This window comes from Hemicordylus capensis, chromosome 6 (assembly GCF_027244095.1).
Source record: "Hemicordylus capensis ecotype Gifberg chromosome 6, rHemCap1.1.pri, whole genome shotgun sequence".
NCBI lineage: Eukaryota > Metazoa > Chordata > Lepidosauria > Squamata > Cordylidae > Hemicordylus > Hemicordylus capensis.
The window spans coordinates 13,409,540-13,553,718 of NC_069662.1; the positions used below are offsets into that span (position 1 = coordinate 13,409,540).

General features: G+C 43.6%; 5 protein-coding genes and 1 pseudogene across 5 annotated transcripts; 1 reads left to right on the forward strand and 5 right to left on the reverse strand.

Moving 5' to 3' along the window:
- Positions 1 to 1,596: 1,596 nt before the first annotated feature.
- LOC128330896 (vomeronasal type-2 receptor 26-like) lies at positions 1,597 to 8,535 on the reverse strand (annotated as a pseudogene).
- Positions 8,536 to 56,356: 47,821 nt separating this feature from the next.
- On the reverse strand, positions 56,357 to 75,630 carry LOC128330897 (vomeronasal type-2 receptor 26-like). The gene is made up of 5 exons (XM_053264259.1): positions 75,343 to 75,630; positions 70,366 to 71,223; positions 69,044 to 69,271; positions 61,559 to 61,685; positions 56,357 to 57,267 (listed from the first exon to the last, which is right to left on the reverse strand). The coding sequence occupies exons 1-5, from the start codon at positions 75,628 to 75,630 to the stop codon at positions 56,357 to 56,359; spliced, it is 2,412 nt and encodes an 803-aa protein (XP_053120234.1).
- A 12,916-nt stretch (positions 75,631 to 88,546) lies between these two features.
- LOC128330898 (vomeronasal type-2 receptor 26-like) lies at positions 88,547 to 105,815 on the reverse strand. Its single transcript, XM_053264261.1, has 5 exons — positions 105,528 to 105,815; positions 99,236 to 100,093; positions 97,322 to 97,549; positions 95,095 to 95,221; positions 88,547 to 89,457 (listed from the first exon to the last, which is right to left on the reverse strand). The coding sequence occupies exons 1-5, from the start codon at positions 105,813 to 105,815 to the stop codon at positions 88,547 to 88,549; spliced, it is 2,412 nt and encodes an 803-aa protein (XP_053120236.1).
- Positions 105,816 to 116,620: 10,805 nt separating this feature from the next.
- LOC128330899 (vomeronasal type-2 receptor 26-like) lies at positions 116,621 to 120,473 on the reverse strand. The gene is made up of 2 exons (XM_053264262.1): positions 120,370 to 120,473; positions 116,621 to 117,551 (listed from the first exon to the last, which is right to left on the reverse strand). The coding sequence occupies exons 1-2, from the start codon at positions 120,471 to 120,473 to the stop codon at positions 116,621 to 116,623; spliced, it is 1,035 nt and encodes a 344-aa protein (XP_053120237.1).
- Positions 120,474 to 130,770: 10,297 nt separating this feature from the next.
- On the forward strand, positions 130,771 to 131,724 carry LOC128330900 (olfactory receptor 13G1-like). The gene has a single exon (XM_053264263.1). The coding sequence runs from the start codon at positions 130,771 to 130,773 to the stop codon at positions 131,722 to 131,724; it is 954 nt and encodes a 317-aa protein (XP_053120238.1).
- An 8,638-nt stretch (positions 131,725 to 140,362) lies between these two features.
- Positions 140,363 to 141,325, reverse strand: LOC128330901 (olfactory receptor 11A1-like). The gene has a single exon (XM_053264264.1). The coding sequence runs from the start codon at positions 141,323 to 141,325 to the stop codon at positions 140,363 to 140,365; it is 963 nt and encodes a 320-aa protein (XP_053120239.1).
- Positions 141,326 to 144,179: the final 2,854 nt, after the last annotated feature.

The following is a 144,179-nucleotide window of genomic DNA, read 5'->3' on the forward strand; positions in this document are numbered from 1 at the left end:
CTATCATAGAGGCGGGAAATTTAAGGCAGGAAATTCAAAGGGACGTCAGCCCGAATCACCCGAATTTTTCGGGCCCGAATCAGGGGTGATTCGGCTCGGACCCGAAAAATATTGGGGGACATCGGGGGTGATTCGGTTCGGACCTGAATCACCCGAAATTGCTCGTTTCGGGCACAGATCAATCTGTGCCCGAAATTTTTTGCACATCCCTAGTTTTCACCCTGACAGGTAAAGTGAATACTTCCCTAGGTATGGTTGTTGCTTTTGCAGTGTTTATAGTAATATGCAGAGTTTGTTTATCTTCGGAATTTCAATTGATTACATGACGATCAGAGAGCTTACAGGTGCTTTCTTCATTTTGTGCCATTAATTCTTATCATTTCATTAATTATATCCCTCCTACTCCACATCAAATCTAAAAAACGACCAAAGGACACTTTTCACTGCCCTTACATCTAAGCAGGAGGCTGTTGCAGAATGTGAGCTGTCTGCATGGTTTCAGAACAAACACCAGCGAAAGGTTCATGATAACTTTATTATTATTACATTATTTACATTACATTACATTATTTATTTACACTTTACTTGTGAGACAAACACTTAGAGGTCAGTACAGAACTTGCAGACTCGCACAAAGGAACATCAACAGGAACACAGAATCGGGAAGGAGAATGTAAACTCCTAGCTAGCCCAACCAGTACTGAGGAAGCTACAGTGCCCCCACTGGCTTCATAGCAGATTATAAGCAAACTATACAAAGTAAATTAGGCTGCAGCAGTTGCATATCCCAACAGAGACTTCTTGAGGATGCAACAAATATGGGAATGTCAGGTTCCTCAAGTTACTTGAGGCCAACAATGAAAGGAAGATCAGAATATCTTGGTTGACACTATTGGTTAGGACCATTAGTTTTACTTTAGCACAAAGTTAATTACTGGCCCGCCAAAGAATCCCTCCCCTTAACCCCGGTTAGTAGAGTGAGCGCTCTGCTAACCCGAGTTACCTGGTTGTGTGCTGATCGTGAGAAGACTTTCCAAATCTATTAAGTTATCTGTCTTTTTACTTGGCATTTTCTTCAATGACTCCATCCTGATATCTACTTTTTCATTATAACTTTTCCAATAGGCTTTATGTACTCTCCAGAAGGGGGGGGGGGGCTCCAGTGGACTCCAAGGGGTGATGGGTGAAGCCATGCTGGGGACTAGGAGAAGAGCCCTATCCCTTGCTCCCCCAATTCTGGCATTGAACAACTTTCTGAAAAGGCCACTGAAACAGGTCAGGAATCAGGATGTTTTAGATGAGGCTGATCCTAATGTGGGGCAGGGGGATGAACTGGAATTATGTAGTAGAACTGTACTTTCATTTATGTTGGCATCATGTAGCATTGTGGTTTTAGTCTACTGACTGGATAGTTACTAATTACTTTTATGTGCTTCTATGTAAATGACACCCATTAAATGAACCTAATTATCCTAACTAACCAATAACATTGGAAAAGAATAAATATACCTGACTGGATTGGCTAAAGAACAGAAACATCTGAGCCATCAAGCAATACTGTCCTTTTCCCTTCCTAGCTGCTCTCTTGTGTTTAGATCAGGCCTCAGTATAATAATGTAGCATTTGGGGAGAAAGATACAGCCCAACAATCCAGCACCGGAGGCCAAGATGGAGAAGACCTCGACAGCCACCATGTATTTCCCTTTGGTGCTCAGGTAGGTTGGGACAAAGGTCACCCACACAGTGCAAAAGACCAACATGCTGAAGGTGATCAACTTGGCCTCATTAAAAGTATCAGGCAACTTTCTGGCAAGGAAGGCCACAGTGAAGCTGATGATGGCCAGAAGCCCCATGTAGCCCAGGACGATGTAGAACATGAGGTCTGACCCTTCCTTACATTGCACTATAATATGTCCAACCTGGGAGTGCATGTCAGATGCAGGGAATGGGGGAGAGGTCCCCAGCCACACAGCACAGATGCCAATTTGTATAAGAGAACAGAGAACGATGACCGACACTGCCAGACTCTTCCCTAGCCATTTCCTCATCCTGTTTCCTGGCTTGGTGGCCATGAAGGCCAGAACCACAGTGATGGTTTTAGCCAGCACAGAAGAAACAGCAACACTGAAGGTGATGCCAAAAACCATTTGCCGCAAGAGGCAGGTCACCTTCCCAGGCTGACCAATGAATAGGAAGGAGCATAGAAAGCAAAGAGACAGAGAGGTGAGCAGGATACATGTGACATTCCAGTTGTTGGCTTTGACAATGGGAGTGTCCCGGTGGATAATGAAGCTCCCCATCACCAAAATGGTGACGACAGAAAAGAAAAGAGTGCAGGTCGACAAAGCTGCTCCCAAAGAGTCTCCATAGGATAAATAAGTTACATTTTTCAGGAGGCATTGGTTCCGTTTCTCATTTGGATACCGATCTTCTGGGCACATTTCACATTGGTCTGCATCTGTAATGCATAACAAAGACCTAGCTCCCCAAATACACAGATATTCTCCAACTGTCGTGAGATCTCTCAGTCCTCTCTGCGCCCAACATTCCACTGAGCATCTACAAGGCATCTTTGCTCACAATAAGTCAAGGGAACTAGGCAAATAAGAACGTAGTTGAGCCAAGGTCCTAGAACATTAGTACTAGACATCAGGAAAAACACATTAAGTATATGATATGGTTATCTGTCTTTCTAGCCCACTAAATAGATTCAGTTGAAAGATCCTTATACTTTTTTTACAGTTCAGCCAGCTTTTTCCACCTCTGATCTATTAATACCTTGCTGGCCATGACAATGGCAGTCACCCCAGGTTTCTTAGCAGCAATGTTTATGTGTATTTGATCACAGACATTCCCCATCCTGGGTATCTCAAATGCTGCATAAAGTCTTTGGGATTTTCATACATGTATACAGATTGGCTTTACTTGCATATGTGAAAAACTGGGGAAAATATGGTGTCTTGCATGATGCACAGCTTTACACTCTACTTCAGGACTACCAAGCAAGTCTCAATGTTTTTCTGAAGTGGCAACTTAGGAACATAAGAAACTGCCTTCTGCTAAGTCAGACCATTGGTCCATCTAGCTCAGTATTGTCTATACAATGGCTTCTCCACTGGCAGTGGCTTCTCCAAGATTTCAGGCAGGAATCCCTCTCAGCCCTATCTTGGAGATGCCAGGGAGGGAACTTGGAACTTTATGCTCTTCCCAGAGTGGCTCCATCCCCTTAGGGAACTAGCTTACAATGCTCACATGTAGTCTCCCATTCAAATGCAGCCAGGGTGGACCCTGCTTAGCAAAGGGAACAATTTATGCTTGCGACCACAAGACCAGCTCTCCTCCTGCTTCTTATTTCCCCGCCATTCATGACAACAGGGAAAACTGTGTAATGGTTATGTGGAGGATCGAGGCCTAGGCCTCTTGGTTTTTTGTAAGTAAGCCCTTGTAAATGAATTATATTATTATTATTACATTTATATCCCGCTCTTCCTCCAAGGAGCCCAGAGCAGTGTACTACATACTTAAGTTTCTCTTTCACAACAACCCTGTGAAGTAGGCTAGGCTGAGAGAGAAGCGACTGGCCCAGAGTCACCCAGCTAGTATCATGGCTGAATGGGGATTTGAACTCAGGTCTCCCCGGTCCTAGTCCAGCACTCTAACCACTACACCATGCTGGCTGATATTATTGCACTGATATTCCCCAAACCTCATTATTATTGTAAAATCTGCATGATCCCCACTGCACGTTAAGGTCATCTGAGGAGGTCCATCTTCAGTTACCACCAGCATATCTGGTGGTGACTCAGAGGCGGGCCTTCTCTATAACTGCTCCGGGGCTGTGGAATGCACTCCCAGCAGAAATATGTAGTCTGAATTCATTGTTGGCCATCAGGAGAGCCCTTAAAACCTATCTGTTTGGCCTAGCCTTCCAGGATTTTAAAAATTGTTTTAAATGTTTTAATAATGGTTTATATATATTTTTATAGTGGGTTTTTTTAAATTTTAACAGGTAATTGATTTTGGTTTTATTTTAATGTAAACTGCCTTGAGTCATTTTTGGAAGAGCGATACAGCAATGAAATCAGATAGATAGATAGATAATAGGATTTCTGTGTTAATTTAGCTGCAAAGATCCCTATGTTGCAAAGAGAACTGTCAGGTCAAAAGTTCATGGCTTCTGTTAAAGCGAGATTCAGTTAAAGATGATGCAATATATTGAGTTAATCTTGGATGGAAAAGGAACTTTGATATAATTGGTTGCATTTTGTAAAATGAAGGGAACTTAAATTACACTGATTGGATTGTTTAAAAAACTGTTGGGGGAAATTATGTATAGGAGGGTTCAGAGAGTTAGTTAATCAGATCTGGAATCAGAAGAAGAAGGCAAGTTCAGTCTGTGGAACAGTCTTGGGAGTCAGTCACAGTTGAGCTTCGAAGAGCCTTGGACAAGCAGTCAGCGTGAGAGTTGAGTCTGGAGATCAGAGTGTGCAAGTCAGAGCTGAGAATCAGAAGGAAGACAAGCAGTGCAGTCAAGAAACTGCAAGTTGGAGAATCGTAGGAGCTGAGTCCAGCTGAAGATTTGCAATTGCTAGCACAGACCGAGAGAATCAGTGTTGTGGCTATAGCAATTACCAAAATTACTTATACGGAGTGGAGTCTCCCTGATAAGGGCTGAAAGCACAGAAGAACCATGCTGGATTGTACCCCAAGTCTGTAACTGTGACCAGGATCTGAGACTGCACTAGGAACAAATCAAATCACTGCAAAGGCTGAGGTCAGAAGAAAAAAGGACTCTGAGCTAGGGACCAGTTTTAGACAGTTTAACTGGATGCACTTTCCTGCTCTCTTATTTATTCTTTTATGCTCAAATAGTAACTGTTTTGTTTTCTAAGAGTTTCTGCTGTAGAAAGAAACTAAGCTAATGTTTTAACTTGACCAATTTTTTTTTTCAAAAGGAAACTTTCGTGTTGCATTTATAGAAGTTGTTTGTCTAATTATCTCCTCTCCATGCCTATAAGCCATTCTACTCTACTAAGAATTTTTTGTGGATTGGTGTTACAGCAAAGGTTGAAGGACTGTTTTAGCAGACACAGCCATAGCAAAGGAAAGTCTGCTTGGTGGTAGCGACAAAGAATGGATATCATGGGGCTGGTGGGACCTGTAGTCCTTCCACATGTGGTATCACACAGGTGGGATAGGCAGCCATTCTGCCACAGGTGGCTTCCATGCCTGCTGCTTCTGACCATCATTGGGGCTCTAGAAGGCTGTGCATCATGTTAGCCATTGCAAGGAGAGAGAGACATAAGTTCTATTTTTCCAATAAAAAGGGTTTTTTTCCTTTCCCCTCAGGCTAAAACCTGCTCACTAGGTCAGGGCTTCCCAACCTGTGGTACCTCAGGTGTTGCTGAACTACAACTCACATCATCCATGGCCACACTTTATGGTGGCTGGGGATGATGGGAGTTGTAGTTCAGCAGCATCCGGATTACCAGAGGTTGGGAATCTCTGCACGAGATGAATGTAGAATGGCCGATCTGGGCTAATGGAATAGGAAGAAAAGCCTCCCAGTGGAAAATTGTGTGGGCTGGATACATTCCAAAGGCCTTTCATTGCCTACCCCTGTTCAAAAGGTTGGATATTAGTAACTTAATTCATATAGTTATCACAGAGAAAAGGGTTAGGGATTGGTGTAGGCCCCAATTAAAATAATCTCGAACTCCCCCCATTCCCCCCCACCCCCATGTAATAACCTTACATATTTATGCTTACCAGTATGGATGGAAATGCTCCCTGCAGGGCACTGAGCACATTGGTCACAACATATTGGCTCCCCCTGCTGGACAATCCTGCTGTATCCAGGTTGGCAGCTCTCAACGCATGTGGACTGAGGAACTATCTAATGATAAACACAAGGACGAGTTTTGATGATGGAAATGAGGTGGTTTCTCTTGATTGCCATGACTTGGATTCTTTCTGGCCTTTTTGCACAAGAAGCATTCAAAGTCTCCATTCATATGCTTGGTAGGAAATCTCTGATGGATGGCCTACTCTAGAAATTGGAAAGATGGAGGATGTCCCTGTTCATTCTGCGGGACATCATGGCACCATAAACCATGGCATTCCTCTGGGCTGCCTGGCCTGGTTGGGAATGTGGTGTAGAATTTTGCCCTGGTTCTACTTGTATCTGGAAGGCAGGGGCAGAATGTGATTCTGGGAATGACTCTTCATCTTCCTCGTCATTGCACGAAGCATTCTCAGAGGGTTCCATTTTGTCCCCCATGCTGCTAGGCCTTACAGGGATTTGGAGTACAGAAAAGAGAGAGAAAGTTGGGTGTCATCAATACATTGATGGTACAGCTTCTATCGCTCTTTTCTATCTGACCTCAGAAATCTAGTATCTGCAAACTGTGATGGAATGGATGAGGACTAACAAGCAAAGAGTTAATCCAGACAGAACACATATACTTTGAGGCTGTGCACATGGGTAGCCTTTACCCCAGGTTCAAGGTTGGGAGCCTAGAGTGCCCACCTCCTGGAGGAATCCCCCAATGGACCGCCCTTGTCACACAGTGCATTGTGGGATTCCTGGAGTCTGTCCTTTACTCTTGCAGCCTCTGAATCATGGCGCTGCTTGCTACATCGGCCATTATGTTGGGTGAGTGGTGTGTCAAAGCAGGGATGGAGCTGGGCTTGTAGGGGGAAGGTAGGTATAATCCTGCCTCCCGCCCCCTATTCCCAACATTTTTTGGTCATGTGTTCGACCTCTTCATGTCAGTCTGATCAGAGGAAACCTATCCAAGAGTGCTTATTCTGCCTGTTCTGGATAGGGTAGCACTCTATCTTGAACTTCTGGTTCAAAATCAGGGGGTGTTTCTGGATCTGGGCCTGCCCCTGGATGGCCAGCTTAAAACTGTATATTGGGGTCTTCTTGCACAGCAAACACCACTCCTTTTTGCCCTGATTCCACTGAAATTAAAACCAAAAGCTAATTACCATATTTGGAAAAGATTTAATTTTGGATTTAAATGTGCTGGATTTTGGACTAGTAATCCTTATCAAGGTATTGATGTTAATCCTTTGTAATCAAGGATTACAAGGTAATCAAGAATTACTAGGGAGGAATTACCTCCTTGTAAGGATGTCCCACAAGTGACACAGGCAGTGAACATGTGCCACAGGCAGAAAGGATAGTGGAAAGTTCCATTTCAGCTTGGCAAGTACTCATGTTTGTATGACAAAGGGCTCAGATTATTCAGTGGCATTTAAGGCATAAGGGACAAGAGACAGCCAAGAAAGACCATGCAGGAAATATCTCAGGTTTGACTTCCCAAGGACATGAACAGTAGCATCTACCTGTTTATCCCTAACCCTAATTCAAACATTTATCATTCAATTAAAATAATTATTATACCTTATTAAACTTCTGATTCCACACAATTACGCTTCCATTAATGGTCAGTTCTTTGCCTACAGGAGCATGGGAGTCCACACTTCCAACTCGTAATCTCTGGAAAGACCCATTGGGGAATGTGACCATGTTGATGATATCATAACCAGTTGCCAGATCCCTATTTTCATCAAAAACCCATTCTTCCCCAGCACCATTGTTAAAATGGATGTTTCTCAGAAATGAGTGAAGCTAGTAGGATTAGAGATGTACAGATTAGGTCATGCACGGTGTGGAAACCTCAGCTTCCAGACACAGCTTCCGGAGAGAGGTTCTAAAAAGCCATGCATTACCTGCCATGACTGAATTTGCAAGGAATTCCAGCTGTTTGCAGCTTGCAGTGTTTTCAGTTTCAATCTCAATGAATCCATGGCATGGAAAGCATGTGCTACAGCATAAACCGCATTGTAGATACTGTAGCTCTGGCCAGACATTTCCATATCAATCACAGTTCCAGGGAGGTTTCTCAGTTTTTCCTTCCCGGTGCAGTTTTCCTGTTTTGGTGCATATAGGTTATATATTGGGAGCAAACAGAGAAATGCACTGAACCAGAACTGATGGATGAAATCTACCTTAGACTGATAAGGATTTATGCTCTCAAGGAAGTTCTGAAATCCTGGAACCCTATTCATGTGGAGTTGGAAGGACAGAGTGCCATTGAGGGATCTTACTGGGAACTTATTCCAAGGAAACACAGTTGTGAAATCCCATTGAGCAGTTGTGATCCAAACCCTCTCCAGTGGAAGCATCAATTGAAATTCATGAACTTCTAGATCTATTTGTATACCTGACATGAATTGAATATCTCCGTAGGCAAGGATCACATTGATTTTATTGTACAAGCTGAGAATACTGCCTATCTTTAACAGGATGTTAAGAAGAGATTCACTGAATGTGTGAATCATCACTGATGGAACCAGTTGTGTCAAAGCAATACAAATGTTGCTCTGGAGGAGTCTCAGTCTCAGAGTTTGAAGAAATGTCCCTCCACTGTCATCATCTGATATGAGAAGGCCAATCCAATTCCATCTGAAATGCTTTAGTAACTGCACAATCCCAACATACTGAGGATTTTCAACTGGAATCATCCGTAAGAAAAAAGGGAACCGACTTTTATCACTCAACCGACTTATTAGCCATAACTGAGCTAATAAGAAATGAAACATACTTTTAAATACATACCCTGTATGTATACATATACATATACATATACACATAAATACATATACATACATACATACCCTGCTAACTGGGCAAAGAGGCACCTTTTACCGTGGTGATTCTCTTTATTTAGCAGGGGGAGAGTAACTGGCCCTATCCACCCCCAGCACAGGACCTCCAGTGACTGTTGCTGGTGTCTATCTTATGTTTCTTTTTAGAATGTGAGCCCTTTGGGGACAGGGTTCCATCTTATTTGTTTGTTATTTCTCTGTGTAAACCGCCCTGAGCCATTTTTGGAAGGGCGGTATAGAAATCAAATTATTATTATTATTTCTTGTTTACACAGTCAGACAGGTGTTATTGACCAGTTTGTTTTATCCAGACATCGAGTCCTTCCCAAGGACCTGGGATGGCTGAATTTTATTGTTAATTGTTATAGATATCATCGCAGAATATAGGCTGTTCCCAGTAAAGCTGCTTTTTGTAATTGGCTGATGGTGATTTCTATGGCCCCTATGGTGTTGAGGTGCTCTTCAAGGTCTTTTGGAACTGCACCCAGGGCACCAATTACCACTGGGATTATTTTGGTCTTTTTCTGCCACAGCCTTTCAATTTCAATTTGTAGATCTTTGTATTTTGTGATTTTTTTCTATTATTATTATTATTATTATTATTATTATTATTATTATTATTAAATGTATCACACTCTTCTTGAACAAAATGACTGCTTCAGTTAATGGAATGGGATCACCCATGATAGGCCAAATTGTATTACATGACTAGAAAACACTTGTAGGTTCACCCTGGGAGAGTCTTCTATCCAAGAGGGTAGAGAAGTTCATTTATTCATGGTTTAAACAACTGTAATCAGTGGCGTAACTACCATGCAGTGGGAGGGGGGACAAATGTCTCTGGGCCGGATGCAAATGGGCTCCTGGGCACACCCTCAGTTCGCAGGGCACCCACTGAACCCCCTGCATTGATGTTCTGATGCCAGTGCAAGGGTCATGAGCAGCTTCAAAACTTGGAAGCATCACATTCCCCAGTAGGTGGGTTGGGGGCAGACAGTGGGGATGCCAGGTAGTGGCAACATGGGCCACAAGGGTGCAGGTGGAGAGGGGCCATTCCCAACCTTCCTGTACTTTCCAGTAAACAATTCTTTGTTTCCTAAAGACTGCATTGTCAGCCTACCTTTCAGTTGGCTTATGAGATCACCTGGCATTCTGTATTTGTGTGTGTTTGTCCCTATCAACTTCATAATACTTGGGCCAATATGAACCAAATCAGGTACAGTTGTAGGGACACATAGAAATATGTCAATGATGTCATTTGTGATGATATCATCCTACCCCATTCAAGATGGCAGACACGTGAACGCTTGAGGCCAAGTGGGCAAACTTGCGGATTCTCTAACCGATTTCACCCAAATTCAGTACAACTGTAGTGAGTGAAACATAGGGACACCTCAAAGGTATAGATTGTAATGATGTCATTCACCCCAATCCAAGATGGTGGAAGGGATAGTGAAAGTAAAGTAGGCAGATTAGTTCTTACTAGAATAACTTGTATCTCTATGAATTGTCATACCTGTGAAATCTGGTAAGTACTTAAGATGTTGGCCATCTGGATGGAATTTTCAGAAGTCAGTCCACCAATAGCAACCATGAGCTTCTTCTTCTCTCTGCCACAGTTATAATTGATGGGATTCCCCTGTTCCGTGAAGAGCAGATCCAGAGTGTTCTGGTAGGTGTTCCTTGGATTAAAATAGTTGTCATAGATTTTTGATCCCAGTGTGTTGTTGGGTAAGAGGTGGGCATTTTTGTTGACCTCTTTCAGAGCAAAGACAAAGGCAAAGATATGCTGGTAGTTTTTTGTCATTATCCTGCATTAGACATATCGATATAATCTTACAAATACATATTAGAGAAAGAAGTGCTAATCATGTACATAACATTCTAGTTGCAGACTTCAAAGAGCATATAATGGAAAGCCTTGAAGTGCTGCTGTGTTTTGTTTTGTTTTCTGACTGAGAAATTCAGGCAAAACAACTTTCCCCATTATAGGGATACAGTCACTGGGAAAAAGCTTCTCCTATTGGATTTGTGCTCATTGTGCAGCTGTAACAGATGGTTGCAATGTCAGCATTAGGAGAAACTGAGGGGAGCACAGAAGGGGCAAAATGCCCTACATGGGCAAGTTCTGTCACACACATTAGCTTTCTGAAACAGAAATGGTGAGCAAACTACTTGTCTGAGGGGGTGCCTGCTTCCTTGCCCCGACATGGAAGTCCCCTTGATCACACTGAAGCCACCCTTGGACAGCTACCTTTTAATTTCTAACACTGCTACACTGATTGTAGAAAACCGTAGAAAACTGTACAAGATGAAGGACTGTGACCTAAGACATTCACACAAATTCTACCCACAAAGCACTGGCAGAATTCTATTACTCAAAATAGGAAAGTGTTAATTTTCTAATCCACTCAAACCTTTGCTGTGAAACTTGTCCCCCACCCCCACCCTTTTAGAAAATCATTTCCGAAAGTTTGGTTCACAAATCACTATTTTGAAATGCTGTTTATTGCTTTCAGTAAACCGGTACTGGACTACATAGATTTGTCACCGTGGGTTGACAAAGTGCTGGTCCATTAACTATAAAGCCCTTGCTTAGTTCCAGGTACTTAAGAGCAGTGTTCTCTCTAAGGTGTGTGCACGTACACCCGTTCACAGATTTCTTGATATCTGCTCAGTTAATTTTAAATCCCACTCAGGTTGAATCAGGAAGGCCACACTCTGAATGCATGTGCACACATACTGCCTTGATACTGCCGCCCAGAACAAAATGCATTCCACACACAGATGAAAAAAATAGAGAGACAACACTGCTTAAGAGACCACCTTTTTTGTCATGAACCCTGCCATGTATTAAGATAACCTGGGAGGTCCAGCTATGGTTGCCACCGGCTTGTCTGGTGGTGACTCAGGGCTGGGCCTTCTCTATGGCTGCCAAAAGGCTTTGGAACACATTCCTTGTTGAAATAAGAGCTTCTCCATCTCTGATTGCTTTTCAAAAGACCCGTTTTCTAAGGTTTTTAATTAAAATTAAGTGTAAACTGTTTAATTGCTTTATTCTGTGAAATTGTTTTAATTGATTTCCTCTATGAATTTTTAAAAATTGTTTTATTTGGTGAAAGTGTTTTGTTTGTTTTTGTTTTTATCTTGTAACTTGAACTGTGTACACTGCCTAGATATGTATGTGTTAGGCAGTATTAAAATATGATTAGATAGATAGATAGATAGATAGATAGATAGATAGATAGATAGATAGATCAGAATTCCACAAAGACCCAAGGTAACTCTTTCAGATAACTATGAGTACTTACCATGCTGCTCTGGAAGAATCTGGATATTTAGTAAAGATGGGCAAAGGCACTTCAGCAAGTGCAATGGATACAAATTCACCAACAACAATATCTTCTTGGATGCTGTAAAAATTATGTTGAACATTTGGCTGCAAACCACAAGTGGCCTTCGTAGCAGCATAAGTTAGTGGCAGGAGGAGATGGAGTCGTAATAACACAGCCAATCTGGATGCCAGCAGATGTTGCATCCAGCCCCACCTGGGCACCTGAATTGTCACCTGAAGGATGGCCAGTGTGATTCTCAGCTGCATTCGTATGGACAGGTGCCACCAAGGATCACACACAAAACTACCCAAAATGATCTTAACCAACAGACAGATTCCAACCTACACTTTTTGTCTAAGGGATTAGATCCAAAGATCAATTCAATTGGACCATTACTACCTCCAGGTAACCTCACTTATCACAACAGCACATGTTGGTCTACCTATGGTTTTTGTAGATTGAAAGTAGCACAACACATTCTATTGAGCGGAATTCAGTTTTTATTTCCTTTGGGGTATTAATTCTCTTCATTGTTAATGGATAACCATGGAGCTTTCACAAGATGCAGAGGTCAATCATAGTGATTTTGATAATTACCTGACAGATAATCACCTTTCTCAAAGTCCCTGCACAACTAGTGCAAATATATTTTTTGAACCCAATATAGGCAACATCTGTGCTACACTGGGGTATTGATGGGATTCAATTATTTATCCTGCATTCCTTATGAGTTGGGCCTAAATTTCTGTGTGGAAGAAAAAGAAGAGTATAAAGAGGAACCAGAATTGACCAGTAGACCTGTGCAAGTATTTCAAAATATCAAAGCTGAATCAATGGCACTGGACATCCTGCCCCACCTGGAGGCAATCACTTCAGAGGAAATTGCTAGGAAAAGCTACACACAGCAGCATTCCATGACTTCCCATGTGCCATCTATGATGTTCTTGGAGCTGTACCAAACTCCTCATCTAACTGCTCACCCCTCACCAATGGAGAAATCTCTCATCATGGGATATGCTGGTGGGAATGACTGCATCCAGGTGTTGTAGTCTTGCCTCGTAAGAAAGGTGCTCTAGGCCCCTGATCATCTTGGTTGCCCTCTTCTGTACCTTCTCCAGTTCAACAATGTCCTTTTTAAGATGTGGTGACCAGAACTGTACGCAGTACTCCAAGTGTGGTTGCACCATAGTTTTGTATAAGGGCATTATAATGTTAGCCGTTTTATTTTCATTCTCCTTCCTAATGATCCCTAGCATGGAATTTGCCTTTTTCACAGCTGCTGCACATTGAATAGACACTTTCAACGAGCTGTCAACCACAACCCCAAGATCCCTTTCCTGGTCCGTCACTGACAGCTCAGATCCCATCAGCATATACTTGAAGTTGGGGTTTTTCATCCCAATGTGCATCACTTTACACTTGCTAACATTGAACCGCATTTGCCATTTTGTCGCCCACTCCCCCAGTTTGGAGAGATCCTTTTGAAGCTGCTGTAGCCTGCAATGCTCAGAAAAGTTCGCTCGCCATCTTACAGCACTTGCCATCAAAAGGTGGCTATTATTAACCAGTGGCTTTTAAATTATTTAAAGTCAGGTCACTGCCCCAACTACTTTATGGAGCGCAGTTGGGATCTTTCCCAAATATAGTAATTTTGGAATGTGTGCAGTCAAAATATTTGGGAACTGCACTTAATACCGCAACATCTGTCTTGAATGTTGCTATCCGTTTGGAGACCGGCTTTATTAGGGTGGAGGCCAATGTTTGGATTACTGTACTCTGCTACTGGCTCAAACTAATTTATTATCCAGTTGGTCTGGCTCCCCTAATTTTACAAGATGATTTTGGCTCCAGGTGGATGCAGTCTAATGAGGCTAAAATAACTACTTTGGGCCTCTCTATTACAATCTTGTCCAAATAGGGTTTTGATCAGGCAAAGCGGCTGGTTAAACAACAAGTTTTTGATTCTGAACGGCAACATTATCTTGGGAAGGTCTCCAAATCTTATATCTCAGAGGATAGAAGATACCTAGTCTCTGCAATGAATTATTTTACTTGGTTGGAATTTCCAAGGTATAGGAGAGTTTTTACCTTGGTTCGTTGCCACTGCTTACCCTCGGCAGTTCTAGAAGGGTGTTATAGAGGGGTTCCACTGGTTGATAAGCTTTGCCCTTGTGGGCTGGATCAGGTTGAAACTACTGAACATGTCTTACTGTTCTACCTGTTCTATAAAGATATTCCTGAATCTTTCAGCACACCTTTTTTATGTAAATTCCCTGGTCGACAGGATCATTTTTATTGTTCGTTGTTGTTTTCAGACTCAGAGTTTGTAGTTACATCTAATGTTGCCAAATTCTGTGCTGCCACCATAAACATACGTCACCGAATGATTAATAAAGAAATTTTATTGTTTTAATTCTTATTATTATTTTGTTTCCGACATTGTTAAAATTTTTAATTAATTTTAATTATAACTGTTCTGATTATTTATACTATATTTACTGCTGTATAATAGTAACATTTTTCTTCTGTGTTGGCTTGTGGCCGTAACATTAAAGATTTGATTTGGGGACACAGGTAGTCCAGGATGACAGGACTCTGTCCAGGTTCAAACTTAATGCCAAACCATGCCCAAAATGGTGACCCCGCTGTCCTGGGGGTCACTTCAAAATGGGGTCCCCACTCTCCAGTGATTCCCTGTGCTGGCAAACCCACCTAAGGCATGATTCTACATTAGGACCTTGGATTCTGAATGGGTTTAAAGTCTCAAGGTCTGTCCCAATGTATCCCTGCTCCCCGCCATGCACACAGCTGGGACATGGCACATGGAGCATCTAGATGTCCTTTGGGTGAATGGAAGTCTTCATAGGGAATGAGGGTGGGGAGGTTTAGGGGGATCTGCTCTATCTTTTACCAGTGTGAGTTGGGGAGCCCACACAGGTGGGGGCCCCTTGGGTGCATTGGTGGGCAGGTTGGCTCAATGCGTGAGCTCGCTGTCCATGGGTGAGGCAATGCCCTTACTTGGGCATAGCCTTCCCCAGAAGACTGGCCCTCTAATGAAAGGGTAAGCCTGATTGACAGCAAGCTGCCAGAAAGCAGGATTTTGGTTGGGTCTGCATGGACTGCTTTGCTGGGGTCACCCCTCGTGACATCTTCCCAGGTTACAGTGGGACAGAGCCCCAGCATCCTTTGCCCCCCTTCATCTACATATCCCATCCTAGGACAGCTCCATTTCCCCCTTCCCTCCCTCAGTAACAGTGGAATGCCAACCCAATCCCTGCAGGCCCAACTCCCCACCCGCCGGAATTCTTGTTTGTGAGGGACTATTAGGGTGCAGGGCTCCTTGGGGAGGTGCCATCACTTGCAGAAGAACGTAGGAACATAGGAAGCTGCCATATACTGAGTCAGACCATTGGTCTATCTAGCTCCGTATTGTCTTCACAGACTGGCAGCGGCTTCTCCAAAGTTGCAGATAGTAATACCTTTCAGTCCTATCTTGGAGAAGCCAGGGAGGGAACTTAGAACCTTTTGCTCTTCCCAGAGTGGTTCCATCCCCTAAAGGGTATAACTTATAGTGCTCACACTTTTAGTCTCCCATTCATATGCAACCAGTGTGGACCCTCCTTAGCTAAGGAGATAAGTCATGCTTCATACTACAAGACCAGGTCTACTCTCCAAGATGCTGTGCCATGGCATGGCACTGAAGGGTATTGCAGGCCATTTAAATGGATTTAAATGCCCTTTCCTTGCCAAGGGCTGGCTGAGCACTCTGAAAATGCATGGTTGTGCTCAGCATGACCCTTTTGAAATATGGCCAATTGCAGTTGCCAAACTGATGTGGTGACACTTTGCCCACAGTCTGGCTGTTTAGCATGCTGGGATCTACCTCAGAGAATGAGCAGCAGCGAAAGCTCTCCTCTCCTGGAATTGGAGTTTGGCAGGCTGTGGTCAACCTCTGGTTTCACCTTGCATGTGTATTTAATTTTAAGTGATTTGGTCAATCCTCTAATTATTTTTTCCTATGCAGGAGCATGAAGTATGTGTCTCATTCAGTTCTGACTGGACAAAACTCTTGCCCCCTCCACCAACACCACACAGGGCAGAAATGAGTTCCATCAAGCATTTGAACAATGATATAGCAGAAATAAGAGTGGAGATTTGTCATCCTCAGTGGAAGAATGATTCACCTTGGAGGTGATCAATTTGAATTAATGGAACTCTGAAAAATAATTCAAATATAAAAAAACCTTCTGTTTAAGATGGGAATTAAGGTGCTTACCATTTCTACTTCTATCAGGTCTATCAATAGCTACTGGTTTGAGGGCTATAGGCCACCTCCAGCCTCAGAGGCATGATGCCTTTCAATACCAGATGCAGGGAAATAACAGCAGGAGAGAAGGCACACCCCCAGCTCTTGCCTGTGGGCTTCTAGAGTCATCTAGCGGGCTTCTGTGTGAAACATGGACTAGATCGGCCTTGGGCCTGATCCAGCAGGGCTATTCTTATGTTCAAATTTGGACATGTGATGACTCTTGTCACCTAGCAGATTCCATCAAATTTAAGAAAGATTGGACTGATTGGATAAGTGTTTGGATCTATAGTATATTCACAGGTTGGCTCAGAGTTAATAGAAATCATACTGGCTGATATCTAGACTTACTCATCAAAGGAAGTGCATGTGCAAGCTGATTTGGGGGTTCTAAAGTTTTGGTTTTTAAAAAATATTAAACTCTCACTGCTGGGTACAGCAGCCTTGCGGGGTTGGCAGGGCACATGTGCAGCAGCCTTCAAAATGGCCATTGCCACTGGAGAAAGGGCCAGAACAGCCTGAAAATGGGCCAAAACAGCCTTTAGAAGACTGAGGAGAGGCTGATGGGGGGAGAGGGAAATGACGGACACCACCTGCAGCTGCGGCAATAACCCCCAACCCCTGAACCTGAACTGGAGGTTAAGCTTGACCTCAATCCAAGCCAGATTGGTTCGAAGGTGAACTGGCTCCACCTCAAGCTGGTCCGCACATCCCTATCCATCGCAGCATTATAGATATGTAATTCAGGATTCCAGGGCTGCTGTGCCCTTCAATGCAGTGCCAGAGCAGCTCTTCCATTGTCGTGAGACCATCCATGATTAGGCACTGATACCATCCATGTTTACTGTATTCTCTAATATTTGTTTTCCTTCACTGCTAATATAAGAATATAATAAAGAGACATGGTACCGAAGACCAAAAAAATGAGACATAAAGGGTTCAGTTATCTCATTATTGTTTCATTACTAATTGCTCTCTGGTGTTCACATCAGGTCTAAGAATACTAACATAGCATATCCAAAGAGCCCAGAGCAGTGTACTACATACTTAAGTTTCTCCCCATAGCAACCCTGTGAAGAAGGTTAGGCTGAGAGAGAAGTGACTGGCCCAGAGACACCCAGCAAGTATTATGGCTGAATGGGGATTTGGACTTGGGTCTCCCTGGTCCTAGTCCAACACTCTAACCACTACACCACGCTGCCTCCATTTGGAAAGGAAGATACAATTCAACAGTCTACACCGGAAGCCAAAATGAAGACCTCCACAGCCACCATATTTCCCCACTCGGTGCTCACATAGCTTGGGACAAAGGGCATCCAAACACTGCAAAAGATCAGCATGCTGAAAGTGATCAGCTTGGCTTCACCGAGTAAGAAAGGCCACAATAGTGATGTGCCCGGACCGATCCGGAGGCCATTCTACAGGCCTCCGGACCGGTCCGGACATGGGCGGTTTGGGTTCGGGCGGATTGAGGTGGGTGGGTTCCTTTAAGGGCGGGGGAGGGTTTACTTACCCCTCCCGCCACTTTCCCCCCTCTGGCTCACGTATTTTCTGTAGTAATCGGGGCGGCAGGATACCTCCCTGCCACCCCTTCCCCCGCTTGGCTGCAAAGGGCTTTTAGAAGTCTTTTGCGCGCGATGTGCAGCCAAGCTGAGGGAAGGGGCGGCAGGAAGGTATCCTGCCGCCCCGATTACTACCAAAAATGTGTGTGTGCGTGTGCGCAAAAGGCTTCTAAAAGCCTTTTGCAGCCAAGCTGGTGGAAGGGGCTACAGAAAATACGTGAGCTGGAGGAGGGAAAGCGGCAGGAGGGGTAAGTAAACCCACGCCCGCCCTTAAAGGGACCCCCCACCCCAGTGCCGGACCGCAGCTCCGTGGTTCTGTGCACACCCCTAGGCCACAGTGAAGCTGATGATGGCCAGAAAACCCATGTAACAGACCCTTAGACCCTTCATTGCATTGCACCATGACTGGGACAAATGTGCAAACACATGTGCTTCCTTTGATGCCCACTCACTATGTTAGTCTGGATGTCAGCCATTCTTTTTTCATCTAACCTTAAGAATAAGATTGTCTACATATATTTTTTATTATTATTACATTTCTAGACCACCATATCCAAAGGCTCTGGGCAGTGCACAACATGTTTAAAACATAAAAACAAACACCATTTAAAACACACTGCTTAAAACAATTTTTAAAAAAGTTAAAAAATTCAAAACCATTTAAAACCAATTAAAATACTTAAGGACAATAAAAAAACATTGGAAATCCAGGCCAAACAAGTAAGATATTAGGGCTCTCTTAAAGGTCAACCAAGAACCTAAATTAAGGATATCTGCCAGGAATGCATTCCATAGGCCCGGAGCAGCTGCAGAGAAGGCCTGACTCCGAGTCGCCACCAGATGACTCATATATCTCCCTTCTTTGAGATAGCTATTAGTCTGTGGCCCACGTTGTAGGCATTGGCTGACATCCAGAGCTGCACTATGGACCCATAGTGCTTCGGGGCTGCTGCGCTCTTCAAAACAGTACCGGAACTGTGCAGAATGGGTCGTTGTTCAAGCAGCTCTTCCACAGTTTCCCCCATTGTCCTGATACCATCCATGCTAGGCACTGATACCATCCATGTTTACTATATACTCTATAATATGTTTTCCTTCACTAATAATATAAGAATATAATAAAGAGACATGGTACCAAAGAACAAGAAAAGGCAGAAAGAGTTCAGTGTCTCAATATTGTTTCCTTACTAGTTTCTCTCTGGTGTTCAGATCAGGTCTAAGAATAATAATGTAGCATTTGGGGAGGAAGATACAACTCAAAAGTCCACCACTAGAAGCCAAGATGGAGAAGACCTCCTCAGCCACCATGTATTTCCCCTTGGTGCTCACATAGCTTGGGACAAAGGACATCCAAACACTGCAAAAGACCAGCATGCTGAAGGTGATCAGCCTGGCTTCATTAAAGCTATTAGGTAACTTTCTAGCAAGGAAGGCCACAGTGAAACTGATGATGGCCAGAGAACCCATGTAGCCCAGGACAATGTAGAACATGGTGTTTGAGCCTTCATTGCATTGCACAATGATCTCACTGATCTGAGAGTGCATGTCAAACTCAAGAAATGGTGGGAACGTTGTCAGCCACACAACACAGATGCCAGTTTGAATAAGCGAACAGAGAATGATGACTGATGCTGCTATTCTCTTCCCTACCCATTTCCTTATCCCGTTTCCTGGCTTTGTGGCCATGAAGGCCACAATCACTGTGATGGTTTTTCCCAATACACAAGAAACTGCCATGGTGAAGATGATGCCAAACACTGTTTGCCGCAAAAGGCAGGTCAATTTCCCAGGTAAGCCGATGAATAGGAAAGAGCAGAGAATGCAAAGCAACAGAGAGGAGAGAAGGGTACAGCTAATGCTCCAGTTATTGGCTTTCACAATGGGAGTATTGTGGAGGACAACGAAGATTCCAATCACAACCATGGTGATCACGGAAAACAAAAGAGCAAAAGAAACCCAAACTACTCCCAATGGTTCTCCATAGGATAAATAAGTTATACTTTTGGGTGTGCACTGATCCTGTTTTTTAGTTGGATATTGATCTTCTGGGCACATCTCACACTGGCTTGCATCTGGAATTCATAAGCAAAGTCTTTGTTTTTCCATGATAGACAAACGTTGTTCAACTTTAACTGGGATCTATCAGTCTGTTGACTGGTTTGTTTTTCTGTGGACTGCGTTGTTAACATTGCTCTCTCTCATATGATGTTGATGTTGAATGGATTTTAAGGTGCTCTTACTTTTGATGTTTTTATAGTTTTTAATATAATGATTTGTTTTGTTATTTGTTTTGTTTAATATAATGATCTGTGTTGCGCACTGCCATAACAAGAGAAAATATAAAAATTAAAAACAAACAGGCAAGCGATACATATGATAAAACATATGTGCCGATATTCAGGAGCAAAAAAATTGATATTATTCATTTGCTGGCACTGTGCCATTTATAGGTGTATTTTTTGCATTGTAGGTGTATTTTTGCTGGGGATGTTATTCTTGGCCAAAACCTTGACTTACAAAGCACCAGTACTACCTATGAAGAATAAAACAGCACTGGCACCCTCAAGAGGGAGTGCACTTCCCCCAGAAGTGCGCTGTGCCAGTCAAAACAATGCCCCTGAGAGCTAATTGACCCTCAGGGAAATATCTTCAACTGCTACAAAATGCTTCTGGGGGAAGGGGTGTCCATCAAAATTCATTATCCCCAGTCGAGCACCCCTGTTGCATTCATTGACCCCATCAGCAGCACTGGTGCGACTCACAAAGCACCCGCCTTTTCTATTCGGAAAGTTGGCCACTGCAGCTTATTGTTTTAATTTGTCAGCCATCCAGGAAACATTTTTAAGGAAAGGGCAGCACCTAAAAACTTGACATAAATTAATGCTTATCAGAAATGCCATAGTCTGTTTTCTGTATAATCTCTTTGTAGAGTTTGTAGTGGTTACACATTATGGCTTCACATGAAAAGCCTTCATATTCTGAGAATTTACTTGTACGAACACAAACTTCTTATTTTCCTTGAAAGGGTGCTAATACCTGAATAATAAGTCCTAGATGATGCTACAGAGGGCAGATTGGTGCTACTGGAGAAGGAGAGGGAAAGGTTTCTCCAGTGAAAATCTTTGCCAGACTAAAGAAAGGCCTCAGATGATCTTGGCATTAGTTACTTGAGCTCAAGGAGCAGTCTACTGAAAAACTCAGTCATATATTTGATGAGAATAAGATAGAGAATTTTAAAGATACACACATATACAAACATATTTACCAATCTGTGTTGAAATCATCCCCTCAGGGCACTGAGCGCAATCATAACAACAGATTTGTCTTCCCTGCTGGGCAATCCTACTGGATCCAAGATGGCAACTTTCAACACACCGGGAATGGGGCTGCATCGAACAGGAGCAACAAGGATGAATGTTATGGTTTCCCCTCCCTATGCTGGCCCTTGACCGTAATAAAGGTGATTGATTGATTGATTGATTGGTTTCCCCTCACTTTTATTATTCCCCAAACCAAACATCCACATATGAAGAGTGTGGAATAGGGGTCTACTCCCTGAACCAGGCAAAAGCGAAGGTGGGTCTGACTGCATGCAGACAAAATCAAAAGGGTCAGAGGCAACAAACATGATCAAGGCAAAGCTGGAGTCAGGCTGATAATTTCCTCTGTCTGCAGAGGCGTAACTATAGGGGGGGCAGGGAGGGCACGTGCCCCGGGCGCCATCTTTTCTGGTCATGTGGGGGGCACCGCCATGACAAAAAAATTTTTTTTAATTTTTTTTTTAAAAATTTGTTAATACAAATGTTTCCTGCTCAGTGCAGCAGCGCTGCAGCAGTCAAGGGAGCGCGTCGGTGCCCCCTCCCCCATGAGCAGTCCCTTCCGCGCCGCCCCCCCATTGCTTTGCTGGTGCCTGGCGGCCAGTCAGTGGCCTGGCTTGGCGGCGGCGGCGGGCGCTTGTGAGGAAAAACCTAAGTATAATGTAGTATGTTGGGGGGACGGGGGGCACGGGGGGCGCCATTTCAGTGCTTGCCCCGGGCGCCATTTTCCCTAGTTACGCCTCTGTCTGTCTGGGAGGAAGTCACTTGGACTCTACTGCTCAAGTCCAAATTCTGAGATTTCCAGAGCATTGCCCAAATGAGAGAAGCAGAGCCTCCTCCCTTATGGCACTCTGTTCCTTTAAGCCAATTTCTCCACCTCAACCCTGTTCATTCTGATATTGTAGCTGGGCTGTGAGAAAATCACTTAAAGCCAGGAAACTCTGCAAGGTAAGGCTGGATGGGGTGGGTGGGGCGTGTGTGCAGGTTTTACTCCTCGTCCCACATGCTGCCACTTTGGTGCAATCATGCATGTCTTTCCCTCCCCCTCAGGGTGAAGGGAGAGCAAGGCTGTGATCTTGCCCTGAATACTGGGCGTGCTGCTACCTCATGCATTGGCATAGTAATTTGAACAGGTCTATGCATCTAAAATGCAATTGACCTACTCAAAAAATCCTATGTTCATTTCCTGGACATGGGTCGGACATTTACTGTGCTATTTCTATTTCCGCTGTTCAAATTCAAGCACATCCATTCTGTTCAAATATATGATACCAGTCTAAATATCTGAAACTCGGAGGCACTGCAATCTGTATGGGTGAAACTCAGAGGGATCATGGCTTGCATGCATGGCTGGGCAGAAGCCAAAGTCTCTATACTAAGCGAAGGTGAAACTGGCTTATGTACTGTGCAGGGAACCATTAAATACAAACGAGTGGGCAGCCAGCCAACAACTAAACAATTAGGGTTGCAACAGGCTGTTTCCCCTGATAGAGAGCCCCTGGTGGCGCAGTGGTAAAACTGCTGCCCTGTAACCAGAAGGTTACAAGTTCGATCCTGACCAGGGGCTCAAGGTTGACTCAGCCTTCCATCCTTCCGAGGTCGGTAAAATGAGTACCCAGAATGTTGGGGGGCAATATGCTAAATCATTGTAAACCGCTTAGAGAGCTTCGGCTATAGAGCGGTATATAAATGTAAGTGCTATTGCTATTGCTATTGCTATTGCTATTGCTAACAGACTTGAGCCCTGGGCCAGACCCAATCTGTTAACAAGATAGGTCAGTCTAAAGTGGTCCCCAGGGACTTCTGGGAAGAAGAAGGGTGCCCAGGGGGAGATGGTAGGTACTTCAGGATGAGTCTGCATGTTCCCAGGGCCAGGGACTCCAAGGGTTGGATCCACCAATGTTTTCTGGAAAGTTCCAAGGGAAGGGGGAAAGCTCAGTCTTGAGGCTACTGGAGCTAGAATTATCAATGTGTTTGTGTACAAATTGTGTAAGAAGTGTTATTTTATTTTCCTGTATGTGTGTTGCATACACTGTTATCTGCTTTGTAACTACCTATCCTCAACATGACGCTAATAAAGGATTAAATTAAGTACCTGAGAACATCTGGCCATTTGGAAAATTATTGTAACCACTAAGAAGCTAATCTTATCTGCAACCCGCTAAGCTTGGAAACTTGAATGCTGTTGAGAAGCCCACAAGGTGATATCCTGCATCCCTTCGCTGGGAAGAAGACTTTGCCTTCTGTGCAGTACATAAGCAAATATCATCTAGTCAACCTGTCTAATGCTCACGTTGAATAGCTTTGTTTGTATCACTTTTGTACAGCAAGAACCCAGAACATAGGATCCCTCTGTTTCTCTGCTTGGAAAGAAATCTCCATACCTGTTTAAACTTGTGATTCCATACAGTAGCACTTGCATTCATGGTGAACATTTTTCCTTCACGAGTGAGGGGATCCATCCTTCCAGTTTGGACTTTCTGGAAGGTATCATTGGGGAATGTGACCAAGTTGATGATATCGTATCCTGACGGCAGGCTCCCTTCCTCATCAAAAAAGATTTCTTCCCCAGCACTATTGTTGAAACGGATGTTGCTCAGAAAAGCATGAAGCTAATTGGGAGGAGAAAAAGTTCACACCCTGGGTCAAATTGTGGAAAATCGGGTTAACATTATCACTTTAACAACAAATCCCTTGATCACCAACTGTAAGATGTCACTGAGAAGAAATACTATATACCTATCAGGAATATACCTTTAAGCATGTTTATATTGGCAGCAAGCCACTGGAAGCAACAGCAATTCCTGCTGAAGAATAGTACAGAATCTTATGGCAAAGAATACTCACATATAAATTGACATACAAAGAAAGTTTGGGATAATTTTAACAAAGGGAAAGACTATTGGGAAAACTGATATCCATTTACCTTATTCTGGAATGGGAATCAACCCTATTAAAATGTCAAACAATACGGAATATTGAATAAACAGTTACAAGATGCTTGATACTGTATAAGGTTTGCTTCCTGAAAATTATTTTTGTTGAAAAGCATAATAATTGCCTTTAAAAGGGCAATTTGATTCAAATTCCAATTGAATTTTCTAGATTAAAATTCAAATCCCTAGTCAGCCATGAAGCTCACTGGGTAATTCTGGGTGAGTTTCTTCTCTCTCAGCCTAAACCAACTCACACTGTTTCACCAGTGCTTTGCTAATCAGGATGTCGGGAACTGCATGCCACAATCAGACATTATTTCACATAACTGCTAGTATGAGTTATGAACTAATACAATGAGAAGTGACATAGAAACAAAGAGGAGGAAACACATACAGGCTGTAATAAAAGACTCTTTCCCCCATGTTTCTCCATTTCTTTCTGTTTAGCTTTTGATGAATACATAGTATGTAGAGAATGTGCTACAGCATAAACAGCATTGTAGATGTTATAACTCTGCCCAGACATGCCCATTTCAAGCACAGATTCAGGGAGGCTCCCCAGTTTCTCCTCCCCAGTGCAGTTGTCTTGATTTGGCACATATAAGCCATGCTTTGGGAGTGAACAGAGAAATGCAAACATCCAGAACTGATGGATGAAATTTATTGTAGACTGGTATGGATTTATGCTCTCCAGGAACTCCTGAAATCCTGGAACCACTTTTGTGTGAAGTGTGAATGACAAAGAACCATTGAAGGATTTCCCTGTGAATTTATTCCATGAAAAAACACTTGTGCAATCCCACTGAGCAGTTATGAGCCAAACTCTCTCCAATGGAAGCTTAAGATGAAATTCGTAGGATTCTAAGATCATTCGTAAACCCTCCATAGAATGACTATCCCCATAGACAAGTATCACATTCATCTTTTCTTCCATCCAGACAGCAAAAGCTATCTTCTTCAGCATTTTTTCAGTGGGTGTATTTAATGTGTAGCTCTTTATTTTTGGAATGGATTGTGCCAAAGCAATACAAATATTGCTCTGGAGTAGCCTTGGTCTCATATTTTGAACAAATGTTTCTCCACTTTCATCATCTGATGTGATGAGACCGATCCAATTCCACTTGAAATACTTCAGCAGCAAAATAATTCCAACATATTGAAGGTCTTCACTTGGAACCATCCGGAAGAAAAAAGGGAACCGAGTTTTATCACTCAACACAGGGTCAAAAGAGCCATAACTCAGCTAAAAGGGGGGAATTTTTTTTTAAGTATTAAACGTACATCCCTTTGTTCTTCATCAAAATATTACTTCTTCAATTCACTAAATTGAGCTTCCAGCAAATATTTAAGATAAGACAATACTTCTATTTTGAGTAGGAACTACTGGTACCATTGAGTCTTATACTGGGATTGGATTCTAAACAGGATGAAGAAAAATTAAAGACTATTTCTACTTGAAATTACCTCAGTAGTGAAAGCTGGGGCAGGGCTGAAACACAGTTTGGAAGAAAATGTGTTCAGGAGAGTTGTGGCCTCAATATTGAAAGAAAATGACAATAGTAGTTTATTGAAAACAAGACATTGCTCAGTGGACTGAATAATTATTCTTTAATCTTTTTAGAAAACACTATAAAGACTTGGAAGGGGATAAAAACCTTTCCGTTCAAGAATATAAGAACAGCCTTGCTGTTTCACACAGTGGCCTACCAGATGCCTCTGAGAAGCCAACTGGCAAGAGGTGAGGGCATGCCTCCCCCCACCCTGCCATCCTATATTTGCCACATCCCGTGGCAGAGAATTCCATAGATTAATTTTGTGCTCTGTGAAAAATGACTTGCTTTTGTTGATCATAATTTACCTGGCTTTCCATGAGATTTGATAGAGAGGGAGAAAGATTTCTCTCTGTCCACTCTCTCTCTTCCATGCATAATTTTATAAATGTCTGTCATGTCCCCTTAGCCACCCCTTTTCCAAACTAAAAAGCCCCAGACACTGTGGCCTTACCTCATAAGGAAGGTGCACCATGCCCCTGATCATCTTTGTTGCACTCTTCTTCACCTTTCCCAGTTCCTAATTATCAAATTGCCCACTACTAGGAGGTCCCCAATCCCCAGAGGAGTATCCTATGTGTGAGAGGATTTGGACACATTCTCCAAGGAAGGGGTCCATTCTAAGGGAGCATTTCTCTCTTCTTCAGACTGATGCCCTCCTTCCCTAATATCTTCATTATCTATGAGAGTAGAGGAGCTCTCAGCATGGGAATAGGATGCCTCTATCATATTCCTGAGGGTATCATCCACAAACTTCTCTGCCTCCCTGAACTTTTCCAGGTCAGCCATCTTGGCTTTGAGAGAATGCACTTGTTACCTGAGAGCCAGGAGCTCTTTGTACCGAGCACACACCCACAACTTCTACACCTCAGGCAGATAGTCATATATGCATAAATCTGGAAGGCACCCCCTCTTCTGCTGGCATTCTCGCTTCATAACTGGTTTTATTGGCTATTTAGAATATTGTGGCTGCATTTGCAAGTAACAAACTGTGGTTTGGTACTGTGGTTCCAAGTCCTCTGGTGGAACTGTCCAGGTGGTGGTCCTTATTACAAACCAACAGTTCAAATCACTCTCATGGGAGGAAAACCGCAACTTCATTTTCTGTTGAAATGGTGGTTGACCACATTTAGACATACAGTTTTTTAAACTGGAGGTCACTTCACCTTCGGTTTCATATTATGTGTGAATGTGGACATAGAGATTGTTTCCTTCACAGATTGGTCTAAGCTGCAATCGTCATCTAATTAAAGGTATCAAGTTCTTCCTCCAGGAAAGTTACAAAAGTGGGGCAGTACTCACCTTCTCCTCATGCTCAGTGTCTCATTTCTGATAAAGGGAGACCACTTCTGCCCCCCCCCACACACACTTCCCTGCTAAACTCCTCACAATACTCATTTGATATCTGTTAGCAAACTCCTGCTCACAGATCCCCATGAACAAAAGCTCCCCTTGTCTCAGCATTGTCTTCTCAAGGGTGGCTTCCAAACTGAGCCACCTCTAGAGTGTAGCTCTAGGTAATACCCACCCACTTTCTCTCTAGGCAAAATTGAAACTTAAATTGAAACTGCCCTGTCAAAAATGAACCCCTAGCCAGCCAGCAACAACAAATATTTATTTATCACTTTTCAACAAAAGTTTCCAGAGTGGTTTACATAGAGAAATAATAAATAAATAAGATGGATCCCTGTCCCTGAAAGGCTCACAATCTAAAAAGAAATATAGACACCAGCAACAGTCATTGGAGATACTATACTGAGGTTGGATAGGGCCAGTTACTCTCCCTCTGTTAAATAAAGAGAGTCACCACATCAAAAAGGTTCCTCTTTACACAATTAGTAGGGGTACAGCCAGAAATAAAAGACTAGCCCTAACAAACTTACCTTCTCCTTTCCCCCTTGTTGGTTTGTTTGCTTGCCCTCTTGCTTTCTTCTTTAGGAACGAAAACAAACTTTTTCATCCTCCAGACAAGGAAGCCTTGTCTTCTCAAAAGCTGCTTCCAAACGGAGCTACCTCAGGAACATAGCCATTTCTGAATGACTACAGCTAGTCATCTCTAGTAACACACATACCTGTGGGATCTTGTAGGTATTGAAGACACTGGCCATCTGCATGGAATTTGGGGAGGTGAGCCCACCAATGGCAAGGACTAGCTGCTGCTTCCTGGCACAGTTGTAATTGAAGGAATTTCCCTGCCCTGTGAAGAGGAACTGCAGAGTGTTCCAAACGGCTCTCAGTGGATTGAAAGCATTGTCATAGATTTCGAATCCCAGTGTGATATTGGGTAAGAGATGGTCATTCCTGTTGATCTCTTGAATTGCAAAGATGAAGGCAAGAACATGCTGGTAATTTTTAGGCATTAAACTGCAATGAGATTTTAATGTAGTTTTACATGCATAGACCAGCAAAACAAGTGTATTGCATTTCTATATATTCTGCTTGCAAGTATGGAAAAAGGAACACAGACAACATATAATTGTTTAATTGTGTTTTTAATAGTTTTGACATTTTACATTGTAATAGTTGAAATGTTTTAATCTTTTTATCGATTGTTTTTATTGTTTTGTTGTGAACTGCCCAGAGACTTGCGTTTTGAGCGATATACAAATGTGTTAAACAAACAAACAAAAATAGTTGAACAACTTTAAGACCAGCCATATATTTTTTCTGGCATACAGATATGCAGCCAGTACATCTTTCCCCATTGTTGATATGCAGCCATTTGGAGAAAGCTCCCCTTCATGAATTTCCACAGACATAGGAAACTGCCTTATCTGAGTCAGACTATTGCTTACCACTGACTGGTGATGACTATCCAAATTTTCAGGCTGGAGTCTTTCCCAGCCCGACATGGAGGTGTCATGGATTGAACCTGGGACCCATTGCATGCAAAAAAGATGCTCTACCACTGATCTATACCCCACTGTCACCATTTGTCATACAGCTGTATGACAAAGGAGGTCTTAGAGATGCTGCTGCCCTCCATAAAGAAAATGTGGCATCCTCTCCATTTCGACAATATGAGGGTGAGTTCCTAAGACGATAGGTTAATGTGAAAGATGTAGCAATACTGATCAATATTCCTGCTGAATATTTGTGTTGGTGTGTCTGATTTTCCTTTCAGAGGTTTTGAGTCTAATAGAGCTTCAAAGACAGCCTCCTCTCAGGGGAGGCAGGAGTAGAGTCATGCACTGGAAAGAACAATTGGGGAGCAATAAAGTGGGTATTATCCACTGTCTGTCCAGCTGCAAACCCTCACCCCTCCACCATACACCAGCATTACAACTGCTTGGCAGAGAGTGGAAGCATTATGACAGACCTGAATGAGGTCCTCTCTATCCCCTGTTCCCTGCATACACAGCTGAACACCTATGACATTAGCACAAATGCTATCTCCAGAGCACGGACAACCACAAGGGTTTTCCCAAACATCGGGGAATGTTGCTGACATACAGAGCAAGGATGCGGCAGTGCAGCAAGAAAGCCATCTAATAGAACTTCCTAACTAACTGCACATGCTCAGCAGGGAAGCAGCAATTTTCTACACATTAACCTTCCCCCAAAAGCCCTCTCTTCAGGTGTCCCACCTGAAAATATGTCCCTGAGGGCTGTGCAGATTTTCAGGTGGCCCAGAGGGCTTCCTGGGGAAGGGAAGGGTCTCATAAATTGCTGCTTCCCTACTGCACCAGTTCTATTTAGCTACTCTCTCCCTGCACCTCTGCATACTTGTTCTGTATGCCTGCCAGTTTCTTTTTCCAGGCAACGTTGAGCTATACTGTGCTGCTAAATGTCCTTTTGCTAAAGGATGATTGTCCCACTTCTAACCAAAATAGAGAAAAACTATTTAAAACTGGAAATTTGAAAATACTACTTCTGACCCACTGTCAAATGGATCTGGCTTCCTTAGACTGTTTTGACTTTTGATGGTTGGGTTAGCAATCAAGAACCCTAGGAATAGTGTTGGTTCACATACACCTGAACACACATGAATGTACCCCCTTGGAAATCATTGTGCTTGGTATGATATATGGACATGCAAGCATATCATGTTGTCTTATACTGAGTCAGGCTATTGGTCTAGCTAGGACTGGCAGTGAATCTGGTTTCAGACAGAGGAGTTTCCTTTCCCAGCCCTGCCTGGAGATGCCAGAGATCAAACCCAGGAGATCTGAAATGCAAATGATTAAAGATCAGACTGTGCTATTAGATTTGCTAAGGTCCATCCACACACCATGGCTAGATGCTGCAGCCTCCATGCGAGGCATATCAGAAGCTGCCATTGATAATGGATCTCCACTAGAATAATTTAAACCAGATAGGCATACATTAGATCAGCCCTACCTAAAAGACCCAATACAACCATTAAAACAAATGATGCACTACTCACTATCCTGCTATGGAATTGTCTGGTAGTACTGTAAAGTTAAATAAATGCACACCACCCTGTAGGAAGGATACAAATTCCCCAATGGTAATGCCTTCTCTGGAATTGTGCTGAATTCTGTGCAGATGTCTTTGCCTGCTGTTCCACCTGCTGAAAATAGCAGGCAGATATAGGAGGAATGGTAGTAACCAAACCATTTTGAGCTCCTGCAAATTTTGAATCTCACCCCAGATGTACCTGTACTCTTGCTTTGTCAGCTAGAGAAGACTACCCACAAAGAACTTTACCAACACAGGAATTCCATTTGACAGAGCCTTGTTTGATTCATGTTAATGTCTCCTGAGTTCTAGGGCACACAATGGCACTTTATAATCCTTAAACACTGAGTGAATGTAGCCTAGTATGAGCTACTGAGTTATAATTAACCAATCTTATTATTAAATGACCTCTAGCTAGCCATGGGGATTCCACAAGAAGCAGAACTGGATAATAGTGGTTTTGATAATTACAGGGTGGATTGACACTTTCTCTACAGTCCTCAGGTCCCTATACAACCTAAGATAACATTTTTTTTTTATTCCATCATAACCAAGGTATCAATGTTACTTTGGCAGAGGAAAATTGAAAATATTTGTTTTAGCTCTAAGAGACTGAGGATTAATAGGAAGATTGTATATAGGCCACAGAAGCAGGGAGGATGGGAAATTCCCAATTAAAGATTATACTGCCAAGCTGCAAATCTTGGACATATGATTTCATTTATATTGGAAGACTCAACCAAACAGTGGGTCCATATAGAGAACGTACAAGAGATAGATGGCTTTTTAAGAAAAGTTCTTTGTTGCTCAAAAAACTTTTCAAAATTAGCCAAAATTAACCATTTATTTACTAAAGCTATGTTCTGGTTATGGAAGAAAATCTATAAGAATTTTATGGGGACCGATCCGGCCACCCAGGGTTGCTTCTTGATTGTCTGAAGCGGGATAAGCCTGCTCTCCCTGCAGACCTTCTTTCGGCATCTCACACTGCTCATATGACTCACCTAAATATCTCCCCATTATCACCTTTAAAGGCGTATTTTGATCTTGGTAATAATTTGTTTTGGTTTGTTATGGTTCAGTGGGATTTAGTGAGGAAATATGGGTTATATAGTTATATAGATTTAAATATTTTTAAAATGGGAAGGGTCTACGTAAAGGGGAACAGACTGAGCATCAGATGGGAATTACCATGGTTCAGTTACCATGGTTATTTATATATACCATGATTATCAATTACCATGGTTATTTTGATTTCAAATTAAATCTATTATTATCAAATATAATCTATTATTATATCTCTATTAATAGAGAGATATTACTCTCTATTAAGTCAATAACCCGATCACTCACAGATTTTGAAAAATAATTTTTTTCTTATCGGGATCAGCCAAAAGGGACAGCTTCTAAAATTTATACGTTATTGTTACAAATGGAAATAGGGGACCTGCCCCCGAGTTTTGAAGGAGATTTGGGAAATGGATTTGGGAAGTTCTATAGAAGAGAGTAAATTGCAATCATTATGGAAGTCTGGGGGATTCCTGTCAGCTTCCATACAAGAGTTGCAATGGAAGATTTTGCAACGATGGCACTTAACTCCTGTAAAATCTCTATACTTATTTCTTGTAGACGGGCCATGCGTGGCGACGTGGTAGAAAGGAGGTGATTGGCTGAGTTTGCAAGCAGAAGCACCTGATTGGGCACTGGAGATTCCATATGCAGAGTTTGCAAGCAGAAGCACCTGACTGGGCACTGGGAATTCCCTATGCAGATAAGGAGGAGGGGCCTGTGATGGTTAAGGTCAGTTGGAATGCACCTGTTACTGGTCGGAAGATGTTCTTGATATAAAAGGATAGCAGGCAGGGGTCTGCAAAAAGAGCTGCGGGGGGAGAGCGAGTGAGCAAGCTGCGGGGGGAGAGCGAGTGAGCTGCGGGGGGGAGTGAGCAAGCAAGCGAGCTGCGGGGGGGAGAGCGAGCGAGCAAGCTGCGGGGGGAGAGCAAGAAAGCAAGCTGTGGGGGAGAGTGAGCGAGCGAGCTGCGGGGGAGAGCGAATGAGCGAGCGAGCGAGCTGCGGCGAGGAGAGCAAGCTGCGGGGGGAGAGCGAGTGAGTTGCGGGATGGAAAGCAAGCTGTGGGGGGAGAGCGAGCGAGCAGCGGGGGTACAGCAAGCTGCAGGGGGAGAGCAAGCGAGCAGCAGGGGGAGAGCAAGCTGTGGGGGGAGAGCGAGCAGCGGGGGACATCACAGGCTCAGTACACAACTGCACAGATGCTCTGTGCGGGGTCAGCGTTAGCATATATTTCTCATAATTATTCCACACAGTGTTGGAGGGGTTTAAGAAAGTGGTAGTCTTGTGATAAGGTGGTATATTTTTTTCCAAAAATATTTGGAGTAATAAGAATTACAAGCCGACCCCGCACAGAGCATCTGTTCGCTCTTTGGGGACAGCTACCTCCCCCCCCCGCCGGTTCTGCTGCCGCCTGGCCTTGATCCTTTGCAGCCGGGCCTGCCAGGCCCGTTGCCGCTGCTCGCTGGTCTCTGCGGCTGGCCTCCTCTCCCCCTCTTGTCCACGCTGCTGGCCTCGCCTCGGCCGCCTGGGCCTGCCGCCCCTGCCTTGGCCACCCGGGCCCACCGCCCCGCCTCACCTCGGCCGCCCGGGCCCGCCACCCCCGCCTCACCTCAGCCACCCGGGCTCACCGTCCCCACCTCGCCTTGGCCGCCCGGGCCCGCCGTCCCCACCTTGCCTCGGCCGCCCGGGCCCGCCACCCCTGCCTCAGCTGCCTGGGCCCACCGTCCCCGCCTTGCCTCGGCCGCCGAGGCCCGCAGCCCCCACCTCACCTCAGCCGCCCAGGCCCGCTGCCCCCGCCTCGCCTCGGCTGCCCAGGCCCACTGCCCCCGCCTCGCCTCGGCTGCCCGGGCCCGCCGCCCCCGCCTTGCCTCGGCCCGCTGCCTCACCTACGCGGCCGGGCCTGTGGCCACCATGGACCACAGGCCCGGCCCACCGCTGGTTAAGTTCTCCTGGGTGCATTGCGCCTTAGCCAATCAGGCGCCCCCGCAGCCCAGCCAATCAGCTGGGCTGCTGGGACGCACATTTGAAAGGCACACCCAGGAGATTTATATATATATATATAATGCAACAAAATGTTGAGTGTTCTCCGAAATTAGGGCTATTACATATATTTGTAGGAAATAATCCCAAATGAAAAAAAATAAGGAACTCATAATTTTTTAAAATTTTGGTAGCAAAAACAATTGTTCAACAATGGGAATATTTCAATTAGGTAACAGAAGTGGTATAATAATAATATGTGGTCAATTGTGTTGCTAGAAAAGATCACTGATAAGATTAAACTAATGAAGGCTGAGAGAATAGATTCACAGTTCTACCATATCTGGGCAGATTATATTTATCACATTTATTTATTTATTTATTTATTTATTTAGTATATTTTTATACTGCCCAAAATGCATGTTCTTTACATGGTTTACAAGACCATAAAAACAACCAATAAAAAGATTAACGTATTTCAACAATTAAAATTAAAAAGTTAAGACTACTAAAACACAATTAAAACACAATTAAAACAATATCTAATTAAAAGCCTGGGTGAACAAATGCGTCTTGACTGCTATTTTAAAAGTTGTAAGAGATGGGTAGGCTTATTTCAGCAGGAAGTATTCATTAATAGTACATTAATAGTACATTAATAGTACTAGATCTGATTCTGGATTTGCTTGTGATTTATGGAAAATATGATTTTTAAATGTATTGTGTTACTACGAGATATTGTTCTTTGTTATTATATTATGTTAATACTATTCTAATTTTAAAAAACCTTTAAAAATATCTAATATTTGCTCTTTACCAGGCAATGACAGGATCAAATTAACAATTGAATAAATTATAAAATTGAATGAATGAATGAGTAAATGAATGAATGAATGAATGAATGAATAAATAAATAAGTTTGGGGACCCTAGTACCTGCTGGCTATTGAGCCTTGTTTTGAGTGAGGAGAAAAGGAAACATGCAGAAAGGGATTTCTGGTAAATATGTCCAGATAATGAGCAGGTACAGATTGTCAATGTGTCCTACATAGCCAATGCGACTTATCATTTAAAATGTCAGGCAGAACATTCCACCTCCATGGGGTATCCTAGCATTCATCAGCAAGGTCTTCCCTCAAAATGGCCCAAGCAGGGGTTAATTGACTATTATATGTCAATCCGCTAGAAAGAAAATAAATGAATAAAAATGTTCCTAGGTTCCACCGCAAAGATATAGTATATGAATAGATTTATGGTCATGAAAAAATATACCAAATTTTGTAAAACAAAAAACAAAACAAAAAACTATGGCTGGATTCAGACGTTGTACAGAACCTTTGCTCGTGTTCAGTAACCTTGTTGTCTTTGATTATCTGGATCTGAGTTATGGTAGAAACCACAGTTATAAGATGAGGGGCTTGGGGCTGCTACTGTAATGTCTATTACTCTGCGGTGGACATGGAACTAATAAACAAAAGGGAGAAAACAAGCTTTCAGTTAATAAACATTCAAATTTATCAAAAGAGAATTAAAGTAAATTAGTGAAACAAATATATTACATGGCAGAATTAGTGGGATAAAATAGTACATTCAAGCAGAACCATTGAAACGCATTAGAAAAACAATTGTGTTCTGGGAGGTGGAGTTCCTAAATAGTCTACCTAGCAGCAAATGTTAGTACAGGTTAAAATGCTGAATGATCATAGAGACGCAAGAAAGGGAAATCCTATAACAGGCAATTCTGAAGGCAGGAACAACCCAACAGAGGGACAGATTGATCAGGGAGGAGAGATTGAAAAGACAGATTCGTGGATAAGAAAGCAAAGCAGCAGAGGGATATGGGGTACACAGGTGTGGATAGAAACATAAGGCAATTTCTGAATGAGCTGCAGCTATGTTTCCAATGAAGGTGGTGTATTTATTCCATAGTGGTGCACCAGACTTTCAGAGAGGATAGGGAGGGATAAGATTTGGGGAACATCAGACTCCAATGAGGCTTTGCTTCTAGCTTCTAGAGAGGGGACAGAAAAAGGGATGTGCGAGCCAGCTCACATTGAGTCAGCTTGGTTCGGGTGGTCCAAGGAAGAATCAGACTGGCCCTCAAAAGGGTGTGTGTGCCAGTCCGAGTTAGAACTGGACCACCCTCCAGTTTATGGAACTGGCTCTCAAGCTGGCTCACCAGGGCGGGAGGGGGGGGGGTTGGCCCAGCTAGGATTCCCCTTTACAAATACAGGGGATCTCCTAGCCTAAAAAGGCTTTCCTTTTAAAACTTTAAAGCAGTGGAGGTGTGTGCAAAACTCTGAGTTGGTGAGTCGAGCCAATCCTCTGGGCCTCAAGAATGCTGAAGGGCTGTTCCTTGCCCCCTCACCCCAAATAGCCCTCTAGCTCAACACCATTAATCAATCTACCTACCCAACACCTGTACTCTCGTGCCAAGTGACCAGTTCCTTCAGTGCCAACCTATGATCGAAACCCAAAGGACTCATTGAGAAGTTGGCAAAAAAAGGCAGCGCCTAGTGCCAATATGGTGTGACCCCAAAAAATTCCTACTTGGCCCCCACAGGCAACCAGCTATCCCTCACTGAGTACAGGGCGGTAAGTGGGTGCCAAGCTGTGGAGCAACTGAATGGAGTGGAGGCAGCTGTGACCTAATCGGCCCACCTCCTTCCCTCATTGGCTGATCCCTGCCATGTGGAGGGGGAGGCAAGATGGTGCCCATGCCTGCTTCATGTGACGGGGCACAAGCCTACCCCCCACCTCATCGTGCTGGCCCCAAGCTGCTGCCACTCTCCGCTGACGTACTCATGATACTGCTGTCAATGGCCCATCTTGTCAGTCCTGTCCCAGACCATCCACATAGTCACTATGGAGAGAGCTACTGCAGCAATCCTCACTGCTGCCAAGCTGTGGAGCAAATGAACGGAATGGAGACAGCCGGGACCCAATCGGCCCAACTCCTTCCCTCACTGACCAATCCATGTCATGTGGAGGGCGAGACAAGATGGTGCCCGTGACTGCCTCATGTGATGGGGGCACAACCTCGCATACCGCCTCATCGTGCTGGCACTGCGGCAGAGACTGGCAAAATTATAACCAATACCATAGCAGAGAAATCATCCAAAACAAACAAACATATTTTATCTGTTTCCTGCTGTACATTTTCAAAGCAAATATAATTTGATAATGAGAGACAGTTACAGACATAATTGTGTGGACACTAATAAGGACAAAAAAGATGGAACGGGAAGTTGAACAAAGAAAGGAAAATAACTAGGAACTCTGTGACATTTTTCCGTGCAAGTGGCCAGAGCTTGATGTCACCCACACTTTAGCATCCATGCTAATTTGAAATAGTATCTTTATTTGAAATAGTATCTTTATTTTGCTTGACCACTAATATAGGAGGAATAGTATGAAATTACTCAACAAAAATAACCAAAGAGTTTAGTGCCACAATTCTTTTTCCTTACTAGTTGCTCTCTGGTGTCCAGATCAGGTCTAAGAATAATAATGTAGCATTTGGGGAGGAAGATACAACTCAACAGTTCACCACTGTTGAGGCCAAGATGGAGAAGAACTCAACAGCCAACCACGTCTTTCCCCTTCATGCTCAAGTAGCTTGAGACAAAGCACATCCAAACAATGCATAAGACCTGTAAATGATCAGCCAGTAACAGCCAGTAACTTTCCTCTAAAGAGTTAACTGAGTGACAGGCACTCAGGTCAGCCACTCAGCACACGGTGAGTGGGACCTTGAGGGCCATGAGGCAGGAAGAGAAGCATATCTTTGTGCAGAAGCAGCTATCTGGGAGATGATAGAGGAGTGGTGGAAGGCTTAGTGAAGAGTGATGGAATTTTTCTGCCTCATGTTCAACAGCTAGCTTGGAGAATTCTTTCATGGAAGAACATCTACAGGATTTTTGAGAGACAGGATTGCAAGCAGCTTGAATTCTCTCTGGGAGTTTGGAGTGAGTTCACGGGGGAAGGAAGCCAGAGCTTTTGGCTTCTGAAAGTTTAGCCTAGGGAACAGTTTGTTAGTCAATTGGCATTAGACTTCTTACTTTCCTTTGGTGTGCTTTGCAAATCCTTACAACTGGTCTATTGTGTTTTATCTGTAACATAGCAAGCTAAGAAATGCTGAGCCTGTGCCCATCTATCCATCCAGGGCACTGCAAAAGTCTCTGTAATGTTTAAAGGTGCTTTTAAAGGTTCCTGTATCCCTGTTCCTTGCAACTGGTGTGCTTTATTATTGCAACTACTGAATGTTTCTTTTACCTGTAACTAAAAGCTGAGAAAACCTCAGATGGAAACTCTCTGTAGTATTTTGAATAAAGCTTCTTTCTTTCTTTCTTTCTTTCTTTCTTTCTTTCTTTCTTTCTTTCTTTCTTTCTTTCTTTCTTTCTTTCCAAATATTAACCAGCCTCTTTGAGTGGATTTTTAACTTAGGAAGGGGGGGATGAAAAAGGGCTTGCTCTGGTGCAACACACATCTCAAGTTTGATTGCTCAGAAAATCTACCAAGTTTTCTCACCACGTGGAAGCTGCTCATGGAGGGTTTTTGTATTTTTCCAATAGTAAAGAGAAAGAGAGTCTCCCTGGACATTCACCCAAATTCAGGGGTGTACTTAGGGTGTGGTGGCAGCGATTAAGCTACTGAAGAAATGGTTTAAGTTTAAAGGAACAGCCTTTGTGGGTGAAAGCAAAAGGGAGGATGATTCAGCATTTTTCTTCTGCTCACGTAGACAAAGGCTGGGTTAAATGCACCACAAGACAAGTATGCTGAAGGCGATCAGTTTGGCTTCATTAAATCCACCAGGTAACATTCTAGCAAGGAAGGCCACAGTGAAGCTGATGATTGCCAGAAAACCCATGTAACAGACCATCAGACCCTTCATTGCATTGCACCATGATCTGGATGAATGCAGAATGCATGTCAAACACATATGCTTCATTTGATGCCCACACACTGTGTTAGACTGAATGTCAGCCATTCTTTTTTCACCTAACCTTAAGTATAAGGCTGTCTACATATATCTCCCTTCTTTGAGATTACTATTAGTCTGTGGCCCACATTGTAGGCTGGCTGACATCCAGTGCTGCACTATGGACTCAAAGTGCTGCAGGGTGGCTGTGTCCTTCAAAGCAGCAACAGAGCTGGGCAAAATGGGTGATTGTGCAAGCAGCTCTTCCACAGTTTCCCCCATTGTCCCGATACCACCCATGCTTAGTCACTGATACCACCCATGTTTACTATATACTCTATAATATGTTTTCCTTCACTACTAATATAAGAATATAATAAAGAGACATGGTACCAAAGAACAAGAAAAGGCAGAAACAGTTCAGTGTCTCAATACTGTTTCCTTACTAGTTGCTCTCTGGTGTTCAGATCAGGTCTAAGCATAATAATGTAGCATTTGGGGAGGAAGATACAACTCAACAGTCCACCACTAGAGGCCAAGATGGAGAAGACCTCTACAGCCACCATGTATTTCTCCTTGGTGCTCACATAGCTTGGGACAAAGGACATCCAAACACTGCAACAGACCAGCATGCTGAAGGTGATCAGCTTAGCTTCATTAAAGCTATCAGGTAACTTTCTAGCAAGGAAGGCCACAGTGAAGCTGATGATGGCCAGAAAACCCATGTAGCCCAGGACGATGTAGAACATGGTGTTTGAGCCTTCATTGCATTGCACAATGATCTCACTGATCTGAGCATGCATGTCAAACTCAAGAAAGGGTGGGAAAGTTGCCAGCCACACAACACAGATGCCAGTTTGAATAAGCGAACAGAGAATGACGACTGATGCTGCCATTCTCTTCCCTACCCATTTCCTCATCCTGTTTCCTGGCTTTGTGGCCATGAAGGCCACAACCACAGTGATGGTTTTAGCCAACACAGAAGAAAGAACAACAGTAAAAGTGATGCCAAACACTGTTTGTCTGAGGAGGCAGGTCACCTTCCTAGGCTGACCAATGAATAGGAAGGAGCAGAGAAAGCAAAGCAGCAGAGAGGAGAGTAGCATACAGGTAATGCTCCAGTTATTGGCTTTCACAATGGGAGTATTGTGGAGGACAATGAAGATCCCAATCAGAACCATGGTGATCACGGAAAACAAAAGAGCAAAGGAAACTAAAACTGCTCCCAGTGGATCTCCATAGGATAAATAGGTCATAGTTTTGGGGATGCATCGATCCTGTTTCTCAGTTGGATATTGATCTTCTGGGCACATCTCACACTGGTCTGCATCTGGAATTCATAAGCAAAGTCTTTGTTTTGCCAAGAAACACAAAAATTGTTCAACTTTAACTGGGATTTATCAATCTGTTACTGGTTTGTTTTGACCGTGTTTTGTTTTGACCATGTTAATATTTGCTCTCTCTCATGTGACGTTGATAAATTTTAAGCTGCTCTTACTTTTGCTGGGTTTTTTGTTTTTAATATAGTGATTTTTAAAAATCTGTGTTCTATACTGCCTTGACATTTTTAACAGGAAGCAATGTGGAAATTAAAAACAAACAAACAAGCAATAAATAAAACCTCTGTGCCAATATTTGGGAGCAAAACATCTGATTTTACTCATTTGCTGGCACTGTGCCATTCATAGGCATATGTTTGCATTGCTTTATTTTTACAAAACCATGTCTCTGAGAGCTACATGACCCTCAGAGACATATTTTCAACTGGCAAATAATGTTTTTGGGTGGAAGGAGCAATCATCAAAATTCACCATCCCCAAATGAGTAGCAGTGTTCCATTAATTGACCCCATCAGCAGCAGTGTTCCCTCTAACAAGGATTCCCAGATGTTGTTAACTACAACTCCCATAACCCCCAAGCCAAAGCCATTGATGAGAAGGATTCTGGGAGTTATAGTCAACAACATCTGTGAATCCCTGTTAGAGGGAACACTGATCAGCAGCATTGGTGCATCTCACATAGCACCAGCTATTTCTAATCAGAACATTGACTATTGATGCTTATTGTTTTATCTGGTAAACAATCCAGGAAATATTTTTAGCAAAGGGCAGCACCTGCAAATTAAAAATGAATGAATGCTTATCATAAATGTCATAGTCTCTATTCTGCATAAAATCTTTGTAGAGTTTGGAGTGGTTACAGATTATGGCTTCAAATGAAAAGCCTACATATTCTGAGAATTTAGTTATAAGAAAACAACATTCTTCGCTTCTTTGTGCTAAAATCTGAGGATTAAGTCCTAGATGATGCTACAGAGCGCAGAATGGTGCTATTGGAGAAGGAGGGGGGAAGTTACTCTAGTGAAAAGCTTTGTCAGACTAAATAAAGCCCTCAGATCTTGGCACTAGTCACTTGAATTCAACTTAAGTCTGTTGAGAAATTCAGTCATATATTTGATGTAGAAAATAAGCTACATAATTTTTAAAATTTCGAATTGGTTTCCCATTATACATATTTTTACCGATCTGTGTTGAAATCCTCCCCTCAGGACACTGAGCACAATCATAGCAACAAACTTGTCTCCCCAGCTGGGCAATCCTGCTGAATCCAAGATGGCAGCTCTCAACACACCGGGAATGGGGCTGCATCTAACCGGAGCAACAAGGAAGAAAGTTCTGATTTTCCCCACTTCTATTATTTTCAAAACCAAACATCCACATATGAAGAGCATGGAATAGCGGTCTACTCCCTGAACCAGGAACAGCCAGGGTGAGTCTGATGGCAGGCAGACAAAGCTCAAAAGGTCAGAGGCAACAAACATGGTCAAAGCAAAGCTGGGGTCAGGCTGATAATTTCCTCCGTCTGGGAGGAAGTCACCTGGACCCTACTGCTAGAGTCCCAAATCTGAGAATTTAGTTGCCTAAATGAGAGAGGCAGAGCCTCCTCACCCCCACCCCACATGGCACTCTGTTCCTTTCACTCCTGATATTTGAGCTAGGCTGTTAGAATACCACTTAAAGCCAGGAAACTCTGAAAGGTAAGGCTGGATTGGGGTGCAGGTTTTGCTCCTAGTCCCCTCCCCCTCAGGGTGGAAGGAGAACAAGGTTGTGATCTTGCCCTGAATACTGGGAATGGCGCTACCTCATCCATTGGCATAACTATTTGAACAGGACTATGCATCTAAAACGCAATGGAACTACTCCAAACTCACATATTCACTTCCTGGATATGGTTGGGATGTTTACTGTGCTATTTCTTTTTCCACTGTTGAAATTCAAGCACATCCATTCTGTTCAAGTATATGATACCAATCTAACTATCTGAAACTCAGACAGGGGCATATCTAGGGTGGGGCAGGCAGGGCACATGCCCCGGGCGCCACTTGAAGGGGCGGCGCCATTTTCTAAAATCAAAATTATTTTTTAAATGGACACCAAAAACAAAATGGCCACTGCACATTCTCAAATGGCCTCTGTGAGGCCCTAGGCCAGGCCAGGCCTTGCCGAGGCCATTTGAGCATGCGCAGCAGCCATTTTGTTTTTAGCAGCCTTAAATAAAAAAAAATTTTAATGGCCAGGACGCATGCTCAAATGGTTCCTGTGAGGCCCTAGAGGCCAGTGCAGAGAGGAGGAACCTTTGCAGACCCCCCCCCCCACAGCCTTTAGGAAGTCCCCAGAAGAGGCTACAAGTAAAAAAAAATAATATAATATAATATGTCTTTCTGTAGTGGACGGCTGGGTATAATTATTTTGCAGTGCTATTACTGAATTCTTGAGATTATTTCTCTCTTTTCTCCCGCACTGCTATCTGCTGTACTTTCTGCTATCTGTGCCTGATTAACAAAATGGGAAACAAAAATAAGAATAAGAAGCGACCTCGCTCCTCTCCAGAGCAAGCGGAGAAACGACATAAAGGTAAACAACAAAAAATTGATAACTTTCTGGCAACAAAGGACTTGGAAATGATTACAAAAGCTTTTCCAACAAGTAACAACTTTGATCCTTTGAGAACTTCACCAAAACAACAGAAGGACGATTCACTGGAAGCACGCCGAGGGGAGCTGAATTCTGCTGGAGAGACAGAATACCCAGTGGACTCTGAACAAAGAGGTTTCTGTAAGTTACTTGCAGATCATACTTTTATCACAATGGAGACTCTTATTTCACTTTTGGGCTCTTTACAAAATATAGAATATGTCACTGTACACATATTTAGTTTGGAACTATGTACAGAGAATTAGGGCTTGTGAATACTGAGCTGAAGCTTAGGAACTAGGATTGTATTCATTTGCTTCTTGTAATAAGTGAGTTAAATGTGATGCCTTAATAATATGGCTATTTAATGGAGAGTTTGTCTTTGAATCTGTGTGAAATCCTTAGTATTAAGGCCATTGGGAGTTTCTTGCTCTCTTTCTCTCATTTTAATTGTCTTTCTGAAAGACTAGAATATATTCCAAGCAGTGATACAGTTTACTCTTCATATCCTTTAATTATTTTCAGAGTATCTGGGAAAAGCCAAATTCTCCATTTATTTTTAAAACTTACATAATAGTGATGCTACAATGCATAGTAGAGAATTAGACAGGCACTTCTGTTTAGTTTTCCAAGAACAACTCCACATAGTATTTGGGTATTTCATGAGCCCCAGCATACTGAAATTTGTAGTTTTCCAGCATTTTTTGGTCTGGCTACGTCCACTGCTAAATAGTTTTTGAAATATTAAAAGATTAACGAGCTTGACTTGTATTTTTGAGCTGATATTATGGTAACGTTATCTGAAAGATAGGTGTCAGATGTTTGAACAGGGGGCGCAATTTCAGTGCTTGCCCTAGGCGCTATTTTCCCTAGATACGCCTCTGAACTCAGAGGCACCACAGTCTGCATGGTTGAAGCTTGGAAGCATCACAGCCTGTATGGGTGGCTGGACAGAAGGCAAAGTCTCTATACTAATGGAAGGTTGAAGTAGCTTACATACTGTGCTGGGAACCATCAAATCCAAACAAGAGGCACAGACTCTGCTTCTGAGCCACTCCAACACCCACAAGTGCTGTTCACAGAGGCAGGGCTTTGTGCCTACTAAGGAGTGTGCCACTGTAGTTGTTACACTACTCCCATGCTAAATGGTGGGAGTCGCATTGCAACTGTGATGATGCACCCTTAGTAGCTACAGAGCAGTCCCAGCTTCACAAGCAGCATGGGTGGGCTTTTCAGAGTAGCATGCAAGAAGCATACCTGCCTCTCAATTGCATTGGTGATTGCCTGAGAATTATGTATGCAACTTTCGCTTTCTCTTAGAATAAAGACTTGGCCTTCTGTGCAGTGCATTTGCAAATATCATCTAGTCAACCTGTCTAATGGTCATGTTGAATAGCATTGTTTACATAATAATTGCCCTTTTTAGTCATAGCATGTTAGACACAAGAGAAGAGGGAGAATCAAAGACAACATTAGCAGTAACATCTCAATTTTGCATAGCCACACCCAGAACATAAGAACCCTCTGTTTGCCCCCTTGGAAACAAATCTCCATACCTGTTTAAATTTGTGGTTCCATAGAATAGCACTTCCATTCATGGTGAACTTTTTTCCTGCAGGAGCCAGGGGATCCATCCTTCCAGTTTGGACTTTCTGGAAGGTGTCATTGGGGAATGTGACCAAGTTGATGATATCGTATCCTGATGGCAGGCTCCTTTCCTCATCAAAAAAGATTTCTTCCCCAGCACTATTATTGAAATGGATATTGCTCAGAAAAGCATGAAGCTAATTGGGAGGAGAAAAAGTTCACACCCTGGGTCAAATTGTGGGAATGGGGTTAACATTATCTCTTTGGCTACAAATCCCATGATCGCCAACTGGAAGATGCCACTTAGAAGGAATATTATATATCTATTAGGAATATGCTTTTAAGCATGTTTATATTGGTACTAAGTCACTGGAAGCAACAGCACTTCCAGTTGAAGAAAAGCACAGGATCTTACAGAAAAGAATACTCACATATAAATTGACATACAAAGAAAGTTTGGGATAATTTTAACAAAGGGAAAGAGTGTTAATTAATTAATTAATTAATTAATTTTTTATTATTATTTATTAGAACAAATTATTAAAATCACAAATTATTAAAATCAATAATTCTTAATATCAATTATAATTAAAAGCCTGTGAGAACAGGTGTGTCTTGAGGGCCTTACTGAAAACAAACAGAGAAGGAGATGCTCTTATTTCAGCAAGGTGCATATTCCAAAGCCCTGGGGCAGCCACAGAAAAAGCCTGGTCCTGAAGCAACATTAGCACAGGATGTTACAGCAAAGAATAATTTCTGTAAATAGTAATAGTAATTAAAATAGTAAAAGGACGTTTGGGATAATTTTAACACAGGGAAAGACTTTTGGAAAAACTTATATCTATTTATCATATTCTGGAATTGGAATTAGCCATATAAAAATGTCAAACAATACTGAATAATGAATAAATAATGACATGAAGTTAGATTTGCTTCTAAAGAAGAGTTTTGCTTCTGGAACTTTTATTCTATTTCTATTCTATTTTTAACTACTTTATTCTTGTAGACAGTGAAATAATTTCTTGTTATTTATATATTCTATTTTTTCTTACAATAAAATAAAAAAGAAGATATTTTACATAATAAAAAGAGATAGGTTAAAATCTCTTATATTCAGAAAGCAGAAGAATCACAAGGAAAACAAGTGAAAACACGGGTGTCTACTCCACTATCTCGAAGACTGAATTTTCCAAACTATAACTATATTTTAGGGAGGAGGAGGAGGAGGAGGAGGAGGAGGAGGAGGAGGAGGGAGGGAGGGACGGATGCAACAGCATCATACTCTATAGACACAACATAATTAAACAGTAGGGATGTGCAAAAAATTTCGGGCACAGAACGATCTGTGCCCAAAATGAACAATTTTGGGTGATTCGGGGCTGAACCGAATCACCCCCGATGTCCCCCGATATTTTTCGGGCACGAGCCGAATCACCCGAATTTCGGGCACAAAAAATTCGGGTGATTCGGTTCATGGTTGATTTTTGGCGATTTTTTGAAGTTTTAGTGACTTTGGGGCAGTTAGGAGGCATAGCATGGGATCTGGGCAAAAGGAGTGGGATGGGATGGTAGTGCCTAATGGGTGCAGGCTACCACCCCAATTTCAGGGGGATTGGGCAAAGGGCTGATATTTGGTAAATTTCTGAAATTTTCATGTCTTTGGGGCAGAAAGTGGGGCCTGGGGCAGAATAGTGGGGTGGGGTGGTAGTGCCTAATGGGTGGAAAAGTGAAAGTGGGGTCATGAGAGTTGTTTAATTGAAAAAAATCTCATTTGCTATGATAGAATGAGAATTCACACCTCAGAAAAAACTTCTGAGGTGTGAATTCTCATTGTATCATAGCAAATGAGATTTTTTTTTCAATTAGACAACTCTCATGACCCCACTTTCACTTTTTCACACTCTCTATTACTATGAATAATATGAGGAAGTAATCAATTTAGCACACTTCACCTTATGAAGACATATCTCATAAAAATAAATTCACCAAAATTCACCCCTCTGCCCAATCACTCTGAAATTGGGGATGGGTGGTAGCCTCCACCCATTAGGCACTATCTACCAGCCCACCCCACTCCTTTGGGGCAGATCCACTTTCTGCCCCCAATCTGCCCCAAAGACACCCAAACTTCAAATATTCCCAAAAAATCAGCCCTCTGCCCAATCCCCCTGAAATTGGGGTGGTAGCCTCCACCCATTAGGAACTACCACCCCAGCCCACTCTTTTGGGGCAGATCCACTTTCTGCCCCCAAACTGCCCCAAAGTCACTAAAACTTCAAAAATTCTCAAAAAATCACCCCTTTGTCCAAACCCCCTGAAATTAGGGTGGTAGCCTCCACCCATTAGGCACTACCACCCCACCCCACTATTCTGCCTCAGGCCCCACTTTCTGTCCCAATCTGCCCCAATCTGCCCCAAAGACATGAAAATTTCAGAAATTTACCAAAAATCAGCCCTTTGCCCAATCCCCCTGAAATTGGGGTGGTAGCCTGCACCCATTAGGCACTACCACCCCACCCCACTCCTTTTGCCCAGATCCCATGCTATGCCCCTGAACTGCCCCAAAGTCACTAAAACTTCAAAAATTCACCAAAAACCAGGACTTTGCCCAATCCCCCTGAAATTGGGGTGGTAGAATCTACCCATTGGGCACTACCACCCCACCCCAAAATTTTCCCCTGGGCCCCTTTTTACCCCCCGAATCGATTCAGATTCAGATTAAATCCGAATCTGAACCGTATCAAGGGTGATTCGGGTGACCCAGATTCGGGCACAAAACAGAACAGGGGTGATTCGGTTCGGGTACGAGCCGAATCACCCGAAAACCCAAATTGCACACCCCTATTAAACAGCACTTCTTTTTCATGGATGCTAGTTCTATAACACAGCTGCCAGTTACCTAAACTCTCTGGCTAACATCCTAACGAAGTGCTGATGCAGCAGAGCTGCTTCTACACTAAAAAAAAAGTGATCACCCCCTTCCTTCCACACTTGTCTGTGCCACCCAAAAATGTGTAACTGGGACACATTTTTGGATGGTGCAAGCGGCTGTGGAAGGAAAGGGAGACCATTTCCCTTAGCCTGGACTCTAAATCTGGACTGCAACACTGTTTCACCGGTACTTTGTTAGTCAGGATGTCAGGCCCTTTATCCAGCTGCATGCCATGATGAGCCATTGAGGCTGTTCTCACAAGCAACCAAGGCCAGCCTTAGGCAGTCAAGCCTGGACTTGGCTGCCTGTGAGAACCGCTGGTATCCGCACAGTTCCCTGCGGTGCTTAAAGCCAAAGGTAAGGGTTTGATCCGGCTCCTGGGATCATGTGTCAGTGCGAGCTAAGTGTACCTCATGCTGACCCAGAGATGGGCAGCTAGAGCGTCCATTTCCTGGGGGAATCCCGACTGCACTGCCCTCAGCATGCAGTGCATTGTGGGATGCCCAGAGGCTAGGATAATGGGTTCTGCCCTCAGACGATCCACCCTGCTCTGTGCTGCACAAACAGTGGGGAGCGTGTAGGAGCATGGAGCACACTTCCACCAGGCTCCAAATGCTCATCTGGGGGAAAGGCATGTTTTGCAAAGTCTGTCCCACACCCAGCTGCCCTGTAGATTGTGTGAATCACCCCATTGTTTCACATAACTGGTAGTATGAGTTATGAACTAATACAATGTGAAGTGACATTGAAACAGCAATTCCTGTTGAAGAATAGTAGAGGATCTTACGGCAAAGAATATTCACATATAAATTGACATACAAAGCAAGTCTGGGGCAATTATAACAAAGGGAAAGACTTTTGGAAAAACTGATATCTATTTAACCTTATTCTGGAATGGGAATCAGCCATATTAAAATGTCAAACAATACTGAATATTGAATAAACAGTTACAAGATGCTTGATACTGTATAAGGTTTGCTTCCTGAAATTTATTTTTGTTGAAAAGCATAATAATTGTGTCACCCCTTAAAAGGGCAATTTGATTCGATTTCCAATTGAATTTTCCAGATTCAAATTCAAATCACCATTAAGCCATGAAGTGCACTAGGTGATTCTGGGTAAGTTTCTTCTCTCTCATTCTAAGCTACCTCACACTGCTTCACCAGTGCTTTGCTAGTCAGGATGTCAGGAACTGCATACAACTGCATGCCACAATCAGACATTATTTCACATGACTGGTAGTAAGAGTTATGAACTAATACAATGTGAAGTGACATGGAAACAAAGAGGAAGAAACACATACAGTCCGCAACAGATGACGTTTTCTCCCTGGAATTTCCATTTCTTTAACTTTAGCTTTCAAAGAATACATAGAATGGAGAGCATGTGCTACAACATAAACAGCATTGTCGATGTTATAGCTCTGCCCAGACATGCCCATTTCTAGCACAGATTCAGGGAGGCTCCCCAGTTTCTCCTCCCCAGTGCAGTTGTCTTGATTTGGCACATATAAGCCATGCTTTGGGAGTGAACAGAGAAATGCAAACATCCAGAACTGATGGATGAAATAGATCATAGACTGGTATGGAGTTATGCTCTCCAGGAAGTCCTGAAATCCTGGAACCACTTTTGTGTGAAGTATGAATGACAAAGAACCATTGAAGGATTTCCCTGTGAATTTATTCCATGAAAAAACAGCTGTGGAATCCCATTGAGCAGTTATGAGCCACACTCTCTCCAATGGAAGTTTAAGATGAAATTCATAGTTTTCTAAAATTATTCGTAAACCCTCCATAGAATGATTATCCCCATAGACAAGAACCACATTCATCTTTTCTTCCATCCAAACAGCAAAAGCTATCTTCTCCAGCATTTTTTCTGTGGGTGTATTTAACGTGTAACTCTTTATTTTTTGAATGGATTGTGTCAAAGCAATACAGATATTGTTCTGGAGAAGTCTTGGTCTCATATTTTGAACAAATGTTTCTCCACTTTCATCATCTGATGTGAGCAGGCCAATCCAATTCCACTTGAAATACTTCAGCAGCAAAATAATTCCAATATATTGAAGGTCTTCACTTGGAACCATCCGGAAGAAAAAAGGGAACCGAGTTTTATCACTCAGCACAGGGTCAAAAGAGCCATAACTCAGCTAAAAGGGGGGGGGTTAAAAAAATATATTGAAAGTACATCCTTTTGCTCTTGATCATAGTATTACTTGTTCACTAAATTTGAGCTTCCAACAAATATTTAAAATAAGAGAATACTTATATTTTATATAGGAACTTCTGGAACTATTGAGTCTTATACAGGGATTAGATTGTTATAACCAATCCCAGTCTTATACTGGGATACATCATCTAAGCAGGATAATGGAAAATTAAACACTTCTCTTACTTGAAATGGCCTCAGTCCTGAAAACTGGGGCATGGTTGAAACACAGTTTGGAAGAAAATGAGGTTCAGGAGAGTTGTGTCCCTAATATTTTAAGAAAACCACAAAACAAAACCTTGTTCTGTGAACTTAGTCATTATTCCTTAAAATTTTGAGAGAACACTAGTAGGACTTGGAAGGGAATGAACATCTTTCCATTCAAGAACTTAAGAACAGTCCTGCTAATAGTCTGGGCTGTCATTCAGGAGGCCAGCAGAGGGCTTGAAGAAGCCCCTGCCACTTCACCTCTGCCTCACTGCCCACCTACGCCAACTATCCCATGGCTTCCATTAAAGATATGGAGGCTGCTTTCTCTCACTAACCCTGCTCCTTTAGGGAGGTTTAAGGATGCCCCCTTTACTTCAAATGGGCTCTATGCTGTGCCCTGTCAAATTCGAGCCAGGTTCTCCTCCACTTGTGTTCCAGTCTCCTACCTTGCTGCTTCAGACCCTGTAACTCCTATGTATACCGCGAGGCCACTGTTAAAGCAGGTCAGAAGGGACGTTTAGGAAAATTAGGATTGGGATGCCACCTGGGATTGGGATGCCTTTGTCACATTCCTGAGCATATAATCCACAAATCTCTCTGCCTCCCTGAACTTCTACATGTCAGCCACCTTGGCTTTGAGGTAATAAACCTATTCTCTGAGGGCCAGGATATGTTTGCACTGAGCATACAAGCATGACTTCTGCCCCCAGACAGATCCATGCCCCCCTCCCCACACTCCCATCCGAATTGAGACGTGAAGGAGAGCTCCCTCTCTGCAGTCTCACTGGCTGCACAGAGGAGGGGGGACTTGCTGCCTAGGCCTACTTCTTTACTGAAGGACAGCCCTGGCAGACAATAGCAGTTGGAGTGAGGGAGGAGCTTCATCCCTCAACTCAGGTTGCAAAGCAACCAGACTGCACTGCCAGCATTCAGATGTAACGCTTGAACCGCAGAACTGGAGGTCCAGTTGGCAGTTCTTAGTACAAACTGGAAGTAGAAATCACTGTCTACTGGGGAGGAAATTTTCAGTTTAATTTTATGTTGAAACTCTGGTTGCCCACATTCAGATGTGCAATTTTTGAAACTAGAAGTCCCTTCACCTCCAGTTTCACATTGTGTGCAAATACTGGCCATAGAGCTTGCTTACTTGAAAGCTAGGTCTTACCTGCAGTTATCAGCTAATTAAAGGTTTTAAGCTCTGTACTACAGGAAAATTACAAAAACACATTCTCCCCCACCCATTGTGTCTCTAGGCACAACTGAAACTGAAATGTCCTTCTCAAAAAGGAATCTCTAGCCCTAACAAACTCACTTTTTGTGTTTGCCCCCTTCTTTTCTTGCTGATTTATTTATTTGCTTGCTTGCTTGCTTGCTTGCTTGCTTGCTTGCTTCTTTATGAAATGAAAAAAAGTTTGCTGCCTCCCCTGGTCTGAGCCTTGTCTTCTCAAGAACTGTTTCCAAATTGAGCCACCTCAGGAATGTTGCCATTTCTGAAAGGCTACAGCTACTCATCTCTATTAGCACACATACCTGTGGGATCTTGTAAGTATTGAAGACATTGGCCATCTGGATGGAATTTGGGGAGGTGAGCCCACCGATGGGAAAGATTAGCTTCTCCTCCCCATCACAGTTATAATTGAGGGGATTCCCCTGCCCAGTGAAGAGGAACTCCAAAGTGTTCCCAAAGGCTTTCAATGGATTGAAAACATTGTCATAGATTTCGAATCCCAGTGTGATATTGGGTAAGAGTAGGTAATTCCTGTTAATCTCTTGAATTGCAAAGATGAAGGCGAGAACATGCTGGTAATTTTTAGGCATTAACCTGCAAAGAGATTTTAATGTAGTTTTACATGCCTAGATCAGAGAAATGAGTGCATTTCTTTTCTATATATTCTATTTGCAAGTACTGAAAAAGAAACGTGGACAACGTATCATTCAAAGAATTTAAGACTCGTCGTGTATTCCTTCTGACATACAAATATGCACCCAATACATCTTTCCCAATTGTTGGTATTCAGCCATTGGAAGAAAACTTCCCTTATGGAATTTCTAGGGATGTAGGAAGCTGCCTTCCTGCCTTCCATGACAGACCATTGGTCATCTAGCTCAATATTGTCTCCACTGACTAGTGGAAGCTCTCCAAAGTTTCCGGCAGCAGTCTTCCCCAGACCTTCTTGGATAAGTCAGGGAATGAACCTGGGACTTTCTGCATGCAAAACAAGATGCTCTATCACTGAGCTAAAACCCAATCTCCCTATTTCTTATATGGCTGTGAAAGGCAGTCATGGAGAACTGCTGTCCTCCACACAGAAAAAAGTGGCATCATATCCATTTACAAGGGCTAATTCCTATGAACATAGGTAAATGTGAAAGATGTGGAGATGTGTGAATCAATTCAGTAGTAATGAATCCCCATCAGGGTAGCCCATTGTTTCTTTGCTAGAACACCGGTGCTTTAGTGCAAAAGCACTAGTGTTCTAGTTAAAAGAACACCGGACTACTCCATTAAATGGCCTCCCTGGGTCTCTGCAGAGGCCATTTAAAGGATGCTAGCCCGGCGGGGTTGGTCAGTGGGAGAACTAGAGCCGGCCAGGCCACCCGCTGCTAACTCTGCATTGGTCAGAAGGGATGGCAGGTCTGATCATCACCTCCCCACTGCCATGCTAGCAGCCATTGCCAGCCCAATGTCTCTGCTCCCTCCAGAGGAGGAGAACACTTTTTTTTAAAAGATCAGGGCAGGTCGCAGGAGTGGCTAGTGGATACAGGGGTTTGGTGGCCTGCTGTTTGGGGGTCACAGTCCCCACTGCAGGCTCTGCAGTTATTTATTATTTACTTTTGGGGCAACCTGCTTCTTTAAAAAAAAATAAATTAATTCAGAGGCTCTCCTCTCCACACACCCCATACAGGTTGAATCAATTCAGATTTGATTTTTCAAAATCAAGTCCGAATCCAATTGACTTGGTTTCGAGATGGCCACATTTGTGGTCAAAACAAAACAGCTTGTTCTGATTTGACCACAAAACAAATTGCAATTTTCAATTTGTGCACATCTCTAGAAGGATGTAATTAAACTAATGACTATTCCTGTAAAGAAGATTTCTATTAGTGTCTGATTTTTCTTACAGAAGTTCTGTCTCTAATGGAGCTTCAAAGACAGCCTCCTCTAAGGGGAAGCAGGAGTAGAGCCATTCATAGGAAAGAACAATTGGGGAGGAACAATATCAATTGTCTTATCAATTGTCTGTCGAGATGCAACCCACACCACCCCTTCCACCACACACCAGCATAGTGACAGCTTGGCAGGGGAGAGGGGGAGCATTATGACAGAACTGAATGAGATGCTCTCTGTACCAATTAACCTGCATACACAGCTGGATGCCTATGGCATTAGCACAAGCCCTATCCCCAGAGCGCTGACAATCACAATAATTTTGCCCAAAGACTGGGGAAAGTGGCTGACATACAGAGCAAGGATGCAGTGGTGCAGCAAGAGAACCATCTAAATGAACTTCCTAACCAACTGCACCAGTGCAGAAGAGAAGCAGCAATTTTGGACATACTCCCCTTCCCCAAAATCCCTCTATGCCACCTGAAAATATGTCCCTAAGAGCTGTGGAGATTTCTGGGTGGCCCAGAAGGCTTCCTTGGGAAGGGAAGCCTTCTGGGGGCTTCCCTTGACCAAGTGTCTTGACTAGTCTACTCTTGACCAAGTGTCAACTAGATCTGGCTCCCTTGGGCTCTTTGATTTTTGATGGTTGGGTCTATCTAAATAGCAATAGCAATAGCACTTACATTTATATACCGCTCTATAGCCGGAGCTCTCTAAGCGGTTTACAATGATTTAGCATATTGCCCCCAACATTTCTGGGTACTCATTTTACTGACCTCGGAGGGTGGAAGGCTGAGTCAACCTTGAGCCCCTGGTCCGGATCGAACTTGTAACCTTCTGGTTACAGGGCGGCAGTTTTACCACTGGGCCACCAGGGGCTCCTCTGTGCCACCAGGGGCTCCTCTAAATCCATCTTATTTATTTATTATTTCTGTATGTAAACTGCTTTGGAGATTTTTGTTAATAAGTGGTATATAAATATTTGTTGTTGATGTTAACAATCTAGAATCCTAGAAATCGTGTTCATTCACATAGCCATTTGTATCTTGATTTTCCTACATTCGTGCTGCAGATGGTGAATAGACCCTATTGGAAAGCATTGTGCTTGGTATAATATATGGGCTTGCAAATGTACAAAGTTGTCTTATATGTGCCAGGCCATTGGTCTACCTACGTTACTATTCTTTAAAGGACTGGCAGTGACTCTGGATTGGCAGAGGAGTTTCCCAGCCCTGCCCTGGAGATGCCAAAGATCAAACCCAGGAAATTTGGTGTGCAAATTATCAAAGGTCAGACTGTTACATTAGATATATCACAGCTATATATTAGATATGGACTTTGATATTGCAGTGGTCCATTCACACCAACATATCATGGCTAGATGCTGCAGCCTCCATATGATGCATATCAGTAGTTGCCGTTGATATGGATCTCCACTAGAATAATTTAAACCAGATATCCAAAAGACCCAATACAGCCTTTAAAACAAAGGGACACTACTTACCCTCCTCTTGTGGAACTGTCTGGTGCAACTGTAAAGTCTGATAAAAGCACATCACCGTATAAGAGGGATACAAATTCCCCAATGATAATATTTTCTCTGGAAATTCTCTTGGAATTGTGCTGAACCTTGAAAGACACCTTTGCCTGCTGTTCCTGCTGCTGAAAATAGCCAGCAGATATAGGAGGAATGGCAGTAATAAAACCATTCTGAACATTGGCAAATTTTAAATCTCACCTTAGCTGTACACCTGGATTGTCACCTACACATCTTTCGGTGCAATTGAGACCAGTGTCTGTCTTTTGAAAAGCTAGAGAAAACTACCAACACAGAAATCCCATTTACCAGAGTCTTCCCTGATTCGTGTTAACTTCTCTTGGGTTCTGGGGCACCTATTGGCCCTAATGGTCTTTAAAATCTTTATACACTGAGTGAGTGTAGCCTAGTGAGAGCTACTAAGTTGACATTAACGGATCATATTATTAAATGACCTCTAGCTAGCCATAGGGCTTCCAAAAGAAGAAGAACTCAATAATAGTAATTTTGATCATTACAGGGTAGAATGACACTTTCCCTAAAGTCCTCAGGTCCCTATATAACCAAGGGAGGGAAATACTCCATCATAGCCAATATTTGCTCTTCACCAGGCAATGACAGTATTCAATTAAATCTTTGGGGACCCTAGTGCATGTTTGGTACTGAGCCTTACTTTCTGAGTAAGAAGAAAGGGGAACATGTAGATAGGGGCCTCTAGTTCATGAGTCCAATGAATGTGTGAGTCCAGGTCCATAGCCAATTTGATTTATCTTTTTCAATATCAGACAGTACATTTCCCTTCTTCCACTTCCATGGGGTATCCTTGCATTCATCAGCATGGTCATCCCGCAAAATGGTCCAAGCAGGGTTGATTGACTATTATATATGAGAGACCTCCACCAGAAAATAAACAAATAAAGGAATAAATATAATTCTAGGTTCTAGGGGGGGAAATGTAGCATATAAATGGATTTAATGTCAACAAAAAATCTACCAGATTTTGTAACAAATATTATGGGTGGATTCAGACATAGTGCAGAACCTTTGTTCATGTTCAGCCTTTGTTCATGTTCAGTAACCATGCTGTCTTTAATAATCCAGAACTGTATTATGGAAGAAACCTCAGCTACAACACTTGTGCAAAACACACACATCTGACTTGGGGCCATTTCTGTCAGGGCTATCACTCTGCAGTGGACATGGAACCAATAAACAAAAGGGAGAAAACAAGCTTCCAGAGAACAGTGAAATTCAAATTTATTAAAAGGGAATGAAAGTATACAGTACACCTCAATTAGGGAATTAGCAAAATAAAAATTATGTAGGGAAATTAGTGAAAGAAATATATTCCATGGCAGAATTAGTGAGATACAATAGTACATTCAAGCAGAACCATTGAAATGCATTAGAAAAAACCATTGAGTTCTGGGATGTGAAGTTCCTAGATAGTCTACCGAGAAACAAATGTTAAAAAATGTTAGAATGCTTAAAATGTTAAAATGGCGAACAATCGTAGAGACTACATGGAATGAAAATCCTACAACAGGCATTTCTGAAGGGAGGAGCAAACCAACAGAGGGATAGAGTGACTGGGGAGAAGAGACTGGAAAGACAGATGAGTGGATAACAAAGCAAAACATCAGAGTGCAATTGGGTATACAGGTGGGAATAGACAAATCAGGGCATTTCTGAATGAGCTGCAGCTCTGTTTCTATGGAGAAAGGTGTATTTATTCCATAGTGGTGAATCAGACATTCAAACAGGATAGGGAGCGATGAGATGTGGGGAAGGACAGATTCCAAGGAGGCATTGCTACTTAACAAGGGGTAGGCAGAGAGGGCGCAGAAGGGACTTTTGGGGGGTGGCCACAGGAGATAAAGAAAGTTGGTAGCAGTGGTGTAGGGCATAGGGATGTGCACAGAAATGGCGGGTCTGCCGATTCAAATGCAGTGTGTGGGGGGTCTCCCTTTAGGAGTCGGGGGCAAAGCGCACTTACGCCTCCCGCCGCATTCCCCCTGCCGGTGTCAGTTTTTTTAACAGCCCATCAGGGCGGCAGCATACCTCTCTGCCACCCTGTTGCCTTCGTCTTCCAGATATGACTGGAAGTTGCTGAGGTGCAGGCATGTCATCAGCTTCGAGTCATATCCAGAAGATGAGGGCAATGGCGCAGCAGGGAGGTATGCTGCCACTCCGATGGGCCTTAAGAAAACCAGTGCCGGTGGGGGGAAAGCGGCAGGAGGAGTACGTGTGCCTTCCTCCCACACCTAAAGGGAGACCCCCGCCACCTTCAAACTGCCCCGTCGCGGTCCCATGCACATCCCTAGTAGGCAGGGCACAGGCAGCCCATGTTCAGGCATCCCCCCCACCCAAACTTGACAGTGTCTCCATCCACTTGCATGGTGGTGGCTTCCTTAACTGTGCAGCCCAAGGTAGACTGCCCTGCCTCCACTCTTCAGCTGTCCACTGAGCATGCACAGCAACCATTTGAGTGATTGGTAAGGAAACTGGAGCCTTGACTTTAGCATTAACTAAGGCATTTGCATTAGAAAAGCATTAGCACCTCTTCTATTGTTAATCTTAGTCATATTTCTTTTTGTCTACAACCCACATTGTAGAGGCCCAACATTATCCTCCCTTGTTACATGTCAATATACTATCTTCCCTCACTAATATGGAATACCATGAAGAGAGGGAAATTACCCGAGTACAGAAACACCTAAAGAGTTATAGGTGAGGTATGTTTTTTGTTACTATCTGCTCTCTAGAGTTCAGATCAGGCCTCAGTATAATAATGTAACATTTGGGGAGGAAGATGCAGCCTAACAATCCAGCACCAGAGGTCAGGATAGAGAAGATCTCCACAGCAACCATGCTTCGCCCCTTTGTGCTAAGGTAGCTTGGGACAAAGGACACCCAAACACTACAAAACAACAACATGCTGAAAGTGATCAGCTTGGCTTCATTAAAGGTATCAGGCAACTTTCTGGCAAGGAAGGCCACAGTGAAACTGATGGTGGCCAGGAACCCCATGTAGCCCAGGACCATATAGAACATGATATCTGAGCCTTCATTACACTGTACTATAATCTCACCCATTTGGGAGTACATGTCCAACTCTGGAAAGGGGGGTGAAATTGCCAGCCACACAACACAGATGACAGTTTGAATAAATGAGCAGAAAGCGACGACTGATCCTGCCAGCCTCTTCCCCACCCATTTCCTCATTCTGTTTCCTGGCTTTCTTGCCATGAAGGCCAGAACCACAATGATGGTTTTGCCCAAAACACAAGATATGGCAGTGGAGAAAGTAATGCCAAACACCGTTTGCCGCAGAAGACAAGTCACCTTCCCAGGCCAGCCAATGAACAGAAAGGAGCACAGAAAGCAAAGCAGCAGAAAGAAGAGCAGGGTACAGGTGATGCTCCAGTTGTTGGCTTTGACAATAGGAGTATTCCGGTGCTGAATGAAGATCCTTATCACTACAGCTGTAGATAGTGAAAAGAAAAGAGCAAAGGCAATCAAAACTGCTCCTAGCGGTTCTTCATAAGATATGTATGTATAACTTTTGTGGATGCATTGATCATGTTTCTCATTTGGATACTGATCTTCTGGGCATGTCTCACAGTGGTCTGCATCTGAAAGGTACAAGCCAAGAAACAAAAAACTTTGATACAAGAGGTACAAATATGGTTGAACTAGGAACTCTCTATTAGGTTTCGAAGTCGAGCCAAACTGAACCAAGCCGGGCCCTGTTTGGTTCAAGAGCTAGCCATCAAACAGGCCAGGTTCAATGGCAAACTGGTTCGATCTCAAGCCGGTTTGCACATCCCTACTCTCTATGTCATTGCGCCAATTATTAAGTATAGAAAGCAGTTGATTGTTGGTATTCACTGCTAACCATTGCCATTAGGGACATAATAGCTTTCTTTTCCTATTGCTTTTTTAAATTGCAGCTTTCAAAAATTTGTCTGCTCCCTTGTGAAAAACTGTATCATAAGTCAGCATACATATTCTTTAAAAAATGGATATACATTCTTTTTTTTAAAAAAAAATGACTATATGTTTTGGATAAAGACTCTCTCTGTCTTGGGTGTTATTTTGTAGTTAATGCTACAGAAGGCAGACCTGACTATTGTAGAAGGAGAAAGAAAACCTCAATTTAGACCAAAAAATAAGGCTGAACATAGCCCTCAGGATTTCGGTTGGTTACTTGAGATCAAGCAGAGATATGTTAGTTTATTTTACTTGTTGTATGTGTATTCATCCCCCTCAAGTCCTGCTATGCTGCCACATTGTGGCGGGGGGGGTGTTCCTGGAAGGGATGAGCGAAGAATGCTGGGAGGTATACACCCAGTACGGTCACCCAAAGTGCAAAGGTCATCCCAGCTGCCCAGCTAAAGAAGAAGAGGAAGTTCATAACTTTTATGCTCAAGCGCAGTCTGAAATTGACAGAACATGCAAGCAAGATGTGAGACTGGTGGTTGGAGACTGGAATGCCAAAGCTGGAAAAGGTGAGGAGGAAAACACAGTGGGACTATATGGCCTAGGAAACAGAAACAAAGTAGACGAATGACTTCTTAGTTTCTGCCAAGCCAATGATCTCTTCATTGCTAACACATTCTTCAAACAACCAAAGCAGTGCCTATACACATGGACATCACCAGATGGAGTACATAGTAATCAAATTGATTACATTATTGGTGCAAGGAGGTGAAAGAGCTCCGTTATAACAGCAAAGACGTGGCCTGGAGTTGATTGTGGAACAGATCACAAACTACTCATATGCAAGTTCCAAGTCAAGCTATTGCGGAAAAACAAAGCTATCCAGCTTCCACGAGATGATCTTGAGAATGTACCCACCATTTTCAAGGAGAATATCAGGAACCACTTTGAAGTCCTGAACCTCATTGATATGGAACCTGAGGAACTGTGGAATGAAATCAAAGAAGTTAAGGAAGAATGTGAAAAGAGATTGCCAAAGACCAAGAAATAGAAGAAAGCAAAATGGATGTCAGAACAGATGGTGGAAATTGCCAAGAAGAGGAGAGAAGCCAAAGATAAAGACCTCAGGAAGGAACTTAATAGGGAATTTCAGAAAACTGTTAGAAGAGACAATGAGCAGTACTACAATGACATCTATAAAGACCTTGAGGATGGAAATAGAAACAGAGAAACAAGGAAAGTTTTCCAAAAGATCTCTGAACTCAGAGGGAGGTTCCAACCTCAAATTGGTATGTTAAGGGATGCCAAAGGACAGATAGTAAGTGATCCAGAGAAGATCAAACAGAGATGGAAGGAGTATACTGAAAATCTGTACAGTGGGGACGTCAACACCAAGACGCTCTAGAAGATATTCTCTACTTGCAAGAACCTCTAGTACGTGAAGATGAAGTAAGATCAGCACTCCAGTCATTACCAAGTCGGAAGGCTACAGGAATTGATGGAATAGCTACAGAAATATGGCAGGCAACAGAAGAAGAATCAGTCAAGACTAAACAAACTATGCAAGCAAATTTGGAGAACGACACAGTGGCCAACAGAATGGAAGAGGTGAATGTACATACCCATACCAAAGAAAGGAGACTTAACAGATTGCGCAAACCATGCAATGCAGATTAGAACCCTATGTGGAAAGGGAAATGCTGGATGTTCAAGCTAGTTTCAGAAAAGGCCAAGGAACAAGAAAAATCATTGCTGATGCACGCTGGATAATTGAGAAAGCCAAATAATACCAAAAAGAAGTCAATGAGTGCTTTACTGACTACAGAAAAGCCTTCGATTGCGTCGATCATGTCAAGTTGTGGAATATCCTTAAGAAAATGGGCATCCCAGAACACCTTATAGTTCTCATGAGAAACCTATACAGAGGAGAGGAAGACTCAGTCCAGGAGGAACATGGTGAAACAGATTGGTTCCAGATCGGCAAAGGAGTAAGAAAAGACTGTATAATTCCTCCTTCTTTATTCAATATATATGCTGAACATATACTGAGAGAAGCTGGATTGGAAGAGGATGAATGTGGCTTTAAAGTTGGAGGAAGAAACATCAATAACCTGCGCTATGCTGATGACACCTATCTAATAGCTGAGAATGCGGATCATCAAGCTCTAGTAATAAGTCAAGGAGCACAGTGAAAAAATGGGACTACGACTAAATGTAAAGAAGACTAAACTAATGGCAATGGGTACAGCAACCAGCCTCAGAATTGACAATGAAGACATTGAAGTGGTGGATAGCTTCTGCTTTTTAGGATGAACCATCAACAGTAAAGGATCCTGCAGTCAAGTAATACGCCGCAGACTAGCACTTGTTAGGGTTGCAATGGAGGCCTTGGAAATGATATTTAGATGCGATGACCTGCCTACACCTACAAGGATTATATTCATTTGGACCATGGGTTTCCCAGTAACACTCTATGGATGCAAAAGCTGAACTTTGAAGAAGCAAGATAGAAAAAGCATTGATGCTTTTGAACTTTGGTGCTGGAGAAGACTTTTGAGGATACCGTGGACAGCCAGGAAAACAAACAAATGGATTATAGAACAGATCAATCCAGAATTTTCACTAGAGGCTCAAATGACCAGGCTCAAACTATCATACTTCTGACACATTTTGGGAAGATCCAGCTCCCTTGCAAAGTCCCTAGTGCTGGGAAAAGTGGAAGGAAAGAGAAGAAGAGAACAACCAGCAGCAAAGTGGATGGACTTGATTAGAATACCAATGAATGCACCACTGAAAGACCATAAAGACCAAGTTGAAATGGATCAGCCTGGAGAGAATCTATCTATGTGGTCACTACGAGTTGACACCAACTTGATGGCACTTAATCAATCAATCAATCAATCAATCAATCAATCAATGTGTATTCATATACCACCTATCATTAAAACCCTCAAGGTAGTGTACACCTTAAAGGAATACAGTGGTCAACAGTGGTGCTCACATAGGAAGATCATATATGTAGTCAAAAACGGTGCTTGGAATCATAAGAGTGAGAGAATGAGATTATTTTCCCGACTATATAACTGTGGAGGAACAGCCCTCTATTCCTTCTAACCTTTTTACCACTGCCACCAAGTGGACGTTTGGTACGGCTGGGTCCATTACAATATCCCTTCACATTTATCAAAAATTACCACAAAAAACAGACAAACAACCCCTAAACAAAGAACTCAGTAGTGTGGAAAGGCTTATAGGTGTGGGGTGGAGACAAATCAACATGCTTGTATTTTTTTTTCCTTAAAAACAAGAAACTTTACTTTTAAGGGGGGGGGAAGTTCAATTAAAACATTTTTTCAAAGAAAAAAATACAAACTCAAAACAATTACTTACAGAGCAAGTCAGGGAAAATAAAAAGCTGGAGAAACATAATCACTATCTGGCTCTATACTGGTCCCTACTCAGAGTCCTCTTCTACTTTCTTACTTGTCAGTTTCAGGCTTGCTGGGCAGACTCTTTGTTCTGATTACGGCACAGGTCTGGGGCTCAATCCAGCCAGGCTCTTCCTTTTCTTCCCATGATTTCAGCTAGAAGGATTCTCTTCTACTTGCTGCCTGCTCACACTCTGCATGGATTCACTGGATTCACTCTAGCAGACTTCCAGACTCTCTTCTTTCTCCTGCAACCTCCACCTCTGACTTGCTCAAGCAGACTCCCTTGACTTCTCCTTCCAGGACTCTGTCTCTCAGGACTCTCTCTGAGGAATCTGTTGACTTCACTAACTTCCCTCTCAAAACACTCCCCATATATACAGTTTCTATGGCCCAACAGTATTTTAAGAGGTTTTAACACAATTCATTTTATCAGGGCTTATCTATGAGAAACGTTTTTGGAATATTAATACACTATACAATACAGGGGCTTATTTACAGAAACCCAAGAGGTCTAGGCCTCGTTCCTCCACAATAACGTACATAATGTACTTACCAATCTGCATTGAAATCCTCCCTTCAGGACACCGATTGCAATCATAGCAACAAATCTGTTTCCCCTGCTGGGCAATCCTGCTGAATCCAAGATGGCAGCTCTCAACACACCTGGAATGGGGCAGAATCTAAGAGGAAGCACAGGGAAGAATGTTCTGATATCTCCACACTTCTGTGATTCTCTAGATGAGACTAGAAGTGATGGAGCAGTCTAAAAAGTGGTAACTACTTCTCTGTCCACTGATATGGAGAGCAAGGGTGGGGTGCAGAGAAGGGTTAGTCCTAACATGGCACCCATCCAGCCAATTGAACATGCCAACCTTTGTGCCTGGAATGGTGACCCTGCTCTCCCAAGGTTGCTGGAAATTTGGGCTCCCATTTTCCACAATACCCCACAGCAGCAGATATGCATAAGGCGCCATGCCAGTATGAAACCAGGAACTTTGAATGAGAGTAAAGAATTGTCCCCACACCCAGTGTTTTTCCAGTCTGCACAGAGTTAAAATCTCCTTTGGGTGTGTGAAAAGCTTCCCTGAGGAGGAGTGGGTAGCTATGCAAAAGTTCGATTGCTAACCTGAGATTGTGGAGGCCCAACACAAGTACGGCCACATTTCTTGTGTTAGCTCAACTCATGAGCATGCAGTTTGTTGGAAGTGAAGAACTTTGCGCTGTCTCATGTCTCAATGACAGAGAGGGACAGACTAGTGAGTCAGAGGGCTAGAGAGGTCAAGACATTGGTCATCTCTTCTCTACTGCTCTGACACTATCCCTTGATATGTAGATTGCTACTCTCAGGGAATTACTTCCTGCCTGCCTGCCACTTCCTCTTCCTCTTTCCCTTTCTTTTCCCTTGCAACACTCACACTACTCTCTCCCTGCACCATGTGTGCAAAGATGCAGAATCCCTCTGTATCCAGCTAGATAGATAGATTAAAGATCCTATTTCTCCACTTTACTATCTAGAATGGAGTTCAATAATAAAGACTCCTTATATTGATTTGAAACTATGAACTGGCTCCAGGTTGTTGGAAGTTAAAGGACTTTGCGCTGTCTCTTTGCCTCAGACAGTGGAGGACAGACTAGTAAGCCAGAGGGCTAGAGGGTCAAGACATTTGCCATCACTTCTCCACTGCTCTGATGCTATCCCTTTGATGTGTAGATTGCTAATCTCAGGGACTTCCTTCCTCTCTCTCTCTTCCTACCGGCCCGCCTACCTTGCAACATGGCAAGCCTCTCTCCCTGCACCATATCTGCAGAGAGGATGCAGAATCCATCTGCATCCAGCTAGATAGATAGATTAGAGATCCTAACTCCTCACTTTCCTATCTAGAATGGAGTTCCTTAATAAATGCCTTTTATATTGATTTGAAACTATGAATTGGCTCCAAGTTACTCTCAGCAAACACGCATGCCTAACTAAACTACCGCTGTGTTGTGCCTCTGTGCACTCTGCTTTAATGAGAAAGGGATTTTCTCACCACAGAGAATTTCCAACAGGTTATGGGGACCCAGTATTTTGAGCTGCGTGTGCTGCAACTAGAGAGTTAGCTTTGTTCCAGGAGATCCAGTGAGATCTAGCGTGGACACTTTGCTAATCTACAGCAACTGCCTTTTGGAGCCGGTGAGGATGGCTACTTACCTAGAAGGAAAACTCAGGCTGACTATCCTGAATGCAGACAACTATTTGGAATGGAAGACTCGATTGAGGATTGCACTGAAAGCAAAAGGTACTGAAGAGAACCCCCCCCCAGAAGGAACCACATCTGCTGAGAAGACTGCCAGACACAATTGGCTTATCAAGGATGCGAAAGCTGGAGCTTGGATCGCCGCTTCTGTGAGTAGAAATCTCCTTTATGCTATATGTATTCTTGGAACCTCAAAGGAAATGCTGAGCAAGCTAGATTCCTTGCATATGAAAAAAGGGTGGGCATACACCTTTAACTTGAGAAAGAAAATGCAAGCTCTCCAATATAAAGATGGGGACTGTTTTTCTACTTTTGTGGGAATTTTGGAAGATTTCTTTTTTCAATTTAAAGAGCCACGGGAACAATTTTCAGAGAGTCAGAAGCTGGAAGCTCTGTTTTTAAGCATGCCCCCCAGCTATAGCAGTTTAATTGGCCAATTGGAAACCCACACCAATCTAAGCTTTGAGAAAGCTGTGGAAACGTTGTCCTCAGAAGCAAGCAGGAGGAGAATTTTGAATTCACGCTATGAAAGTGAACTGGCAAGTAACTTTGCTCTTAAAGCAACAGTTGATCATTCCAGGCAAAACCCAAGGTGGGGAGGGAACACTGCAAGAGGAAACCGCATGGGGCCCCCACATTTTCATACAAAGAGATCTGGTTACTTTGCCGCCAAAGAAACTCAGCCCAGAGAGAGCGGTCACATGACCGCCAGCAGAGAGACTGCTAAAATGAGGCCAACCGGGACTAATGCCTTTAGATGTTTTCTATGTAACGAATTTGGCCACAAGGTGGCGAACTGTCCCAAGAATCAGACAAAGGAGAATGTGAATCATTTTTATACAGAAAGAAATGTGAATCGGAATTATAATGTTTACTTAATGCAAAGCGATGAAAAGTTTATTTTGGATTCTGGTTCGTCTGTGCATATTTCGCATAATCTGGCTTTCTATACTGAACTGTTTGATATTCCTGAAGAGACTGTTTATTTGGGCAATAATACTACAATTAAAGCCAAGAAGAAAGGCGGAGGAATTTTGTATTGCAAATTGCTGGATGGACCGGTTAAACCATTTTTTCTTAAAGATGTTTTGTATATCCCTGACTTCTCAAGCTCCTTGATTTCTATATCCAAGCTAGAGCAACAAGGCTGTGAACTGTATATTAAAAATGGACAATGTGTTGTTACCCAGAATGGAGAAATTTGCCTTGTAGGCTCTGAATTCAAAGGTCTTTATTGTGTGGAATCTACAGACAGAGAAAGACCTGAGGTATACAGGCCTAATGAAGTGAACCTTGCTAAGTCATGCCTGCATGAAAACTGCTCGCAACTGTGGCATAGAAGGCTAGGACACAGGAGTCATGAGTCAATCCAGACCATGAAGGAAAAGGGATTAGCTAATGGCATTGATTTTGTACCATGTGACATTGTAACTAACTGTGTTTGTTGTCTTGAGTTCAAAGCAGTAAACAAGCCATTCCCAAAGCAGAGTGAAAGGAAGACCGGAAGACCCTTGGAACTGATCCACAGCGATATATCTGGACCACTACCAGCAACCATAGGTAATCAAAAATATTTTCTAACCATAACAGATGATTTCTCACGATACACGTGTGTATTTCTACTAAAGGAAAAATCGCAAATGTTGGAGAAATTAAAAGGATGTGTGGCAATGGCAAGCAACAAATTTGGCTGGAAGCCAAAGATCCTACGCACAGACAATGGAGGAGAATATATGTCCAACGCCACACAGCAGTTCCTGAGAGAGCATGGAATCATGCATCAAACCATGATACCTTACTGCCCGTCCCAAAATGGAATCTCAGAAAGAAAGAACAGAACTCTACTGGACATGGTAAGATGCATGCTTGCTGGCGCACACCTCCCACAGAAATTCTGGGGAGAAGGCATCATGACTGCTACATACATACAAAACAGAATGCACACAAAGCCTATAGGAACAACACCATATGAACTTTGGCATGGTCATAAGCCGTCTATGACACACCTGCGTGTCTTTGGAAGCATGGCTTACTCATACATCCCAAAGGAAAAAAGGACTAAGTTAGGGGCTAGGGCCACAAAAGGGATTTTTGTAGGCTACTCAGCACAATCCAAAGGCTACAGAATTCTGGATCCTGACACCAACAGGATAACCATAAGCAGAATGGTGTATTTTGATGAGAATGAAAGAGCTACACCTTCAGAGGGGGCCTACACCAAAGCAAGCAACCAGACCAAGCACCCTGATGACTGGATCATGCTTCCTGATCTCAGAGGAATTGAGGAGGAGGAGACAGCAGATCCAGATCCAACCACACTCGACACAGAGACCCCCAGCGATCCACCAGACGCACCTGAGGTAATGAGAGAGACCACAGAGGGTGAGGTGAGGTGATCGACGTGCTCAAACAGAGGTGTTCCAGCTCCGAGACTGTCCTACCTCGCAAGAACGGTGGAACAACCAGAACCTTCATAATGGGAGGAAATATCCCAGCTACCACAACCAGAAGCCCAGAAGTGGAGACAAGCTGCAATTGAAGAGCTTGAGGCTCTACAGAAAAACAGAACCTCGACTCAACCACAAGGAAGGAAATTACCACAAGGAAGGAAATTACCACAAGGAAGGAAAGTTATAGGCTGCAAATGGGTTTTCAAACTCAAGCATAATGCTGATGGTGAGATTCAGTGCTACAAAGCCAGATTAGTAGCAAAAGGATATTCACAGAAATGTGGAGAAGATTATGATGAAACCTTTGCACCAGTGGTTAAACATACCACAGTAAGGACTCTGTTAAGTATTGCTGCTAGCAAAGGAATGCATGTTGAACACCTAGATGTGAAAACTGCATTCTTGCATGGTGAACTAGAAGAGGACATTTACATGCAACAACCACCAGGTTTTTTAGAGAAAGGCAAAGAGGACTATGTATGCAAACTGCAAAAGAGCATTTACGGTTTAAAACAAGCTGCCAGAGCATGGAATATAAAACTAAATGATATGCTGCTTCAAGCAAACTTCAAAAGAAGCAACGCAGATCCCTGTCTATACACGAGATGCATAGGTGGCAAGTGGACTTACATTTTGGCGTATGCTGATGATTTGATTCTTGCCTATGAAAATCCAGATGACAGCAAGGAAATAATGCATCATCTGAACAGAGATGTGGAAGTCAAGCGACTTGGCAACATTGAACACTACTTGGGCATTCAAGTACAAAGAGAGAAAGATGGAAGTTTCCTCATCAGCCAAGAACAGAAAATTAAAGACCTGATAAACCTGCTCAGACTGGAAAATGCGAATCCTACACCAACTCCAATGGAAGTGAACTACATAAAGCAAGAAGATCAAACTGAGCCACTATCTGACAACCATAGATAGCGTGAAGCATTGGGTAAGCTTTTATACATTAGTACACTCACTAGGCCAAATATTAGTACAGCAGTTGGCTTACTTTGCAGAAAGACTGCATCACCAACAGTCAAGGACTGGAATGCAATTAAAAGACTTGTTAGGTACCTAAAGGGTACTGCACACTTTAAGCTCAAGCTGCCAGCTAACAGTCAACCCAAACTAGAAGCATATGTAGATGCAGACTGGGATGGAGATATAACAGAAAGGAAATCCACCAGCGGTTACATAATTTTCTATGGAGATGGAGCCATAAGCTGGTCAAGCAGAAAGCAAGACTTGTAGCATCATCAACCACTGAAGCGGAATATGTATCAGCTGCACAGGGCTGTCACGAGATACAATGGCTGTGTCAACTACTGAAGGACCTAGGTACAGAGGTACCACAGCCCATACCAGTGTATGAAGACAACCAAAGCTGCATTCAACTCTCCAGACAAGAAGATGTAAAGAGGAGTACCAAAGTACCATGTAGTGAGAAGTCTGCAGAAGGACGGACTAATCAAGCTGATCTACTGCCCGACAAATGAAATGCTTGCAGACATACTCACTAAGCCACTACCAAGACCCTGCTTTGAAAAGCTGAGAGAGAAGATGAATCTTGTGAGCTGAGTCACGAGACATCGAGAGGGGGTGTTGGAAAGTTAAAGGACTTTGCGCTGTCTCTTTGCCTCAGACAGTGGAGGACAGACTAGTAAGCCAGAGGGCTAGAGGGTCAAGACATTTGTCATCACTTCTTCACTGCTTTGATGCTATCCCTTTGATGTGTAGATTGCTAATCTCAGGGACTTCCTTCCTCTCTCTCTCTTCCTACCAGCCCGCCTACCTTGCAACATGGCAAGCCTCTCTCCCTGCACCATATGTGCAGGAGGATGCAGAATCCATCTGCATCCAGCTAGATAGATAGATTAGAGATCCTAACTCCTCACTTTCCTATCTAGAATGGAGTTCCTTAATAAATGCCTTTTATATTGATTTGAAACTATGAATTGGCTCCAAGTTACTTTACTCTCAGCAAACACGCATGCCTAACTAAACTACCGCTGTGTTGTGCCTCTGTGCACTCTGCTATAATGAGAAAGGGATTCTCTCACCACAGAGAATTTTCAACACAGGTTTCTTTTACTCTCAGCATATATGCATGCCTAGGAAGACTCTGCTGGGTTGTGCCTCTGAGCACGGCCACCTTTCTTGGGTTAGCTCAACTCATGAGCATGCAGTCTGTTGGAAGTGAAGAACTTTGCACTGTCTCATGTCTCAATGTCAGAGAGGAACTCTGCTGGGTTGTGCCTCTGAGCACTAGACCCCAGGATCTTTTGCGCTCTCTCATACACATATCTCCTCCTAGGAAGTCATCCTGTTCCCTTCACTTTCCTGAGTAACAGAGAAATAGTGCTCCGCAAGATACACACAATGCCCAAAATTGTGCTTGTGTGAGACAGTTTTGTTTCGGGGCCCTTAGGGTGCAATGGTGCAATCGGGTTCTGAAGAAGGGCATGCATGGCATGGCATGGCATGGCATGGCATTTAAAGGGATTTAAATGCCCTCTCCCTGCCGAGGGCAGGCAGATCATTCTGAAACAGACGTGATCACACACAGCACACCCTCTTTAAGATTGTGGCCAATGGCAGCTGCTATAGTGATATGCTGATGCCTTACCCACATTCTGGTGATGCAAGCACTATGGGGCTTGTCGGGTTATGGCATCAGCAGACCAAGAAGAGGGAGGGGCTTCCTGCTCTGAATTTTGAGGTTGCCAGGCCACAGTTGGGTGAATGTCTATGATGTGATTCATGGTTAGAAAAATTAACGAGCGTACTCCAGTTTCACGATATGTGTGTAAGTGGCCTCTGTCTCTACAATCTGTTCAGCTTAATTCTGGATCACACAGGCTCTTCCTAAAGGTTGGTGGTAAATTGATGCAAATTGATTTCAGTTACCAACACTGTATTTTATACATGTGTACAGAATCCAAATGGTACAACAATGCAAAGACACCCAATGCTCTGAGACATCACAGGCATGAGTGGTAGGCAGAGACATAAGATGCAATCTCATTTTCACAGCAGCCATACTCTAAGGAAATTTGGGTTCACCAGCTGTTGTTGAACTACAACTCCCAAATTGTGGCTGGGATAGGGATGATGGGAGTTGTAGTTCAATAACAGCTGGAGAGCCAAGGTTGCCTACCCGTGATCTAAAGGAAGGAGAATATTTCATATAGATTAGCAAATCAGTGCTCCTCATTCAAGGCACTGTTTGTTCTACAGGTTTGTTCAACGTGGTCTTTATGGCTTATGAGCGGGAGGAGAATCATAGCCTTTAGTAGGAATATCTCCGTTTTGCCTTCCCAACAGAGCCTTTTATTTCAGTTTCTTAAAAAATCATACCTGCTTAAATTTGTGATTCCACACAATGGCACTTCCATTAATGGTAAACTCTTCACCTGCAGGTTCCTGCAAGTCCATCCTTCCTACTCGAACCCTCTTGAAGGTTTCATTGGGATATATGACCAAGTTGATGATATCATATCCGCCTGCCAGGTCCCCATTCTCATCAAAATATATTTCTTCCCCAGCACTATTGTTGAAATGGAGGTTGCTCAGAAAAGCATGAAGCTAGATGGGAAGAGAGAGAAAAACTAACTGGGGACATTTCCCCCACTTTGATTATCATGAAATATGACACATATTGAAGTTGTTTGCGATCAAGGAAGTGGAAAAGGCAAAGGGTGGGAGAGTGAAGGAGGAGGTACGCGGCGTGTACGTCTAGGGACATTAGAAAACAGGGTGCAGAAAAACATGTGGAAGAAAAGAAAATGGAAGCATCTTAAAAGGAATCAGATGTATGACAGAAAAAACTAATAGAGGAAGATTAGCTAAAGAAATTGATCAGAGACCAAAGCTGGGTAACAAGCCATGCATACAAAGAACTGAAAGTCAGAGCCAAAGCCTAAGGTTAAGCTGAGTTGCAACAAGGATCAGTAAATTCAATGCACCAGGACCAAGATGACCTTGAAACTGAGGTCAAGTCTAAGCTCAGAAAGGAAGCCTTTAAATCTTTCCTAAGCTGCAAGGATGCAATGAAGAACTTGGCTGAGCAGGGTCAGGGCAGGACCTGAGAACTTCATGCTCTGATAAGCCTGGTATAGTTCAACTGGCTGCCACAGTGGTACAAAGGATCTGGGTGGAGTAATGGGAAGGTTTTGAGGGAGGACTAGACCTCACTAGAATGACTGCTGGGAGGGTGGGCCTTTTCTAAAAAAGGAAAAAAGCCCAGGAAGTTCAAATCCAAAGGACCAATCCAGAGGACTGGGCAGGGTTTTCTGGTTCAGCCACCTACTGAAGAAGAGAAAGCTTTGGTTGGCTGGTCAGTCTGTCCCCGCAAGGCCCTAAGGAAGCAGCAGGCAGAAAGCCGGTGGGGGCTGCGGTGATCAGGGGCCACTTAGCCTGTGGGAGTCCCAGCATGCCCCGCACATGTGCATGGGGCATTTGGTGGGGGGGACCCTCAAGACCGAGAGGCTGCTTGTAGTCTCCCGGTCAGGGGTCTACTTGTGTGTCTCAGCATGCCGCCGCGGCACACAAGTGGTTCCAACGATCAGTGGAAAGCGGGCTATGCTCCTTTAGCCCGCTTTCCAGTGATTGTGGGGATAGCCTCACTAATACCATAACTGTTGATCTGCTACTGAGAGGAGCTGACAGCTGTAACTTACCTGCCACGGCTGAAGTTTCTGAAGGTAATGTCTCTGTCCATTTGCCAATGTTTTATGTTTAGCTTTTGATGAAATCATAGCATGGAGCGCATGTGCCACAGCATAAACGGCATTGTAGATATTATAACTCAGGCCCAACATGCCTATTTCAAACATCGTTCCAGGGAGGCTCCCCAGTTTCTCATCCCCACTGCAGTTTTGCTTGTTTTGTGAATAAAAGCCATATAATGGGAGTGAGCAGGAAAATGTCATGACCCAGAACTGATGAATGAAGTACATCTTAGACTGATATGGATTTACGTTCTCAAGAAAGTCCTGAAATCCTGGAACCACATTTGTGTGCAGTGTGAATGACAAGGTGCCATTGAGGGATATTGCTGGGAGTCTTCTTTGAACATAAATAGCTGTAACATCCCACTGAGCCGTTATGATCCAAACCCTCTCTAGTGGAAGGGTCTGGTGAAATTCATATTCCTCTATAATTATTTTTAAACCCTTCATAGACTCACTGTCCCCATAGACTAGAATCACATTTAATTTTTTCTCCAGCCATATAGTAGAAGCTATCCTTCCCAGGCTTCTGCCATAGTCCTTGTTTAATGAATAACTTCTCACTGTTGGAATCACTTGTTTCAAAGCAAGGCAGATATTGTTCTGGAAGAGTCTTGGTCTCAGAGTTTGAAGAAATGTTTCCCCACTATCATCATCTGATATAAAAAGGCCAATCCAATTCCATCCAAAATGTTTCAGTAGTCGAACAATCCCTTCATGTTGAGCGTTTTCATTTGAAACCATCCGGAAGAAAAAAGGGAACCTAGTTTTATCACTCAGCAGAGGGTCAAAAGATCCATAACTGAGCTAACAGGAAAAGAAATCAGTACATTGGAAATTGCATCCATTTGTTCCTGAGCAGAATGAAATTTATTAAGCCAGAAATCTTCAGTTTAAGATGAAAGCAAAGATGCTTTCCATTTTCATTCATGCTCTGAAAAGCATGTAATTGCAAGTTAACGTGTCAGTCCTAAATTCAGCACCGTATAAACTGTAAAGAGTCTGTACAGCCTTTTATATTATGTGGGCTTTAGAAATAGGACTGCATGCACCCACAGTTTGCCTTAGTCATGCTGTTCTCAATCTAAATGGAGGAAGAAGGAAAGACTGCCAGGTTCAAACTCCTTCTGACTTTGTATGCTGTGTTGAACTGCATTTCACTGCATAACAATTCAAAAGAAGAACGTTGGGGAAATTGCCTGGCTGCCTCTGGCAATGAGGAATTTTCTTCTCTCAGAAGAACAAAACATATCTATTTGGGGAGTTGAGATAAATAAGTGAATTATGCTTCCATTATGCACCCTCAATTTTTACACTTTTATATCTTCACCACTTTACATCAGGTCTACACCAGTTTTGGAAAGATTGTGTCACTTATCACCTAGTTGATGGTTGCTAACATTCAGTCAGATTGGACAAATGGTTTAGATGTTATGGTCAATTAGAGTCAAGTCAAGTTTATTTATGGTCAAAGAGCAGAATTCAAAACATATGTACAAATAAGAATCAACAGTGCCTACAGTAGTTTGGTATAATGTCTCAGCATAACATATAAATCCCAAATTACAGGAGCTGTTCTACTATCTGATGCCTAACTTTGCCAGCCACCACACAGAACTTTGTGACATTAGTCATTATCTCCTTCTTCTGATCAGAAAGCAAGTAATTAACATAAAATATGTCTGTATGCCCTGGATAATTGACCAATAGCAGAGCAATAAAACATTGACGAGAGTCCCTGTAAAGGGAACAGTAAAGCAAAATGTGAAAAATAGATTTCTCCCATAGGGAACAATGGGGATATGGGCGAGCCCCATTTGCTCTCCCTTTGGGGGGTGCCAGGGCACCCCAAAGAGTGTTTTGGTGCAAGGCAGGTTGTGCCACAATTCTCCCCATGCAGCCCCAAGTTTGTAGGCTTTATGGGGTTTTTTTAGTGAGTGGTCTCTCTCTTCTTCCCCCCCCCAACTGACGTTTTTTATTTTGTACTTAAAGCACAAAAGGTTGACATATACATTTTTACATGGAAAAAAAGATCAGAGGTGGAATAACATTCTATCTCTAGGAGAGTAGATATTGAGCCCATACAGCAAGCAGCCAAGAATCCCGAAATTGGATTCTTGGTTGTTGTATGAGATCTCTCAATGATTCCCTATGAGAAGCTTTTCATAATACTATATACAAACCATAGAATCCACTCTCCTAGAGATAGACTGTTAAGACAGGGCACTCACTAAAAAATTCCTGCGGGGTCAGGGACTATAAACCCTACAAACATTGGGTTGCCTGCGGGGAGTTGAGACAATACCTGCCTTGCACCCAAACCCACTTTTGTTCCTGGGCGGGGGGGGGGCAGCTGGGGGTTCCTCAAATTCCCATTATTCCCTATGGGATAAATGCAAAAATTGAAAAGATCTTCAGCAAATCATTAAAAATCACAGGGGTGTCCTATGCTAGAGGTTCCCTTCCTAGCATATATAGTTTGGAAATTATTAATCCATTCACCAGCAGAAATAAGAAAAGATGGTGGAGAAGGTCTAAAATAGGATGGGATGTTACTAAAAACCAAAAACATAGATGAATGTTTCCCCTGAGCTGCAAAAATAAGCCACTGCCAATTTAGTCTATTAGCGTCCCTTCCCCCCCCCTTGCAAACAAATTTTTATAAGATTTTTTTCCTCTCAATTAGTTCCTGAAAGTAAAGCTGCTTAGAGTTACACCTTTATAAGTTATAAGAATTAAGAAGATCAATCATTGCCATGTGATCAAACCACACTTGGGAAGATCTAGCATGGGGCTTAGTATTTATCAGATTCGTTGAAGTTAAAATCAGATTAAAAGACCATATTAAACTATTAAAATTTTTCAGCAAGGTATCATTATCTATACTATCTATTATCCTGGCACGAATCTGCATGCTGAGTTCATAGTTTAAATGTTTAGAGAAACATTCATCCAGCTGAGGAGACCATTTAAGACGCCTGGGGTGAGATTCATTGGTTTGCCTCAGATCAATATCAAGGGATCCCATAGTATGTCAGTCAAAGACTCTCAAATAAAGGGCATTAGGGAGATGATCACTTTCCAAGCGACTGTCTATTTTAAATTTATCCAACAGAGGTATTAAAGGTCGAGTCAATCAGTGAGGGCCTGCTGACTGCCCAATGGGAATATTCTGCTGGCTAATCGTCCTCTGAAGCTCCACTAAGAATAAAAAGTCCCAATATATCAAAAGTCAACTTGAGAGTTCAATCCCTGAAAATTGCAACCCATATCCTTAGATGATCGTTGTAGGATGATCAATTAGATATACTGGGCTTATAATGGTAGAATGTAGAAATATCTCATCATCTATCTTGCCAGTGCAATACATGGTGTTTGATCTGCTAGCCATTATTATAATACAGAGAAACTTATATTTTGTGTGTGGAGCGTTCTAAGTGGAATGATTGAGTGACAGAGAAGCCACTTATTATTCAGTTATAAACTACTTTACTATTCAGTGTTGGGGCTGCAGTGGAACATGCAAAAAGATGTGCTAGGGTAAGCTGTGGCCCTTTCATTACAATACCACCTTAACTGTGAGTTGAAGATAGAGGTTCACATACTGCGCAGTGTCCCACATTGTATTCCAGGGAAGCTGCTGTGTCTTCCAAGGGAGTTGCATGATCACACCATGAAATCAATAGGCCTGCGCACCAACCAAAATGTCGAGATCAGATCTGATGGGGCCCAATCTGTCCAGGTTTGTGCAGGTTTCAGGTCTTTAGACTCCTTCAAAATATCAGGGGCCAGTTTTTTGACCCCAACTCTGGGCTGCACCTCCTTTAAAAGCAGGTCAAAAATGGCTTAGAACACTTTCACCCAAAGCCATCTGCAGACCTGATTTTTAGGTGCTGTGCCCATGAAAAAAGGGGTGGGGCAAGGAAAAAACAATGCCTCGTCAACCATCACCCATTCAACCAATGGGTTTGGCTGGAGGATTTCCCTGGCTCCTGTACCCCTTGATATTGTGGGCACAGCCCCTAACCAGCTGGTCCGCCCCAACAATCATGGAGCAAGTTGGGGCATCAGGGATTGGGGGGCTCTCAGTCCCCGTAATTTTCAGAATGCCCCACGTGAGTGTGCGGGGCATTCTGGGATGCTTTTTGTAGCCTCTTGGTTGGGGGTCTCCTCATGAGTCACACCGCAGAAACACATGATCCAATAAATGGGGGTAGCGGAGCACTCACTCCACTAACCTCATTTAAGGGGAGGGGCATTTAGGGAGTCTTGCTGCCAGGAGCAGCACAGCTCCCGTTGCAGCACACAACCAGGCGAAATGGGGCTAGCCTCCCTTAGCCCAGATTCACTGGGTTGTGAGAGCAGTCTCATTGTCTTCTGACTCCCGACCATATTTTTTCATTATTTCAGAAGGTGCTTGGATAATTCCAATCTGATATCCAGATTCCAAACTGATTCCAGGATCTGATACCGGATTTATTTGATGCACAGCTTCAAAATGGCTATGAAATTTCACAACTCTCTTGCACAGTTTCAGCAATTGTGCAAGTGTGGTGTAGCAGAACTTGCATTGGGAAGATGGAGGAACACCTTTGGTGCACACACAAAAAGTGGAACACTAATTTCTGCCTGGTATTTAAACCAGAACTCTTTTAACATTATACATTTGGAGGGGTATATTGGTAAGATCTTAGAGGGGCATTACTACCTTGAGTTTTCTGAATGTAAATCAACAAATTTATGTAAATAAACAATTTATTTTCCATCTTCTCTATTATGGCTCTAAAGCATTTTACAACAAATTTAAAACAATAAAATAAACCATTTAAAAGGTTAGCAATACAAGGGCTCAATCAGAGACATAAAAATAGAATTTAAAAATTAGAGGATTAAGACCCTCATATTCATATCCAGGGACACAAATACCTGAGGGATCTTGTACATATTTAAGATGTTGGCCATCTGGATAGAGTTTTGGGAAGTGAGCCCTCCAATAATGGCCATTAGCTTCTTCCTCCTGACACAGTTGTAATTGAGAGGATTCCCTTGCCCTGTGAAGAGCAGGTCTAGTAGTGACCAATATGTTCTGAAAGGATTGAAAAGATTGTCATAGATCTCATACTGCAGAGTGACGTTGGGTAGGAGATGATGAATCTTGTTGACCTCATGAATAGCAAAATCAAAGGCAAGGACATGCTGGTAGTTTTTAGGCATTACGCTGCAATGAAAAAAAGTTCATTTCATTTCCCTCAGTTCTAGCACCAAGCCTTGCAACAGAACTATAGACAGCAAATATGTCAGACCTTTTGTGGTGCATTGTGATTACAATGAAATTTAAAAAAGCAAAATCCTCAAGAATTAGCCATGATTCACACATGCATATGCATCTCTTGATTTTGCAGACATTTGAGTTCTCTACACTTTATGGCTGGTAGTTGAATGCATGAAGAGACTCCATTGAAAAACATTGCCTAATATGATGAGCAGTCTAACCGAGTCAAAGTGAAGAGCCTCACATTATCCAACTTAAGGAGGACCAAAAAGAATTCTCCAACAGTCAGTGGTAGGTATCACCTATTATATGCTGCTGATATGGTCCTTCTTTCTTAAACACAAATAGGACTTCACAGACTACTGGCCAATTTGGAGATATATTGCCAAATCAATAAACTAGCAATTAATTATGGAAATACCAAAGCGGTGGTTTTGGGAGGTGGTATCAGAAAACATAGTTGGCATATTGGACAAAATGAAATTGAACAGACCTCACCATATTTTTTCTTGGGCATATTATTTGCTTCCACTGCCTCATGGTTTTCTCATAGAAAAGCTGTTAAACAGCAGATCAGATAGTGAAAGGTGTCATACCTAGCAAAGCAATATTGCCTGCAACCACAAACTAATTGATGCCAGAGAAAGAAAACTTGGTATTACAATGTATGTTTTTACTTCAGAGATTTGGTTTCTCAGAATTATATTTCTCTCAGAGCAACTGTGTGTCCAAGCAAAGAAGGAATTTAAATTGTGGACCAAAGACATAAAGCTTCAGATTGACCGATCATTTCTTTGATCAGTAAAGATTTCCCCTTGGTACCATCTTATAAAATATTATCCTGGCCCAAAGGATTCTCTTTTTAAAATTGATAACTTTTGCTTGAGAAAGGTGCTTACTCTTGCAAGGTTCCAATTAATGCCCTCTTCTGTTCTTGAAGGTAGATTAACTAAGGCACCTTATCACCTACGTTTCTGCCATTGTGGCTTGAAAGAAGTAGCCATGAATGTGACCTAGAATTGTTCAAATTGAGTTTACATACATTCAATCATGCCTGTCTGAAAGACTGAGTGTGACTTTGACCTCTGCTAACAAGGCAAAGAAGCATCTTTCAAAGTGGTGATTACTTTATACAGTGGTCCCTCGACTTACAAACTACTCGACATAAGTATTTTTCGAGTTACAAATGGCAGTTTTAGATCCGGTTTTAGATGCGGTTTTTTTGACTTACAAATTTTTAGATGGGGTTTCCTCGACTTACAAATTTTTAGATGGGGTTTCCTCGACTTACGAATTTTACATGCGGTTTCCTTGACTTGCCTGCCTGTTTACTGCCTGTTTATTCTTGAAAAGAAATGTTCCTGTGCAGTTTGCAAGCCTTACTGGGGGTCTGGGTCTTTTTTCTAGGCTCCGGAACGCATTAATCCGTTCCCAATGCATTCCTATGGGAAACCGCTTTTCGACTTACGAATTTTTCGACTTACAAATGTGCATTCGGAACGGATTAATTTCGTAAGTAGAGGGACCACTGTATTTAGCAGGTGGAGAGAAACTGGCCCTATTCAGCCCCAGCACAGCATCCCTCCAGCATCTGTTGCTGGTTCCTACCTTGTGTTTCCTTCTAGACTGAGCCCTTTGATCATCTTCTGACAAGATGACAAGTGATCATCATCTTCCTATGCTTTTTCTATTTCAATTGTCTTGAGAACTTTTTCATTGAAAAGCAGGATATAGATAATAGTGGCAGTAAGTAAGCTTTTAAAACAAAAATATGTATTTACCGTCCCTGAGTGGAGGAGGGTGGTTTTATCATAAAGTTGAGTTCATGTATTTCAGCCAATAGAAAGGATACAAATCCCCCAATGACAACAATATCATCTCTGGAGCTGGACAGATTATTCTTAACGTTTGACTGCCAACTGCACATCAAATCCATATTCCCATTGGAAATATGAGGGAGATGAAGGAAGAGCAACTGGAGTAGAAGTAACAAAATCACACTGAATGCCAGCACCTTTTGGCCCCAGTTCCAGCTGTGAGCTTCCATTTTTGCCTAGCATCTGCCTGTGTGACTGTGACCAGCATTCATCTTGGCAGAGGCAAATGAAATAGCCACAACAGATTGAAGAGCTTCTTCACCAATACCAATGGTTCCGACATCAGATTTTGGTCTAAGGGATGAGGCAGCATGGCTCGTAACCACTCTTATCTCTGTGGCACATATTAGTCTGGCAAGAACCTTTATAGAGTGCAACACAGCACAGGGTAATCAGATGAATTTTACAGGATTTTTTTTTTAACCTTTAAAAAAGGGAGGGGGGAGGTTTCTGTCAGCTACTTATGGAACTCCCAGAAGATTCCAAATTTAATTATAGTGATTTTGCTAATTAAAAGTCCCATAATCACCTTTCCCAGAGTCCTCAGGTCCCTGCTCAACTGCAGAAAATATGTCTGTGATCCCAACATAGTTTACAGTTTTCAATGGGACAGTGAGAGGGTTCAATTAATTATCCTGGGATCATCGTGCATGCTGGGTAATTGGACAAAGATTCTGAATTAGGCAGAAAAGAGAAAATGTAGAACAGTCTTCAAGATGACCAACCTAGATCCATCAGCAGTGTGACTCATCCATTAAAACATTTGATCATGTGTTTCCCTTCTATTGTTTCCCTATTGCACCCTAGCACCTTTTCTTCCCCCAAATCAGATGGCAATTATTTGTTTTATATTGTTTTGATCTTTCCCCTATTATATCAGCCACTTAGGGTGCATCCTGAATAAGGGGGAAAGCCATTCACACATTCTAAAACACAGGCACACATACATATATCTCTACATTAGGGATGTGCACAAAATGAATTTTGCATTCCATTCTGAGCTCGGAACAGAATGCAAAATCTCGAGTTCCAAATGGAACGTTCTGAGCACCATTTTGGATTCCAAAATGCCATCAGTGCCATCACACATCTTCAGGAAAATGCCTGCTAAGCCACCATCATTGCTGGAGTGTCTACCGCTAATTAGCACTGTAGTCATGTTCAGCACATGCACTTCATATACTGCATCAAGAGGGCTGTAGTCCCTGACAAAGTCTGATAACAGGAGTAGCTAAGGTTGGTTTCCTCACAAAAGGATCATATTCAGTGAAATTCTCTGAGGACATGCTGTTGAAGAAGAGTGCCTGTGAAGGTGTACCTTTGCATTGCAAGGGAGAATGAGATAATGGATGAAGAACATTTCTCCTCCAGAAGGCTGAAGGAGAAGCTCTATGGAAAGATTGATTAGGGAATGTGTTCCAATGTATGTATTGTATTCAATGGCCATTTTAATACAAAACATTTCATTCCATAGACTACTGTTAAAGCAGCCAGCCTGCAATCGCAATGCACCTTGCCTGTTTCAAGCACTGCTGCCACTGACTCCTTCCCACTGACAGAATGACACATGGGGAAAGGGACAGCATCACATAGGCAGGCTCCATCCCACTGCATGTCAGCAAGAATATATCATTTGAATCATTTTCAAGTCTGGCTTATGACCAGTCTGGTTTGAGGTAGAGATGTGCACAAAACTGGCTTGGCCTGTTTGGTTCGAACAGGTTCTAACAGGTTCAACATAGGGTATAATGGGGACTCGAATTGTGGTACAAAACTGGGGTAGATGGTAGGCAAAGCCTACCACCCACTGAATCACAAAGCAATTGGACACTCCTGTGATTATTAATGAATTTTGATCCCCCCCCAATTTTTGCATTTCTCCCATAGCGAATAATGGGGATATGAGGATACTTCATTTCACACCTTTGGGGGTGCCAGGGCACCCCAAGGTGGGTATGGGGGCACGACAGGTTGTGCCACAACTTTCCCCAGGTAGCCCCAAGTTGGTAGGTTTCATGGTTTTCCCCCCAGGAATGTTTTATTTCTGGCCTCTCTCAGTCTATCTCTATGGGAGTGTCTGGCCTCTCTCAGTCTATCTCTATGAGAGTGGATTCTCTGGTTTGTATATAATATTATGAAAAGCTGTTAATAGCGAGAACTCATTAAGCAACCAAGGGCCCTAAAACTGGATTCTTGGTTACTGTATGAATTTTCTCAATGAGTGCCTATGAAGAGCTTTTCATATCTATCAGAGTGGATTTTCGGTATATATATAATAATATGAAAAGGGATATATCTCTGAGTAACTCAGAGGAGTTCCAGGGGAAGGCGAGGCCATCAGAATTCCTTCCCATGTGAGTGCCAGTGCTCCTGACTTGTTTGGGAGTGCCAGCTACTCCTCCCTTGATTTTGAGGAGTCCAACTACTCCCCAGGTCACCTTTTTGTGGCAATCCTGGCTGTGCTGCCAGGGAGGGCTCTTCCTCCATTCCTGTAGTTGTGCGAGCAGGCTGGGACTCTCCTCTGGGTCTGAGTCTGGTATTGGCTTCACAGTAGGGATGCGCAAACAGGTTCAAATTTGAACTGGTTTGAATTCAAACAAGTTTGGTTTGAATGTTCGAACTCAAACCAAACAGGGCATTAAATTGGCAATGCTGGTCTAAGTTCAAACCAAACAGAGCCTGGTTCTAGTCAAACCGGTTCAAACTGGTTTGAGCCTCCAAAACTGGCTTGGGTGGTAGGCACCCATGGGTGCCATCTACCACCCAAATCCCAGAGCAATCGGGAGACTCCAATGATTTTTAATGTTTCTTTGATTTTTTAAATTTTTCCCATAGGGTATAATGGGGACTCAAACTGGCCCATTATTCCCTGTGCAGAGTACCTATGGCCACAAACTGAGGGCAGGTGGTAGGCACCCAGGTGTGCCTACCACCTACCGATCCTCTAGCAATCGGACACCCCTGTGATTTTTAATGATTTGCTGAAGATCTTTTCAATTTTTGCATTTATCCTATAGGGAATAATGGGGATTTGAGGAAGCCCCAGCTCCACACACACACACACATACACCCCATCCAGGAACAAAAGTGGGTTTGGGTGCAAGGCAGGTATGGCCTCAACTCCCCCAGGCAACCCAATGTTTGTAGGGTTTATAGTCGCCCCCCTCCCCCCGCAGGATTTGCTGAAGATCTTTTAAATTTTTGCATTTATCCCATAGGGAATAATGGGAATTTGAGGAAGCCCCAGCTGCCACCCCACCCCCGCCCAGGAACAAAAGTGGGTTTGGGTGCAAGGCAGGTATGGCCTCAACTCCCCACAGGCAACCTGGTGTTTGTAGGGTTTATAGTCCCCGCCTCTGCAGGAATTTTTTAGTGAGTGGCCTGTCTTAACAGTCTATCTCTAGGAGAGTGGATTCTATGGTTTGTATATAGTATTATGAAAAGCTCCTCATAGGGAATCATTGCGAGATCTCATACAACAATCAAGAATACAATTTCTGGATTCTTGGTTGCTTGCTGTATGGGCGAAAAGCTCACCCTTCTAAACTGGGTCTCACTGATCATGAGACCCGGCTCAATATCTACTCTCCTAGAGATAGATTGTTAAGAGAAGCCACTCACTTAAAAAACAAACAAACATAAACCCTACAAACTTGCGGCTGCATGGGGAGAATTGTGGCACAACCTGCCTTGAACCCAAACCCACTTTGCGGTGCCCTTGCACCCCCCCAAAGGGAGAGCGAATGGGGCTGCCCCGTATCCCCATTGTTCCCTATGGAAGAAATGAAAAAATTGAAAAAATTAAGGGAAAAATCATTAATAATCACAGGAGCATCCACTTGCTTTGGGGTTTAGTGGGTGGTAGGCACCTTTGTGCTCCTGGGTGCTCTGCAGAATCGGCTCTGCATAGCTGCTCTGCATAATGGGCTTGTTCAAGTTCCCATTATACCCTATGTAGAACCTTTTAGAAGTGGTTCAAATTGGGTTTGAATTCAAACCAAACGGGGGGGGGGGTCCAGCAAAACAAAAACCAAACCTACCCACCCTGGTTGAAATTGGGTTCAAATTTGAACCAAACAGGCCAAGCCAGTTTGTGCACATCCCTATTCCACAAGACCTGCCCAAGTCCTGAGCTTCCTCAGACGCAACCCTGGGGGCCCCACCCCCCACAGGGACAGGTCGGGAAGGCGGCACGGGGCTGGCACAGATTCTGTGGCTGGCTAAAGCAGAAGTTATAATGTTTTGTAATGTATCACACAGAGTTTAGCCAGAGGGACTGGGAGTTAGAGTGATCCAACAGCAAAGATGCAGGCTGCCACAGAACAAGAAATAATGTCACTTAACTTGTGGCACTGCTGCACAGTGCACTGACTGCGGAGGAGTTCTTTAAGGCGGACACAGTGCACTCACCAAGAACAACAGGGAAAGTTATATTCTCTGTCTGTGGTTATTGGAAGTTACAATGTATCAAAGTAAAGTGTAGTTAATTACAGATTTGGATTTCTGAAACAACAAAGATGGATGCTGTTGTGTCAATATCACACAGAAAGCAAGCACAGAAGATGATATCGTAACGAAATTGTGCTGGGCCTACCTACAGACACAAGTCAAGCAATGTGTGTTTCAATCCACAAATTATGGGCAGAGAAATAACTACGTGGGCACTGGGCAGGCTAGGGGCTCATAATAATTTTTTAAAAACAACAACACAAAAGTGTGTGCAGGACTCTAAAAGCTACACACTGAAGAACCCCTATTTAAAACCTAATCTAAATATCACAAAACTTTTAGGAATCAGTTAAACCCCAAAACCTTAACCTCCATCCAAACAGGGGGGAAATAAACCCTGAAAACACAATTCAAGAGAGACTAGAGACATGGACGTGTGTGTGTGTGTGTGTGTGTGTGATGGTGTTGTGTGTGTGTGCACGTGTGTTAAAATATAAATGGCTGGGCCACTCTCAATAAGTTGAAGGCTTCTCCAAAGCTAGGTCTCCATAGTCCACCTCTGAGGGTCTGGTCTCACTCTTCAGATGGGGCAACCACTCTGGACAATTGGTGGCCACTGGACTGGTGGCTGGTCACAGGATGGCATGCTGGGGTTGAGTGGAAGCTGCTTCAGGCAGGCAGAAAAAAAACTTTTTAAAAAGGCAGGGGGGGGAAACCTTCCTTTTCTACCAATATTCTCTCTTTCTCTCTCAATTAAAAAGTAAAAAAAAAAAAAGCAGGAGAGAATGACTGGCAGAGGCAGAAGCCTGGCAGCAAAGCAGATGTTAAAAAAAAATTCTCCTCCTCTTTTTCTCAAAAGAAGGCTGAAATTAATGCAGGATGGATGGCACGCTGGGGTTGGATTGGAAGCTGTTTCAGGCAGGCAGGCAGCAGTGATGATTCTCTCTGCAGCAGGAAGAAGTTGCAAAAAAAATCAGAAAAAAACTTTTTTTTAAAAGCAGGGGGGAAAAACTTTCCTTTTCTACCAATATTCTATCTTTCTCAATTAAAAAGACAGAAAATGCAGGAGAGAATGGCTGGCACAAGCAGCAGGCTGGCCTTGCAGCAAGGCAGATGTTAAAAAAAAATTCTCCTCCTTTTCTCTTTTTCTCAAAAAAGGCTGAAATTAAGCAGGAAAGGCAGGCAACCGGCATCTGATTCCTTTTAAGATGCATCCATTTTCTTTTCTCCCACTTGTTTTTTCTGCACCCTGTTTTCTAATGTGCCTAGATGTATACTCTGCGTACCTCCTCCTTCACTCCCCCACCCTCTGCCTTTTCCACTTCCTTGATCTAAACCAACTTCAATATGTGTCATATTTCATGATAATCAAAGGGTGGGGGATGTCCCCAGTTAGTTTTCCCTCTCCTCACTTCTAGCTTCATGCTATAGTGCTGGGGAAGAAATATATTTTGATGGGAATGTGGACCTGGCAGCTGGATATGATATCATCAACCTGAAAATATGTCCCTGATAGCTGTGGAGATTTCTGGGTGCTCCAGAGGGCTTCCTTGGGAAGGGAAGCCCTCTGGGCCACTACTCTTGACCAAGTGTCAACTGGGTCTGGCTTCCTTTGGCTGTTTGATTTTTGATGGTTGGGTCTATCTAAATCCATCTTATTTATTTATTATTTCTGTTCTGGACATTTTTGTTAATAAGTGATATATAAATATTTGTTGTTGCTACTGTTGTTGTTAACAATCTAGATTCCTAGGAATAGTGTTCGTTCTGTAAGGTCCAATTGAGGTCATTTTTGTATTAGATAAGTGTTAGATAATTTAGCCATATTATGTGAGATAAATGCTTGACATGAGTCCATTTGCTTGGTGCAGTTTAGGCCATGGCCCTGACACGAACCCATGGGCGAATGCTGTCATATAGGTGATTTCCCAAAATCCCCAACACTTTGTTTAAAATTAGACATCCTTTCACGGTGTAAAACACACTCCCACCTCGAATGGGTGGAAGCCTCCCACAGGACATCCAAATTAGACATCCTTGACCATACTAACTCCCCATTCCAGTAATCTTCCATTCTGTCAGGGATAGCCCCCACCTAAGCTTTTTGTCTAAAATTAGAAAGTTGGCCTGTCAGCTCAGGCAAACTTCCTCATTTTACACTGTCTCAAAACGAGAGTGTGTCAAACTCAGTGTTCCGCTTGGAGGGGTTGCTCGCCCATGTTCTTGCCCATATTCTACTTTCACATATTTTCCTGGCCAATAATATTAAGTGTCAAAGGGAACAGGTTTAACTGAAGGTCATTGATGGTCAAGACCCCTTTCTCTATCCAATCATTGTTATTGCGTAGGTGACTAGGTGAGGGTACAAAAACCCCAGCCTGAGGATAGATAGGGAGGGAAGAGGGAGACAGAGGAAGCAGAAGAGAAGGGAGTCGATCGATCAATCTGACAACACCCAACTTCTCGCAGAAAGAAGAAACATCAAGTTCCTTTTGGTGAGCCCAGGGGAATTGAATAACCACTGGGAGAGGGAGACGTTTTGACAATCTTTTGAACTGCCAGCCTAAATTGTCTAATTGCTGTAAGAAAGAGAGAAGTGTTCTGCTGTTACTGAGATTCATCTGAACTTTGGTGAGGAATAAATCTTTTTAAATTAAATATTACCTCTTCATTCTCCTTGTGTCTCCTTGGGTATTGGGAGTCTTAATAGCCAAGACCATCAAAAAGAATCCACGGTCTCTGTTAGTGTGAGGATTTTGGATTCCCCATTTATTCCTGACTGTAAGGAGTCTTGGGGCATCTAAAATCTCTTACATATTGGTGTCAGTAGAGGGATATTTGGAAGGGTTCTTTTGGCTGTTTTGAGTCTCATAGCTTCAGAGGACATGAAGTCTCCCCTTTTTCCTTTGGAATTATGCTGAACCTTGCAGAGATGACTTTGCCTGCTGTTCCTGCTGCTGAAAATAGCAGGCAGATATAGGAGGAATGGCAGTAAGAAAACCATTCTGAACATTGACAAATATGAAATCTCACCCTAGCTGTACACCTGCATTGTCACCTATGCATCTTCTGGTGCAATTGAGACCAGTGTCTGTCTTTTGAAAAGCTAGAGAAAACTACCAACACATAAATTCCATTTGCCAGAGTCTTGACTGATTCATGTTAACTTCTCCTGAGTTCTGAGGCACACATAGGCCCTAAAGGTCTTTAAAATCTTTATGCACTGAGGGAGTGTAGCCTAGTGTGAGCTACTAAGTTGACATTAACTGATCATATTATTAAATGACCTCTAGCTAGCCATGGGGCTTCCAAAAGAAGAAGAACTCAATGATAGTAATTTTGATCATTACAGGGTAGAATGACACTTTCCCTAAAGTCCTCAGGTCCCTATATAACCAAGGGAGGGAAATACTCCATCATAGCCAATATTTGCTCTTCACCAAGCAATGACAGTATTCAATTAAATCTTTGGGGACCCTAGTGCATGTTTGGTATTGAGCCTTTCTTTCTGAGTAAGAAGAAAAGGAAACATGTAGAAACGGGCCTCTAGTTCATGAGTCCAATAAATGAGTGAGTCCAGGTCCATAGCCAATGTGATTTATCTTTTACAATATCAGACAGAACATTTCCCTTCTTCCACTTCCAGGGGGTATCCTTGCATTCATCAGCATGGTCGTCCCTCAAAATGGTCCAAGCAGGGTTGATTGACTATTATATATGAGAGACTTCCACCAGAAAGTAAACAAATATAGGAATAAATATAATTCTAGGTTCTCTGGGGGGAAATGTAGCATATAAATGGATTTAAGGTCAACAAAAAAATCTACCAGATTTTGTAATATTTATTATGGGTGGATTCAGACATAGTGCAGAACCTTTGTTCATGTTCAGTAACCATGCTGTCTTTAATCATCCAGAACTGTATTATGGAAGAAACCTCAGCTACAACACTTGTGCAAAACACACACATCTGACTTGGGGCCATTTCTGTCAGGGCTATCACTCTGCAGTGGACATGGAACCAATAAACAAAAGGGAGAAAACAAGCTTCCAGTGAACAGTGAAATTCAAATTTATTAAAAGGGAATGAAAGTATACAGTACACCTCAATTAGGGAATTAGCAAAATAAAAATTATGTAGGGAAATTAGTGAAAGAAATATATTCCATGGTAGAATTAATGAGATACTAATTTTGGGCTATCAGACTGCGTCTCCAGAGGCTGCACCCACTGATGATCAGTCAGCTTTTCCTGCCTAGGAGCAGGAGCCACTGGCTGCTTGCTGCCACTAATGCTAGTTTAGGCGCTGGGCCTACTGCCACTGCCAGTGGAAGTCTCCACACCCGGATGCCACCGGCGCAGTCGCGCCAACAGATCTGAGATAGTGAAGTGTTTAGGGTCCTTGCCTCTGCTGACCAGTGCCTTGCTGTGGGTGCACTCAGCATGGGTGGGATCACCAGGGCAAAGCTCAAAGTCATCCCAGACCACACTGCTGGACTCTTCTGAGACACGAGGTTGCTTGGGTGGCGGTGCCTTTGCTGGTTCCTTCTCGGGCACGGCGCCACCACTGCCCTCAGAGCTGGCCCAAGGAAAGGAGGACTTCCTTCCTCCTGAGCTTCCTCAGACGCAACCCTGGGGCCCCCAACCCCCACAGGGATCTGTGGGGAGGACGGCAAGAAATATATTCCATGGCAGAATTAGTGAGATACAATAGTACATTCAAGCAGACCCATTGAAATGCATTAGAAAAACCATTGAGTTCTGGGATGTGGAGCTCCTAGATAGTCTACCGAGTAGCAAATGTTAAAAAATGTTAAAATGCTTAAAATGTTAAAATGGCGAACAATCGTAGAGACTACATGGAATGAAAATCCTACAACAGGCAATTCTGAAGAGAGGAGCAACCCAACAGAGGGATAGAGTGACTGGGGAGAAGAGACTGGAAAGACAGATGAGCGGATAACAAAGCAAAACATCAGAGGGCAATTGGGTATACAGGTGGTGTTGGAAGTTAAGGACTTTGCACTGTCTCTTGTCTCAATGACAGTGGAGGACAGACTAGTGAGTCAGAGGGCTAGAGGATCAAGACATTGGCCATCCCTTCTCTACTGCTCTGACACTATCCCTTTGGAATGTAGATTGCTAATCTCAGGGTGACTTCCTTCCTCTCTCTCTTCTCTTCCTGTTCCTACTACCTTGCAACATGGCAAGCTCCTCTCCCTGCACCATGTGTGCATAGAAGATGCAGAATCCATCTGCATCCAGATAAATAGATAGATTAGAGATCCTAACTCCTCACTTTCCTTTCTAGAATGTTCTCTAATAAATGCATTATATATTGATTTGAAACTATGAATTGGCTCCAAGTTACTTAATTCTCAGCATACACGCATACCTAAGTAAATTCCGCTGTGTTGTGCCTCTGTGCACTCTGCTATGATGAAAAAGGGATTTTCTTACCACAGAAAATTCCCAACAGGTGGGAATAGACAAATCAGGGCATTTCTGAATGAGCTGCAGCTCTGTTTCTACGGAGACAGGTGTATTTATTCCATAGTAGTGAATCAGACATTCAAACAGGATAGGGAGAGATGAGATGTGGGGAAGGACAGATTCCAAGGAGGCATAGCTACTTAGCAAGGGGTAGGCAGAGAGGGCTCAGAAGGGACTTTTTAAGGGTGGCTACTGGAGAAAGAAAGAGTTGGTAGCAGTGGTGTAGGGAGTAGGGATGTGCACAGAAATTGTGGTTCTGCCAATTCAAATGCGGTGGGGGGTCTCCCTTTAAGGGCGCAGTTACCCCTCCTGCTGCTTTCCCCCTGCTGGTGTCAGGGGTTTTTTTTATCAGCCCATCATGGCGGCAGCATACCTCCCTGCCACCTTGTTGCCTTGGTCTTCCAGATATGACCGGAAGTTCCTGAGGCGTGGACGTGTCATCAACGTCCGGACATATCCGGAAGATGAGGGCAATGGGGCAGCAGGGAGGTATGCTGCCACCCCGATGGGCTGTTAAGAAAAACAGTGCTGGCAGGGGGATAGGGGTGGGAGGAGTAACTGCACCCTCCCCCCACTCCTAAAGGGAGACCCATGCCACCTTCAAACTGCCCCGTCGCAGTTCCATGCACATCTCTAGTAGGCAGGGCACAGGCAGCCCGTGTTCAGGCATCCCACCCCAACCCCAACTTGACAGTGTCTCCATCCACTTGCATGGTGGTGGCTTCCTTAACTGTGCAGCCCAAGGTAGAGTGCCCTGCCTCCACTCTTCAGCTGTTCACTGAGCATGCACAGCAACCATTTGAGTGATCGGTAAGGAAATTGGAGCCTTGACTTTAGCATTAACTAAGGCATTTGCATTAGAAAAGCATTAGCACCTCTTCTATTGTTAATCTTACTCATATTTCTTTTCGTCTACAACCCACATTGTAGAGGGCCAACATTATCCTACCTTGTTACATGTCAATATACTATCTTCCCTCACTAATATGGAATACCATGAAGAGAGGGAAATTACCCGAGTACAGAAACACCTAAAGAGTTATGGGTGAGGTATGGTTTTTGTTACTATCTGCTCTCTAGAGTTCAGATCGGGCCTCAGTATAATAATGTAACATTTGGGGAGGAAGATGCAGCCTAACAATCCAGCACCAGAGGTCAGGATAGAGAAGATCTCCACAGCCACCATGTTTCGCCCCTTTGTGCTAAGGTAGCTTGGGACAAAGGACACCCAAACACTACAAAACAACAACATGCTGAAAGTGATCAGCTTGGCTTCATTAAAGGTATCAGGCAACTTTCTGGCAAGGAAGGCCACAGTGAAACTGATGGTGGCCAGGAACCCCATGTAGCCTAGGACTATATAGAACATGATATCTGAGCCTTCATTACACTGTACTATAATCTCACCCATTTGGGAGTACATGTCCAACTCTGGAAAGGGGGGTGAAATTGCCAGCCACACAACACAGATGACAGATTGAATAAATGAGCAGAGAGCGACGACTGATCCTGCCAGCCTCTTCCCCACCCATTTCCTCATTCTGTTTCCTGGCTTTCTTGCCATGAAGGCCAGAACCACAATGATGGTTTTGCCCAAAACACAAGATATGGCAGTGGAGAAAGTAATGCCAAACACCGTTTGCCGCAGAAGACAAGTCACCTTCCCAGGCCAGCCAATGAACAGAAAGGAGCACAGAAAGCAAAGCAGCAGAAAGAAGAGCAGGGTACAGGTGATGCTCCAGTTGTTGGCTTTGACAATAGGGGTATTCCGGTGCTGAATGAAGATCCTTATCACTACAGCTGTAGATAGTGAAAAGAAAAGAGCAAAGGCAATCAAAACTGCTCCTAGCGGTTCTTCATAAGATATGTATGTATAACTTTTGTGGATGCATTGATCATGTTTCTCATTTGGATACTGATCTTCTGGGCATGTCTCACAGTGGTCTGCATCTGAAAGGTACAAGCCAAGAAACAAAAAACTTTGATACAAGAGATACAAATATGGTTGAACTAGGAACTCTCTATTAGGGTTTGAAGTCGAACCAAACTGAACCAAGCCGGGCCCTGTTTGGTTCAAGAGCTAGCCATCAAACAGGCCTGGTTCAATGGCAAACTGGTTCAATCTCAAGCCGGTTCACACTTCCCTAATCTCTACGTCAGTGCACCATTATTAAGTTTGGAAAGCAGTTGATTGTTGGTATTCACTGCTAATCATTGCCATTAGGGACATAATAGCTGTCTTTTCCTATTGCTTTTTAAAATTGCAGCTTTCAAAATTTTGTATGCTCCCTTCTGAAAAACTGTATCATAAAGCAGCATACGCATTCTTTTAAAAATGGATATACATTCATTTTTTTCTTTTTTTAAAATGACTATTGGTTTTGGATACAGACTCTCTCTGTCTTGGGTATCATTTTGTAGTTAATGCTACAGAAGTCAGACCTGACTATTGTAGAAGGAGGTAGAAAACTTCCATTTTTTTAAAAAAATTAAGGCTTAACATAGCCCTCAGGACTTCAGCTGGTTACTTGGGATCAAGCAGAAATGTGTTAGTTTATTTTACTTATTGTATGTGTATTCATCCCCCTCAAGTCCTGCTATGCTGCCACATTGTGGCGGAGGTGGGGTCCTGGAAGGGATGAGCGAAGTATGCCGGGAGGAACACTCCCAGTACAGTCACCCAAAGTGCGAAGGTCATCCCAGCTGACCAGCTAACGCAAGCAGGCACCTATATTGGGCAGCAGCAATATAGGAAGGTGCTGGAGGTGGACGATCACTTCAGTGACAATGATAAAGGCATCATTTCATAATAGACAAAATGGAATGATTGTTGATGTAGTGCCGGATAATGGACCCCTCAGGTCGGATGGTACACAACATGCTGCTGAGGAAGAGCTAAGGTTCTCTCAAAGTACCGATAATGCTTATGACATGGTTAGACTAAAACCTTTTGGATATCCAGCAGCTGATGTTGCCATGCGGGAAAATAAAATCCGAAGCTTCAAAGATAGAATTACAATAGGAACATGGAATGTAAGAAGCATGAATATGGGAAAGCAAGACACAGTGAAAAATGAAATGAATGAACTACAGATTGACATCTTGGGCATCAGTGAATTAAAATGGACTGGAATGGGACACTTTCAGTCAGGAAATCATACCATTTGCTACTCAGGACACAAAAACCAAAGAAGGAACAGTGTTGTTTTTATAGTCAGGGAGGATATAGCAATGACAGTACTTGGGTACAATGTGGTCAGTGACCGACTAATATCAAATAGATTTCGTGGACAACCCTTTAACATGACTGTTTTTCAAATCTATGCCCCAACGACTGATCCAGAAGAAGAGGATTTTGATGACTTTTATGCTCAAGCCGAGTCTGAAATTGACAGAACATGAAAGCAAGTTGTGCTGGTGGTGGTTGGAGACTGGAATGCCAAAGCTGGAAAAGGTGAGGAGGAAAACAAAGTGGGACTATATGGCCTAGGAAACAGACACAAAGCAGGAGAATGACTTACTAGTTTCTGCCAAGACAATTGCTAACACCTTCTTCAAACAACCAAAGCAGTGCCTAAACACATGGACATCACCAGATGGAGGACATAGAAATCAAATTGATCACATTATTGGTGCAAGGAGGTAGAAGAGCTCAGTTATAACAGCAAAGACATGGCCGGGAGTTGATTGTGGAACAAATCACAAACTACTCATATGCAAGTTCCAAGTCAAGTTAAAGTGGAAAAACAAAGCTATCCAGCTTCCACAAGATGATCTTGAGAATTTACCTACCATTTTCAAGGAGAATATCAGGAACCACTTTGAAGTCCTGAACCTCATTGATATGGAAGCAGAGAAACTGTGGAATGAAATCAAAGAAGTTGTTAAGGATGAATGTGAAAAGAATTTCCAAAGACCAAGAAACTGAAGAAAGCAAAATGGATGTCAGAACCGATGGTGGAAATTGCCAAGAAGAGGAGAGAAGCCAATGTCAAGAAAGATAAAGACCTCAGGAAGGAACTTAATTGGGGATTTCAGAAAACTGTTAGAAGAGAGAAGGAGTAGTACTACAATGACATCCGTAAAGACCTTTAGGATGGAAATAGACACAGGACCGGGTCTCATGATCCGTGAGACCCGGTTTGGGGCAGTGAGCGGGAAGAGCGGGCTATGCCCGCTCTCCCCACTCAAGAACAGGGAGGGAGCCCTGGGCGGCTAGATCAGCCACCAACACGATTGCCGGCTCAGAGAGGGAGACGGCGGGGGCTGGGGAGTTTGGGGGCTGAGAGGCCCCCAGTAGTGCAAGCATGCAGGACATACTGGGGAGACCCCCAGAGCTGGGAGGCAGCTTTTTGTCTCCCCTCCGGTGGTCTACTTGTGAGTAGGCGTGGTGCAAAGCCGCGCCACAGCTACTCACGATTCTAAAAACCAGGATTGTGGAGCACTCACTCCGCAAACCTGGTTTTGGAGCAGGGGTTCTTGAGCAGGTTACCCGCTTCAGAACCACAGGGCTCACAGCCGAGCCCAGTGGTTCTGATGATCGGCAAAAATCCGGCTAGTGGGGGCTTGCCCGATTTTTGCTGATCATCAGAATAGCCCCACAGAAAAACAAGATCTCTTCCAAAAGATCTCTGAACTCAAAGAGAGGTTCCAACCTCGAATTGATATGTTAAGGGATGCCAAAGGAAAGATAGTAACTGATTCAGAGAGGATCAAACAGAGATGGAAGGAGTATACTGAAAATCTGTAACCAAGTCAGAAGGGACATCAACATCCAAAATACTCTAGAAGATATTCCCTACTTGCAAGAACCTCTAGTATGTGAAGATGAAGTTAGATCTGCACTCCAGTCATTACCAAGTCAGAAGGCTACAGGAATTGATGGAATAGCTACAGAAATATGGCAAGCAACAGAAAAAGAATCAGTCAAGACTCTAACCAAACTATGCCAGTAATTTGGAGAACAACACAGTGGCCAACAGAATGGAAGAAGTCAGTCTACATATCCATACCAAAGAAAGGAAACTGAACAGATTGCGTAAACTATCGCACGATATCCTTAATTTCACAGGCTAGCAAAATAATGCTCAGGGTCATCCAACACAGATTAGAGCCCTACATAGAAAGGGAAATGCCGGATGTTCAAGCTGGTTTCAGAAAAGGCCAAGGAACAAGAGACATCATTGCTGATGCACGCTGGATAATTGAGAAAGCCAAAGAATACCAAAAAGAAGTCAATGTGTGCTTTACTGACTACAGAAAAGCCTTCGGTTGCATCGATCATGTCAAGTTGTGGAATATCCTTAGGAAAATGGGCATCCCAGAACCTCATTGTTCTCATGAGAAACCTATACACAGGACAGGAAGCCTCAGTCCAGACAGAACATGGTGAAACAGACTGGTTCCAGATCGGCAAAGGAGTAAGACAGGACTTTATACTTTCTCCTTCTTTATTCAATTTATATGCTGAACATATACAGAGAGAACCTGGATTGGAAGAGGATGAGCATGGCTTTAAAGTTGGAGGAAGAAACATCATCAATAACCTGCACTATGCTGATGACACCTCTCTGAGAGCTGAGAATGCGGATCATCTGCAAGCTCTAGTAATGAGTCAAGGAGCACAGTAAAAAAATGGGACTATAACAAAATGTAAAGAAGACTAAACTAATGGCAATGGGTACAGCAACCAGCCTCAGAATTGACAATGAAGACACTGAAGTGGTGGATAGCTTCTGCCTTTTAGGATCGACCATCAACAGTAAAGGATCCAGCAGTCAAGAAATACACCGTAGACTAGCATTTGGTAGGGTTGCAATGAAGGCCTTGGAATGGATATTTAGATGCAATGATGTGCCTACACTTACAAGGATTATATTCATTTGGACCATGGTTTTCCCTGTGACACTCTATGGATGCAAAAGCTGAACTTTGAAGAAGCAAGATAGAAAAAGCATTAATGCTTTTGAACTTTGGTGCTGGAGAAGACTTTTGAGGATACCATGGACAGCCAGGAAAACAAACAAATGGATTATAGAACAAATTAGTCAAGAATTTCCACTAGAGGTACAAATGACCAGGCTCAAACAATCATACTTCTGACACATTTTGGGAAGATCCAGCTCCCTTGCAAAGTCCCTAGTGCTGGGAAAAGTGGAAGGAAAGAGAAGAAGAGAACAACCAGCAGCAAAGTGGATGGACTTGATTAGAATAACAATGAATGCACCACTAAAAGACCTTAAAGGCCAAGTTGAAGATGGATCATCCTGGAGAGAATCTATCTATGTGGTCACTACGAGTTGACACCGACTTGATGGCACTTAATCAATCAATCAATCAATCAATCAATCAATGTGTATTCATATACTACCTATCATTAAAACCCTCAAGGTAGTGTATACCTTAAAGGAATACAGTGGTCAACAGTGGTGCTCACATAGGAAGATCATATTTGTAGTCAAAAACGGTGCTTGGAATCATAAGAGTGAGAGAATGAGATTATTTTCCCAGCTTTATAACTGTGGAGGAACAGCCCTCTATTCCTTCTAACCTTTTTACCACTGCCACCAAATGGACGTTTGGTATGGCTGGGTCCATTACAATATCACTTCACATTTATCAAAAATTACCACAAAAAACAAACAACCCAACAAATCAAAATGCTTGTAATTTTTTTCCTAAAAAACAAGAAATTTTGATTTTAAGAAAAAAATTGTTCAATTAAAACATTTTTTCAAAGAAAAAAAAAACAAACTCAAACAATTACTTACAGAGCAAGTCAGGGAAAATAGAAAGCTGGAGAAACATAATCACTATCTGGCTCTATACTGGTCCCTACTCAGAGTCCTCTTGTCCTTTCAAACTTGTCAGTTTCAGGCTTGCTGGGCAGACTCTTTGTTCTGATTACAGCACAGGTCTGGGGCTCAATCCAGCCAGGCTCTTCCTTTTCTTCCCATGATTTCAGCTAGAAGGATTCTCTTCTACTTGCTGCCTGCTCACACTCTGCATGGATTCACTGGATTCACTCTAGCAGACTTCCAGACTCTCTTCTTTCTCCTGCAACCTCCACCTCTGACTTGCTCAAGCAGACTCCCTTGACTTCTCCTTCCAGGACTCTGTCTCTCAGGACTCTCTCTGAGGACTCTGTTGACTTCACTAACTTCCCTCTCAAAACACTCCCCATATATACAGTTTCTATGGCCCAACAGTATTTTAAGCCATCCAATTAGAACAAACAAAAATTCCCTCCATTTCTTGAAATCTCCTTTTCCTCAAAAACAAAAACAAAAACCTGTCAAAATTGCTAAACCAAAAGTGGAACTACAGAAAACCAAGAATGAACTTTTGACCCTGCCATCCTCCTCCATGCACAGGGATTTGCACAAACAAAAATCTTATTTACAACAATACAGAGGTTTTAACACAATATAATTGTGTTATATAATATAACACAATTCATTTTATCAGGGCTTATCTATGAGAAAGGTTATTGGAATATTAATACACTATACAATACTGGGGTTTATTTACAGAAACCCAAGAGGTCTAGGCCTCCTTCCTCCTCAATAACATACATAATTTACTTACCAATCTGCATTGAAATCTTCCCTTCAGGACACCAATAGCAATCATAGCAACAAATCTGTTTCCCCTGCTGGGCAATCCTGCTGAATCCAAGATGGCAGCTCTCAACACACCTGGAATGGGGCAGCATCTAAGAGGAAGCACAGGGAAGAATGTTCTGGTATCTCCACACATCTGTGATTCTCTAGATGAGACTAGAAGTGATGGGGCAGTCTAAAAAGTGGTAACAACTTCTCTGTCCACTGATATGGAGAGCAAGGGTGAGGTACAGATGAGGGTTAGCCCTAACCTGGCACCCATCCAGCCAATTGAACATGCCAACCTTTGTGCCTGAAATGGTGACCCTGCTCTCCCAGGGTTGTTGGAAATTGGGTCTCCATCTCCCACAATACCCCACAGCAGCAGATATGCATAAGGCACCATGCCAGTATGAAACCAGGAACTTTGAATGAGAGTAAAGAATTGTCCCCACACCAAGTGTTTTTCCAGTCTGCACAGAGTTAAAATCACCTTTGGGTGTGTGAAAGGCTTCTCTGAGGAGGAGTGGGTAGCTATGCAAAAGTTCTATTGCTAACCTGAGATTGTGGAGGCCCAACACAAGCACGGCCACCTTTCTTGTGTTAGCTCAACTCATGAGCATGCAGTCTGTTGGAAGTGAAGAACTTTGTGCTGTCTCATGTCTCAATGACAGAGAGGGACAGACTAGTGAGTCAGAGGGCTAGAGAGGTCAAGACATTGGTCATCCCTTCTCTACTGCTCTGACACTATCCCTTGATATGTAGATTGCTACTCTTAGGGACTTACTTCCTGCCTGCCTGCCACTTCCTCTTCCTCTTTCCCTTTCTTTTTCCTTGCAGCACTCACGCTCCTCTCTCCCTGCACCATGTGTGCAAAGATGCAGAATCCCTCTGCATCCAGCTAGCTAGCTAGATTAAAGATCCTATTTCTCCACTTTACTATCTAGAATGGAGTTCAATAATAAAGACTCCTTATATTGATTTGAAACTATGAACTGGCTCCAAGCTTATTTTACTCTCAGCATACATGCATGCCTAGGAAGACTCTGCTGGGTTGTGCCTCTGAGCACTCTGCTGTAATAGAAGGGTATCTCTTACCAGAGAGAATTCCCAACAGGAAGACCGAAGGTTTTCGATCCTAAGGTCCTCCCCAGTAGACTGGCCCTCTAATGAGAATGCTAGTCTGCTGGTGGCAAGCCACCACCAGGACAGGAGTGTGGTTTGGTCTGCATGGACAGCTTTGCTGGGGTGAGCCCTTGCAAGGGCATGCTTGGTCACAGAGGACCAGACCACAGGATCCTTTGCGCTCTCTCATATACATATCCCCTCCTAGGAAGTCAACCTGTTCACTTCCCGTTCCTGAGGAATAGAGAAATAGTGCTCCCCAAGATACACACAACCCCCGAGATTGTGCTTGTGTAAGACAGTTTTGTTTCGGGACCCTTAGGAGGGCAGTCGTGTAATCGGGGTCTGAAGAAGGGCGTGCATGGCATGGCATGGCATTTAAAGGGATTTAAATGCCCTTTACCTGCCGAGGGCAGGCAGATCATTCTGAAAAGACATGATCACACACAGCATGCCCTCTTGAAGATCATGGCCAATGGCAGCAGCTATAGTGATATAGTGATATGCTGATGCCTTGCCCACAATCTGGTGGGTAAGCAGCCTCTGTCTCTACAATCTGTTCAGCTGAATTCCTGATCACACAGGCTTTTCCTGAAGCTTGGTGGTAAATTGATGCAAATTGATTTCAGTTTCCAACACTGAATTTTATACATGTGTACAGAATCCAAATGGAACAACAATGCAAAGACACCTAATGCTCTGAGACATCACAGGCATGAGTGGCGGGCAGGGACATAAGATGCAATCTCATTTTCACAGCAGCCATACTCTAAGGCAACTTTGGTTCACCAGCTGTTGTTGAACTACAACTCCCAACTTGTGGCTGGGGTGGAGATGATGGGACTTGTAGTTCGATAACAGCTGGAGAGCCAAGGTTGCCTACCCTGGAGCTAAAGGAAGGAAAACATTTCATATAGATAAGCAAATCAGTGCTCATCATTCAAGGCACTGTTTGTTCTACAGGTTTGTTCAACATGGTGTTTATGGCTTATGAGCTGGAGGAGAATCAAAGCCTTTAGTAGGAATATTTCCACTTTGCCTTCCCAACAGCATAGACCCTTTTATTTCAGTTTCTTAAAAAATCATACCTGCTTAAATTTGTGATTCCACACAATGGCACTTCCATTAATGGTAAACTCTTCACCTGCAGGTGCCTGCAAGTCCATCCTTCCTACTCGAACTCTCTGGAAGGTTTCATTGGGATATATGACCAAGTTGATGATATCATATCCAGCAGCCAGGTCCCCATTCCCATCAAAATATATTTCTTCCCCAGCACTATTGTTGAAATGGAGGTTGCTCAGAAAAGCATGAAGCTAGATGGGAAGAGACAGAAAAACTAACTGGGGACATATCCCCCCCTTTGATTATCATGAAATATGACACATATTGAAGTTGGTTGCGATCAAGAAAGTGGAAAAGGCAAAAGGTGGGGAGTGAAGGAGGTATGCAGAGTGTACCTCTAGGCACATTAGAAAACAGGGTGCAGCAAAACAAGTGGAAGAAAAGAAAATGGAAGCATCTTAAAAGGAATCAGATGTATGACAGAAAAAGCTAATAGAGGAAGATTAGCTAAAAAAATTGATCAGAGACCAAAGCTGGGTGACAAGCCATGCATAGAAAGAAGAACCAAGAGCAGAAGACAACTGAAAGTCAGAGCCAAAGCCTAAGGTTAAGCTGAGTTGCAACAAGGATCAGTAAATTCAATGCACCAGGACCAAGATGACCTTGAAACTGAGGTCAAGCCTAAGCTCAGAAAGGAAGCCTTTAAATCTTTCCTAACCTGCAAGGATACAATGAAGAACTTGGCTGGGCAGGGTCAGGGCAGGACCTGAGAACTCCATGCTCTGATAAGCCTGGGATAGTTGAACTGGCTGCCACAGTGGTACAAAGGATCTGGATGGAGTGATGGGAAGGTTTTGAGAGAGGACTAGACCTCACTAGAGCAACTACTAGGCGGGTGGGCCTTTTCTAAAAAAGAGGAAAAGCCCAGGAAGTTCAAATCCAAAGGACCAATCCAGAGGACTGGGCAGGGTTTTCTGGTTCAGCCACCTACTAGAGAAGAGAAAGCTTTTGTTGGCTGGTCAGTCTGTCCCGGCAAGGCCCTGAGGAAGCAGCAGGCTGAGCTGGTGGGAATTTGGGGAAGTCACAGCCTGTGAGTAAAAAGGTCCAGTACAGTTAGAAGTGTTAGGATAGTTTTTTTTTCCCCTTTTCTCTATTACTTGGAATCTGATTTAATGAAAGCTCTCTCTAGAAGAGCATATTGGACTTGCTCTGTACCAGTGGACTGGAAAGCAGCTAATGTAAGTCAAAAAAGCGATCCGCGGGGATATGGGAAATTACTGGCTGGTTAGCTTGATTTCTGTGCCAGGTAAACTGATGGAAAATATACTTAAGGACAAAGTTGTTAAACATATAGAAGAACAGGCCTTGCTGAGGGAGAACTAGCATAGAAGGAGAACACTCGAAGGAGAACACAGTGAGGCTCTACACATGAAGAGTGTGTAGAGCATTACTGGGCTTTGCAGGGAGAGGAGGCTGACTCCGCTCTCCCTGCAGACGATCACTACTGCAGCCTGGAGTGGCTAGTTTGGCCACCCACATGACTATTGGCTCCATCAGAGAGCTGGTGGGGTCTGTGGGGATCAGGGGCACTTGGCCTTCGGGAGTCCCAGCATGCGTGGGGGGCATTCAGGGGGCCCCCTCGAGACCGGGAGGCTGCTTGTAGTCTCCCGGTCAGGGGTCTGCTTGTGTGTCTCAGCGTGCCGCGGCGGCACACAAGCGAAAACATAAGTTTAATGGAGCACGCGCTCCATTAACTTCATTGAAGGGGAAGGGGATATTGGCAGGCTAGCTGCCCTGGAAGCAGGCTAAGTGGTTCCAACGATGAGTGGAAAGTGGGCTATGCTCCTTTAGCCCGCTTTCCAGTGATTGTGGGGATAGCCTCACTAATACCATAACTGTTGATCTGCTACTGAGAGGAGCTGACAGCTGTAACTTACCTGCCACGGCTGAAGTTTCTGAAGGTAATGTCTCTGTCCATTTGCCAATGTTTTATGTTTAGCTTTTGATGAAATCATAGCATGGAGCGCATGTGCCACAGCATAAACGGCATTGTAGATATTATAACTCAGGCCCAACATGCCTATTTCAAACATCGTTCCAGGGAGGCTCCCCAGTTTCTCATCCCCACTGCAGTTTTGCTTGTTTTGTGAATAAAAGCCATATAATGGGAGTGAGCAGGAAAATGTCATGAACCAGAAATGATGAATTAAGTACATCTTAGACTGATATGGATTTACGTTCTCAAGAAAGTCCTGAAATCCTGGAACCACATTTGTGTGCAGTGTGAATGACAAGGTGCCATTGAGGGATTTTGCTGGGAGTCTTCTTTGAGCATAAATAGTTGTAACATCCCACTGAGCAGTTATGATCCAAACCCTCTCTAGTAGAAAGGTTTGGTGAAATTCATAATCCTCTATAATTATTTTTAAACCCTCCATAGACTGACTGTCCCCATAGACTAGAATCACATTTAATTTTTTCTCCAGCCTTATAGTAGAAGCTATCTTTCCCAGGATTCTGCCATAGTACTTGTTTAATGAATAACTTCTCACTGTTGGAATCACTTGTGTCAAAGCAAGGCAGATATTGTTCTGGAAGAGTCTTGGTCTCAGAGTTTGAAGAAATGTTTCCCCACTGTCATCATCTGATATAAGAAGGCCAATCCAATTCCATCCAAAATGTTTCAGTAGTCGAACAATCCCTTCATGTTGAGCCTTTTCATTTGAAACCATCCGGAAGAAAAAAGGGAACCTAGTTTTATCACTCAGCACAGGGTCCAAAGATCCATAACTGAGCTAACAAGAAAAGAAATCAATATATTGGAAAATGCATCCGTTTGTTCCTGAACAAAATAGAATTCATTAAGACAGAAATCTCCAGCTTAAGATGAAAGCAAAGATGCTTTTAGTTTTCATTCATGCTCTGAAAAGCATGAAACTGCAAGTTAAGGTGTCAGTCCTAAATTCAGCACCATGTAAACTTTAAAGAGTCTATACAGCTTTGGACATTGGCTTTAGAAATAGGACTGCATGCACCCACAGTTTGCCTTAATCATGCTGTTCTCAATCTAAATGGAGGAAGAAGGAAAGACTGCCAGGTTCAAACTCCTTCTGACTTTCTATGCTATGTTGAACTGCATCTCACTGCATAACAATTCAAAAGAAGAAGGTTGGGAAGGTTGCCTGGCTGCCTCTGGCAATGAGGCATTTTCTTCTCTCAGAAGAACAAAACATATCTATTGGGGGAGTTGAGATAAATAAGTGAATTATGCTTCCATTATGTATCCTCAATTTTTAAACGTTTATATCTTCACCACTTTACATCAGGTCTAAATCAGTTTTGGAAAGATTGTGTCACTTATCACCTAATTGATGTTTGCTAACATTCAGCCAGATTGGACAAATGGTTTAGATATTATGATCAATTAGAGTCAAGTCAAGTTTATTTACGGTCAAAGACCAGAATTCAAAACATGTGTAAAAATAAGAATCAACAGTGCCTACAGTAGTTTGGTATAATGTCTCAGCATAACAAATAAACCCCAAGTTACACGAGCTGGTCTACTATCTGATGCCTACTTTCCTAGCCACCACACAGAACTTTGTGACATTAATCGTTATCTTCTTCTTCTGATCAGAAAGCAAGTAATAAACATAAAATATGTCTGTATGCCCTGGGTAATCGACCAATAGCGGAGCAATAAAACGTTGATGAGAGTCCCTATAAAGGGAACAGTAAAGTAAAATGTGAAAAATAGATTCCTGATCTCCAGAATCACACAGACACAGTCTCTGTTCTATAGGAATCCTTCTGAAGCTACCCTCCAAATCTGCCGAAGGTAATACATTAAATCGGGCCTACGGGAACATCCTGAAGTATTTAGCAATTGTAAGTTTATCTAAATAACTCATGGGTTTGTTGTTATAGGCCTGCAGCCCTAAAAAAAACTTCCTTGGGGATTAAAGACCAATCAATTTGTGCCTCCATATCATGTATCCATCGTTTTAGTGCCAATCTCGCACGGATGAATCCCATCTACAGCAGGACATCTAAACTAAAGCCATAAAGGCATAGTTTACAAAAAATTGATGATTTCCAATGGGTTAAAACTATCCATAAGGGTGAGTACTCATCCATAAGATGAGTAAGGACTGTAGGAAAGAAACGTAACTTCAGCAAGTAATTTAAAATGGAAAGCCACACCCTGGCCTCCACTCTAGGAATACCAGCTTTCAGTCTCAGGATCACATTTGGGGCACATCTAGGGGTCTGCAAAATAGATCTTTAAAACTTTATCTGAATTACCTCTAAAGCTGCAAAATTAGCATATGGACCCAATTGCGATCCGTACAACATCTGAGGGCAGGATTTAGCTAAAAATAATTTAAGTGGTGCTGGAACAAATTGATCACCCCCCTGATGAAAATAGCATTGAATAGCTGATGATGATTTTCATGCCTTTTGAGTGACATACTGCAGATGTGCACTATGTCTCGTAGAGGCCTGGAAAACAACACCTAGGTATTTAAAGGTCTTAACTTGTTCCAACTTATGCCCATCCAAAGACTAGTTCAAGATCTTTGGATGTTTTGCAAAAGCTAGGATTTTAGTCTTACTATAATTAATTTCTAGGGCATATTCGTGGCAAAAAAGAGCCAAGGAGCAAAGTGCTCTACGAAGGCCCACAGGGGTCTGAGAAACAATCACAGTGTCATCCACGTATAGCAAGATGTTAACCTGCCTATCAGCTAGTTTTGGTGGATGGAAGGACGAATTAGCTATATAATCTACAACAGAATTTATATAATAATTGAAGAGAGCTGGAGCCAGAATACAGCCTTGCCTCACTCCCCGATAGGTGGGGATTTCTTGAGTGAGATTTCCAGCAGAGCTACAGCATACCTTCAGTCATGAATTCCTCTGTTGCTTATAAATCAAAAGAAGCAAATGACAGTCAATTGTAGAATTTACTAACCTCTCCTACAACTTATCTCTTGATATTGAGTCAAAGGCCGATTTAAAATCAATAAAGGCAGCATAAAGAGTAGAGTGAGATTGAAGATGCTGTAAAACTAATGCTCGATCAATATTAGAATAACTGGCCCTGAAACCTGCTGCTCATCAGCTAATATCTTTTCTTCGTCCATCCAGTCTTGAAGTTTGGTAAGCAGATGAAATGCGTTCATCTTACCAATAACATTGAGAAGACTCATGGGACGATAATTTGGCGTCAAATGCCTTTTGCCTCTCTTATATATGAGGATAACAATCGCCATTCCCCAGTCATTTGGGGGTGAAGCCATCTGGTCATAGTTTTAAAAAGGGAGGCTAGTACAGGTAGCCACCAATCCCAGTTATTCTTGATGCCTTCTACCCGTAGATTATCAGGGCCAGACACCTTTCCGGTTTTAAACTGATCAACTAGCATAGCAATTTCTGTATACATAACTGGAGCCCATTTGGGTAGCATGATAGGATCCAACTCCAGTTCTATTTGTGTAGATACCAAAACTGATCCCTCCCTAGCATATATAGTTTGGAATTAATTAAAAACATGGGTGATTTTTTGGCCTAAGCTGCAAAAATAAGCCGTTGCCAATTTAGCCTAAAAGCCTCCCTTTTTTTCCTTGCAAGAAAACTTTTATAAGATTTTTTTCCTCTCAATTTGTTCGTGAGAGGAAAGCTGCTTAGAGTTACACCTGTATAAGTTATAAGAATTAACAAGATCAATCTTTGCCCTATGACCAAACCACATTTGGGGAGATCTAGCATGGGGCTTAGTATTTATCAGATTCGTTGAAGTAAAAATCGGATAAAAAGACTGTATTAAACTATTATAATTTTCTAGCAAGTTATCATTATCTATAGTTTAAATGTTTAGAGACACATTCATCCAGCTGAGGAGACCATTGAAGATGCCTGGGGTGAGATTCATCGGCTTGCCTTAGATCAATATCAATAAATTAAAGGTCGAGAGATAGCTATATAGTCAATCAGTGAGGGTCTGCTGCCTGCCCAGTGGGAATATTCTGCTGGCTAATCATCCTCTGAAGCTCCGAAAAGAATAAGAAGACCCAATATGTCAAAAGTCAACTTGAGAGTAAATCCCTGAAAATTGCAACCCATATCCTTAGATGATCGCTGTAGGATGATCAATTAGATATTCAGGGCTTATAATGGTAGAATGTTGAAATATCTCATCATCTATCGTGTCAGTGCAATACATGGTGTTTGATCTGCTAGCCATTATTTTAATACGGAGAAACTTATATTTTGTGTGTGGAGCATTCTAAGTGGAGTGATAGAGTGACAGAGAAACCACTTATTATTCAGTTATTATTATTCAGTGCTAGGGCAAGCTGTGGCCCTTTCATTACAATACCACCTGAACTGTGAGTTGAAGATAGAGGCTCACATACTGTGCAGTGTCTCACATTGTATTCCAGGGAAGCTGCTGTGTCTTCCAAGGGAGTTGCATGATCACACCATGAAATTGCTAGGCCTGCGCACCAACCAAAATGTCGAAATCAGATCTTATGGGGTCCAATCTGACCAGGTATGTGCAGGTTTCAGGTCTTTAGACTCCTTCAAGATATCAGGGGCAGGTTTTTTGACCCCCAACTCTGACATGCAACCAACTCTGGGCTGCACCTCCTTTAAAAGCAGGTCAAGAATGGCTTAGAACACTTTCACCCAAAGCCATCTGCAGACCTGATTTTTAGGGGCTGTGCCTATGAAAACAGGGGTGGGGCAAGGAAACAACCCCTCGCCAGCCATCGCCCATTCACCCAATGGGTTCTGGCTGGAGGATTTCCCTGGATCTTGTACCCCTTGATATTGTGGGCACAGCCCCTAACAATCAGGTCTGCCCCAACCATCATGGAGCCATCATAGTCTCATCATAGTCTCATTGTCTTCTGACTCCTGACCAAATTTTTCCAATATTTCAGAAGGTGAAATGATATAGACCTCGAAATACCATATTGTAATTATTTCCTATCATATCCAGTATCACAGATATCATTCCAATTTCCGATTATAGATATCTTTGATGCACAAGCCTCAAAATGGCATGAAATTTTACAACTCTCTTACACAATTTCAGCATGTGTGCAAGTATGGTATAGCAGAACTTGCATTTGGAAAATAGAGGAACACCTTTGGTGCACACACAAAAAGTGGGACAGTAAGCTCTGCATGGTATTTAAACCAGAACTCTTTTATCATTATACATTTGGAGGGGAATATTGGTAAGATCTTAGAGGGGCATTAGTACCTTGTGTTTTCTGAATGTAAATCCAAATTCAATTTTTATTAATTTTAACAATAGTAATATTGTCATTCATTACAAATACACACAAAAAGGTGGACTTCCCACACACATCTCTTCTTTGCTAAATTTCAAACCCTGCTGTAAAGTCCATAGTAGGAAAGTAGTTCTTTAGATACAACAAGAATGGTTTCCAATCTTCTTTAAAACATTCCAAGTTTTGGTCTCTTATTAGTGCTGTAAGTTTTGCCATCTTCGCATATTCCAAAAATTTTATCAGCCAGCCTTCTTTTGAAGGCAGTTCATTACTCTTCCATTTCTGTGCATATATAATTCTGGTCGCCATAGAAGCATACATTAAAAATGTTAAATTAGTTGTAGAGATTACACCTTGTGTTATTCCCAGCAGGAAAGATTCTGGCTTCTTAGGAAATGTCATTTTAAATATTTTCTTTAACTCATTATATATCATGTCCCAATAGGCTTTAGCCTTCCCACAGGTCCACCACATATGAAAAAAGGTGCCTTCAGAATGTCCAAACTTCCAGCATTTGTTTGAAACATTTTTATACATTAATGCCAATTTTTTTGGTGTCAGATACCATCTATACATCATTTTATAATAGTTTTCTTTTGTAGCATAACATGCAGTGAATTTTAAATCATTTTTCCATAACTTTTCCCAGGCTGCCATTTCTATATTACGCCCCACCTCTTGAGCCCACTTTATCATAGAAAACCATTGTGTTTTCTGAATCTAAATCAACAAATTTATGTAAATAAACAATTTATATTCCATCTCTTCTATTATGGCTCTAAAGCATTTTATAACAAATTTAAAACAATGCAATAAATCATTTAAAAAGTTAGCAATACAAGGGCTAGATCAGAAACATAAAAATAGAAGTTAAAAATTAGAGGATTAAGACCCTCATATTCATATCCAGGGACACAAATACCTGAGGGATCTTGTACATATTTAAGATGTTGGCCATCTGGATAGAGTTTTGGGAAGTGAGCCCTCCAATAATGGCCATTAGCTTCTTCCTCCTGACACAGTTGTAATTGAGAGGATTCCCTTGTCCTGTGAAGAGCAGGTCTAGAAGTGACCAATATGTTTTGATAGGATTGAAAAGATTGTCATAGATCTCACAGTGCAGAGTGACGTTGGGTAGGAGATGGTGATTCTTGTTGACATCGTGAATAGCAAAATCAAAGGCAAAGACATGCTGGTAGGTTTTAGGCATTACGCTGCAATGAAAAGAAGTGCATTTCATTTCCCTCAGTTCTAGCTCCAAGCTTTGCAACATAACTATAGACAGCAAATATGTCAGACCTTTTGTGGTACATTTTGATTACAATGAAGTTAAAAATGCAAAATCCTCAAGAATTAGCCATGATTCACACATGCATATGCATCTCTTGATTTTGCAGACATTTGAGCCAGTGTGGTGTAGTGCTTAGAGTGCTGGACGAGGACCAAGGAGACTAGAGTTCAAATCCCCATTCAGCCATGATGCTAACTGGGTGACTCTGGGCCAGTCACTTTTTTCTCAGCCTAACCTACTTCACAGGGTTGTTGTGAGGAGAAACCTAAGTATGTAGTACACCGCTCTGGGCTCCTTGGAGGAAGAGCAGGATATAAAATGTAAATTATTATTATTATTATTATTATTATTATTATTATTATTATTAATAAATTATTAGATAATTATTATTTAATAAATAATAATTTAAGCCGATTGCTTTTGGCTTAAACACCTAACAAGCCTTCATAAACAACTATCAAAACAGTTCAATCACATTATGAAAGGCGGTGATACTGAACAATGGCTAACAACTGGGAAAACTCATCTCATTATGAAAGACCCAGCAAAAGGTGCAGTTCCAAGTAATTATAGACCGATAACCTGCCTGCCAACCATGTTCGAATTATTAACTGGAATAATAGCAGATGAAGTGATGCAACACTTATTAACTAACAAACAGCTTCCAGTTGAACAGAAAGGAAATTGCCCGAACACCAGAGGCACAAAAGACCAGCTGCTGATTGACAAAATGATTTTAGAGAACTGCAAGAGAAGAAAAACAAATCTAAGTGTTGCATGGATTGACTACAAGAAAGCCTTCGATTCATTGCCTCACACATGGATACTAAAATGTTTAGAAACAACTGGTGTCAGCAAAAACATTCAGATATTTATTTAAAAAGCAATGAGCATGTGGAATACACAGTTAACAATCAATGGCGAGACACCTGGACAGGTTAGCATTAGAAGAGGTATTTTCCAAGGGGACTCACTATCCCCTCTGTTGTTTGTAATAACCATGACCCCACTTTCACAAATACTAAACAAAACAGGCCTCAGATACCAAACATCTAAAACAAGTAAAATCAACCATCTGCTGTACATGGACGATCTGAAGTTGTACGGAAAGTCCCAGTCAGAAATCAAATCACTGCTAAACACTGTCCGTATATTCAGTAGCGATATAGCAATGGAGTTTGGACTAGACAAGTGTGCTGTATTAATAATTAACAGAGGGAAAATAAGAAAAACAGAAGGAATAGAACTGCCCAATGGAAGCAAGATCAAGAACCTGGAAGAGAAAGAACATTACAAATACTTGGGCATTCTGATAATATTGCACACGCTGAAGTGAAAAGAAAAATCCTCAAGTCCAAACTCAATGGTGGGAACACCATACAAGCCATCAACACCTGGGCTATACCTGTTATCAGATACACTGCAGGAATAATAGACTGGACCCAGGCAGAGCTAGAGACGCTAGATCGTAAGACCAGGAAAATCATGACCATCAATCATGCTCTGCACCCCCGCAGTGATATAGATAGGCTATACCTCCCTCACAGCTCAGGTGGAAGAGGAATGCTGCAAGTCCATCAAACAGTAGAGGAGGAGAGAAGAGGCCTTGAAGAATATATCAAGGACAGTGAAGAAGATACACTTCAAATGGACAATAATGCGAAACTATTCAACACCAATGAAACAAAGCAGGCCTACAAGAAAGAACAAGTCAAGAACCGAGCAGAAAAATGGAAAAACAAGCCACTGCACGGTCAATATTTGCACAATATAAGTGGAAAATCAGACATCACCAAGACCTGGCAATGGCTTAAGAATGGCAACTTGAAGAAAGAAACAGAGGGTTTAATACTGGCTGCACAAGAACAGGCACTAAGAACAAATGCAATAAGAGCAAAAGTCAAAAAATCCACAACAAACAGCAAGTGCTGCCTTTGTAAAGAAGCAGATGAAACTGTGGACCACCTGATCAGCTGTTGTAAAAAAATTGCACAGAGTGACTACAAACAAAGGCATGACAAAGTAGCAGGGATGATACACTGGAACATCTGCAAAAAAATACAAGCTACCTGTAGCCAAAAATTGGTGGGACCATAAAATTGAAAAAGTTGAAGAAAATGAAGATGTAAAAATATTATGGGACTTCCGACTACAAACAGACAAACATCTGCCACACAATACACCAGATATAACTGTAGTTGAGAAGAAAGAAAAACAAGTTAAAATAATCGACATAGCAATACCAGGGGATAACAGAATAGAAGAAAAAGAAATAGAAAAAATCACCAAATACAAAGATCTACAAATTGAAAGTGAAAGGCTGTGGCAGAAAAAGACCAAAATAATCCAAGTGGCAATTGGCGCCCTGGGTGCAATTCCAAAAGACCTTGAAGAGCACCTCAACACCATAGGGGCCACAGAAATCACCATCAGCCAATTACAAAAAGCAGCTTTACTGGGAACAGCCTATATTCTGCGACAATATCTATAACAGCAACAACATTGACTATAAAATTCTGGCATCCCAGGTCCTTGGGAAGGACGCGATGTCTGGATAAGACAAACCAGTCAATAACACCTGTCTGACTGTGTAAAATAATAATAATATTATTATTAGGGCTGGTGGTTGCATGCATGTATGGACTCCATTGAAAAACAGTGCCTAATATGATCAGCAGTCTAACAGAGTCAAAGTGAAGAATCTCACAGTATCTAACTTAAGGAGGACCCTGCCAAAAAATTCTCCGACAGTCAGTGGTAGGTATCACCTATTATATGCTGCTGATATGGTCCTTCTTTCTTAAACACAAATAGGACTTCACAGACTACTGGCCAATTTGGATATATATTGCCAAATCAATAAACTAGCAAGTAATTATGGAAATACCAGAGTGGTGGTTTTGGGAGGTGGTGTCAGAAAACATAGTTGGCATATTGGACAAAATGAAATTGTACAGACCTCACCATATTTTTACTTGCACATAGTATTTGCTTCCACTTCCTCATGGTTTTCTCATAGAAAAGCTGTTAAACAGCAGATCAGATAGTGAAAGGTGTCACACCTAGCAAAGCAATATTCCTGCAACCACAAACTAATTGATGCCAGAGAAAGAAACCTTGGTATCATAATATATGTTTTTACTTCAGATATTTGGTTTCTCAGAATTATATTTCTCTCAGAGCAACTGTGTCCAGGCAAAGAAGGAATTTAAATTGTGGACCAAAGACATATGGCTTCAGATTGACCGATCATTTCTCAGGTCAGTAAAGATTTCCCCTTGGTACCATCTTATAAAATATTATCTTGGCCCAAAGGATTCTCTTTTTAAAATTGATAACTTTTGCTTGAGAAAGGCGCTTACTCTTGCAAGGTTCCAATTAATGCCCTCTTCTGTTCTTGAAGGTAGATTAACTAAGACACCTTATCGCCTACGTTTCTGCCATTGTGGCTTGAAAGAAGTAGCCATGAATGTGACCTGGAATTGTTCAAATTGAGTTTACATACATTCAATCATGTCTGTCTGAAAGACTGAGTGTGACTTTGACCTCTGCTAACAAGGCAAAGAAGCATCTTTCAAAGTGGTGATTACTTTATATTTAGCAGGTGGAGATCAACTGGCCCTATTCAGCCCCAGCACAGCATCCTTCCAGCATCTGTTGCTGGTTCCTACCTTGTGTTTCCTTCTAGACTGAGCCCTTTGATCATCTTCTGACAAGATGACAAGTGATCATCTTCTTCCTACGCTTTTTCTATTTCAATTGTCTTGAGAACTTTTTCATTGAAAAGCAGGACATAGATAATAGTGGCAGTAAGCTTTTAAAACAAAAAATATGTATTTACCGTCCCTTAATGGAGAAGGGTGGTTTTACGATAAAGTTGAGTTCATTTATTTCAGCCAATACATAGGATACAAATCCCCCAATGACAACAATATCATCTCTGGAGCTGGATGGATTATTCGTAACTTTTGACTGCCAACTGCACATCAAATCCATATTCCCATTGGAAATATGAGGCAGATGCAGGAAGAGCAAATGGAGTAGAAGTAACAAAATCACTCTGAATGCCGGCACATTTTGGCCCCAATCCCAGCTGTGTACTTCCATTGTTGCCTAGTATCTGCCTGTGTGACTAAGACCAGCATTCACCTTAGCAGAGGCAAATGAAATAGCCACAAAAGATTGAAGAGCTTCTTCACCAATACAAATGGTTCCAATATAGGATTTTGGTCTAAGGGATGAGGCAGCATGGCTCATAACCACTCCTATCTCTGTGGCACACATTAGTCTGGCAAGAGCCTTTATATGAATCAATCAATTAATCAATCAATCAATCAATCAATCAAAAAGCCTTTATAGAGTGCAACACTGAACAGGGTACTGAGATGAATTTTGCAGGGCTTTTTAAACCTTTAATTCATGAAGTAGCTGTCAATTACTTATGGAACTCCCAGAAGATTCCAAGTTCAATTATAGTGATTTTGCTACTTGAAAGGCCCATAATCACCTTTCCCAGAGTCCTCAGGTCTCTGCTCAACTCAGAAAACATGTCTGTGATCCCAACATAGTTTTTAGTTTTCAATGGAACAGTGACTGGTTTCAATTAATTATCCTGGGATCATAGTGCATTTTGGGTAATTGGACAAAGATTCTGAATTAGGCAGAAAAGAGAAAATGTAGAACAGTCTTCAAGATGACGAACCTAGATCCATCAGCAGTGTGACTCATCCATTAAAATATTTGATCAGATATCAGATATTGATCAGATATTTCCCTTCTATTGTTTCGCTGGTGCACCCTAGCACCTTTTCTTCCCCCAAAATCAGATAGCTGTTACTTGTTTTATATTGTTTAGATTTTTCCCCCTATTATATCAGCCACTTTGGGTGCATCCTGAATAAGGGGGAAAGCCAGACACACATTCTGAAACACAGGAACGCATACATATATCTCTACATTAGGGATGTGCACAAAATGAATTTTGCATTCTGTTCGGAGCTCGGAACGGAATGCAAAATCTCCAGTTCCTAATGGAACATTCCGAGCACCATTTTGGATTCCAAAATGCCATCAGTGCCATCACACATCTTCAGGAAAATGCTTGCTAAGCCACGATCATTGCTGGAGTGTCTACTGCTAATTAGCACTGTAATCATGTTCAGAACACGCACTTCATATACTACTTCAAGAGGGCTGTAGTCCCTGACAAAGTCTGATAACAGGAGTGGCTAAGGTTGGTTTCCTCACAAAAGGATCATATTCAGTGAAATTCTCTGAGGACATGCTGTTGAAGAAGAGTGCCTGTGAAGGTGTACCTTTGCATTGCAAGGGAGAATGAGATAATGGATGAAGAACATTTCTCCTCCAGAAGGCTGAAGGAGAAGCTCTATGGAAAGATTGATTAGGGAATGTGTTCCAATGTATGTATTGTATTCAATGGCCATTTTAATACAAAATATTTCATTCCATAGACTACTGTTAAAGCAGCCAGCCTGCAATCACAATGCACCTTGCCTGTTTCAAGCACTGCTGCCACTGACTCCTTCCCACTGACAGAATGACACATGGGGAAAGGACAGCATCACACATCCATCCCACTGCATGTCAGCATGAATATATCATTTGAGTCATTTTCAGTCTGGCTTATGACCAGTCTGGTTTGAGGTAGGGATGTACACAAAACCTGGTTGGCCTGTTTGGTTTGAATTTGAACCAGGGTGGGAAGGTTTGGTTTTGGTTTTGCTTGAACCACACACCGCCCACAGTTTGGTTTGAATTCAAACCCCATTCAAACCAGTTTTTAAAGGTTCTATATAGGGTATAATGGGGACTTGAACTGGAGTACAAAACTGGGGTGGATGGTAGTCAAAGCCCACCACCCACTGAATCCCCAAACAATCGGACACTCCTGTGATTATTAATGAATTTTGGAATTTTTTTCCAATTTTTGCTTCTTCCATAGGGAATGATGGGAATTTGAGGATGCCTCATTTCACACCTTTGGGGGTGCAAGGGCACTCCAAAGTGGGTCTGGGGGCACAGCAGGTTGTGCCACAACTTCCCCCAGGTAGCCCCAAGTTGGTAGGTCTCATGGTTTTCTCCTCAGGAATGTTTTATTTCTGGCCTCTCTCAAACAGTCTATCTCTATTAGAGTTGATTCTCTGGTTTGTATATAATATTATGAAAAGCTCTTCATAGCGAGAACTCATACAGCAACCAAGGATCCTAAAATTGGATTCTTGGTTGCTGTATGAGTTGTCTCAATAAGTCCCTATGAAGAGCTTTTCATATCTATCAGAGTGGGTTTTCGGTTTGTATATAATATTATGAAAAGGGATATATCTTCGAGTAACTCAGAGGACTTCCAAGGGAAGGTGAGGCCATCAAAAATCCTCCCCATGTGAGTGCCAGTGCTCCTCCCTTGTTTGGGAGTGCCAGCTACTCCTCCCTTGATTTTGAGGAGTCCAACTACTCCCCAGTTCATCTTTTTGTGGCGATCCTGGCTGTGCTGCCCGGGAGGGCTCTTCCTCCATTCCTGTAGCTCTGCACAGGCATTGCAATGGTGTCGTCCAAGCAGGCTGGGACTCTCCTCTGGGTCTGCGTCGGGTATTGACTTCACATTAGGGATGCACAAACAGGTTCAAACCAGATTGAATTCAAACTGGTTTGTTTTGAAAGTTTGAACTCAAACCAAACAGGGCATTGAAACCAAACAGGGCATTGAATCACACATCCCTAGTCAAGATCACACTTGCAGGCACTGTAAATGGTGATAACTCATTATTTACTTTCAGGGCGACCCGGCACTGTTATTTTTTTAAAAATTCAGTTTCTCCTCTCCCCACTTCCCGCACATAGCTCAAATTGATTGAGATTCCATTTCCAAAATCAAGGCTGAATCGAGTTGACCTGGTTTCAAGATGGTCACAATTGTGGTTGAATTGAAAAATTTGGTTTCGATCCAACCATGAAACAAATTGCAATTTGTGATTCATGCACATCTCTAGGACAGGGATCCATCTTATCTGTTGTGTATAATTTCTCTATGTAAACTGCTTTGGAAACTGTTGTTGAAAAGCAGTATATAAATATTGTTTTTTACCTACTTTCCTCGTGGAAAGTATGTATGGCGATACGACAAATATTTATATACTGCTTTTCAATAGAGTACCCTTATGAGACCTCCTTGCTGTCCATGTGTGTGTCCATGTGTGCATGCATATGTGTTGCCCCCTAATAACCTTTCAATGCCTGGATCTCAGTTAGAACAGTTGTAGTGCCACATACGGACACCTCAATGGCATGTTTTATAATGATGTAATTATCTCATTGTCATCTTCCACCCATGTGTCATGTACTCTCGTCTTACAGAGGAGGCTCTGGAGTTTTACTGTGTTTTGTTGTACTCTGCATATTGGATGTGGTGTTTAACAACAAAAAGTACATGAATATGAAGATGATAATTATCAAGTAAAATTATAGAGAAGGAAAGCAGTCAGATTATTTCTTAACAGAACTTCTTGTTATGTTTAATATATCTAAACTTTACACACACACACACACATACACACACACTATGAATGGGGTAACTCAGTTAACAAGTTGCAAGAGAAGGGGTACAATTCTTCTGAAAGATGAGGAACTCCTGAACTGAATTGCACATTCTTAGATTTGCATTTTCTCCATGAACACGGCATTCTCTTAACAAATATGCGCCGCCCCTCCAATCAAATGAAAACCATTCTTTCACTGAACAAATAATTATTTAATAATCTGAAAACACAAATTTAAGATGAGAGTCAAGATGAAAGTTTATAATATCTTCACTGATGCTCTAAAAAGCATGGAAATTCCAAATTAAGCTGCCCATCTTGACATCAGTACCATAGAAGCTGTAAAGACTTTGTGCAGTCATGTATATCATGCTAGCTTTAGAAATGAGACTACATGAACCCATACTTTGCTTTGTCCTTCAGTTGGACATTGTGCTGAGGAGCAATGTATCCAGGCAGATATTCAACACATGCAGCTTTTCCAATCACTTCCAAGAGATGCCTATGATGGATTTTAGCCTGGTGGATCTCTACGAGGCACAGTGCTTCCCCAAAATGCCACTTATATAGTCCAGCCAGAAATTCAACAGATCCCCATGTCAGGCATTAACCCAATTAGCTTGTAAGATGGGGTGGTCAAAGTTGCCCCTCCAGCTGCTTTTGGACTACATGTCGCAACATTCCCAACCACAATGTATTATGCCTGGGGATGCTGGGAGTTGTAGTTGAACAACAGCTGGTAGGCCAGGTTGTCCCACCCCTGTTGTAAGTGATCTCTATTTAAAAAGAGGACTGCTTCTTTGCAAAAAAAAGAAGCAGCCCTCTTTTTAAATCGAGATCTCTTACAATATTATTATATAAATGCCACTGAAGAAAGCTTTTAGCTGAAACCATTGGGCTCCTTCATGTACATCAATAAAGTAACTTGCATACAATTTCCAGCCTTTCTAAAGACAATCTTAGGCCTTTCTGAAGACAATACTATGTTCTATATAGAAGTCAAAGGTACTTTTAGCAACTGCATGTTTAACAGATTATCATTCCCCCTCAGCACTATTAACTCCTTCCCTTCTCTTGCTAGAATACTTGGAAGTTTTATTTGTTCCCAGCGATTAGACAGAATTAAAGAAGACTCACAGTCAAAATACAAACAAATAAAATTTAATGAGCCCTTTCTCATGATTGCATGAGAGGGCTTGGCAGTGGGTAGCAGGGGAGGCAGGAGAAGCTTACCTTCCCCACAGACTATCCTGCGAAAGGGTCTAGGCTTGTGGAGGGAGCATGGAGTTTCAGGGGGTGGGGCACATTGTTGCAGCCACCGGAAATCCCACAGTGCACTGCATGAGTGTGTGGTGCATTTTGACGATCCACAAGGCCCAGAGCCTACTCCTGCTCCAGTGTCACATGGTGCTGGCGCACAAGTAGTTAGCCATTAACCTCATGCCCTTAACCTCAGGTAACCAGAGGTCTCCCTAGGTGGGTTTGGTGCCAAGGTGCCACCGACAGCTAGGGGTGTGCACAGAACTGGCTAGCCTGGTTTGGTTCGAGTGCGAACTGCACTCGAACCTGACCAGGCCAGTTCAGTCCAGCCCCCACTGAACCCCCCTCCCGGTCCGATTTGGTCCAGGGGGGTTCGCGATAGTACCTCCTAGCCCCTTCGGGGGATTTCCTAAAGGCCACGGTGGGGTCAACAAAGGTTCCTCCTTCTGCCACTGCCCTCATTTATCACCAACACGGCCTGTAAAATAATCCTTTTTGGCCCATTCAGGCCTCTGTTTTTCAGCACGGTTTGCCTGCTGCCACACATGCTCATATGGCCTCTATGAGGCCTGGCATGGCCCAGGGCCTCGCAGAGGTCATTTGAGCATGCGCAGTGGCCATTTTTAAAATTTACAGGCTGTGGCGGTGATAAACGAAACCAGCTGGGGAAGGGGAAACCTTTGTGAACCCCTACACCTGCAGCCTTTAGGAAGCCCCCTGAAGGTACTAGGAGGTACTGAAATTGATTTAAAATTTTTTTTAAAAAAAAATTGCAAACTGGTGCGTGGTGCAGTTCCGGTCCAGATGGAACTGGGAGGTTCGGTTCGACCCTGAGCCCCCAAACCGAACTCCCCAACCAGTTCGCACATCCCTACCGGCAGCCGTGTGACTCCCAGAGGTTCTCAAGGGCAGCTAATCCCAGGCTGGGCTGCCTTTGCCTGGTATCGCTGCTTGTGAATACAGCCTCTTAGTCTACAGTTCTTCATGCTCAAGCATCTCTAGAAGTCTCAGGATTAGAGAGGAAAAAGAAGAAAAAGTGGCCACAGAGAGCCTTTCAAAGACGCTTTCCTTCGTCCTGAAAAACTATTTGTCAAACAAAAGCCAAAAGGCCCCAAAGACACTCAAATGAATCCTCAACATACCAAGCCTTGAGCCTTTATACCACAGCCAAATTACCCCTACTTTTCTAGCCTTCCATTGCTTGCATCCTCTTGACAAACAAGCAGTATTCTTCATCTCAATTATGAAGATAAGTTATGTATTGAATAATGACAACTCAGGGCATTATCAAATACTGGCCTTTTTGTCCTCAAATTTTCCATTCTGGGTACACAAGCAAGCTCAGAATTGTCATTCTTGACTCAGACTGCATAAGGTGGATCCTTCTAGGTCCAGTCTTCTTTCAGGCACATCTCTCCAAAATGGTGGCCTTATCTTCATTTCGCCCAACATTTCTGGCTTCACACATCACAGAAACAGTAGCAGCAGTGGGAGCTCACACCTGGCAGGAACTGGCGGCTCTCCTGTAATTACTTGCTGCAAAGACGTGTTAAGTTGTCCTATTTTATTCTCATGATCTGATGGCTGCAAGTAAGGCAAACCACCGCACAGGCCAGGAAAATGTAGTTTTAATCTTAAGTGGCACTGAAGTGGGGGAATAGATCAGGAATGCTGTAGGGGCTCTCTAATTATACTTTACATGATTCTTTGCAATGGGACCTTTTGGTGAGTCTTTAGCCTTTCTAAAGACATGAATATGTTCTATATATAAACTAATGGTTCATTTCAGCTACTGGAAATCTAACTGATGACCATTTCCCCTCACTACTATCATGGGAATAAAGTAGAGGGAAACATTTCAGTGTATTACAGCAAGGAAAGGTCTGAGACAGGAATCAAACATCTAAAGTATCAAGTGAGATCATACTTTTTCCTGACTACCTGCTGTCTGCTGTTCAGGTCAGGTCTGAATACAATAATGAAGCATTTGGGAAGACAGATGCAGCAGAACAATCCAGCACTAGAGGCTAAAATGGAGAAGATCTCCACAGCCACCATGTATTTCCCCTTGGTGCTCAGGTAGGTTGGCACAAAGGACACCCAAACACTGCAAAAGACCAACATGCTAAAGGTGATCAGCTTGGCCTCATTGAAAGTGCCTGGCAATTTCCTGGCCAGGAAAGCCACAGTCAAGCTGATGATGGCCAGAAGACCCATGTAACCCAGGACAAGGTAGAACATGACCTCTGACCCTTCATTGCATTGCACTATGATCTGACCAACCTGGGAGTGCATGTCCAACTCTGGAAATGGTGGGGAGGTTGACAACCAAACAGCACACATGACAGTTTGAATCAGAGAACAGACAATCATTATGTATCCTGCCATTCTTTTTCCTACCCACTTCCTCATCCTGTTTCCTGGCTTAGTGGCCATGAAGGCCAGAACCACCGTGATGGTTTTTGCCAACACGGAAGAAACAGCGATGGAAAAGATGATGCCAAAAAATGTTTGGCGGAGAAAGCAGGTCACCTTCCCGGGCTGGCCAATGAACAGCAAGGAGCACAGAAAACAGAGCAGAAGGGCAGAGAGTAGAATACAGGTGATGGTCCAATTGTTGGCTTTAATGATAGGCGTATTGGAGAGCCGATTGAAGCTCCACATCACTACGACTGTGATGAGGGCAAAGAAAAGAGCAAGGAAAGTGAAAATGATTCCTAAGGGTTCTTCATAGGATAGGTAGGTTATTTCTTTGAAGATGCACTGAACCCGGTTTGCATTGGGATACTGATCTTCTGGGCACTTGTCACAGTGGTCCACATCTGAAATGAATGAGCAAAGACTTAAATCAATGAATCAGTGAAGAAAGACTATTTCAAACATGCTCAGAAGTTCTTCTGACTGAGAGGGCCAGCACAGCATAGTGCTTAGAGTGTTGGACCAGAACCGGGAAGAACCGAGTTCAAATCCCAATTCAACCATGTAACTCACTGGGTGACTCTGGGCCAGTCATGTGTCTCTAAGCCAAACCTGCTTCACAGAGATAACAATATGCATGCACACCACTCTGAGCTCCTTGCAGGAAAAGCGGGATAGAAATGAATGAATGAATGAATGAATGAATGAATGAATGAAATGTGGCAAGTAGTCACTTCACTGAACTCCTCGATCCTCAACTTGGTAAAGAACTTGATCCTCAACTAAGTGAAGAATAGGTAATTGAGAGTGACTGGACTGATGTGATTTGATTAATATCCACCCCACCACCACCACCCCAAAAAAGAATTGTGCAATGTTATGTAGCTAAGCTATGTATCTAAGCTGGACACTAGCTTAAAATCTTATACCTATTTCCAAAACACCTGTAAATGTTATGATCCAACCAGAGCTCCTGTGACTGCCACAAAGACCAATTTTGCTGATTAGTTTCCTGCTTCTGACTTCCAGTTGTCTTGTGATCTCCTTGTTTCTTGGTTGGCTTGTTATCATTAAAATCAAGTGTTGTCAGGCGTAATTGTTGGCTGTTGGGAGGAGGGAGCCCCAAAGAGGGACTGGCCTGAATATTTTGAATGTTCAGAATCTGTTTAATCTGAGCAACTAATGTGACTGGTTGCTCTGATGGAGAATTCCAGAAATGTGCCGTGCATTCCAAGCTTGGAACTCTTTGACAGGTGACATGAATAAGCCATTAATGGAATGTGAATTGAATCTGCTTACCCTTGTGGTTTGACACCATATTTTCAGGGCAAGGAGCACAATCGTAGCAACAAAAGTGTTGCTCCTCCCAAATGACCTTGACATGTCCAGGATGGCAGCTTTCAACACATGTGGAATGGGGTGGTATCTACCAAAACCAAAAGGAAAGATCTGTTTTTGTTTCAACCCATTCATTTCTGCCCATTCAGTGCAGGCATCTTCAGCACAAGCATCCTACCCAGCTTCAGGGGTTCTGCACACTCCCTATTCTGCATTGTCCATTACCAACTACTAGGTAGGAAAAGGGAGGAGTGATCATGTGAGAGACAAGCGCTGGGTAGGATGGCTTTTCCACCTACTTCTTAAAGAGCTGTGTGGAAGAGTTGGGCAGGACAGCACCATACTAACCAGCTCCATTCTCACCAGTGCTAACTCCCTCTCCTCCTGCTTAGTTCTTCACTAACAGATCACTGAACTTCAGGAGTGCTCCCTGATCCTAAAATTGGGAAGGGTGCTTTTCTCACCCTCTTAGTGGTCGTGTGAACAGCCTTAATGTCTGAATAGGGCTCATGACAATCTGGGGCATATCTCATGTTACAGAGCAGGGCACAAGCTTCATCTCATTTTCTTTGTGCTGGGCAGGTTGCAGGTCTTCTGGAAGTGCAAGGTGTGGGTTTGTTTGTTAAAAGATTTAATGTACTGCCCAATCCACAGACTCAGGGAGGTGTACAAGGCAAGAACAGCATCCGGGATTTAAAAAGAAAAAAGAAAAGAGAGAGAAGGAGGGAGGGAGGGAGAGGGAGATTTAAAGGGCAAATGCCTGGTGGAAAAGAAACATCTTCAGTAAGATCTTAAAGGCTGAAAGGGAAGAGGTTCCCTTTCACCGAATTCCAAAGTAAAGGGGTGGCAACAGAGTAATTCCAAATTCCAAAGTGAACCGAATTCCAAAGTGAAGGGGTGGCAACAGAGTAAGCCCCTCCACAGGCCCTAGTACTATGGACCTCTCCATGGACCAGGGACCAAAAGAAGGGCAACCTGAGAACATCTCAGAGGATGGGACAGAACTGGCCAGGAGAGGCGGTCCTGAAGGTAAACATGCACTAAGCCCTGAAGAGTTTTAAAGTTGAGAACCATCACTTTGAATTGGGCCTGGAAGCAGCCCAAGTGCAGTTATGGGGCTGCTGAAACCTCCATTCTTCCCTATGGAGAAAAACCTTAAAGACACGTGGGGGGGGGCTGGGGTGGCCAAGAGTGAGTGGTGGTGTAGTGCACAGAGGGTGCCAACCACCGCCATGGGTTGCTAACCCATGGGGTACTGGGTTTTGTTGTTTCTGAGGTGTTCTGATTGTAGATTCTTTGGTAGCATATGAGATTTTCAATGACAAACCATGAATCCACTCTCATTTGCTAACCTTAAAGACACATAAACTTCAAAAATCACTTAAAAATCATCCTTTTGCCCAATTCCTTTCAAATAATTCTGGAAGCTTCCTTGCCCCCCTTGGACACTATCACCCACCACACTCTGCTCTCGGCCATCCCTTTGCCCCCGAAGTGAAGCTATACATTTGCTGCAATCCTCATTATTCCCTATGAGGAATTCAAAAATACTTTTAAAATTCACCAATAATCAGAGGAGTGTTTGATTGCCTTGGGGGTTTGTGGGTGGTAGGCACCCCTGGGTTCCTACCATCCACCCCACTTTTGTGCCCCTAGGTGCTCCACAATAGGAGATAATGGGCTGGTTCATGTCTCATTATACCCTATAAGAAAAATAATTAAAAATATTTCAAATATTCATAAAAATCATGGGAGTGTCCGATTGCTTTGGGGCTTGGGTGGTTGTTGGCACCCATGGGTGATCCTGCCCTGCTTTCATTTACAAGAAGTCTTAATTTTCCACCAGTTATATTGTTATGCAAATTGGGAGAAATACAATAGGAATTCTCCCTACATTTGCTTACCTTTCAAAGTGATCAAAATTTACTTCATCCCTCTCATCTGTACGTAAATGTGGTCTTTCTCCAAAGGTGAGTTTATGCACAGGGAATACAATAATAGATGCCATTTCACCCAGTATAATATCACCTGCTGAGGGACATGATTGCATTTGAACCCCTGGCCGCCAGCTACAGATCTTGGACCCCAATCTCTTGCTGCAAGAGCAAGGAAGAACAAAAAGCAAAGGCAGCAGCAAAACCAGTCGAAATACTCGCAGACTTTGATTCCATTTCCACCTGCACACCTGCATTGTCACTGATAGATACAGCAACACCACAATGGGCAGCACCATTTCTGGAGGAAGCCTTAGATAACCACCCTCAAAGCTTGGAGAAAATATCTTGGTTACATCGACATACAAATTCCAAAGTGTGGCTTATGGTCTGAAAGATGCAGCATAAGAAAGAACTCAGGTGGGCAGAGCCCAGGTGGCTTCAGTTCAAACTCCTGGATGTGGCTGTGGCAAACATTGTTTCAAAGAGAGTCTTTGTAGATGTTTGTGTGATAATTTTGCAGAAAGCCTCTGGTTTGCTGCTTGGCCCCTACCCAAAGAAACAGTGCGAAATCACACCAATTCCAATAATTATAGGGCTGAGGACCATCAACTTTCCCTTGGTAGTAAAGTCTGCATAGCTGAAGAAAACATGGTTATTTTGCTACTCCTTAACAAATACATGCTGAACAATGGGTCAGTGCAGGGATTTTGCTATTCTGGGAATCAAGGGATATTTCCACTTGTGGGGACTGGGCCTAATTTGTTGGATGGAGGATGACAAATGCAACCTTCTGAGAAATCCCAGTCAGGCAATGGGCCAAGAGAAATGAGGAGGGAGATGTAATTATTCTCAATGCCCCTATTTCTCACTCTTTCTTCCAAATTAGCACTCTGATGCACATACATGAAGACAATATTGGAAAAGCAACTAATATATTTCTTTTTCGGCATCTTAAAGCCTATAGAGTAGCAGGTGTATGTTTCTTCGGGGATTCTTCAGTGCCGAGTTAATGGCACTGATGCTTCAGCGCTCTTGAGCAGGGATTCATCCTGTGGGCCACCATCCAGCTGTTCCAAATGAAGGAACCATAAGGAAAAGAGCTGCAGAAGCTCCTTAAACCAAGTGCCCAGTGCTAGAGAGCCAATATATCTAACCCCATCCCCAAACAGGAAATGACTCTCATTCATGGCCTTATACAGAAGATGAAGGCCCTCGAGCACACCAAGGCAGTTCCTCCAGAAATAGCGGCCGGCCTGTCCAAGGTGCCTGGAAAGCCCCATAAGTGTGCGTGGGGAGCATCCAGGGCACAGTTGCTAAAATCTTTAACTGCTAGATTGACGCCAATGGAGCAAGGAGCATCACCATCTGGGCCAGTCAGGCCCAGCAACCCGTCGGACCAGCCTGTGGTGGTTCCAGATGATTCCAACGTGGGGGTTGCAGTGCAGCAAGGAGCAGAAGGACCCACTGCAACGGAGCCAGCAGCATCCATCCCTCTGGGTGAGCTTGAGCCAGTTGCACCACAGAGCAGTACCAACCAGTGGCCACTGTTCCCCTGGCCAATACCGGCGGCCGAGGGATGGGGCATTGCCCTTTGGTGGGCTCCATACACACAGCAGTGGGCACCTGGGCCTGTAGAGCAGGTGCCTGTGGCCTCAGCCAGCACGCAAGGGATTGCAGAGCAGGTAATGGCAGGGGGCAGTACCACCTTCAGGTGCGCCTATGGTGAGTGCTACTCAGGAGTCAGGTTTTTATCCAAGGGGGTCATGCCTTCGCCACAGCATTCTCCTTATGGGGCCTTGGGCCTGCTGCTAAGAGATCACCTCTTGCCGGCAACCAAGGAGAAGATCTTAAAAGGGGAGTTTGTGGACATTTTTTCACTGCTCTTCAGGGAGCCCAAGGCGAAGCATAAAGAAGGGGAGTCCTGTAAGGACCATGAGGCAACCCAACGGAAACTGGTAGAGAAATCTTGGAACAACTGGCTTTCCGGTTATACAATTTATATGGGGGTTGTTTTGAGGTCCTGGCCAGTGAAAGGCCTGGCCCTAGTTAAGTATTTAGACATTATTCATAGGGCAGTCTTTTACTTCGCAGGTTCTGCCTGGGTCAGGTATGACAGATGTTTTAGGATGTGGGTGGATGTGGGTGGCATTAGACCCCACCCTGCCTTGGGATGTGCCCCATTTGGAGCTTTGGGTACTCATCATGTCACCAACACGCCCAATAGAGGGTGATAGGTCCAATAGCAGACATCTCCTTTCTAGACCAATGGCCGCGGCATCCCCGGCGGGGATGGGCCAGCAGTGGGTTCAACCCCACTTGTTATGCTGGGAATACAATAGCAGCGGCCACTGTGGTAGGCAAACCTGCAGATTCAGACATGCCTGTGGCCTGTGTGGGGCCAAGCACACAAGTTCCGCTTGCCCGTGGGATCGGGGGTGGGGAGCGGGGCCCAGACCCAGGCCAGGTGGTAACAAAAAGGGGGGGCCCCAACACCCCCTTTTGGTTAAATGGGCCCAGTCCAATTAGGTTGTTAGTTTTAGAGCGGCTGTTGGTTGATTATCCTGATATGAAAGTGACTGCCTTGTTGAGTTCAGGTTTTCGGGAGGGTTTCAGGATTCCTTCCACATCATGTCGGGTTGCTTTCACATCTAGAAAACCTCAGATCCATAACGGGCATGGAAGAGGTGGTGACAAAGAAGATAGGTAAAGAGGTGCTGGCGGGTAGGATGTCCAGCCCCTTTGATGACCCTCCCTTTTCCAACTTAAGGGTATCGCCACTGGGGGTGGTCCCTAAGAAGACCCCGGGCAATTTCACCTGATACACCATCTGTTGTATCCCAGAGGGGTTTCTGTTAATGATGGGATCCTGGATCACCTCTGCTCTGTTTGCTGCACATCCTTTGATGTAGCGGTGAGCATGGTGAGGGAACAGGGGGTTGGCGCTTTACTGGGTAAGTGTGGCATTGAATCCGCCTTTCGCCTGCTGCCTGCATCTAGATGATTTTGACTTGCTAGGCTTTTCCTATGCCCATTGTCGTGGCTGTGCACATATGGGCTGGGGAGTTTGCCAACTCCATGGTCCATTTTTGATGCGACAATCAGGCGGTGGTCCAAGTAGTTCACTCCCAAACCTCTCACTGCCCTCGGGTCATGGGCCTCCTGTGGGCCTTTGTCCTTCAGTGCTTAAGTGCCAATATCTGGTTTGTAGCTAGGCATGTTTCCAGGCTTCAGAATAACATCGCTGATGCCATGTCTCATTTTCAGTTGGAAGCCCTCTGGAGGCTTGGCACGTAGAGGCACCGTGGGCTATCAAGTAGGGGTGTGCAATTCGGGATTTTGGGTGATTCGGCTCGGACCCGAACCGAATCACCCCTGTTCTGTTTTGTGCCCGAATCTGGGTCACCCGAATCACCCTTGATTCGGTTCGGATTTGGATTTAATCCGAATCCGAATCGATTCGGGGGGTAAAAAGGGGCCTAGGGACAAAATTTTGGGGTGGGGTGGTAGCGCCCAATGGTTAGAGTCTACCACCCCAATTTCGGGGGGATTGGGCAAAATCCTGATTTTTGGTGAATTTTTAAAGTTTTAGTGACTTTGGGGCAGTTCGGGGGCATAGCATGGGATCTGGGCAAAAGAAGTGGGGTGGGGTGGTAGTGCCTAATGGGTGCAGGCTACCACACCAATTTCAGGGGGATTGGGCCAAGGGCTGATTTTTGGTAAATTTCTGAAAATTTCATGTCTTTGGGGCAGATTGGGGCATATTGGGGCAGAAAGTGGGGCCTGGGGCAGAATAGTGGGGTGGGGTGGTAGTGCCTCATGGGTTCAGGATACCACCCCAATTTCAGGGGGTTTGGACAAAGGGCTGATTTTTTGAGAATTTTTGAAGTTTTAGTGACTTTGGGGCAGTTTGGGGGCAGAAAGTGGATCTGCCCCAAAATAGTGGGGGTGGGGTGGTAGTGCCTCATGGGTGGAGGCTACCACCCCCATTTCAGGGGGATTGGGCAGAGGGCTGATTTTTTTAGAATTTTTGAAGTTTGGGTGTCTTTGGGGCAGATTGGGGGCAGAAAGTGGATCTGCCCCAAAGGAGTGGGGTGGGCTGGTAGATAGTGCCTAATGGGTGGAGGCTACCACCCATCCCCAATTTAAGAGTGATTGGGCAGAGGGGTGAATTATGGTGAATTTATTTGTATGAGGTTTGTCTTCATAAGGTGAAGTGTGCTAAAGTGATTACTTCCTCATATTATTCATAGTAAAGGAAAGTGTGAAAAAGTGAAAGTGGGGTCATGAGAGTTGTTTAATTGAAAAAAATCTCATTTGCTATGATAGAATGAGAATTCACACCTCAGAAAAAACTTCTGAGGTGTGAATTCTCATTCTATCATAGCAAATGAGATATTTTTCAATTAAACAATTCTCATGACCCCACTTTCACTTTTTCACACTTACTATGAATATGAGGAAGTAATCAATTTAGCACACTTCACCTTATGAAGACAAACCTCATAAAAATAAATTCACCAGAATTCCCCCCTCTGCCCAATCACTCTTAAATTGGGGATGGGTGGTAGCCTCCACCCATTAGGCACTATCTACCAGCCCACCCCACTCCTTTGGGGCAGATCCACTTTCTGCCCCCAATCTGCCCCAAAGACACCCAAACTTCAAAAATTCTCAAAAAATCAGCCCTCTGCCCAATCCCCCTGAAATGGGGGTGGTAGCCTCCACCCATGAGGCACTACCACCCCACCCCACTATTTTGGGGCAGATCCACTTTCTGCCCCCAAACTGCCCCAAAGTCACTAAAACTTCAAAAATTCTCAAAAAATCAGCCCTTTGTCCAATCCCCCTAAAATTGGGGTGGTATCCTGAACCCATGAGGCACTACCACCCCACCCCACTATTCTGCCCCAGGCCCCACTTTCTGCCCCAATATGCCCCAATCTGCCCCAAAGACATGAAATTTTCAGAAATTTACCAAAAATCAGCCCTTGGCCCAATCCCCCTGAAATTGGGGTGGTAGCCTGCACCCATTAGGCACTACCACCCCACCCCACTCCTTTTGCCCAGATACCATGCTATGCCCCCGAACTGCCCCAAATTCACTAAAACTTTAAAAATTCACCAAAAATCAACCGTGAACCGAATCACCCGAATTTTTCATACCCGAAATTCGGGTGATTCGGCTCGTGCCCGAAAAATATCGGGGGACATTGGGGGTGATTCGGTTCGGCCCCGAATCACCCGAAATTGTTCGTTTCGGGCACAGATCGTTCTGTGCCCGAAATTTTTTGCACATCCCTACTATCAAGGCTTCCTTGGCGCCTGGTACCAGGGTCAGTTATCAGTCCAAGGTTGCAGCTTTTGCCACCTTCAGGAGAGGGGAGGGCCTTACAGAGGAGTGGCCGGTTCCTGTGGAACATTTAATGCAGTTCCTGGTGTCTCTTTATGGGACAGGTAAGGCTGTCTCTACCATGGGTGGCTACATGTCTGCCTTGTCATTTAAGGTGCAGGTCAGGGGCATGCTAGATAACACCAGGGACCCCCGGGTGAAGAGGATGCTCAAGGGCTGGTCTAGAAGGCTCCCCAAATGTCCAGATCAGAGGAGGCCACTGACACTTAATGTGGTGACAGCCTTTGTTCGGCACCTGCCAGTTTGCTGCCATTCGCAGAGGCAACACTGATGAAGGCAGCTTCCTTGGTCTCCTTCTTTGGGGCTTTTAGATTATGGAATTCAACTTGTGGAATTCTCTGCCACAAGATGAGGTGACAGCCAACAACCTGGATGGCTTTAAGAGGGCATTGGATAACTTTGTGGAGGAGAGGTCTATCAATGGCTACTAGTCAGAGGGCTATAGGCCACCTCCAGCCTCAGAGGCAAGATGCCTCCAAGCAACAGTTCCAGGGGAATAACAGCAGCAGAGAGGGCATGCCCTCCATTCCTGCCTGTAGGGTTCCAGCAGCATCTGGTGAGCCACTGTGTGAAACAGGATGCTGGAGATGGGCCTTGGGCCTGATCCAGCAAGACTGTTCTTATGTTCTTATTTTCTAAGGAGAAAAGAAAGCAAAAATGAGGAGCAGAGCATAAGATACAAATGATTCTCCAGTTATTGGCTTTAAGAATAGGAATATTGGACAGCTGAGTGAATCCCCATATCACTACGACTGTGATCAGTGCAAAGAAAAGAGCAAAGAAAGCAAAAACAATCCCTAAGGGTTCCTCATAGGATAGGTAGGTTATTTCTTTGAAGATGCATTTATCCTGGTTTGCGTTTGGATACTGGTCTTCTGGCTACTTGTCACTGTGGTCTGCATCTGAAATCAATGAGCAAAGACTGAAATATATGAATTAAGACTATTTCAAACATGCTCAGAGGTTCTTCTGACTCAGATGGCATCAATTATTGAGTGACAAGAACTGAAGCATTCAGTAGCATTTCATATGCCGACTCCCAACCATTAGACTATTTATTTATTTGATTTATTTAAATCAAACCCAAAGCTCATTCTGCGCCTCTGGAGGGGAGGCTAAGCTGGCAGGACTGGCAATGCTGAGGTGGGAATCTGCTAAATGGCTAGCTGACCCCGCATCCCACTCCTTCCCCGGCCAATCACACAAGGTCTTGGGGCTGTCAGGTAAGGGGGTGGGACAAAAGACGCATCCCCCTTGCACGAAGCCAAGGGATGGGGCATTAGTGAGGATTAGTGAGGATTTAGTGTGGATTTCAGTCACCATTAAAAAATCTAATTGGTTCAAAATATATCTATTTTTCTAATAGATTTCTATCTGACCCTTCAACACATTACTACTAGGGATATGCAAATCAAATTGGGCACAAAATGATTTGCACCCAAATCTGCCAGTTTGGCGTGATTTGTGGACAAAACAAATCATCCCTGTGCTAGCTGACCAGATTCACATCCAAAACAGATCGCCCAGATTTAAGACCTGAAAATGTTGTAGATTCAGACCTCCATTTTGGGGTGATCTCTTTTTCTGTCTCCATTTTGTGTCAGGAAATTTATTTGAAAATCCTGCCCTCCCAAGATTGGTGACTTACAGTGTGCAATGATTGGCTGGAGATTCCCCCCTAGTTCCAGACTGGCCCGTTTGCCTTTAAATCTTGTGTTGCCAGGGGTGACTGGCCCTGCATTGGCTAGGGGAAGGGTCAAGGAAGGGACAAGGCTGGGGGGGAGTTTGAAGGAGGGATTTGCAAAGGTAGGCAGCCACCATTCTGCCTTTCTGCTTCGTGAGAGAAGTGGTGGTGGGGGGGGGGAGTTTTGCTTTGCCTTGCCTGCCTGCTGCCTGGAGTGGATTCTCTGCTTTTTGTTCCTGCTTTCCTGATTGAGGAAAAGAGAAGAGAATTTTTTTTCACCCCCCCTTCCTGCTGCTGAGAGAATCACTGCCTGTGCCTGCTATCTGTGAGAATCAATTTGGGTACAAAATGATTTGTACCTGAATCTACCTGTTTGGGAGATTTGTGGACAAAATAAATCGCCCCAGTGCTAGCTGGCCAAGATTCTTTTCAGTCCCCGAGCAGCATTACTATTTTGATCTTCACCTGCCCAAAGTCCCAAAAATCCAGGTTTAGATACACTTAGTTCAACACTTGCATCATACTTCAGTATTCTGCTTGATTAATTTAGGTGGGAAAGTCAAATGGTTAATTTGGGTGGGAAAGTCCCTGTCCATCATATTTTTCTGGTCTGTTCAGTCATGGCTTCTTTTGATAAGGCCTTCTTAAGAGCTTGCCATGCTCCTGTCCTCTCTCTGATATCCCTTGGTCCTTTTCACATATTTTGTTCAACACACATACAGTAGTACACTTCCTAGCTGTACCCTGCATTTGTGGGGGCCTCTACCCAGGTTCACTTTTGAAATGAATGCTTGTACAGTCATTCACACAAAAACATGCATACAGACACCTGTACCACACAATAAGGCTGTTCCCTTGATTATTATCAGGCTAGGAGAAGCCTTCTACCTTAGTCTGAGAGCTGTGCATGCTCCCAATATTTGACCATATGTTAGATAAAAGCAAGGTCTTATGAGGGGAGCCTGCTCGTCTGTCAAGCCCCAGCACCGTTTGACAAGCACAGCCTATTCAGATTCCATCCACAGCTTTGGAATGAGGTAGGAGGAACAACTCTTCTACCCAGCTGGGCCTTTTCAGACAAGCAAGCTCCCCATCTCCAACCTTGTGTTTATCTAACACACAATCAAATATCAGCAGCACACACAGCTCCCAAACTAGGGTAGGCGGTGTCTCTTACCCCAATAATAATCATGAGAACAGCCCTACGATATGAACATGGCCCAAATTTTCATAACTTCTTCAATAATGATCTTCTTCTTCCCTCCAGAGAGGGAGAGAAACTTAATTTGTTGTTTAAATCAAAAGCCTTAATAATCATATGAATGCAAGAGATAATGCAAATATGGTGCCATACACCATAGAACCCCACCACCTGCTTAGGCCTGGAGGTCCCCAGGCAATCAGCAGTGATGGTCCCAACTGGCCCCAAAGGCAACCTCATGTCTCCATTCTATTTCTAATTTTAGAACCCCCCAAGGTCTTTCCCCTGTGGCACCAACATTGTAGTTAAGACTACATTTGGATCAGTTATTCATTATTTAAGTCTACTGAAGATTTCTCGTGATCAAGCTTCTTTGGTTCGTGAGAAGGGTGTCATCAGTAAGACCCAATTTGTTTTGCCTTGTACCATCAGATGTATGGAACATCTGGACTCTGCTGGCTTTTGGATGAGATATTTTTACAGTAAGACTATATATTTTTCTTTAATAGAAGGGGAATTCAGTTTCTACATGTTCAGTATATAAAGGGTGAATCAACATATATTTTCCGTCTTAAAAGAAGATGGAGGCATAGAACACCAAACTCCATTGACCTCCCAGGTAGACTTGTTATTTCTAGCTCCTAACAGCACAATCCGGTCGAGATATAAGATGCTGCTATAAGGAGACAGCAGACCAATGGTCCATCTAGCTCAATACTATCTATCCTGACTCTAAGCAGATTCTCAGGTAAAGGACATGCATTATTCAGCTCCTTGAAATCCTTTATCTGGAGATATCAAGGGACTGAACCGGCATGCAAAAGGTGTTGAGCCCTTTCTCATGGATCATGAGAAGGGGCGGGGGAGGAAGCCTCAAAAAGCTTAACTCCTCTGCAGATGATCCTCGTTGTTGATCTGGGCATGGAGATCACACACAAATGCATGCAGCTGCCTCCTCAGCTGCCTCCTCAGGCAGCATGGCCACATGCAGCTGCCTCCTCAGGCAGCATGGAGGGTCATGGGCCAGAAGTTCATCCCCCTGGCCCCCAGAATTCCCATAATGCACCATGTGAGTGTGTGGTGAATTATGGAGATTCCCCCAATGCTGGCTGGGAGCCCTGCAGCAGCCAGGAGCAAGCAGCCGGGGCTGGCAGACTAACAAATTGGGCTAAGGGAGTGCTAGCTCCCTTAACCCCGTTTATGAGGGCGGATGGTGTGATGGGTTTATCTCTGAGGTGCCACCGGAATCAGGTTCTTAAGCACAGGCAGGACCAGGCTTGGCTTTCTTAGCCCAGTTTTTCCTGCATATGAGAAGAGCCTTGTTATCTACCACTGAGCAACTGTATCCAATAGACCAGTTGTAATCAAGGTGGTGTGGTTAAGACTGAGGGCAGAGAAGTTAAAACCCAGTTCTTTCTCTGGCATTTGGGAAGAGCTGGCATGTTCTGTGCTCCTTATCAGGAACCCTTCTCCTCCCCATTGACCATGAAATACAGCTGAGACACTTAGGACTTCACCGTATCTATAGCCTGACAAGGTGAGAGATTGGGAAAGGAACTGAAAGAGGGGCACACTGATAAATGTACATCAATGCAACAAGCCCCTGTTTATCATTACTGATGCCTCTAGTTTGCCTTCCAGTAGTTGACAGAGCAGTAATTTTGTGTGATCTGTTATTCCTTTCCTGCCAACTCTAGGGCAGAAATCTTTCTCTATGCAGTGGTCTATCTACTACTGAATTTTGTTTCCAACAGCAGCTGGGAAGCGTAAAAACAAAGCATGATGGCCTGACCTAGATGGACCACTTATCTGACAAAGCATAAAGAAGCTTTGACATAGAACTGCCCTTCCACACTGTCATCTGACCACAGTGGCTGACATCCAGACTAAGCTACTGAATAGTACTATACAGGAGTTACTGTAAAGGACTACTTGATTTCATTAGAGCTACTCAGGAATAAGGAATAATATAGTACACCAGATAATGATAAATAGATATTGAAAAGACCATGAATTTGCCTCTATGAACTTGACTGGAGATCTGTCGAAGTTTGACTAAGCACTGTTGGACTCATGGAAACACAGAACCAGTCATCCATTAAAGACTTCATCTTGCTAGGCTTATCAAACTCCCCTGGACATCAAGGAATCATCTTTTGGGGATTCACTTTCATCTATTCAACAGCTTTGGTAGCCAACTTCCTCTTTATCCTCACCATAAGCAGCTGCAGCAAACTCCACACCCCGATGTATTTCCTGCTCATCAATTTGTCCATAGCAAACATGTTCTGCATCTCAGTGACAATTCCTAAGATGCTTCAGGCTACTTTGTCTCCGAGGAAGACCATCTCCTTTTCTGGCTGTATGGCACAAGTCTGCCTTTTCTTATGGGCTTTGGGAACAGAGCTCTTGCTCCTCTCGTTTATGGCCTTTGATCGCTATGCTGCCATCTGCCACCCTTTGCAGTACACTATCATCATGAGGAGGGAAGTGTGTGTTGGGGTAGTAGCTGCAGTATGGGTGACTGGGATGGTTAATTCGGCAGTTCACACCGGACTTGTACTCCAGCTTTCCTTCTGCAACTCCAGGGTCATCAACCACTTCTTCTGCAATCTGCCTCCATTGCTGGCACTCTCTTGCTCAGACATCAGCCTCAATGAAATCATGGCATATGTATCTGATGCTTTCATCTCCATGGGTAGCTGTACATTGACTTTAACATCATATGTACTCATTTTGATAACCATCAGCAGAATCCAGTCTGCTGAGGGGAAAAAGAAAGCCTTCTCCACTTGTTCTTCTCACCTCCTGGTGGTCATCTTTTACTTTTCCACCATCATCTACACATACATCAGGCCCACCTCATCCTCTTCTCTAGAAGAGGACAAGGTACTTGCTATCCTGTATACAGTGGTGACCCCAGTGCTCAATCCTGTCATATATTCCCTGAGAAATCAAGATGTTAAGGAGGCCCTGAAGAGGCTCACAGGTAGATTCATACCAAGAGCTAGCCTGGTGTATGGTTAGAGTGCAAGATTTTGAGTGGGGATTCCCAAGTTCAAATCCCCATTCAGCCATGAAACTCCCTGGGGTCAATCGCTTTTCCTCAGTCTCCCTCATAGGATAAAATGCAAGAGAGCAATGTATGTATGTATGTATGGATTTGATTTGATTTGATTTGATTTCTATATCACTCTTCCAAAAATGGCTCAAGGTGGTTTACATTAAAATAATCAGGTAGAGAGGCAATAAATAAATAGATGTCTGCTAACCCACACAAGTGGGATGTGATCTAGTACCGGGACACATTCAGGTTCAGTATGCAAGAAATTATCAGTTGCTGAGTCAGCTAGCATCTGCTTGGTGAGTAAAACATATCTGCAATGCAAATATAAACTTGTTTGACTACTTTGACTTTCCCTCAAAGAATTCACAGAACTGTAGCTTCACGAGGTTGCTGATAATTCCTTCATGGTGATCCTAGGCCTCTCATAGAACTACACTTCCCAGAATCCCTTGACTGAGAGCCATCAGGTTTGAAACAGGTTTATGTTTGGGGGCTGTAGACATCAGATTTTCAGGTTCACTATAAATCTGCAGTATAGCATGTTAGGAAACTTAGAACTATGAAGTAGGAAGGAACTATGGCCCAAAAGGTGGGGGCAAGTAATTTCTCCCTAAAGCAACCTACACAATCCAGATCACAGCACAAGCAGGACACACTGAAAAAAGGTGCCTGGTATCCCGCAACATTTTACAAATGGAAACAGTAACACACTTGTGTACTTTTGTAGCATTCAAATATCACAGCCTGAGCCCGCCATTCACCACCACCACTTTTTAATCTGTTGTATTTGCTGGTTTTGCACTGGCTTCTGAATCAATTGTATTCATAAACTGGCCACAAGTTTTCTTAAAAATATTTTTTGTTTTTGCACCCCACTTTTCAGCTATTGGGGGTTTAGATCTTTTAAAACATCTGTGTATTTAACAGTATGTTTAATCTCAAATGGATGTGGCTGTATTTATAATAGGACAGATGCAATTTAAATTCAGGGCATTTACTATCTGGATTAGGGGTGTGCGTGGATCGGTAGTTGTGGTTTGATCTGAATTAAAACCAAATATGACCCGAACCATAGGTCCCTGGACCGGTTTAGTTGAACCCACAGGCTGGGCTGGTTGGGTCGGTGAACCGGCTCAAACCTGTCTGAAGCTTTTCAAAATCGAACCACTCGAACCGACCCAGTTTGTGACAGACCAGTTTGCAATCAAACTGGTACATGCACACCAGACTCCACTAATCTGATTGTTCCTGATAAATAGTGGGGCGATTCTCATGACCAACAAAAATTGGGCTAGGAGAGCCTAGCCCAATTTTTGTTGGTCGTAAGAACGACCGGGTTCGCAGCTGAGCCCGGTGGTTCTTGAGCAGGTAACCCGCTCGAGAACCCCTGCTAAATAGCAGGTTTGTGGAGCAAGCGCTCCAGCAAACCTGCTTTTTAGGCTCGTGAGTAGCCACGGTGCAGCTTCATGCCGCGCCTACTCATGAGTAGACCCCTGACCGGGAGGGGAAAAGCTGCCTCCTGGCTCGGGGGTCTCCCCAGTATGCCCTGCACACTCGTGCAGGGCATACTGGGGCTTGCGGAGGCCATGTGGCCCGCGCTCCCCCCCCCCCCCGCCGGCTCCGTCTCGGAGCCAGCCATCATGTGGGCGGCCGATCCGGCCACCCTGGGCTCCCTGCCCACTTGTGAGTGGGGAGAGCAGGCTTAGCCCGCTCTTCCCGCTCACCAGGAAAAACCAGGTCTCACTGATCGTGAGACCCAGTCCAGTAACAGTTGGTGCATACGAGGATCATGACCTGTATGTCTGTTATAAAGGTGCATAAAACTCCAGCCTTGGTTGTGCACTCTCTTTTTCTCTCCACTTACAGACAAAGCAAACACATTTGCCAAGTTACCTGAGACAGCTCCTTGTCCCATATCCAAACCTTGAGATCCTTTTCAGAGGCCTTGCTTCGAGTGCAAATGAGGTGAGGCAGGTGGCTACAAGGGGGAGAGGCCTTTTTGGTGGTGGCACCCCATTTATGGAATAGCCTCCCCAGTGAAGCTCACCTGGCATCGTCATTTGGTGTGTTTCTTTTTTTAAAATTATATTTTATTATAATCTTTGGTTTTGTTTTATGTGTTTTAATAATATGTTTTACTCAGTTGTTTTATTGATTTACTTTGTGAACCATTGTTGTGCTAAAAATGGATTTCTCTGAGCAAGCAACTGAAGTCTGAGGTATATGTATAGGCACATATCTAAGATGGCTGAAGAAATGCTAAGCTAACTAGCTGTAATGCAAATACTGAACTGAAGTAACCTTGCTTAGGGATGTGCAAACCAGTTCGATGGTTCGAGGGGGTTCTATGGTTCGGTTCAATGGTTCAGGGGTTTGGGTTCTAACCAACCCCCCCCCATTCCATCCGGACTGAGACTGAACCCCCCAACCAGTACACGAATTTTTTTTCCAGAATTCTTTTTTAACCTTTTCTCCCCTCTGGGGTAGCTCCTTGGGGCGCTGGGTCCAGGGAGGTTATCCCTCCTGCTGCTGGCCTTCGAAATGCTAGCCTTTTCATCCAGTTTTTCAGCACATTCGAGCCTTGGTAAAATGGTGCGGTGCCCAAAATGGCCCTGAGCCTTGCAGGGTCCATTTGCTCATGTGCAGCAGCCACCATTTTGGGCAATGCAGAAGCACATAGTTTGGTGTGGTGGCCAAAATGGTGGCTGCTGCACATGTGCAAATGGTCTCTGTGAGGCCCTAGGCCATGCCAGGCCTTGCAGAGGCCATTTCCACATGCATGGTGGCCGCCATTTTGGCTTCCATGCCAATCTACGGAGGCCCAAATGGGCCAAACAATTGGCCAGAATGGCCAGAGGTGGTGATTTTGGAGGCTGGTGGGCGGGAGGGGGAACCTCCGCGAAATTATGATTAATAACCATAAATAATCAAAGGTTATGGATGTTGATTTGGTTCTTTGTATCCATCCTGAGACCAAGACTGAACTCAAATCTGTTAGTGCCTTCTTCAAGAAGTTCTGTGATTGGTGTGATGTGTGATCACATATATGGCCTCTGCACATGGGCGGAAGCCAATCAATGTCAGAGCCACACAGCACAGGCAGGCTCTTAGGGAGTGCAGGGGGCCTTCTAGGAGCAGTGGTATGACTGCCACAAGACCAGTAAGGCTCTTTAGAATCCTTTTTGAGGATTCCCCCACCCTTTTGCTTGCAAAGGGGAATCCTCAGCAGATTCTCCTTTAAAAGCATAGCCCTTGAACTGTTGAACCAGATCAACCCGGTTCAACCCAGTGGCTGACTCATAGAAAAGATCAGATCAGTTATAAAATGTTTGTAAATTTATATCACTACACTAAACCTCAATGTTTAGTAGATTTCTGGGAGCTTCTTAAGTATCCTCCCTAACTAATAGGTAAACGTTCTCAGCCCAGTAACCAGTTTCATTAAACCACATGATGACGTGATGAAAAACATTTCAGAAGCATTCTGCATACTGCACGGACCATAATCCTTCCTCAGCATCATCTTGCACTTATTTCTTATCCATTGCTGCCATCAAGTGGCCATATTTGTCAAATGCATGAATTTACATGTTTCATTAATTAGCAAAGTGTTTCTAGGTCTCGCAACAGGGGCAAAACTTTTGAAAAGTATAATGTTCTGGCAAAAAAGTCATCTATATTTTTTATTTATCAGTGATCACAGAGTACCAGCAAAAGATTATGGGATTACTGGGTGGGTCAGGGGCAACAAATCAGTTTCATTCTTGGGATGGTATCAAATGTTCTGGTCATGATAACGTTTGGGTTGCGACTCCAATAAATAGAAGCAGGAGTGTAGACATCCTGCAAATAAAGTGACATAGAGACAAGGAAAGCGACAGGCATTTAAGAGGGAGATATACCCGGGGGTGCATGTGTCTCTGTGTGTATATAAGGCTTCACAGTAAGGGTGCGCACAAACCAATTTGAGAAGAACTGGTTCAATAGCTTAATCACAACCCGAGCACAGAAATGACTAGTGGGCACATGCAGAGGCCTTCAAAATTGCCACTGTGAGCAGGGAGAGGGCCAAAAAGGCTGGTAAACGGGCTGAACCGGTCCTTAAAAAACCGGGGGAGGTCAGCGGGGGGAGCAGGAAACATTGGAGGCCCCCCCCCCCCGCCAACCAGGTGGTAAGTTTGCTTTTGGGGAGGGTTTAGAACCCCCAAGCCAACCCAGGGGGTTCGGCTCGAGTCAAGCCAAACCAAGCCCTGTTTAGCTTGAGGTTGAGCCATCTAACAGGCCCAGTTCAGTGGCAAACCAGCTCGACCAAGCTGGTTCATACATCCCTGTTGCATTATAGAAAGCATGCTGTGAGTACTCTGCTAACAGATTCCCAAATGACTCATTAGAGTTACAGAAAGTTTGTTGGATCTCTTGATCTTCTCCCTCTAGAGTTTAATCAAAGCTCTTAGTTTCCTTCACAAGGGTGACACTCAATTGATCACTTTGGACCTCATCACTGCTATCCAGAGTTTGGTTTACCTAAGAAATCATTAGAGTACAGGGACTCATAGGCAATCCATCTCAGAGGACTCCCATCTCAGAGGACTCCCATCTCATTAACTCTCAGGCAGTATACATCCTATGCAACTAATAGTAAAAGTTTGCATCTATCTATCTATCTATCTATCTATCTATCTATCTATCATATTTCTATACTGCCTGATATGCATATCTCTAGGTGGTGTACAAAATTTAAAATATTTAAAAGTCACAAATTAAAACACATGACAATAAAAACAATAAAATTATTAAAACAAGTTTTTAAAATTATTAAAATTAATTCTGATTAAAAGTCTGAGAGAACAGGAGGGTCTTGAGGTTCTTCCTGAAAACAAACCAAGAAGGAGATGCTCTTATCTCAGCAGGAAGTTTATTCCAAAGCCCTGGGATAGCCACAGAGAAAGCCCGGTCCTGGGTCGCCACCAAACGAGCCAGTGGCAACTGTAACCAGACCTCTCCAGAAGATCGTAACAAGCAGCAGGGAATATGACAAAGGAGGAGCTCTCTCAAATAACTTGGACCCAAGCCACTAAGGGCTTTAGAGGTAATAACCAGTTTGCCTTCAAGACCAGCTGCTCGACCAACTCAGCATCCAGATGTAAGCGTAGAAAGGTCACCACGTCCCCGGCCATGGAGAACAACTTCTCTCTTGAGACACTGATTGGCAGGCATGAGAGGAACCAGACAGCAATGGTTCCCAAGTCCAGCCAAACTTGGCGTTGGCAACATGTTGCCCAAAGGTGGAATGGCTCCATATCCTGGATTTCCACCGGCTCCTGCAAGTAGAGCAGAACAGTCTGCTCAGCATGGCTGCAGCAAGAGGCAGGTTCCTCCCGTCTCTCTGGCAAGACACCAAAGAAGCTCTCCGTGAACCACGTGGTGGTGGAATGCAGAGGTGGCACTGGCTGCCCTGTTGGTTCCACTGCCAGAGAAATCACACTGCTCGACTGGGAAGAAGTGGTGGTGGTGGTGGTGGTGGCGGCGGCGGCGGCAGTGCTGCTGGGAGCACTATTTTTCTGTTACTCAGGAAAGGGGAGGGAACATGATGATTTCTAAGATGAAATATGTATATGAGGGAGGGCAAAGGATCCTCGGGTCTGACCCATGGTGACCAAGGATGCTCTTGCAATGGCTCACCCTGGGAAAGCAGTCTACAGACACCAAAACACACTCCTACCCCCATAGTGGCTTGCTGCCAGGGGACTAGCACTCTCATGAGAGGGCCAGTCTACTGGGGAGGACATTAGGCTCTCCAACCTTCGATCTGCCCCAGTTGTCTACAACCCCAAGAGAGTGGGGTCACCATTCTGAGCAAAAATAGATGGACATATTCAAATAGGTGGATGGGCTGGCAGAGGGCACACTTTGACTGCTCCTTCACAGAAGTTGCCAAGAGATTGCCGGGGTATCTGTCCCCGTGACTTGCTTGTGTGGAGCAATCAGCTGCAGGGGAGTAACAGCAGGAGAGAGGTCATGCCCTCAACTCCTGCCTGTGGCTTCCAGCAGCATCTGGTGGGCCACTGTGTGAAACAGGGTGCTGGACTAGATGGGCCTTGGGCCTGATCCAGCAGGGCTGTTCTTATGTTCTAACCAGGTTGGCAGCATCTGTTGTCCGGCTCACATGTCTATCTCCATGGCCTGACACTCTCGTGAGAGATTGGTCCATAGGAGAAGGGGTTTTATTGCACATTATTAGCAATTCTCCCTGACACCCCTGTCCCCACAGATGGTTCTTCTTATGAGTTGTGAGGGGATATCCCCAAGGCTTTACACTCTCATGAATGAGTGGTCCGCTCTGGAGCAGCATCCATTCTCATCCCCGAGGAGAAATCTCCCCTGTCACCATTGGCAATACTTATCCTGCTGCCCAGCCCTTCTCATGGGTGAGCCTAAGGACCACACACATTCACCCAAGGGAAAGGAGCTGAGCCCCCCCCCCCTTCCCAGCATCATTGTGCAAAAACAGAGCTATTGGGTTCCTGGTTGGGGCTGCCCTTTAAACCTCACCCCTGGTATCACTGCCCTGCCATATGTTGCCATCCCAGCGACCTAATGGGATTGGCCTGTCTTTTGTAGACACTGTGACTGCATGTGCTTGTGAACATACATCTTGATCACTTCATTTTCAGAGAGCTAAGCACATAGTGCCTGTCTTGCAATCCCATCAGCTGTCTCTCCTGATTGCCGGGGGGGGGGGGTAGAAGGGACAGAGTGCAAAGAGGGCATGGCCTCATGTGACTTTCCCATTTGACAGGCATTGAAGCTTGGGATAGGATGTGGCAGTGTCCCTGTTGCCAGGCAACTGCTTTCTTAGATCAGAGACAGGTGGCGGGGCATGTCCTCAGAGAGGCGGCCAGCAAGAAGGACCACAGGCACGGAGTGGGTGCAATCCCAGGCGGGTCTGGGCCACACTCTCTATGATTACAGTTCCAGAAACTGCATGAAACCTCAGATTGGAGTGGTGAAACTCACTACAAACTGGAGTTTGGTGAGGGAAACTGCAGGTTGCTTCTGCCATGAAACCATGGTTGCGTTGCACACATTCGGACATTCACAAATTCAAACCTCTGCTCCATTTAACTGTGATTTTGTGTTACATGTGAATGTGGCCATGATCATCATTGGGGGAAACAAAACTGAAGTTTCTAAAGAGAAACAGTGAGGCTATTCTGATGATCAGCCGAAATCGGGCTAGGGGAGCCTAGCCTAATTTCAGCTGATCGTGGGAGCCACTGGGCTCGCAGGTGAGCCCAGTGGCTCCCAGGCGGTTAACCTGCCTAAGTATCCCTCCCCTTAAACCGGGTTTGTAGAGCAAGCACTACACAAACCCGTTTTTCAAAATTGAGTAGCCACGGAGTGGCTCTGCGCCACGGCTACTCATGAGTAGGGGAGGCGAAAAGCTGCCTTCTGGCTCCGGGGGTCTCTCCTGTATGCCCAGTGCGCTTGTGCACAGGGCATACTGGAGCTTCCAGGGGCTGTGCAGCCCCTGAACTCCCCAGCCCCCGCTGGCTCCGTCACAGAGCCAGCAGTCGTGTGGGCGGTCAATCCGGCTGCCCAGGGCTCCCAGCCTGCTCATCTGCCGGGAAAGCGGGCTTAGCCCGCTCTCCCCGCAAACCCGGCCAAAGCGGGTCTCATGGGTCGTGAGACCCACCTCAGTGTGTCCTCCCCCATTCCAAGGAGCTTAAAATGGGTATGGTATAGAAACCACTTATAATGGGAACAGGATAGAAACCACTCCACCATAGACAGCCCATTCATTTCTGGGGTGGTTTTTCTCCCAATTGACTTATAATGGGAGTGGGATATAAACCACCCCACCATAGAATGCCCATTCATTTGGGGGGTAGTTTTCTTCCTTATGTCATATTTTTATTAATAACGTAAATATCATAGCTGGTTAAGGGCCATACTTGTAGATATGTACTAGAGCCCAGGTAAGAGTTTGAAAACAAGAGCATAGCTGAGAGAGTGGAGGTTTGTTTATTTACACAACTTTACACAACTGGGAATGAAAATCCACCCCAAATTCCAGATGAGAGTTAAAAACACAGAACCATAAATTACATTGGTCCACATGTTGTGCAGAGTTACAAGGGCAGTGTAGATCTGCCTGCACTGCTGCAGATGTCTAACAAAATGCAAGGAGTCTTGCACTTTTCTTCAAGAGCACAAATGTTTTGAGTAGAACTCCTGGTCTCCAGAAGCACTAGTAAGATCAGAAATACATTGATTGACTTTTAGCCATGTGTTTCTGATCTTAGTAGTGCCTTCCAGAATCCAGGAACAATACTCAACATATTTGCACTCTTGTGCAAAAATAGAAGACCCCCGGTGCTTCATTAGATGTCCACAGCAGTCTGGCCAAATCCACTCCACCCTCATAATGCTGGCAACAGTGGCCATCATACAGTGTCACATGCAGTTTGATGCACAATGAAGCCGTTTATTTGATTTGATTTAAATATCAATGTGATACATTGTGTAGGTGCGTATATCTCTACATTATGTAGGAATACCCCTGAAGCAAAAGACAAGTCTAAGTAACCAACCATATTACACTACAATTCTGTAACTGCAGAACTTAAGAAGGGCTTTCCTCAAAGCATTCTTAACTTCTTTGTTTCTCAGACTGTATATCAGTGGATTAAACAACGGGGTCAAAACAATGTAGAAGAGAGAGAAGATTTTGTTCCAGCTCCGCAGTGTGTCTGTTCTTGGCAACAGATAGACAATCATGATTGTGCCATAGAAAATTGACACAACAATGAGGTGAGAAGAGCAGGTCGAGAAAGCCTTTTGCCTCCCAGTGGTAGATGAGATTCTCAGAATGGCTAATATGATGCAAATGTAGGATGCCAGAGTTAGAATGAAGGGTGGAAGTGAACATAAGGCTGCCAGAAGTGTAGTTATCAGTTCTATCACACGGGTGTCACTGCATGATAGCTTTAACAGTGGGCTATAGTCACAAAAGAAATGGTCAATCGCGTTGGGACCACAGAAGGTTAATTGCCGCATTAAATACATTGTCAGATTAATGATCAGCAAACTGCTTAACCAAGACCCAGCTGCTAACTGGAAGCAAACTTTGACATCCATAAGAGCTGCATACAGCAACGGCTTGCATATTGCCACATACCTATCATAAGACATCACCGCCAGTAGATAGCATTCCGTACCTGCCAGGAGACTAAAAAAATAAAATTGCGTCTTGCAGCCGGCAACAGTAATGGTGGTGCCCTGGTGGAGGAAGCCAGTGAGCATCTTTGGTACAATATTGGAACTGTAGCAGATTTCCAAGCAGGACAGATTCCCCAGGAAGAAATACATAGGGGTGTGAAGGCTGTGATCAGACACCACCAGGGCAACGATGAGGATGTTCCCAACCATGGTCACAATGTAGATCAGTAGGAAGAGCAGAAACAGAAGGAAATCCAAGTCACCCAGATTCCCAAATCCCAGCAGGAGGAATTCAGTGACAGTTGTAGAGTTTTCTAGGTTGCCCGTCATCAGACTCATGGCAGGAGTGCTGGGACCTTCAAAGATCATATGAACATATCAAGGTGCCTCAAACTCAGTCAGATCATTGAACCGTCTAGCCCATCATTAACTCTGGCCAGCAGCAGCTCTGCTGCCTCAAGCAACAGTTTTCCCCGGCACCTGTTATCAAGATGCGAAGAGTAAACCTCAGACCTGCCTGAAATCCTTTTTGACTGGAGATGCCATGGACTGAACCTGGGACCTTCAGCATGCAAAGAAAAATGCTCTACCATTGAGCTATGTCATTAAATGCATGTCCTCCTAGCTCGGGGCTCAACTTTACTCAAATACCTCTCCAATGCAACTATTTAATCCCAAGTGTGCCACTAGCGACACTTCCTGGATTCAAACATAGCAATTAGTCTGCTTTGGGTGTGTGGCAAAAGTCCATCCACCAGGCCTCCCACAAAGAAATGCTATCCTCCCATGGAGTTCCCTGGCATAGTTGACCGCTCTTGCACTACGCAGCCCCAGCTCTTAAAGAAAAGAACCAGATTCTTTTTCTGCTCAGATTCAATACAAGGAGAATCAGAAAAATCGATACCAGTATTCAAAATTTATTGGCTGCCTTAGTACTGGTAGGCTATGCAGTTCTATCTGTGAGAAAATGCAAATTGGAATTTCTCTGAATGTTTTGCTAGAACTCTGTGAGGTCATTCACACAATCAAAAACTGCGTTCTACCCAGGTTTGGGAGATGTGTGGGCTCCCGATTTTTGGTTGTGTGGAAGCAAAGTAAGAGGAAAACCTCTTATTTGAGGGGGGATGCACTCATACGGTGTATTATTGGGGCTCTGATGGGTGGGGTGACTCATGGTGGCGCTTCCCTGCACCCAACCTCTGGAGCAGATGGGCAAGTTGCAGATGAACTGATGGCGAGCTGCCACACATCTGGGCAGGATCATCTTCAGGCAGAGTAAGTAAAATCCACTTTCCCCACAGACAGCCTGGTGCACTTCTCACTGATCATGAGAACGGCTCCTATCATTTCCACCCAGGGTTTCCTCCAACCTTGCTTCCACACAACCAAAAATTGGGAGCACACACAGCTCCCAAACCCAAGTAGAACACAGTTTTTGATTGTGTGAATGACCTCTATAACTGTCCATTTCAGCCTCTTCTGCTGCTGGATTCCTCACTCAAACATCTGTTCATTATGTAGCAACTATCTACATCTTCTCTCAATACCCATCCTCTGTCTCACTTCTGTGCCTTATTTCAAGGTCCTTCATCCCTCATGTGACATTTATTCTCACGACCGCAGGAAAGTTGGGTGAGGGAGCCCAGCAAACTGCACTATATAAACACCCCCCCCCATTAAACAAGGTTAGTGGAGTGAGCGCTCTGCTAACCCCGTTTTCCCGATTGTGAGATGCCCAACCAGGAGGCTACAGCAAGTCTCCCAGTGTTGGGAGTCCCCCCAGAATGCCCCACGCACTCACATAGGGCATCTTGGGACTTCCGGGGGCCAGGAAGCCCCCGATCCCCGATGCCCCTACTGGCTCCGTGGCGAAGCTGGTAGTCTTGCAGGTGGCTGATCTTGCTGCCCAGGGTGAGCTCCCTGCTCATCTGCAGGGAAAGTGGGTTAAGCCCACTCTTCCCACAGAGTCCGGTTAGGCTCTACACACATATCATGTATAGCCCAATTTTAGGATCCCTGAGTTAAACATGAAGCTCTTGCTTACTGTGTACTGGCTTCAGCACTGGTGTCCTCCTTTCTCCATGCCTCAGCCATGAAGAAATCTCTCTATGCTTCAGTCTCCTTGATGCCTGCAAGAAACAGAGATGGTGCTATAGTCAGTATGTTCATGTTATATATCTTATTCTAAAGTGGTTGCCTCTCCTGACTCATTATTTTCCTCCCTTTCCACAGCGGAGATGCAAGCACGCTTCAAGTGTGTATCTATAATGGGTTCCTACCCTGGATGCTCCATTTGAAGCTTTGTTTTAGGGTTATTTAAGATAGTCTGAACCTCAGATGATCTGTAATGCCTAACCCTGTCCTTAGAGGTTCTTGTCATATGTGCCTCTACTCTTTATTCTCATGCATGATCTGTCTCTTTCTCTGAACTGGTTGAAATCTTGATTAGAGCTGGGCTCTGTGTGATGTCCCTGAGCCTCAGGAATGCATGCTCTGGAACATAGGAACACAGGAAACTGCCATATACCAAGTCAGACCATTGGTCTATCTAGCTCAGTATTGCCTTCACAGACTGGCAGCGGCTTCTCCAAGGTTTCAGGCAGGAATCTCTCTCAGCCCTATCTTGGATAAGCCAGGGAGGGAACTTGGAACCTTCTGCTCTTCCCAGAGTGGCTTCATCCCCTGAGGGGAATATCTTACAGTGCTCACACCTCAAGTCTCCCATTGATATGCAACCCAGGCAGAACCTGCTTAACTAAGGGGACAAGTCATACTTGCTACCACAAGACCAAGAGCCGGGTCTCACGATCTGTGAGACCCGTTTTCATTTGGTGAGCAGGGAGGGAGCCCTGGGCGGCCGGATCGGCCGCCCACACGATTCCCGGCTCCGAGACGGAGCCGGCGGGGGCTGGGGAGCTCGGGGGCCACACGGCACCCGGAAGCCCCAGTATGCCCTGCGCAAGTGCTCAGGGCATACTGGGGAGACCCCCAAGCCGGGATGCTACTTTTAAGCCTCCCAGCCGGGGATCTACTCATGAGTAGCCACGCCATGGAGCCGCACTGCGGCTACTCACAAGCAGTTAGCCTGGGTTTGCGGAGCACTCGCTCCGCAAACCCGGGCTAAGAGGTGAACTACAGGAGCGGGTTAGCCGCTCCGGAACCACCAGGCTCGGCTGCGAGCCTGGTGGTTCTA

Bases quoted from the DNA above. Each gene is read 5' to 3' on its own strand.
- LOC128330897 (XM_053264259.1), bottom strand. From the start codon at position 75,630: ATGCCTAAAAACTACCAGCATGTCCTTGCCTTTGATTTTGCTATTCAT. The intron at 71,224-75,342 runs GTATTTGTGTCC...TTTTCCTGTTAG, and splicing joins ATATGTACAAGATCCCTCAG to CTCAGTTATGGATCTTTTGA. The intron at 69,272-70,365 runs GTAAGTTACAGC...CTTCCCATCTAG, and splicing joins AGAAACTTCAGCCGTGGCAG to CTTCATGCTTTTCTGAGCAA.
- LOC128330898 (XM_053264261.1), bottom strand. From the start codon at position 105,815: ATGCCTAAAACCTACCAGCATGTCTTTGCCTTTGATTTTGCTATTCAC. The intron at 95,222-97,321 runs GTATGATTTTTT...GCTTCCTCTTAG, and splicing joins GGAATCACAAATTTAAGCAG to ATGCTGCCCCATTCCAGGTG. The intron at 89,458-95,094 runs GTAAGTAAATTA...TGTACCTTTCAG, and splicing joins GAAGATTTCAATGCAGATTG to ATGCAGACCACTGTGAGACA.
- LOC128330899 (XM_053264262.1), bottom strand. From the start codon at position 120,473: ATGGCATCTATTATTGTATTCCCTGTGCATAAACTCACCTTTGGAGAA. The intron at 117,552-120,369 runs GTAAGCAAATGT...CATTGATTTAAG, and splicing joins AATTTTGATCACTTTGAAAG to TCTTTGCTCATTCATTTCAG.
- LOC128330900 (XM_053264263.1), top strand. From the start codon at position 130,771: ATGGAAACACAGAACCAGTCATCCATTAAAGACTTCATCTTGCTAGGC.
- LOC128330901 (XM_053264264.1), bottom strand. From the start codon at position 141,325: ATGAGTCTGATGACGGGCAACCTAGAAAACTCTACAACTGTCACTGAA.